Source organism: Bombina bombina, chromosome 7, assembly GCF_027579735.1.
Source record: "Bombina bombina isolate aBomBom1 chromosome 7, aBomBom1.pri, whole genome shotgun sequence".
Classification (NCBI taxonomy): Eukaryota; Metazoa; Chordata; class Amphibia; order Anura; family Bombinatoridae; genus Bombina; species Bombina bombina.
In genome coordinates this window covers 169,326,492-169,470,670 of record NC_069505.1, presented here as the reverse complement: position 1 = coordinate 169,470,670, position 144,179 = coordinate 169,326,492, and the positions used below count along the sequence as shown (strand labels likewise).

The 144,179-nt window shown below is 39.5% G+C and overlaps 1 protein-coding gene across 2 annotated transcripts; it reads right to left on the bottom strand.

Moving 5' to 3' along the window:
• Window positions 1–37,578: 37,578 nt before the first annotated feature.
• RCN1 (reticulocalbin 1) lies at window positions 37,579–120,810 on the bottom strand. 2 transcript variants are annotated; one of them, XM_053720402.1, is made up of 7 exons: window positions 120,656–120,810; window positions 117,122–117,371; window positions 102,069–102,262; window positions 86,709–86,887; window positions 66,888–66,948; window positions 57,896–58,095; window positions 37,579–38,187 (listed from the first exon to the last, which is right to left on the bottom strand). In XM_053720402.1, exons 2-7 carry the CDS (start codon window positions 117,343–117,345, stop codon window positions 38,080–38,082), a joined length of 966 nt encoding a protein of 321 aa, XP_053576377.1. In that variant the 5' UTR covers window positions 117,346–117,371; window positions 120,656–120,810; the 3' UTR covers window positions 37,579–38,079. The 2 variants fall into 2 exon arrangements, with proteins under 2 accessions (XP_053576377.1, XP_053576376.1); XM_053720401.1 differs by having other exon boundaries at window positions 120,625–120,806.
• Window positions 120,811–144,179: the final 23,369 nt, after the last annotated feature.

Below are 144,179 nucleotides of genomic sequence, written 5' to 3'. Positions count from 1 at the left end.
TAAATCAACCAAAACTGTGGAAGAGCACCAAAATGACTCATAAGAAGAAAGACCTCACGAAAATAACAACATAAATAACTCTCACTTTTGAAAAAAACTTTAAGAATTGGTTCATCAGGAAATCTAAGCAAGAGATTTTGACCATCCGGTGAAAATACGTCATCTGAAACTGAAAAAAGACAAATACAAACAAAAAAAATTTCTTTTACTAAAGAAATTATAACTAAAGAAATTATACTCAAGTACAATTTCGAAAAATATCCCACAAAAGCCTGGAGAAAATGAAATAACAGACAAATATAAAGCCGCACCGATATGAAATCTCTCCTTTGACTCGTTTCTGACTCATCTTAAACGAAAGCCCAGTCAGTTATTTGGTCCCAAATTGTAAAGACTAGTGCAATACAAAAGCTATCTAGTCCATTTTTCAAGCTGAATACTAAAAAGTAGTACAAATTATAGTCTAAATTCATTTACAGCTAACAGCTAAAAAAATTCTGTCCAATAGAAGCATCTATATAAACACCAATGATCGATTATAAATTCTGATCAATTTTTCACTCACTCAGAACAAACAACCAACAGTAACCCAACAACATAACTGAACACATATCCTCCAAATAAATTATTTATAGAGGAGCACCACCTTTAGAATAGTATACACAAGCTTAAAATGTTCCAGACTGGACCTTAGAAGGACCTTAGATACAATTAAGGAATGACAAAACACAAAGGTCATAAGGGTAGAATGTAATAATCTTTCCAATTTACTCATATCCATGTTTTAAAGACATACCTAATTCCTATAGGGCATAAAGGTAGGAGGAAATAGCCCTTCCATCTCTAACTTCATCCATATTCATAAAGGTAAATTTAATCCCCTTAAACCTAAAAACATATTGAAAAAACAAAAAGCGAACAGAAATACAAAACATTGAAGCTATAAGACCTATTAGTAAAAAGCAGCTTCATGGAGTATTAAGAAAACCTAGAGGTTGGATAATCAGAGAGAGGTTTTGAGATCTAAAAAACTGGCACAATTATAATGAAAGCACAATTCTCATTCCTCTAATTGAAGAAAACCGTAACCCTCAAAAATAAAAAAACTGAATAAAAAACCTGTGAATGAACAGATTTTTTAAAAAACCATGTTAGCAAAGAGAAAGATATATATATCTGCATGACGTTTCACAATGTTAACATATAGCGCCAACTCCAAGCTCCAACTATCTACAAAAGTAGGTAAGTGACACTCTGGTAGGATTATTTGGTCTAAAACCATCTGCACTATTATTATTTTTGTTTTTGGCAGAAAAGAATAGAGAACTGCTGAGAATTACACTGACCGTTTGGGTCACCACCTAGAAGATAGATTGCACTTCACACTGGCGAGAGGAACATTGGGAGACAAGTTTCTACACTCTAATTGGGAGGAATAACAAGTACACTTTCATCCTATTTTTACAGTCTTTTTGGTTGTGTGATTGTTCACAATTTTTCAGGACTATTTTTTATACTTTTCTACACACATTTTTTCATTTTTTCTTTTTTTCACATTTGGAGCTTTTGCTCTCTATCACTATTGTCGGTGATCACCATTGAAAATCAAGTTTGTTCACACAGCGTTAAAAATCGTTTGTTTACTTTGTTCTCTAATAACATTTGTTTTTCAAAATTGTTTGTTTTCCAAATTGTTTGTTTTTCAACATCGTTATTTTCAACATCGTTATTTTAAACACCGAACTGTTTATTCTCTGAATATCATTTGTTGTTCAACATTTTAAGGGAACACCATCAAACACTGTTTCTTAGACACAATTATATTATTATTTTTTAACACTATCAAACACCCCTTACTCACATCAAGTTAATTGGGAGTCTATTGGGAGACCAAAATAATATTGCACAACCAGTAATATTATACATCATAATTACCACATGATGCAAGACATTTAGCTAGCTTTAGATAGACAAAGAAGTGTCTCTCTAGAAGAACCACCTACACTGATCCACTCACAAATCCGGAAAATATTGTATAAGTAAACAATTGTTTTTATTTCTGATTTTAACTCATTGTAAAATCTTGGATCCTTGATTATTTTTTTATATTTTTTGATTTTATGATTAACGTAATGTTAACTTTTATGTATGTGTACTAATAAACTGACTTAATTTTATATACCCCAGACCCGGCCATTTGGTTTTTGGCGCTTTAATTACCTCGTATCTGATTATCCATATCTATTTGACCGCTAGGGGTCAATTTATTAAAGCAAAGGGTCCTTAGCATTTGGCACTCAGTGTAACTTACCAATAGTAAGCAGGAGTGCCATGGGGACAGAGTCTAATAGTTCAGTAATTGGTGTGTCTTTTCTCCTGTTCTCGTATCCCCCCATTAGTTCTATGTTGGGAAAAATTGGGGTAAGCGGGGACACAAGTGTGGACAGGGCCGGTGTAGTTTTAATTAAGTGATCCCATGTATTAAATATGTGTCGGTAAAGTGCGGATGATTGGCAAGCAGGGGTGCGCCTGGCTTTAGGGAGCCAGCATAGGGGACCTGGGTTGGGGGATTTAAGTAGCTGGGAGTCAATCGCAACCCATGCTTTGGAGTCTCTCCTACAGTGCCAATCCAGGATTCTCTGCAATACTGATGCGTGATAATATAGGTTTAACTCTGGTAGGCCCAGTCCCCCATTTTGGAGGGATCTATACATTGTTCCTCGAGCTATCCTTGGGCGTGACCTCCCCCACACAAAAGTATTTATGGCTTTTTGAAGTTGTTGTATGAATGTCTTAGGGAGTGTAATTGGCATCGCTTGCAATATATATAAGATTTTGGGGAGTATTGTCATTTTGATTGATTGTATCCTGCCCCACCACGACAGGGGCTTTTCCTTCCAGGAGGATAGAGAGTGTTGTATAGAGTTTAGGAGGGGTCGGTAGTTTAGGGCAAACCATTTCGAGGAATTAGAGGATAGCATTATGCCTAAGTATTTTAGATGTGAGTATTGGATTTTAAACGGACATGATGGCGTGAAAGCTGCAAAGGTATTGGCGGTCATTGAGATATTTAGGAGTTCAGATTTTGAATAATTGATATGGAAATGCGAGAATTTACTGAAATTATCAAATTCCAGGGTCAGGTTGGGCAGTGAGATGTCGGGAAGAGTCAGTGTGATCAACACGTCATCTGCAAACATAGCTAACTTGTGGGAGTCTGGACCGATTGGGATGCTGTGTATTTCTGGGTTTTTCCTGATATGACAAGCTAAAATCTCCATTGTAAGGACAAAGAGAATGGGTGATAGTGGACAACCCTGCCTAGTCCCGTTATTTATGTTAAAACTGTGTGATAGGACCCCATTTGCGCGGACCTTTGCAGAGGGGCCATTATATAGATGGAAAATTTGTTTAATCATTAGTTCCCCAAACCCAAAGTGTCTTAGTGTACTATGCAGAAAAGGCCAATTCAGCCTATCAAAAGCCTTCTCTGCATCAGTGGAGGCCAGGACGGCAGGGATCTGTTTTGTTTTAACGTATTCCATTAAATGGAGAACCCGAATCGTATTGTCTCTGGCCTCCCTGAGTGGCACAAAGCCGGCCTGGTCTACATGTACTAAAGTTGGAAGTATTTTGCTGATCCAGTTTGCTAGTATCTTGGCATATATTTTTATATCCCCATTTAATAGGGATATTGGGCGATAGTTACTTGGTTCTGTGGGAGGTTTACCTGGTTTGGGTATAACAGATATATGGGCTTCCAGGAGGTTAGGGGAGAGCAGTCCATCTATATCAAGAGAGTTGAAAAGATTAGTAAGGTGAGGGGCCAAAATGGATTGGAACTGTTTATAGTATGAGGCCGATAGGCCGTCTGGGCCGGGGCTTTTACGTAGTGGTGTATTCTTTATGGCTGCAATGACCTCTTGGAGGGATATGGGGTCCTCCATTTGTTTCGAGATGTGCTCGGGTAGAGTTGGAATGTTGGCTTTCTGTATGTAAGAATCTATTGCTCCATAGTTTGAGGAGTATGGGGTCGCAGGGATATTTTAAAGGTTTTCGTAGTAATCTCTAAAGACCTTTGCGATTGCCTTACTGTCATGTGAATAAATTGAGTGTTTGTGCGGGTTTTAAGGGTTCTAGCCAATAGTGGACCTGCCTTGTTGCCTTCTATGAGATATAGTTTGTTTAGATATATTGCCTTTCTTTGCGCTTCTCTGTTGAGTAGTTCATTTAATTCGCGTCTAGTCTTCGCTAGTTGAGTTATGTATCGTTCATTAGTAGGGGTTTGCATATGTAACCTCTCTATATCTCGGAGTTGATGAATCAGCATGTTGTATTGTTTGTTATAGTTTTTCTTCATTATAGATTTCTGTTTCAGAAATTCCCCTCTAATTACTGCTTTGTGAGCTTCCCATACTAGGGCAGGAGATGTATCTGGGATTGCATTATGCAGGAAGTAGTCTTTAAGTGAACGTATAATTTTATCTTTAATTAGTGGTTGCAATAGCAGTGTCTCATCTAGCCGCCAATGTGGGTCAGTAAGGGGCTTGTCTGGTAGGGCTAAAGATAGCGTTACCATCGAATGGTCAGACCATGGGGTCGGTAAAATTTCTGTGTGTTTCATTAGGGGTAAGCTGCTCTGGTCTATGAATATGTGGTCTACTCTGGAATATGATTTTTGGGGGTTTGAATAGAAAGTATATGTCTTTTGTGTGGGGTGTTGTATTCTCCAGGTATCTAAGAGTGTTGCACTGCGTAGGACCCTTGATATGACACTTAAAGAACTCCTGGGCATTGAGCTTTTTTTATTAGAACAGTCTAATGGTGGTTCCATTGCCACATTGCTATCTCCTGTCAGAATCAGTGTTCCCTGTGTCACCTCTAGTAATGTTCTGATTAGCTTTTTGAAGAAACGAGCCTGGCCCGTGTTTGGTGCATAATATGTTGCAAAAGTGATTTGGCGGTTGTAGAGTGTGCCCACTAGGATCAAGAATCGTCCCTCATTGTATGTTGCTGGGTGAGGTGAAAAGGGACACTATGTCTAAATAGTATACCCACTCCGTTTCATTTAGCAGGGGCTGAATTAAAGTATCCTACTGGGAATTGTTTAGAGGAGCATTTCGGTGTTATATGTTTGCAAAAATGGGTTTCTTGTAGGAAAATCACCTCCCCTTTATGTTTGTGAAACCAATTGAGGGCAATGGATTTTTTGGTGGGTGAATTTAGGCCTTTAACATTTTGGGAGATTAACAAAAGATCAGGGACCGCCATATGCTCTATGTATAGTGATGTTTGCGTAATGTAGCTTGTATATCCTGTAGAATGCTATGTTTAATGTGGAGAGGGTTACTACTGATTCTGTGTAAGCGTTTACGTGTTGCATGTTACAGTACCTGAGTTTGGGTGCCTGTTGTTGGTACCTTTCAGTTTCGTCTCTGTCGGAGAAAGGGTAGGAGGGAAAAGAGAAGTTGTATAGGGAGTAGCAATCCCCTTTAGTACGAGGATCCGCTAGAAGAAATAAAGAATGTAAGTAAAACAAATAAAACATCAACAGTAATACATCATAACTAACAATACCACAAAAATACTTAAAACAGTATTTCAAATAGGATGGGGGGATCATAGTAAATAAAGGAAGTTACTATGACGGAGCATTTCCATTTGGGGCTTAAACGCATTATAGGGGGAAGGCCTAGCTAGGGGGTGGATAGGGCTTGGTCAGTTAGCATCAATCTAGTTTGATGTAATAATACAAATATCTAAATTTAGGTATAAAACATTTTCTAAATATGTTACCAGGTATGTCTAGGTTTCTGACATATTATCATACTGGGTAATAAACATTTGTAAGGGTAACCAGTCTCTTAGCACTTTTATTTTCAGGTCAGTCCTTCTTCTTGTTGGGCTGCTTTCTGGTTCCCTTGGTTAGTTTTCCTGGAGACTCTTGTCCAAGCAGGTCCCTGTTGCTTCTGTGCCAGTGATGTTGGATTATCTCCTGACAGTGGAGTGAGTGTCGAGCGTGTAGATGGAGGTGGAATTTTTAGGCTGTCACAAAATTGCTCGAGGTCATCTGGGTGGCTATATGTGACAATCTGAGAGTTATGTAGTACTTTAATGCAGAATGGGAAACCCCATCTATAGGGTATTTTTAAGTCTTGCAGGTGTGTAGTGAGGTATTTCGCCTCTCTGCGTTTGGAGAGTGTGATGTTACTCAGATCTGCATATATTTGTACTGTATCTCCTTCGAACAGGATTTGGCGTGCTTTCTGCGAGGCTGTCATTATTTTCTCCTTGTCTTTGAAATTTTGAAATCGCAGGATTATATCTCTAGGCGGTTTATCGTCTGCAGGTTTCGGGCATAGTGCCCGGTGGGCTCTGTCTAGAGGGATGGCTGAAACGTCTTCTTGTAGAATGTGTTGGAACAACTGCTGTAGGTGTTGTTGGATTTGGGAGGTTGTAACTTTCTCTGAGATGCCTCTTATTCTTAGATTCTGCCGTCTCCCTCTGTTATCCAAATCTTCGACTTGGTTTTGAAGCTGCTGTATCATGTCATCATGCACTTGAAGAGTACGGTTCTGGAGTTCTGTAGTATTTGAAAATTGTTCCAAATCTTCATCTGTCTGTAAAACTCTATCCCCCAAGTCTGAGAGATCTTTCCTGACTTCAGATAGTCCTTCTTTAATACGTTTCCCCACTTGGGTGAAAAAGGATGCAAAGTCTGCTTTAGTCGGCAGATTTTGTATGTCTGCTTTAGTGAGGAGAGCAGGAGAGTCCACATCAGATGTGGTTTGTTCAGTGTCTGTTGGATCGGCTGTAGCTGACATGGAGGATTCTAGAACTTTAAAAAAATTGTCCATTTTTGCATTGGAAGTTGCTAGGCTTTTAATATTCTTATCTGGCTTAGGTGTGCGTCTGGACGCCATTTCTAGTTTTGCAATATTAGTGAGTCTGGCGAGTTTCAATCTCCAAGCTATAATTTAGCTTAGTCACTTTGCAGTTTAAAGGTAGCACAGATTATTCCAGCTCAGGAAGAAGATATTAAAGAAATAAACAAATGTCTCGTTTAGATGCGATGTAATATGGTATATTTACCAGTTGTATGATGTCAATCTGTGTCGATCTGTTTAAGCACAACTATTAGTGAAGTGGCTTGTGAACTTTTAAGCTTGTGTACTCCTATAGATCGATGTCGTTTTAAGCTGTTTAGTGTGATTTCTGTAAGGGTCTGCTCACATGTTTAAAGACAGCACTCCATAAACAGCTGTTCGTCTCAGCACTGTGCCTTAAGTGTTGTCTGCTGGGCTGTAATTGCAGGGAATGTGATGTTTCTGCCCCAGTAGTTAATGATAGTCTGTCCGGTAAGGCCTAAATTGATTTTGCTATGGAGTATATTGCATGGCCGTTTCTAGGAGTTCAAATTGCGCTATCGACAGGGCAACAGGTCATTTTACTCAGAGGGGGCACTCGATAGGTTGATGTGCGATCGTTGGGGCACTAAGTATTTCACTCTTACCCCTTGCAGCAATGGCGCGTGTACTGTCTTTTCACTGTGGCGTGGTGCGCACTTAGGCCCGCTGTGCTCTGGGATCTGGTTCCGTCGCCAATCTTCTCAGTTTAGCGATATGGGCATTGCATTTGGTGCTCCGGAACTTTGCTTGAGGTCGAGTTTCCTTTTCCAGCTTTATAGTGGCCCGGGTGTCCCCTTAATGTGCCGTGGAAAGAGCTCCTTTAACCGGAGCTAGGAATCATGCGGCCATCACAGACGTTGGCCGGCTCCGCCCCCCCTTTGGCCTCTCCTTTTACCAGAATAGACAACAAACAAAGAAGATGTTTGTCTGAAATCTTTTGTAGCCTCTAAATAGAATTTTAGAGCACGGACTACGTCCAAATTGTGTAACAAACGTTCCTTCTTTGAAACTGGATTCGGACATAAAGAAGGTACAACTATCTCCTGGTTAATATTCTTGTTAGAAACAACCTTTGGAAGAAAACCAGGCTTAGTACGCAAAACCACCTTATCTGCATGGAACACCAGATAGGGCGGAGAACACTGCAGAGAAGATAACTCTGAAACTCTTCTAGCAGAAGAAATAGCAACCAAAAACAAAACTTTCCAAGATAGTAACTTAATATCTATGGAATGTAAAGGTTCAAACGGAACCCCTTGAAGAACTGAAAGAACTAGATTTAGACTCCAGGGAGGAGTCAAAGGTCTGTAAACAGGCTTGATCCTAACCAGAGCCTGAACAAATGCTTGAACATCTGGCACAGCTGCCAGTCTTTTGTGTAGTAAGACAGATAAAGCAGAGATCTGTCCCTTTAGAGAACTTGCAGATAATCCTTTCTCCAAAACTTCTTGTAGAAAGGAGAGAATCTTAGGAATTTTTATCTTATTCCATGGGAATCCTTTGGATTCACACCAACAGATATATCTTTTCCCTATTTTATGGTAAATCTTTCTAGTTACTGGTTTTCTGGCCTGAACCAGAGTATCTATCACAGAATCTGAAAACCCACGCTTTGATAGAATCAAGCGTTCAATCTCCAAGCCGTCAGCTGGAGGGAGACCAGATTTGGATGTTCGAATGGACCCTGAACAAGAAGGTCCTGTCTCAAAGGTAGCTTCCATGGTGGAACCGATGACATATTCACCAGGTCTGCATACCAAGTCCTGCGTGGCCACGCAGGAGCTATCAAGATCACCGAGGCCCTCTCCTGTTTGATCCTGGCTACCAGCCTGGGAATGAGAGGAAACGGTGGAAATACATAAGCTAGGTTGAAGGTCCAAGGTGCTACTAGTGCATCTACTAGAGTCGCCTTGGGATCCCTGGATCTGGACCCGTAGCAAGGAACCTTGAAGTTCTGACGAGACGCCATCAGATCCATGTCTGGAATGCCCCATAATTGAGTTAGTTGGGCAAAGATCTCCGGGTGGAGTTCCCACTCCCCCGGATGGAATGTCTGACGACTCAGATAATCCGCTTCCCAGTTTTCCACACCTGGGATGTGGATCGCAGATAGGTGGCAGGAGTGATCCTCTGCCCATTGAATTATTTTGGTCACTTCTTTCATCGCCAGGGAACTCCTTGTTCCCCCCTGATGATTGATATACGCAACGGTCGTCATCTTGTCTGATTGGAATCTTATGAATCTGGCCTTTGCTAGCTGAGGCCAAGCCCTGAGAGCATTGAAGATCGCTCTTAGTTCCAGAATGTTTATCGGGAGAAGAGACTCTTCCAGAGACCATAGTCCCTGAGCTTTCAGGGATTCCCAGACCGCGCCCCAGCCCACTAGACTGGCGTCGGTCGTGACAATGACCCCCTCTGGTCTGCGGAAGCTCATTCCCTGGGATAGATGGTCCAGGGTCAGCCACCAACGGAGTGAATCTCTGGTCTTCTGATCTACTTGAATCATTGGAGACAAGTCTGTATAGTCCCCATTCCACTGTTTGAGCATGCACAGTTGTAATGGTCTTAGATGAATTCGTGCAAAAGGAACTATGTCCATTGCTGCACCCATCAACCCTACTACTTCCATGCACTGCGCTATGGAAGGACGTGGAACAGAATGAAGAACTTGACAAGTGCTTAGAAGTTTTGACTTTCTGACCTCTGTCAGAAAAATCCTCATTTCTAAGGAATCTATTATTGTTCCCAAGAAGGGAACTCTTGTTGACAGAGACAGAGAACTTTTTTCTATGTTCACCTTCCATCCGTGTGATCTGAGAAAGGCCAGAACGATGTCTGTATGAGCCTTTGCTTTTGACAGGGACGACGCCTGTATTAGAATGTCGTCCAAGTAGGGTACTACTGCAATGCCCCTCGGTCTTAGAACCGCTAGAAGGGACCCTAGTACCTTTGTGAAAATCCTTGGAGCAGTGGCTAACCCGAATGGGAGGGCCACAAACTGGTAATGTTTGTCCAGAAAGGCAAACCTTAGGAACTGATGATGTTCTTTGTGGATAGGAATATGTAGGTACGCATCCTTTAGATCCACGGTAGTCATAAATTGACCTTCCTGGATAGTGGGTAGAATCGTTCGAATGGTTTCCATCTTGAACGATGGTACCCTGAGAAATTTGTTTAGGATCTTCAAATCCAAAATTGGTCTGAAAGTTCCCTCTTTTTTGGGAACTACGAACAGATTTGAATAAAATCCCATTCCTTGTTCCTTTATTGGAACTGGGTGTATCACTCCCATCTTTAACAGGTCTTCTACACAATGTAAGAACGCCTGTCTCTTTATTTGGTTTAAGGATAAGTGAGACATGTGGAACCTTCCCCTTGGGGGTAGTTCCCTGAATTCCAGAAGATAACCCTGAGAAACTATTTCTAGTGCCCAGGGATCCTGAACATCTATTGCCCAAGCCTGAGCAAAGAGAGAGAGTCTGCCCCCTACTAGATCCGGTCCCGGATCGGGGGCTACTCCTTCATGCTGTTTTGTTAGCAGCAGCAGGCTTCTTGGCCTGCTTACCCTTGTTCCAGCCTTGCATCGGTTTCCAGGCTGGTTTGGGTTGTGAGGCATTACCCTCTTGCTTAGAGGATGCAGAATTAGAGGCCGGTCCGTTCCTGAAATTGCGAAAGGAACGAAAATTAGACTTATTCTTGGCCTTGAAGGGCCTATCTTGTGGAAGGGCGTGGCCCTTTCCCCCAGTGATGTCTGAGATAATCTCTTTCAATTCTGGTCCAAATAGTTTTACCTTTGAAAGGGATGTTAAGCAATTTTGTCTTGGATGACACATCCGCTGACCAAGACTTTAGCCAAAGCGCTCTGCGTGCCACGATTGCAAACCCTGAATTTTTCGCCGCTAATCTAGCTAATTGCAAAGCGGCATCTAAAATAAAAGAGTTAGCCAACTTAAGTGCGTGAACTCTGTCCATAACCTCCTCATATGGAGTCCCTCTACTGAGCGACTTTTCTAGTTCCTCGAACCAGAACCACGCTGCTGTAGTGACAGGAACAATGCACGAAATGGGTTGTAGAAGGTAACCTTGCTGTACAAAAATCTTTTTAAGCAAACCCTCCAATTTTTTATCCATAGGATCTTTGAAAGCACAACTATCCTCGATAGGAATAGTAGTGCGCTTGTTTAGAGTAGAAACTGCCCCCTCGACCTTAGGGACTGTCTGCCATAAGTCCTTTCTGGGGTCGACCATAGGAAATAATTTCTTAAATATAGGGGGGGGAACAAAAGGTATGCCGGGCTTTTCCCACTCCTTATTCACTATGTCCGCCACCCGCTTGGGTATAGGAAAAGCGTCGGGGTGCACCGGAACCTCTAGGAACTTGTCCATCTTGCATAATTTCTCTGGAATGACCAAGTTGTCACAATCATCCAGAGTAGATAACACCTCCTTAAGCAGTGCGCGGAGATGTTCTAATTTAAATTTAAATGTCACAACATCAGGTTCAGCTTGTTGAGAAATTTTTCCTGAATCTGAAATTTCCCCATCTGACAAAACCTCCCTCATGACCACTTCAGATTGGTGTGAGGGTATGACAGAACAATTATCATCAGCGCCCTCCTGCTCTTCAGTGTTTAAAACAGAGCAATCGCGCTTTCTCTGATATGTAGGCATTTTGGATAAAATATTTGCTATGGAGTTATCTATTACAGCCGTCTATTGTTGCATGGTAATAAGCATTGGCGCGCTAGATGTACTAGGGGCCTCCTGCGTGGGCAAAACTGGTGTAGACACAGTAGGAGATGATGTAGTATCATGTTTACTCCCCTCATCTGAGGAATCATCTTGGGCAATTTCATTATCTGTGGCAGTACTGTCCTTACTTTGTTTGGACGCTATGGCACAATTATCACACAAATTTAAATGGGGAGACACATTGGCTTTCATACATATAGAACATAGCTTATCCGAAGGCACAGACATGTTAAACAGGCTTAAACTTGTCAATAAAGCACAAAAAACGTTTTAAAACAAAACCGTTACTGTCTCTTTAAATTTTAAACAGAACACACTTTATTACTGTATATGTGAAAAAGTATGAAGGAATTGTTCAAAACTTACCAAAATTTCACCACAGTGTCTTAAAGCATTAAGAGTATTGCACACCAATTTTCAGAGCTTTAACCCTTAAAATAACGGAACCGGAGCCGTTTACAAATTTAACCCCTATACAGTCCCAGCTATAGCCTTTGCTGTGACCTAACCAAGCCCAGAGGGGAATACGATACCAAGTGACGCCTTCCAGAAACTTTTCCAGCTACTTTCAGATCCTCACACATGCATCTGCATGTCTTGCTCTCAAAAAACAACTGCGCAGTAATGGCGCGAAAATGAGGCTCAGCCTACAACTGGGAAGGCCCTCCCTGACTGGAAAAGGTGTCTAACATAGTGCCTGCCGTTAAAAAACGTTCCCCAAGTTTATAAATGTGAATTATCAGCATAAACATGTATAAAATGCCCAAATAAAGCAATCGATTTAGCCCATAAAAGTGTCTACCAGTTTTATAGCCCATATTAAGCCCTTTATTCTGTTTGCTTGACTAAGAAAATGGCTTACCGGTCCCCATGAGGGGACAGCCTTCCAGCATTACACAGTCTTGTTAGAAATATGGCTAGTCATACCTTAAGCAGAAAAGTCTGCTAACTGTTTCCCCCAACTGAAGTTACTTCATCTCAACAGTCCTATGTGGAAACAGCAATCGATTTTAGTTACTGTCTGCTAAAATCATCTTCCTCTCACAAACAGAAATCTTCATCCTTTTCTGTTTCAGAGTAAATAGTACATACCAGCACTATTTTAAAATAACAAACACTTGATAGAAGAATAAAAAACTACATTTAAACACCAAAAAACTCTTAACCATCTCCGTGGAGATGTTGCCTGTGCAACGGCAAAGAGAATGACTGGGGTGGGCGGAGCCTAGGAGGGACTATATGGCCAGCTTTGCTGGGACTCTTTGCCATTTCCTGTTGGGGAAGAGATATTCCCACAAGTAAGGATGACGCCGTGGACCGGACACACCAATGTTGGAGAAAGTTGAGTTATTTAACCCTCTATAGCGCAGACATTACAAGTTTTAAAACAGCCGTCTTGTGCGTGTGATATGGTTGCGTTGAGCTCCATAACGCACACAATCCAAGCGCTGTTTTGACGTGCTCATGCATGCTTTCCCCATAAACATCAATGGGGAGAGCGGGTAAGAAAAAAAACCTAACACCTGCGATCGCGGAATGAAAAGCTCCGGAACGCAGCCCCATTTAACACCCTAACATAAACCTCACGTCCCCGACATCGCCGCCACCTACTACATAATGTTATTAACCCCCTAATCTGCCGTTCCCAAAATCGCTGCAACCTAAATAAAGCTATTAACCCGTAATCTGCCGCTCCCGATATAGCTGCCACTATACTAAAGTTATTAACCCCTATTCCCCTGCACCCCAACATCGCCCATACTATAATAAATCTAATAACCCCTATTCCGCCGCTCCCCAAACAAAACTACCTATAGCTCTTAAAAGGGCCTTTTGTATGGCCGCCACTAAATAAAGTTATTAACCCCTAAACCTCTAGCCTCCCACATCACTACCACTAAATAAACCTATTAACCCCTAAACCGCCAGCCCCCCACATTGCAACAACCTAAATTAAACTATATTAACCCCTAAACCAAACCCCTACGTAACCTAAACCTTACCCCCCTAACTTTAACATAATTAAAATAGAGCTAAATTAAAGTTACAATTATTAACTAAATAATACCATTAAAACTAAATACATACTTACCTGTGAAATAAAACCAAAGCTAGCAACATTAAAACTAATAGTTACATAGTTTTATTTTTATTTCACAGGTAAGTTTGTATTTATTTTAACTAGGTAGACTAGCTAGTAAATAGTAATTAACTATTTAATAACTTCCTAGTTAAAATAAATACAAACTTACCTGTGAAATAAAATCTAAGCTTTACAAAAACCTAACATTACAAAAAATAAAAAAACCTACCATAACAAAAAATAACAAACGAAATGATCAAAAAAAATAAAAATTATTCCTATTCTAATATCCTTTAAAAAAAAAAAAAAAAACACCTCAAAATAAAAAAGCCTAATCTATAATAAACTACCAAGGGCCCTTAAAAGGGCCTTTTGTAGGGCATTGCCCTAAAGTTAACAGCTCTTTTGCTACAAAACAAAACAAACACCCCCTAACAGTATACAAACCCCCATCCCCCAAACCAATAAAATAAAAATAAAGTAAAGTTAAACAGCTCTTTTACATGAAAAAAATAAATAAATACAAAGACCCACTAACATTACAAACCCCCACCCCCCAAACCCATCCGGCACGGAGCATCCTCTTCATACTGTTGCCGCTGTATACTGAATCTTCAATGCAAGGAACGCAATTCAAAATGGCGTCCCTTGCATTCTAATTGGCTGATTTGATTTTGAGCTACTGAAATCCTATTGGCTGTTCAAATCAGCCAATAGAATTTCAGTTTAGGGTTTAGGGGTTAATAACTTTAATATAGTGGTGATGATGTTGGGGGGGCAGGCGGAATAGGGGTTAACAAATGTTATTAATGGCAGCGATGTCGGGAGTGGCAGATTAGGGGTTAATAATTTTAATATAGTGTTTTGGATGCGGGAGGGCCTCGGTTTCGGGGTTAATTGGTAGTTTATGAGTGTTTAGTGTACTTTGTAACAGTTTAGTTATTAGTTATGAGATTTATGTAACAGTTTTGTTGCGTAAAACTCATAACTACTGCTCTCAGATGGCGAAACTGATTTTTCAGGTAAAGGCTGCAATGCAAGCTTTTTAGCCTCACCGCAAAACTTGTAATGGCTGCGCTATGGAAGTCCCATGAAAAAACGTCATAAAAGGCTTGCGGTATAGCTATACCGACAAGACATAATGGCTGCGGTGCTGTTTTAACACTGAAATAACCATTTTTTCAGCGTTAAAACACGAACGCACAACTTGTAATCTAGGTGTAATTAAATTACTAAACCCCTTAATCTAAAACCACCTAAAATAACCCCAATTACATAAAATTAAAAAATACTAAATTTCAATTAAAATAAAAAACCTAACATTACTTTAAAATTAAAAAACTAATTTTAAATTAATCTAAAATTACAAAAAATAAAAAAGTCTAACATTACAGAAAACAATAAACCAAATTATCAAAAATAAAAAATTAAACCTAATCCCTATGAAAATAAAAAAGCCCCCCCAAAATAAAAACATTTAACACTTAATTTAATTAAGTGTTAAATGTTTAATACATTTAATACATTTAAAAAAACTAAGTTCCCCCAACAGTAAAAATGCCCCAAACCCCCAAAAATAAAAAAAACCTAACACTAAAAAATCCTAAACTTTCCATTGCCTCAAAAGGGGCATTTGTATGGGAATTGCCCTTAAAAGGGCATTCAGCTCTTTTACAAGTACCCAATAAAATCTAAAAAATAAAAAAATCTAAGTCTAACCCCCAGATAGGTACTCACGGTTCCTGAAGTCCGGCAGCGAAGTCTTCTTCCAAGCGGCGACATCTTCTTCGGTCGTGGCGACCTCTATCTTCATCCAGGACCACGGAACTGAAGACCGGCGACCGCGAAACTGAAGACCGGCGACCACGGAGCGTGGAGGATCCTCTTTGTACGATCACTGCCGTACACTGAATATTGAATGCCAGTTACGCGTTTAAATATGGCGTACCTTGCATTCCTGCATTCTGCAAATTTAAATTAGCGAATAGGATGAGAGCTACTGAAATCCTATTGGCTGTTCAAATCAGCCAATAGGAATTCAGTAGCTCTCATCCTATTGGCTGATTTGAATTAGAAGATTCAAATTAGCCAAGAGGAATGCAAGGTACGCCATATTTAAAAGCGTAACTGGCATTCAATATTCAGTGTACAGCGGTGATCGTAAGAAGAGGATTCTCCACGCTCCATTGCTCCGCGGTTGCCAGTCTTCAGTTCAGTCAGGTTAGACTTAGGCTTTTTTTAATTTTATTTATTTTTTTAATTAGGGATTTTATTGGGCAGTAAAAGAGCTGAATGAATTTTTAAGTACTATTAGGATTTTTTATTTTAATTGTAATTTAGTATTTTATGTAATTTGGGGTTAATTTAGGGGGTGTTAGGTTAGGGGGCTTAGTAATTAAATTAGTTATTTGCATTGTGGGGGGTTTGGCGGTTAAGGAGTTAATAGATAAATTAGGTTTATTGCAATATGGGTGGGGTTTGGCGGATTAGGGGTTAATACATTTATTAGGTAGATTGCGATGTGGGTGAATGGCAGATTATGGGTTATTAGTTTAGTTAGATTGCGTTGTGGGGGGGTTGTCGGTTTAGGGGTTAATACTTTTATTTTTAGTTGCGATGTAGGGGGATTGTGGATAACATAAATTATGCTTACCTGATTATTTCCTTTTTCTGATGGAAAGAGTCCACAGCTGCATTCATTACTTTTGGGAAATAAGAACCTGGCCACCAGGAGGAGGCAAAGACAACCCAGCCAAAGGCTTAAATACTCCTCCCACTCCCTTCATCCCCCAGTCATTCTGCTGAGAATTGAGAAACAAGGAACAGTAGAAGAAATTTCAGGGTGAAAGGTGCCAGAAGAATATAAGGACACCTCACATAAAATTACGGGTGGGGAGCTGTGGACTCTTTCCATCGGAAGAAAAGGAAATTATCAGGCAAGCATAATTTATGTTTTTCTTCTTAAATGGAAAGAGTCCACAGCTGCATTCATTACTTTTGGGAAAACAATAGCCAAGCTATAGAGGACACAATGTCAAGACGGGAGGGTACAATAGGCGGCCCATATTGAGGGCACCAGGCCTGAACCTCTACCCAATAAAAAAAACCTGCTTCGTCCGAACCCGAGAACATTTTAAGAGGAAAAGCCCCAATGACACTGACTCACAGTTAGTCCAGAAGCCAAACCAGAGACGGCAAACGGACTTGACTGAGCCAACCTCCAGGAGACACCGTTGCCCAACAAACGGTCCCCCACCGCTCATCTCCACAAATGAAGGAGACATCTGCCGAAACCCCCAAGGGAACAAGGCAAAGAAGAACCAAGGAAACTGAAAGTCCCCTAATACAAAAAAGAACACCTCCACGAGTGAGCCCAGCTCACAGAGACCCAAAGGGGCCCAAACAGGGAAAGGAGGCCATACCGATACCAAGCGAAACCTGGGATAAGACTGGGCACAGAGACAGAACAGACGTCTCTTCAACATCCTGCAAGCACGGAATGCAACTGAAGAGGCAAAATCCTCCCAGTGTCTGACCATAGAATACCAAAGTATTCGACCATGAAAAGTGCGTAATGCACCCAGGTGAAAAACCCCAAGTTTGAGAACACAGAGACCATAACAGGACTACACACAGGGTACTTGCGAGGAAGAAAAAGCAGTCAAGCAAGAAACAGACAGCAAAAGCAACCCCTCCAGACAAAGGGCACGCTCACAGGTCCCTAAAAAGGGGAACACAAAACCTCAATCGAGGCCCCCCGAGGAGAGTATACCCTTAGAACCCGAAGGAAGAGTAAATCCTCTTCTAATCAATGGAGCAAGTTGAAAGGAAAATCTATACCCTAGCAGACTAAGCTAACAGGATAGACTCCACAAAGCTCACACATCCAGAGGAGACTGCGACCCGAACGCAGTGCCTTAGACGCTTGGCCATCCTGACCTGCAGACCCACACCCAGCTGGACCAACCCAGCCTCAGGGATCCAAGGGGGAACAAAAGAATCCTGAAACAGGTACAGGAACGAGCATAAGGATAGCACAGCCATCCCCACAGAGTACAAGTACTACCCGGCTCTGAAACCAGACAACAAGGCCATAGACCTAAGGATCTATCAAATAACAGTCTGCTTGGAGCCAGCAAGACCCCAGGGGGATCAATCCCACCTTTCTGCCTCCCATAAAGGAGAAGCCCCAAGCAAGGACTCTATCTCCATAGGGAGGAGAATATCCCCTAATGAAAAGGGATGATGCCGTAAGGGCAACAAGTGTCCTCAAGGGCTGAAGTCGCCGGCTAATGGGAAGAGAAATTCCAAACACAGATGTCCTAGAAAAGGAACCCCCTACAAGTAGCTTGCCAAGCAGAGGCACAGCCAACCCATTCGCCTGCAGAGCAGGGAATCCACGGGAACACTGGCAAGCTGACCAGGGGAATGCAACCCTAAGGCACACCAGAAATTGGACATCCAATGCCAGCAGCTGGGTATAAACCAACCACTCTTGAAGCTCAAGCCATACGGCTAGCCACTAGACGACATGGGATACTTTGTGGCAAAGAGTAAAAAAAATACTCCGAAAACCTGGCCACCATGACCAGGTTAGGTAGATGGAGCAAGGACATAGCCCAAGTTCCCACTACCGTGGAACACCCTGACCAGCCCTGAGATCCAAGATTCCAAAACTACACAAGACTGGGTCAGGAAAAAGGCCAAGCAAAGCTTCAGCAACCGGAAGCCTCAGGGAGAAAAACAGGTCCGAGCACCTAATAGTTCAGGCAAACCTTACCCTAGAACTAACCACCGCCAGACACAAAGGTATGGATGCATATCCAGAGAATCCGGATAGCGAGAAGAATGCGAAAACCCCGACCAAAGGAAGGAACCACCCCTATCTAAAGTCCAACGCTCCAAGGAGCAAGGCTAGAAGTCGTATGAAGATACTTCTCAGAGCTTAAGGACAACCAAAGGATACCTCGAGGTCAGAAAATCCTACTAGCAGGACTAGTCTCCCTAACACCTCCGCACAAGCAGAGGACACAAGGAAGAGAAGGCACTAAGCCTACCCAGCTCCGGAAAACCCTGAGCTAAACAAAAGTCCCCGCAGAGAACAACCATCACCCAGAAACACAGATCCCTAAAAGGAGATCCACTCACCCGGAGGCAATGGAAGAAGACCCAAAGGCCTCTTATAACTCAGTCAAGCATAAGAGCTGCATCTAGTATACTAGAAACAGCTTACGCGTACACCTGCAAGGTGTCAAGAGCTGCAACAGGTTTCAAACTGCAAACCTTCCGCATGCTAGACAGATATCATTTACAAGCTGTTGGATCAAGCCCAAAAGGACAAATCCAGAGACTTAAAAAATGAAGGCCAAACCACTCAATAGCGGTAAGGGGTATTAAGCTCTCCCACCCTCCACCACATGGGGGAGGAAACTAAGTTCTGATGAAATCAGATGTCAGAGTGACGCAGCGGAAAAACCCTGTGCCCGGTCATCTATGACTGAAGGCTATAAGGACTGAAACAATCCTCACCTCACGGACCCACAGGTCCTCTCGAATGCTTAGTTTAACATGAAAAAACAATGATAACCTGAGCACTCGGCGCTTCTACCGAACCAGCTGAGTAGAACAGCGCAACGTGTCTGAACAGCCGCAAAACCAAACGAACCAGACAGGACCGGCCTGCACCTAGGGTCCCAACTGGCAAGCTGCGTAAATTCTCCCTTGTAGGGGAAAAAAAACATAAAACAGACTAACATGTCCAATAACTTCCGAAGAAGTAATAAAAGACTATCAATCCCAGAAAATTCCTGAGGGAAACAAAAGCAAATAAAAGACATCCCATCGGATATAAATAAAATATAAGGCAACCCGGATGTTAATGCCCAAAAAGACACAGGCCTACTCGCAGGACCAGCCAAACGGAGCCCTATCACACAAAAATAACAAGCAGGAGATTACGTCATCCCCACATGTCTAATTATTATTATCAGGTATTTGTAGAGCGCCAACAGATTCTGCAGCGCTGTGAACATAGTCGGTATACAGGATAGCTTTTGCAGGGATCAAGTGGGTAGAGGGCCCTGCCGAGAGTTTGACTGTTGTAGTCGGCTCTTATGAAGGCGATCTGCAAACAGCTGGGCTCATAGGCTTCATTCTAAGGGGTTCAAGGGGAAAGCAATGGAGTTAGGAAATGTTAGTGTTGGTTTTAAGCATCCTTGAATAGTAGAGTTTTTAGGGAGCGCTTGAAGCTGTTAAAACTAGGGGAGAGTCTTGTGGAGCGAGGCGGGGAGTTCCACAAGATGGGGGCCAGTCTGGAGAAGTCCTGTAAACGGGAATGTGAGGAAGTAACGAGAGGAGGAGATCCTGAGCTGATCGAAGGGGACGGGAGGGAGAGTATCTGGAGACAAGTTCTGAAATGTAGGGGGGAGCAGTGCAGTTGAGAACTTTGTATGTCAGAGTGAGGATTTTGTGTTTAATCCTAGAGGCAAGAGGAAGCCAATATATTGTAAAGGAGCTATGCGGCAGCTAGGTAGACCAGAGAGGATGGAGTTGCAGTAGTCGAGGCGGGAAAGGATGAGAGAGTGGATTAAAATCTTAGTTGTATCTTGTGTACGGAAATGTCTAATTTTAGAGATGTTTTTAAGGTGAAAGCGGCAGGCTTTAGCCAAGGACTGAATGTGAGGAGTGAAGGAAAGATCTGTGTCAAGTGTGACCCCAAGACATCGGGCATGCAGGGTAGGAGTAATGATGGAATTATCAACAGTTATAGAAAATTTGGGGGTGGAGACATTGGAAGAAGGGGGAAAAATAAGGAGTTCAGTTTTGGAGAGATTTAGCTTAAGGAAGTGAGAGGACATCTAAGATGAGATATGAGAAAGACAGTTAGTGACATGGGTTAGTAAGGAAGGAGGTAGGTCTAGTGCAGAGAGGTAGATTTGGGTGTCATCAGCATACAAATGATATTGAGCTGAGAGGTTGTATTAGGAGGTGAGGGTGGGCAGAGGAGAGTATTGAACGTGCAGAACAGACGTTTTGGGTTAGATGAAAGAGTAGAGATGAGATTAGAGAAGCATTGTTGCTTATAGAGATTAAGGGCAGAGTAGTAGGAGTTCAGGATGAACTTGTAGTGAAGAAAGTCAGCTGAACTCCGAGATTTCCTCCAGTGTCGCTCAGCAGTACGGGAACATCTGCATAGGTACCGTGTCAGAGGAGCATGCCAGGGCTGAGGATGAGAGTGTGGTTTCAGAGCTATGGTTGGCGGGGCCAGATTGTCAATGACCGATGTAAGGGTGGAGTTATAGTGGCAGATAGATTGGTCAGGGCAGGAAAAGGGGGTGATGGATGAGAGGAGAGGTTTGAGAGAGCTAGCGAGCTGTTGCAGATCTAATGACTTAGTGCTTCTGTGAAGTTTGGTGTGAGGGGTAGATGGAGGGGGAGTTGTAGGTAGGGAAGTGATGTTGCATGTTAGGAGATGGTGGTCAGAGAGAGGAAAAGGGGAGTTTGTTAAATTTGAGATAGTGCATCGATAGGTAAAAATCAGGTCATGGGAATGACCATCTTTGTGAGTGGGAGAGTCAGTCCATTGTGACAGGCCGGAAGAGGAAGTGAGTTGAAGAAGTTGTTTTGCAGAGGAGGCAGTGGGATTGTCAAGAGGGATGTTAAAGTCGCCAAGAATGAGGGCAGGGGTGTCTGAGGAAAGGAAATAAGGAAGACAGGCAGCAAAGTGATTTAAAGATTGAGTTGGGGAGCCAGGGGGCGGTATATGACTGCAACACGTATAGAGAGGGGAGAGAATAACCGAATCATGTGTGCTTCAAATGAAGAAAATATGAGTGAAGAGAAGGGCTGTATTTGTTGAAAGGTGCAACGAGAGGAAAGTAAAATACCAACACCACCTCCTTGTCTATTGCCAGACCTAGGAGTGTGGCTGAAATGGAGACCCCCATGTGACAGTGCAGCAGTGGATGCTGTGTCTGAAGCAGAGAGTCAGGTTTCTATAAGAGCCAGAAGGTTAAGAGAGTGGGAGATAAAGAGATCATGGATAGAAGTGAGCTTGTTGCAAACAGAGCGAAAGTTCCAGAGTGCACAAGTGAAGGGGGAGGTGGTTTTAGATGTAAGAGGAATGTGGTTAAGGTTACCATAGTTTTGTTTATGAAGTCTATTGAAAGGCACACAGGGATGTGAAAGGCTAAGAGGTTGTGAGGGACCAGGATTAGGGGAGATGTCGCCAGCAGCTAGTATGAGCAAGAGGGAGAGGGAAATGAGATGAGAAGCAGATTTGCAGTAGTGAGACTGTTCTTGGGCTGAAGTGCAGGGGGGAGAGAGAGTGTTTAGGAATAGGTAAAGTTCATGAGTACAAAAGTAAGGTGAGTATAAGAGAGATGGGATAATGAACAGTGCAGGTGGAGAGGCAGAAGGAGTAATTGAATAATGTAGTTTGTTATAAAGACAAGAGGTAGCAAAAAGGAGTATGAAGATATTGAGCATTTTTATGAAAGTGGGAACCAAGTAAACACATAAGACACAGTGTTACAGCAGCACTTGCAAAAGGATACGAGATACATAAAACACAGTATTACAAGAGTACTTGCCTTGTGTCTTGCCCCTTGCCCAATCCTTGTTCAGTTCTTGTATAATTCTAAAATTAGTGCCTCACTTATAAAATGTTCACTTTAGAAATGTGAACATATGCTATTGTTAAAATGTACACTGCCCAGGCAATGCACCTCCCAAACTAGTGTGGAATATATACAGGCAGGGCAGTCAGCTGAGTCCACTAAATTTAGTTGATTGCTAATCAAAGACAATTGGAAAGGCCAATTGGAATGTTAGATTTGGTTTGGTCAGGGTGAGATGAGATAAGTAAACAGACAATAAAATTTGGAGGAGGTTAAAACTATAGCATAAGACAGCTATAAATTTTAGAATAATAGCAAGTATTGATAAGGATTGAACATCACATGACAATTAGCTAAACATTAGAAGTAAACATTGGGAACAACATTACAATGAATGCAGGACTTAATTTTAACAACCTAAATTCATGTGCTCAATATACATATACACATACCAGAAAGAGAGTCTTGGAGTACAAATGACACAAAAGCAGGGGAATTAGCAGGATTTGATGCAGGGGCTCAATTCACATACCTGAGAGCAGAAGAGAGAGTAGGTTAACTCAGCATTCCAAAGCAGATGTCAATATGAGGTTTGTTAGATAGTAAACAGCAGTGTGGTGAGTATTGAGTGTAATTCTTGTATAATTCTAAAATTAGTTCCTCACTTATAAAATGTTAACTTTAGAAATGTGAACATATGCTATTGTTAAAATGTACACTGCCCAGGCAATGTACTCCCCCTCCCCCCGTGCAATGAGGTGCACCATTCGAATTATCAGACTGAAAGTCTCTGTATCTGGTAACGATAGGGTCATTCAATAACTGAAAAACATGTCTGAGCAACACTCGAAGGCGCGCAATCCTGTAACGGGAGGCACAACACTCAGGGACAGATACCCCCACGGGAAACTGTAGAGGCCCTTCCCAAGGCGGAAGGCCCGGGAGGACAATAGGGCACAAGCACATTCTCAAAGAAACGCCTGGACTCTGCAGACGAACGATCGCCAACATTTTGTGGAAGCGAAAACGTGCTGCAACCTCCGGGGGAAACACGCCACCCCGCATGGAGGAGCCACAAACTGGGTTACCCGCATGTGCAGAAGTATGATTTGGTAGGGAGCTCGCCTCTCGGAGGACATGACCCCCAGAGGTGGATGGCTCAGCAGTCTCTTGATTCCCAGAGCCAGAGGAACCATGCGCTCTGAAATGGCATGCGGAACAAAACTGGTCGACAGGCATCAACAAGGCCACTCCGGATTCCTCACCAGACACAGAATCTGAAATCAAAATAGTCTCCGTATCAGAATCCTCTGTAACTGAATCAGAAAATAATACAGTCTCAGCATCAGAATCCTCCATAACTGGATAGAGTATATTTAAATATGGACTAAATTAGTGAAAACTAAAACGGCACCTGACAACCCCAATGGCTGGGGCACTCACCACCTCCTATGACCAGACCCCTGTGGACTAGAAAATATCCTTTGCCACGTTGTCGGGAATGCGGAAATGGAACAACGGAACGTAGCCATGCCCGAACACAAGGTGAACCATACAGTCCAAACAAGCGCGCCCAGCCAAAAGGCTGCGTCACTTTCAAAGGCCTCAATGTTCCAACCACCAGCCCAGTAAACATCGCACATAAGCAGGTTGAATCACATAAACATAATTATAACCCCCCCCTATTCAATAACCCCCCTCAGGAGATATTAACTCTTGATTCCAAGATACTAAAAGAGACTCACTGAGACCCTTATGTATACTTAGACCCGCAAGGTGGTAGCCTCTCGGGAAACATTCACATTACAGTAGATTGCAAATAAAGTTAAATGAAAACATAATTTATGTAAGAATTTACCTGATAAATTCATTTCTTTCATATTGGCAAGAGTCCATGAGCTAGTGACATATGGGATATACAATCCTACCAGGAGGGGCAAAGTTTCCCAAACCTCAAAATGCCTATAAATACACCCCTCACCACACCCACAATTCAGTTTAACGAATAGCCAAGCAGTGGGGTGATAAAGAAAGGAGTAGAAAGCATCAACAAAGGAAATTTGGAAATAATTGTGCTTTATACAAAAAATCATAACCACCATAAGAAGGGTGGACCTCATGGACTCTTGCCAATATGAAAGAAATGAATTTACCAGGTAAATTCTTACATAAATTATGTTTTCTTTCATGTAATTGGCAAGAGTCCATGAGCTAGTGACATATGGGATATCAATACCCAAGATGTGGAGTCTTCCACTCAAGAGTCACTAGAGAGGGAGGGAATAAAACAAAAACAGCAATATTCCGCTGAGAAAATAATCCACAACCCAAAAATAAGTTTATTTTCACTTTTGAAAGAAAAAAACTTAAATCAAAAAGCAGAAGAATCAAACTGAAACAGCTGCCTGAAGAACTTTTCTACCAAAAACTGCATCCGAAGAAGCAAATACATCAAAATGGTAGAATTTAGTAAATGTATGCAAAGAGGACCAAGTGGCCGCTTTGCAAATCTGATCAACTGAAGCCTCATTCTTAAAAGCCCATGAAGTGGAGACTGATCTAGTAGAATGAGCTGTAATTCTCTGAGGTGGGGTTTGACCCGACTCCAAATAAGCTTGATGAATCAAAAGTTTCAACCAAGAAGCCAAGGAAATAGCAGAAGCTTTCTGACCTTTCCTAGGACCAGAAAATAAAACAAATAGACTAGAAGTCTTCCTGAAATTTTTAGTAGCTTCCACATAATATTTCAAAGCTCTTACCACATCCAAAGAATGTAAGGATCTCTCCAAAGAATTCTTAGGATTAGGACATAAATAAGGGACAACAATTTCTCTACTAATGTTGTTAGAATTCACAACCTTAGGTAAAAATTGAAAAGAAGTCCGCAAAACTGCCTTATCCTGATGAAAAATCAGAAAAGGAGACTCACAAGAAAGAGCAGATAGCTCAGAAACTCTTCTAGCAGAAGAGATAGCCAAAAGGAACAACACTTTCCAAGAAAACAGAATTTATGCTTACCTGATAAATTACTTTCTCCAACGGTGTGTCCGGTCCACGGCGTCATCCTTACTTGTGGGATATTCTCTTCCCCAACAGGAAATGGCAAAGAGTCCCAGCAAAGCTGGTCACATGATCCCTCCTAGGCTCCACCCACCCCAGTCATTCGACCGACGGACAGGAGGAAATATATATATGAGAAACCATATGATACCGTGGTGACTGTAGTTAGAGAAAATAATTCATCAGACCTGATTAAAAAACCAGGGCGGGCCGTGGGCCGGACACACCGTTGGAGAAAGTAATTTATCAGGTAAGCATAAATTCTGTTTTCTCCAACATTGGTGTGTCCGGTCCACGGCGTCATCCTTACTTGTGGGAACCAATACCAAAGCTTTAGGACACGGATGAAGGGAGGGAGCAAATCAGGTCACCTAAACGGAAGGAACCACAGCTTGCAAAACCTTTCTCCCAAAAATAGCCTCCGAAGAAGCAAAAGTATCAAATTTGTAAAATTTGGCAAAAGTGTGCAGTGAAGACCAAGTCGCTGCCTTACATATCTGGTCAACAGAAGCCTCGTTCTTGAAGGCCCATGTGGAAGCCACAGCCCTAGTGGAGTGAGCTGTGATTCTTTCAGGAGGCTGCCGTCCGGCAGTCTCATAAGCCAATCGGATGATGCTTTTAAGCCAAAAGGAAAGAGAGGTAGAAGTTGCCTTTTGACCTCTCCTTTTACCAGAATAAACAACAAACAAGGAAGATGTTTGTCTGAAATCTTTAGCAGCCTCTAAATAGAACTTTAGAGCACGGACAACGTCCAAATTGTGTAACAAACGTTCCTTCTTTGAAACTGGATTCGGACACAAAGAAGGTACAACTATCTCCTGGTTAATATTTTTGTTAGAAACAACTTTAGGAAGAAAACCAGGCTTAGTACGCAAAACTACCTTATCTGCATGGAACACCAGATAAGGAGGAGAACACTGCAGAGCAGATAATTCTGAAACTCTTCTAGCAGAAGAAATTGCAACCAAAAACAAAACTTTCCAAGATAGTAACTTAATATCTATGGAATGTAAGGGTTCAAACGGAACCCCTTGAAGAACTGAAAGAACTAAATTTAGACTCCAGGGAGGAGTCAAAGGTCTGTAAACAGGCTTGATCCTAACCAGAGCCTGAACAAATGCTTGAACATCTGGCACAGCTGCCAGTCTTTTGTGTAGTAAGACAGACAAAGCAGAGATCTGTCCCTTTAGAGAACTTGCAGATAATCCTTTCTCCAAACCTTCTTGAAGAAAGGAGAGAATCTTAGGAATTTTTATCTTATTCCATGGGAATCCTTTGGATTCACACCAACAGATATATTTTTTCCATATTTTATGGTAAATTTTTCTAGTTACAGGTTTTCTGGCCTGAACCAGAGTATCTATCACCGAATCTGAAAACCCACGCTTTGATAGAATCAAGCGTTCAATCTCCAAGCCGTCAGTTGGAGGGAGACCAGATTTGGGTGTTCGAATGGACCTTGAACAAGAAGGTCCTGTCTCAAAGGTAGCTTCCATGGTGGAGCCGATGACATATTCACCAGGTCTGCATACCAAGTCCTGCGTGGCCACGCAGGAGCTATCAAGATCACCGAGGCCCTCTCCTGATTGATCCTGGCTACCAGCCTGGGAATGAGAGGAAACGGTGGGAATACGTAAGCTAGGTTGAAAGTCCAAGGAGCTACTAGTGCATCTACTAGAGTCGCCTTGGGATCCCTGGATCTGGACCCGTAGCAAGGAACCTTGAAGTTCTGACGAGACGCCATCAGATCCATGTCTGGAATGCCCCATAATTGAGTTATTTGGGCAAAGATTTCCGGATGGAGTTCCCACTCCCCCGGATGAAATGTCTGACGACTCAGAAAATCCGCTTCCCAATTTTCCACTCCTGGGATGTGGATCGCAGACAAGTGGCAGGAGTGATCCTCCGCCCATTGAATTATTTTGGACACTTCTTTCATCGCCAGGGAACTCTTTGTTCCTCTTGATGGTTGATATACGCAACAGTCGTCATGTTGTCTGATTGGAACCTTATGAATTTGGCCTTTGCTAGTTGAGGCCAAGCTCTGAGAGCATTGAATATCGCTCTCAGTTCCAGAATGTTTATCGGGAGAAGAGACTCTTCCCGAGACCATAGACCCTGAGCTTTCAGGGATTCCCAGACCGCACCCCAGCCCACTAGACTGGCGTCGGTCGTGACAATGACCCACTCTGGCCTGCGGAAGCTCATTCCCTGGGACAGATGGTCCAGGGTCAGCCACCAACGGAGTGAATCTCTGGTCTTTTGATCTACTTGAATCATTGGAGACAAGTCTGTATAATCCCCATTCCACTGTTTGAGCATGCACAGTTGTAATGGTCTTAGATGAATTCGTGCAAAAGGAACTATGTCCATTGTTGCAACCATCAATCCTATTACTTCCATGCACTGCGCTATGGAAGGACGAGGAACAGAATGAAGCACTTGACAAGTGCTTAGAAGTTTTGATTTTCTGACCTCTGTCAGAAAAATCCTCATTTCTAAGGAATCTATTATTGTTCCCAAGAAGGGAACTCTTGTTGACGGGGACAGAGAACTCTTTTCTTTGTTCACCTTCCATCCGTGAGATGTAAGAAAGGCTAGAACGATGTCCGTATGAGCCTTTGCCTTTGACAGGGACGACGCTTGTATTAGAATGTCGTCCAAGTAAGGTACTACTGCAATGCCCCTTGGTCTTAGAACCGCTAGAAGGGACCCTAGCACCTTTGTGAAAATCCTTGGAGCAGTGGCTAATCCGAATGGAAGAGCCACAAACTGGTAATGTTTGTCCAGAAAAGCGAACCTTAGGAACTGATGATGTTCCTTGTGGATAGGGATATGTAGGTACGCATCCTTTAGATCCACGGTAGTCATAAATTGACTTTCCTGGATGGTGGGTAGAATCGTTTGAATAGTTTCCATTTTGAACGATGGTACCCTGAGAAATTTGTTTAGGATCTTCAAATCCAAAATTGGTCTGAAAGTTCCCTCTTTCTTGGGAACTACGAACAGATTGGAATAAAATCCCATTCCTTGTTCCTTTATTGGAACTGGGTGTATCACTCCCATCTTTAACAGGTCTTCTACACAATGTAAGAATGCCTGTCTCTTTATTTGGCTTGAGGATAAGTGAGACTTGTGGAACCTTCCCCTTGGGGGTAGTTCCTTGAATTCCAGGAGATAACCTTGAGAAACTATTTCTAGCGCCCAAGGATCCTGAACATCTCTTGCCCAAGCCTGAGCAAAGAGAGAGAGTCTGCCCCCCACCAGATCCGGTCCCGGATCGGGGGCTACTCCTTCATGCTGTCTTGTTAGCAGTGGCAGGCTTCTTGGCCTGCTTACCCTTGTTCCAGCCATGCATTGGTTTCCAGGCTGGTTTGGGTTGTGAGGCATTACCCTCTTGCTTAGAGGATGCAGAATTAGAGGCTGGTCCATTTCTGCGAAAGGGACGAAAATTAGGCTTATTTTTAGCCTTAAAAGACCTATCCTGTGGAAGGGCGTGGCCCTTTCCCCCAGTGATGTCTGAAATAATCTCTTTCAAATCAGGTCCAAATAAAGTTTTACCTTTGAAAGGAATGTTAAGTAATTTTGTCTTGGATGACACATCCGCTGACCAAGACTTTAGCCAAAGTGCTCTGCGCGCCACAATAGCAAACCCTGAATTTTTCGCCGCTAATTTTGCTAATTGCAAAGCGGCATCTAAAATAAAAGAGTTAGCCAATTTAAGTGCGTGAACTCTGTCCATAACCTCCTCATATGGAGTTTCTCTACTGAGCGACTTTTCTAGTTCCTCGAACCAGAACCACGCTGCCGTAGTGACAGGAACAATGCATGAAATTGGTTGTAGAAGGTAGCCTTGCTGTACAAAAATCTTTTTAAGCAAACCTTCCAATTTTTTATCCATAGGATCTTTGAAAGCACAACTATCTTCGATAGGAATAGTAGTGCGTTTGTTTAGAGTAGAAACTGCCCCCTCGACCTTGGGGACTGTCTGCCATAAGTCCTTTCTGGGGTTGACCATAGGAAATAATTTCTTAAATATAGGGGGAGGAACAAAAGGTATGCCGGGCTTTTCCCACTCTTTATTTACTATGTCCGCCACCCGCTTGGGTATAGGAAAAGCGTCGGGGGGCACCGGAACCTCTAGGAACCTGTCCATCTTGCATAATTTCTCTGGAATGACCAAATTTTCACAATCATCCAGAGTAGATAACACCTCCTTAAGCAGTGCGCGGAGATGTTCTAATTTAAATTTAAATGTCACAACATCAGGTTCAGCTTGATGAGAAATTTTTCCTGAATCTGAAATTTCTCCCTCAGACAAAACCTCCCTCATGGCCCCTTCAGATTGGTGTGAGGGTATGACAGAACAATTATCATCAGCGTCCTCTTGCTCTTCAGTGTTTAAAACAGAGCAATCGCGCTTTCTCTGATAAGTAGGCATTTTGGATAAAAGATTTGCTATGGAGTTATCCATAACAGCCGTTAATTGTTGCATGGTAATAAGTATTGGCGCACTAGATGTACTAGGGGCCTCCTGCATGGGCAAAACTGGTGTAGACACAGTAGGAGATGATGTAGTATCATGTTTACTCCCCTCATTTGAGGAATCATCTTGGGCAATATCATTATTTGTGGCAGTACTGTCCTTACTTTATTTAGAAGCTATGGCACAATTATCACATAAATTTAAATGGGGAGACACATTTGCTTTCATACATATAGAACATAGCTTATCTGAAGGTACAGACATGTTAAACAGGCTTAAACTTGTCAACAATGCACAAAAAACGTTTTAAAATAAAACCGTTACTGTCACTTTAAAGTTCAAACAGAAAACACTTTATTACTGACTATGTGAAAAAGTATGAAGGAATTGTTCAAAAATCACCAAATTTTCACCACAGTGTCTTAAAGCCTTAAAAGTATTGCACACCAAATTTCAGAGCTTTAACCCTTAAAATAACGGAACCGGAGCCGTTTTTCAATTCAGTCCCAGATACAGTCTTTGCTAAGACCCAACCCAACCAAGCCCTGAGGGGAATACAATACCAAATGACGCCTTCTAAAAGCTTTTTCAGAGATTCTTAGATCCTCACACATGCATCTGCATGCCCTGCTCTCAAAAAACAACTGCGCATAAATGGCGCGAAAATGAGGCTCAGTCTATGACTAGAAAGGCCCCCTGACTGAAAAAGGTGTCCAATACAGTGCCTGCCGTTTTATAAACGTTCCCCAAGATTATAAATGTCAATTGTTAGCCTAAATTTGAATAATATGCACAAATAAAGCAATCGATTTAGCCCATAAAAATGTCTACCAGTTTTTTAGCCCATAATAAGCCCTTTATTCTGTTTGTTTTTGACTAAGAAAATGGCTTACCGGTCCCCATGAGGGGAAATGACAGCCTTCCAGCATTACACAGTCTTGTTAGAAATATGGCTAGTTATACCTTAAGCAGAAAAGTCTGCTAACTGTTTCCCCCAACTGAAGTTACTTCATCTCAACAGTCCTATGTGGAAACAGCAATCGATTTTAGTTACTGTCTGCTAAAATCATCTTCCTCTTACAAACAGAAATCTTCATCCTTTTCTGTTTCAGAGTAAATAGTACATACCAGCACTATTTTAAAATAACAAACACTTGATAGAAGAATAAAAACTACATTTAAACACCAAAAAACTCTTAACCATCTCTGTGGAGATGTTGCCTGTGCAACGGCAAAGAGAATGACTGGGGTGGGCGGAGCCTAGGAGGGATCATGTGACCAGCTTTGCTGGGACTCTTTGCCATTTCCTGTTGGGGAAGAGAATATCCCACAAGTAAGGATGACGCCGTGGACCGGACACACCAATGTTGGAGAAAGTAGTTTAATGTCCAAAGAATGCATAGGTTCAAATGGAGAAGCCTGTAAAGCCCTCAGAACCAAATTAAGACTCCAAGGAGGAGAAATTGACTTAATGACAGGCTTAATACGAACTAAAGCCTGTACAAAACAGTGTATATCAGGAAGTATAGCAATTTTTCTGTGAAATAAAACAGAAAGAGCGGAGATTTGTCCTTTCAAGGAACTTGCAGACAAACCCTTATCAAAACCATCCTGAAGAAACTGCAAAATTCTAGGAATTCTAAAAGAATGCCAGGAGAATTTATGAGAACACCATGAAATGTAAGTCTTCCAAACTCTATAATAAATCTTTCTAGAGACAGATTTACGAGCTTGTAACATAGTATTAATCACTGAATCAGAGAAACCTCTATGACTTAGAACTAAGCGTTCAATTTCCATACCTTCAAATGTAATGATTTGAGATCCTGATGGAAAAACGGACCTTGAGATAGTAGGTCCGGCCGTAACGGAAGTGACCAAGGCGGGCAACTGGACATCCGAACCAGATCTGCATACCAAAACCTGTGTGGCCATGCTGGAGCCACCAGCAACACAAAAGACTGTTCCATGATGATTTTGGAAATCACTCTTGGAAGGAGAACTAGAGGCAGGAAGATGTAAGCAGGTTGATAACACCAAGGAAGTGTCAGTGCATTCACTGCTTCCGTCTGAACATCCCTGGACCTGGACAGGTATCTGGGAAGTTTCTTGTTTAGATGAGAGGCCATGAGATCTATCTCTGGAAGCCCCCACATCTGAACAATCTGAGAAAACACATCTGGATGGAGAGACCACTCCCCTGGATGTAAAGTCTGGCGGCTGAGATAATCCGCCTCCCAATTGTCTACACCTGGGATATGCACCGCAGAGATTAGACAGGAGCTGGATTCCGCCCAAGCAAGTATCCGAGATACTTCTTTCATAGCTTGGGGACTGTGAGTCCAAAACCTGATGATTGACATAAGCCACAGTTGTGATATTGTCTGTCTGAAAACAAATGAATGGTTCTCTCTTTAGTAGAGGCCAGAACTGAAGAGCCCTGAGAATTGGACGGAGTTCTAAAATATTTATTGGTAATCTCGCCTCTTGAGATTTCCAAACCCCTTGTGCTGTCAGAGACCCCCAAACAGCTCCCCAACCTGAAAGACTCGCATCTGTTGTGATCACAGTCCAGGTTGGGCGAACAAAAGAAGCCCCTTGAACCAAACAATGGTGATCTATCCACCATGTCAGAGAGTGTCGTACATTGGGATTCAAGGATATTAATTGTGATATCTTTGTATAATCCCTGCACCATTGATTCAGCATACAAAGCTGTAGAGGTCTCATGTGAAAATGAGCAAAGGGGATTGCGTCCGATGCTGCAGTCATGAGACCTAAAACTTCCATGCACATAGCCACTGAAGGGAATGACTGAGACTGAAGGAGCCGACATGCTGCGACCAATTTTAAACGTCTCTTGTCTGTTAGAGACAGAGTCATGGACACTGAATCTATCTGGAAGCCTAAAAAGGTGACCCTTGTCTGAGGAATCAAGAAACTTTTTGGTAAATTGATCCTCCAACCATGTTTCCGAAGAAACAACACTAGTTGATTCGTGTGAGATTCTGCAGTATGTAAAGACTGAGCTAGTACCAAGATATCGTCCAAATAAGGAAACACTGCAATACCCTGTTCTCTTATTACAGATAGTAGGGCACCCAGAACCTTTGAAAAGATTCTTGGAGATGTTGCTAGGCCAAATGGAAGAGCAACAAATTGGTAATGCTTGTCTAGAAAAGAGAATCTCAGAAACTGATAGTGTTCTGGATGAATCGGAATATGAAGGTATGCATCCTGCAAGTCTATTGTGGACATATAATGTCCTTGCTGAACAAAAGGCAGAATAGTCCTTATAGTCACCATCTTGAAAGTTGGTACTCTTACATAAAGATTCAAACTTTTCAGATCCAGAACTGGTCTGAACAAATTTTCTTTCTTTGGTACAATGAATAGGTTTGAATAAAACCCCAAACCTTGTTCCTGAGGAGGAACTGGCATGATTACCCCTGAAGACTCCAGGTCTGAAACACACTTCAGAAAAGCCTGAGCTTTTACTGGATTTACAGGGATGCGTGAGAGAAAAAATCTTCTCACAGGAGGTCTTACTTTGAATCCTATTCGATACCCTTGAGAGACAATGCTCTGAATCCAATGATTTTGGACAGATTTTATCCAATCCTTGAAAAACCTTAATCTGCCCCCTACCAGCTGAGCTGGAATGAGGGCCGCACCTTCATGCGGACTTAGGGGCAGACTTTGGTTTCCTAAATGGCTTGGATTTATTCCAATTTGAGGAAGGCTTCCAACTGGAAGCAGATTCCTTGGGAGGAGGATTGAGTTTTTGTTCCTTATTCTGACGAAAAGAACGAAAACGGTTAGAAGCCTTAGATTTACCCTTAGGTTTTTTATCCTGAGGCAAAAAAACTCCTTTTCCTCCAGTGATAGTTGAAATAATAGAATCCAACTGAGAACCAAATAAATTATTACCTTGGAAAGAAAGAGATAGTAATCTAGATTTAGATGTCATATCAGCATTCCAAGATTTAAGCCACAAAGCTCTTCTAGCTAATACAGCTAAAGACATGGATCTAACATCAATTTTGATAATATCAAAAATTGCATCACAAATAAAATGATTAGCATGTTGCAGTAAGCGAACAATGCTAGATATGTCAGAATCCAATTCATGTTGCGCTAAATTTTCCAACCAAAAAGTTGATGCAGCCGCAACATCACCCAAAGAAATAGCAGGTCTGAGAAGATGACCTGAATATAAATAGGCCTTCCTTAGATAAGATTCAAGCTTCCTATCTAAAGGATCCTTAAAGGAAGTGCTATCTTCCATAGGAATAGTGGTACGTTTAGCAAGAGTAGAAATAGCCCCATCAACTTTGGGGATCTTTTCCCAAAACTCTATAGATTTTGCTGGTAAAGGATACAATCTCTTAAACCTTGAAGAAGGAATAAAGGAAGTACCTGGCTTATTCCATTCCCTAGAAATCATATCAGAAATAGCTTCAGGAATGGGAAAAACACCTGGGGAAACCACAGGAGGTTTAAAAACAGAATTTAAACATTTATTAGACTGAACGTCAATAGGACTGGTTACCTCAATATCCAAAGTAATTAACACTTCTTTTAATAAAGAACGCATATACTCTATTTTAAATAAATAAGTAGATTTGTCAGTGTCAATATCTGAGGAAGGATCTTCTGTTTCAGATAGATCCTCATCAGAAGAGGATGAATTATTATGTTGTTGGTCATTTGAAATTTCATCAGCTTAATGAGAAGTTTTAATAGACCTTTTACGTTTATTAGAAGGTGGAAATGCAGACAAAGCCTTCATAATAGATTCAGAAACAAATTCTTTAAAATTTACAGGTATATCATGCACATTAGAAGTTGAAGGAACTGCAACTGGCAATGTACTATTACTGATAGAAACACTATCTGCATGTAAAAGTTTATCATGACAACTATTACAAATGACATTCGGTGGAATAATTTCTACAATTTTACAACAAATGCACTTAGCTTTTGTAGAACCCATGTCAGGCAGCAATGTTCCAGCAGAAACTTCAGAGGCAGGATCAGATTGGGACATCTTGCTCAATGTAAGAGAAAAAAACAACATATAAAGCAAAATTATCTATTTCCTTAAATGACAGTTTCAGGAATGGGATAAAATGCAAAAGCATAGGCCTCTTGATAGAAAAGAAAGCAGGAGGCAAACAACAATGGGGTATTGAAATAATGAAGAAAAAATTGGCGCCAAGTATGACGCACAACGTAACGTAAACTTTTTTGGCGCCAAAAATGACCGGAAATGACACACTTGCGTCACTAATGATGCTGCCGTGTGAAATCTCTCAACGTCACGTATGACGCCGGAAATGACGAAGTTGCGTCAAAAACGTAATTTCCCGTGCCAAAAACGTTTGCGCCAAAAATGACGTAAAAGTCTAACATTTGACGCACCCGCGGGCCTAATAACCGCAAATGCAAAAAGTAGTCAAATTGAAAAAGACTAAACCCCAGGTAAGAAATACATTTCTTAAAGTGTTTATATTCCCAAATATGAAACTGACAGTCTGCAGAAGGAAATACATTAACCTGACTCATGGCAAATATAAGTACAATACATATATTTAGAACTTTATATAATTTGCATAAAGTGCCAAACCATAGCTGAGAGTGTCTTAAGTAAATGAAAACATACTTACCAAAAGACACCCATCCACATATAGCAGATAGCCAAACCAGTACTAAAATAGTTCTTAGTAGAGGTAATGGTAAATTTGAGAGTATATCGTCGATCTGAAAAGGGAGGTAGGAGATGAATCTCTACGACCGATAACAGAGAACCCATGAAAAAGACCCCCGTTAGAGAAATCATCGTATTCAATAGGTGATACTCCCTTCACGTCCCTCTGACATTCGCTGTACTCTGAGAGGAATCGGGCTTCAACAATGCTGAGAAGCGCATATCAACGTAGAAATCTTAGCACAAACTTACTTCACCACCTCCATAGGAGGCAAAGTTTGTAAAACTGAATTGTGGGTGTGGTGAGGGGTGTATTTATAGGCATTTTGAGGTTTGGGAAACTTTGCCCCTCCTGGTAGGATTGTATATCCCATATGTCACTAGCTCATGGACTCTTGCCAATTACATGAAAGAAACGATCTTACCGGAATCTACACCGTGGAACAGGAACACAGCCTTTCAAGTGTGACGGATAGTAGCATCACCTCCGCCATGGACTTGAGAGAAGAAAGCAGGCAGCGAAGCGAAATTCGACAACGCTGATTGCTTGACGTGCTGTTAATATGAGTCGGGATGGTTTCGCAGAAAGAAACTCCCTGCATCTCTGACACTTCTCTGCCATCTTCCTGGGATGAAAGGCAAAGAATGATTGGGGGATGAGGGGAGTGGGAAGAGTATTTAAGCCTTTGGCTGGGTTGTCTTTGCCTCCTCCTGGTGGCCAGGTTCTTATTTCCCAAAAATAATGGAATGCAGCTGTGGACTCTTTCCATTTAAGAAAAAAATAGGGTTTTTTACGTGTCGGGTTTATTTTTGGGAGGTGGGTTAGACTTTTACGGGAGATTTAAAAAAAAATTCTTATGCTCCGGCAGTTTCTAAAGTGCCGTAAATCACTGGCGACTCCAGGAAATGTTTATTTACGCACATTTCTGGACATTCCTAGTTTATCCGACTTACTGCACTTTATGAACTGCCGGCGGGGTTTATGTGATTCCCCGATGTGCAAGGTGAAATTATTCTTTCCTGCTTTTTAAATAAAGATAGAAAGAGAATGAAGAAAAATTAATAGAAGTAAATTAGAAAAATTGCTTAAAATTAAATGCTCTATCTAAATCATTAAAGAAATTTGGGTTTAGTATCCCTTCAAGGCCCTACAATCAACCCCCTGGGTGATCCTGTCGGATGTATCGCACCACCACATGGGTGTTGCACTTACTTGCAGTTAAAGGGACAGTCTACTCCAGAATGAAAATTGTTTAAAAAGATAGATAATCCCTTTATTAGTCGTTCCTTACCACTGTGATTACCTTGTATCTAAGCCTTTGCAGACTGCCCCCTTATTTCAGTTATTTTTTGACAGACTTGCATTTTAGCCAATCAGCTCCCTCTCATAAGTAACTCCACGGGCGTGATCACAATGTTGTTATCTATATGGCACATATGAACCAACACCCTCTAAGCTGTGAAAAACTGTCAAATGCATTCAGATAAGAGAGTCGGCCTTCAAGGGCTTTGAAATTAGCATATGAACCTAACTAGGTTTAGCTTTCCACTAAGAATACCAATTGAACAAAGCAAATTTGATAATAGAAGTAAATTGGAAAGTTGTTTAAAATTGCATGCCCTGTCTGAATCATGAAAGTTTAATTTTGACTAGACTATGCACATTTTGATAATGGAATTAAATTGGAAAGTTTTTTTTTTTAAACTTGTATGCTATGTCTGAATCATGAAGTTTAATTTTGTCCCTTTAAATGTTAATGTTTTATCTTTTGTATAAGTGTGAGTAAAATGTGTCTGGCTCTATACATAAAAAGTCTGCACACCCCAGGCTAGTTGAAAGAAGAGCCAAAAATACTTTCGATGATAACGTATAGTTTTACTACATTTCCATGCAAAGCAAATATATCAATTTGAATGTCTTGTTTTCAGTCTAATTCTTTGATAAAATACGGAAACAAAAATGTATTTAAAATGTTTTGTTTATTAGGAATACTGATAATGTTAAATCTTTACATCTTGTCATTTTAGTACAGGTACGAGCTGTACTGTATAAAACTTTCAAACACAATATACAATTAAATTAATTGTTATTCTCAAACGGTAAACAAAATGACAATCTTTTATAAAGATTTATATGTACAAGGCAAAAGTTTCATCTTCTTAATTATTAAAAAATAACATACAGCAATTAGCTAACACAAATGACTGCACTTTTGCATTTAAAGTTCCTATATTTAACTGTTCTAATAATAATAAAAATAATATATAAAAACAAATCTACAAAAACAGACCTTGCAATCATGATCACATTAAAGCCAGTTTGTAATCCTTTCTCAAACACTAAAAACTAGTGTAAAAAACACAGTTTGAGGTAATGGGGAAAAAAAAGTTTAGTTTTTGTTGGTGCAAATATGAAGTTTAGTAAAAGTCAAGTGAATAAAAATTAAGATCACAGTTAAGATTCACAGCTCATCGTGGTTCCTCGTAAGATCTTCACCATAATTAGTAGCTTGGCTTCCTACAAACATATTCCAGTTTTGTAAGACTTCGTCCTTGGTAAGCAATTTGTCCTGGAAAAGGCAACAAGAGAAAATAAATAAGGACCATTAAATATAGTAGTATTAATTAACGTGTGAATAAAAAAAAGACAATGAAATAGCAATTTGAATTTTAAATGAGCAGTAGATTTTTTTTTTGACAAATTTTAAAAATTGACACCAATATGTCGCCCCCTGTATCATGTGACAGCCATCAGCCAATCACAGACTCTTATACATATACACAGTGAACTTTTGCACATGTTCAGCAGTAGCAGGTGCCTCAGAAAGTGTGCATATAAAAATGACTGTACATAATTTGCTCTAACCTTGCACGTGCATGTGAAATGGATCTTTATTCATTATTCTTGAGCAAAATCACCCTTTTTTAATTAAGGCCCCTCTAGTGCAGAATATACTTGCACACAACATTTGTTTTACACTTCCTTTAACTTGAGTCAATAACTTTCACAAATGATTGAGAAGAGAATAGAAAAGCACAGTCTATTCATGTACTGACAGATCCCAATCTATCTTTTGGGCATACCTGTTCTAGACTATAACATGCGGGTCTGCAAAGCTAAATATCCACAAAAAAGTGAAATACCAGGGGTACAGGGATATAGGAGGTGGCGCTCCTGTCCTGCAACCTCATCCTACCTTTATTTTATTTTTTTATTAAAGGGACCGTCTATTGCAGAATTGTTATTGTTTAAAAAGATAGATAATCCCTTTATTACCCTTTCCCCAGTTTTGCAAAACCAAGACTGTTATACGAATATACTTTTTACCGCTGTGATTACCTTGTATTTAAGATTCTGCAGACTGCCCCCTTATTTAAGTTCGTTTGACAGACTTGCATTTTAGCCAATCAGTGCTGACTCATAAGTAACTCCACGGGAGTGAGCACAATATTATTTATATGGCACACATGACTAGCACAGTCTTGGTGTGAAAAACTGTCAAAATACGAGATAAGAGCTGGCCTTCAAGGCCTCCGAAATTAGCATATGTGCCTACCTAGGTTTAGCTTCCAACAAAGAATAACAAGCGAACAAAATAAAGTTGATGATAAAAGTAAATTGGAAAGTTGTTTAAAATTGAATGCCCTATCAGAATCATGAAAGTTTAATTTTGACTAGACTGTCCCTTTAAGTCTCCCTTTGTTATCCATCTGTTTGCTCAGCGAAGTGCACTAGACATGCAAAAAAGTCACCTTTCAAATTAAGGGCAACAGGCACCTTTGAGGTTTGGCAGTGCTACAGTAATGAACGTTAACTGGTGAACACAACAGCAATCACTGTGCAGCATGCAAGGACTCAGATCTGAAGAATGAGTTTATTTATATAAATAGGGGCATATATATAGTTATTTAAATGGGAATCTAATTCTACCACAATACAGGGAGTGCAGAATTATTAGGCAAAAGAGTATTTTGACCACATCATCCTCTTTATGCATGTTGTCTTACTCCAAGCTGTATAGGCTCGAAAGCCTACTACCAATTAAGCATATTAGGTGATGTGCATCTCTGTAATGAGAAGGGGTGTGGTCTAATGACATCAACACCCTATATCAGGTGTGCATAATTAATAGGCAACTTCCTTTCCTTTGGCAAAATGGGTCAAAAGAAGGACTTGACAGGCTCAGAAAAGTAAAAAATAGTGAGATATCTTGCAGAGGGATGCAGCACTCTTAAAATTGCAAAGCTTCTGAAGCGTGATCATCGAACAATCAAGCGTTTCATTCAAAATAGTCAACAGGGTCGCAAGAAGCGTGTGGAAAAACCAAGGCGCAAAATAACTGCCCATGAACTGAGAAAAGTCAAGCGTGCAGCTGCCAAGATGCCACTTGCCACCAGTTTGGCCATATTTCAGAGCTGCAACATCACTGGAGTGCCCAAAAGCACAAGGTGTGCAATACTCAGAGACATGGCCAAGGTAAGAAAGGCTGAAAGACGACCACCACTGAACAAGACACACAAGCTGAAACGTCAAGACTGGGCCAAGAAATATCTCAAGACTGATTTTTCTAAGGTTTTATGGACTGATGAAATGAGAGTGAGTCTTGATGGGCCAGATGGATGGGCCCGTGGCTGGATTGGTAAAGGGCAGAGAGCTCCAGTCCGACTCAGACACCAGCAAGGTGGAGGTGGAGTACTGGTTTGGGCTGGTATCATCAAAGATGAGCTTGTGGGGCCTTTTCGGGTTGAGGACGGAGTCAAGCTCAACTCCCAGTCCTACTGCCAGTTTCTGGAAGACACCTTCTTCAAGCAGTGGTACAGGAAGAAGTCTGCATCCTTCAAGAAAAACATGATTTTCATGCAGGACAATGCTCCATCACACGCGTCCAAGTACTCCACAGCGTGGCTGGCAAGAAAGGGTATAAAAGAAGAAAATCTAATGACATGGCCGCCTTGTTCACCTGATCTGAACCCCATTGAGAACCTGTGGTCCATCATCAAATGTGAGATTTACAAGGAGGGAAAACAGTACACCTCTCTGAACAGTTGCTGGGAGGCTGTGGTTGCTGCACGCAATGTTGATGGTGAACAGATCAAAACACTGACAGAATCCATGGATGGCAGGCTTTTGAGTGTCCTTGCAAAGAAAGGTGGCTATATTGGTCACTGATTTGTTTTTGTTTTGTTTTTGAATGTCAGAAATGTATATTTGTGAATGTTGAGATGTTATATTGGTTTCACTGGTAAAAATAAATAATTGAAATGGGTATATATTTGTTTTTTGTTAAGTTGCCTAATAATTATGCACAGTAATAGTCACCTGCACACACAGATATCCCCCTAAAATAGCTATAACTAAAAACAAACTAAAAACTACTTCCAAAACTATTCAGCTTTGATATTAATGATATTTTTGGGTTTATTGAGAACATGGTTGTTGTTCAATAATAAAATTAATCCTCAAAAATACAACTTGCCTAATAATTCTGCACTCCCTGTATGTACCTCAGTAACGTTTTCTAATGTATGAAAATTGTAATAAATTGCAAAATTTTATTTGTTACGCTACATTTTTGAGATGTAACCGATGACAAAGTAACACACACAGTCACTGGCATCCCCAAGAGCCACAGTTTAGGCATGTGAAGAGTGTGATCCTATGGGTAGGCAGTAAAAGACACCTTAATTTACCCTCAGTAAAACTTAGAGAAATCAGTTGCCATATATACAGGTATAGATATACAGATATATATATATAGGAATATCTATTTAGAAATACATAAACCATTCTGGTATGTGCAGAACATTGGAATGGGGAATATTTACAGTAAATACACAGTGTAACACTTTATCAAATATGAATATTGCATAAATATGCTTTTACATGTTTTCATCTACTTAACTGCAAATGGCTCAAATTCACTTATTTATATACATATGTATGTATGTATGTATGTATGTATGTATGTATGTATGTATGTATGTATGTATGTATGTGTTAATATGTGTACATATGTATTTATGTGTTAAAGGGACATTCTAGTCAAAAACAAAATTTATGCTTACCTGATAAATTTCTCTCTCTTGTGGTGTATCCAGTCCACGGGTCCATCCATTACTTGTGGGATATTCTCCTTCCCAACAGGAAGTTGCAAGAGGACACCCACAGCAGAGCTATATAGCTCCTCCCCTAACCCCCACCTCCAGTCATTCGAAAAAGGAGAAACTATAGGGTGCAGTGGTGACTGTAGTTTTAAAAATAAAAACACCTGCCTTAAAGTGACAGGGCGGGCCGTGGACTGGATACACCACAAGAGAAAGAAATTTATCAGGTAAGCATAAATTTAGTTTTCTCTTGTAAGGTGTATCCAGTCCACGGGTTCATCCATTACTTGTGGGATACCAATACCAAAGCTTTAGGACACGGATGAAGGGAGGGACAAGGCAGGAACTTAAACGGAAGGCACCACTGCCTGTAAGACCTTTCTCCCAAAAATAGCCTCCGAAGAAGCACAAGTATCAAATTTGTAAAATTTAGCAAAAGTATGAAGCGAAGACCAAGTCGCCGCCTTACAAATCTGTTCAACAGAGGCCTCATTTTTAAAAGCCCATGTGGAAGCTACCGCTCTAGTAGAATGAGCTGTAATTCTTTCAGGAGGCTGTTGGCCAGCAGTCTCATAAAGTAACCGGATTATGCTTCTCAGCCAAAAAGAAAGAGAAGTTGTCGAAGCCTTTTGGCCTCTCCTCCTTCCAGAGTAGACAACAAACAATGCCGATGTTTGACGAAAATCCTTAGTAGCTTGTAAATAAAACTTTAAAGCACTAACCACGTCAAGATTGTGTAACAGACGTTCCTTCTTTGAAGAAGGATTAGGACACAGTGACGGAACAACAATTTCCTGATTGATATTCTTATTAGATACTACCTTAGGAAGAAACCCAGGTTTGGTACGCAAAACTACCTTATCTGCATGGAAGATCAGATAAGGGGAATCACACTGTAAGGCAGATAACTCTGAAACTCTTCAAGCCGAAGAGATAGCCACTAAGAACAGAACTTTCCAAGATAAAAGCTTAATATCTATGGAATGCAAAGGTTCAAACGGAACCCCTTGAAGAACTTTAAGAACTAAATTTAAACTCCATGGCGGAGCAACAGGTTTAAACACAGGCTTGATTCTAACTAAAGCCTGACAAAACGCCTGAACGTCTGGAACATCTGCCAGACGCTTGTGCAGAAGGACAGAGCAGAAATCTGTCTCTTTAAGGAACTAGCTGATAATCCCTTTTCCAATCCTTCTTGGAGAAAAGATAATATCCTAGGAATCCTGACCTTACTCCATGAGTAACCCTTGGATTCACACCAATGAAGATATTTACACCATATTTTATGATAGATTTTCCTGGTGACAGGCTTTCGAGCCTGAATCAAGGTATCAATGACCAACTCGGAGAAACCACGTTTTGATAAAATCAAGCGTTCAATCTCCACGATTTGGATGCTTGAATGGACCTTGGAGTAGAAGGTCCTGCCTCAGCGGCAGAGTCCATGGTGGAAAGGATGACATGTCCACCAGATCTGCATACCAAGTCCTGCGTGGCCACGCAGGTGAAATCAAAATCACTGAAGCTCTTGGCAATCAGACGAGGGAGGAGAGGAAATGGTGGAAACACATAAGCCAGGCTGAAGGATAAGGGCAGTGCTAGAGCATCTATCAGCGCTGCCTGGGGATCCCTTGACCTGGACCCGTAACAAGGAAGCTTGGCATTCTGACGAGACGCCATCAGATCCAGTTCTGGTTTGCCCCATAGTTGAATCAGCTGGGCAAATACCTCCGGATGGAGCTCCCACTCCCCCGGATGAAAGGTCTGCCGACTTAGAAAATCCGCCTCCCAGTTCTCTACTCCTGGGATATGGATAGCTGAGAGATGGCAAGAGTTAACCTCTGCCCATAGAATTATCTTTGAAACCTCCATCATTGCCAGGGGACTCCTTGTCCCCCCCTGATGGTTGATATAGGCTACAGTCGTTGTCCGACTGAAATCTGATGAACCTGGCCGCAGCTAGTTGAGGCCAAGCTTGAAGAGCATTGAATATCGCTCTTAGTTCCAGAATGTTTATCGGAAGGAGGGCTTCCTCCTGAGTCCACGAACCCTGAGCCTTCAGGGGATTCCAGACTGCGCCCCAGCCCAGAAGGCAGGCATCTGTCGTCACTATAGTCCACTCTGGTCTGCGGAAACTCATTCCCCTGGACAGATGGACCCGAGATAACCATCAGAGAAGAGAATCCCTGGTCTCTTGATCCAGATTTAACAGAGGAGACAAATCTGTGTAGTTCCCATTCCACTGATTGAGCATGCAAAGTTGCAGTGGTCTGAGATGCAGGCGGGCAAACGGAACTATGTCCATTGCCGCTACCATTAGGCCGATCATTTCCACACACTGAGCCACTGATGGCCGAGAAGTGGAATGAAGAGTACGGCAAGAAGTTAGAAGCTTTAATATCCTGACCTCTGTCAGAAAGATTTTCATTTCTACTGAATCTATCAGAGTTCCTAGGAAGGAAACTCTTGTGAGAGGAGAGAGAGAACTCTTTTCTCTGTTCACTTTCCACCCGTGAGACCTCAGAAAGGCCAGAACAATGTCCGTATGGGACTTGGCGATTTGAGAGGTCGACGCCTGGATTAGAATGTCGTCTAGGTAAGGAGCCACCGCTATGCCCGTGGCCTTAGAACCGCCAGAAGAGCCCCTAGAACCTTCGTAAAGATTCTTGGTGCCGTGGCTAACCCGAAGGGAAGAGCCACAAACTGGTAATGCCTGTCTAGGAATGCAAACCTTAGGAACTGATGATGATCTCTGTGAATCGGAATGTGGAGATAAGCATCCTTTAAGTCCACGGTAGTCATATATTGACCCTCCTGGATCATAGGGAGGATGGTTCGGATTGTCTCCATCTTGAAGGATGGGACCCTGAGAAATTTGTTTAGGATCTTGAGATCCAAGATTGGTCTGAAAGTTCCCTCTTTTTTGGGAACTATAAATAGGTTTGAATAGAAACCCTGACCCTGTTCCTCCCTTGGAACTGGGTGGATCACTCCCATAACCAGTAGGTCTTGAACACAACGTAAGAATGCCTCTCTCTTTATCTGGTTTGCAGATAGTTGTGAGAGATGAAATCTCCCCTTTGGAGATGAACCTTTGAATTCCAGAAGATATCCCTGGGAAACAATCTCTAGTGCCCAGGGATCCTGGACGTCTCTTGCCCAAGCATGGGCGAAGAGGGAAAGTCTGCCCCTGACTAGATCCGGTCCCGGATCGGGGGCTACTCCTTCATGCTGTCTTAGGGGCAGCAGCAGCTTTTTTGGCCTGCTTCCCCTTGTTCCAAGCCTGGTTAGGTCTCCAGACTGGTTTGGACTGGGCGAAATTTCCCTCTTGTACTAGAGGAAGCTGAAGCTGCGCCACTCTTGAAGTTTCGAAAGGAACGAAAATTATTCTGTTTGGTCCTTAACTTATTGGACCTATCCTGAGGAAGGGCGTGACCTTTTCCTCCGGTAATGTCAGAGATGATCTCCTTCAGGCCAGGCCCGAATAGGGTCTGTGCCTTGAAGGGAATGTTAAGAAGCTTAGACTTTGAAGTAACCTCTGCTGACCAGGACTTAAGCCATAGCGCCATACGCGCCAGAATGGCAAAACCTGAATTCTTAGCCGTTAGCTTGGTTAAATGAAAAACGGCGTCAGAAATAAAGGAATTAGCTAACTTAAGAGCTTTAATCCTGTCTAAAATATCATCTAACGGGGTCTCCACCTGTAGAGCCTCCTCAAGAGACTCGAACCAAAAAGCCGCTGCAGCAGTAACTGGGGCAATGCATGCAAGAGGCTGGAGAATAAAACCTTGATGTATAAAAATTTTCTTAAGGAGACCCTTCAATTTTTTATCCATAGGATCTAGGAAAGCACAACTGTCCTCGACGGGGATAGTTGTACGCTTAGCTAGGGTAGAGACTGCTCCCTCCACCTTAGGGACCGTCTGCCACGAGTCCCGTATGGCGGCATCTATGGGAAACATCTTTTTAAAAGCAGGAGGGGGAGAGAACGGCACACCTGGTCTATCCCATTCCTTAATAATAATTTCCGAAAACCTCTTAGGGACTGGAAAAACATCAGTGTAAACAGGCACTGCAAAGTATTTGCCCATCTTACATAATTTCTCTGGAACTGCAATGGGTTCACAGTCGTCCAGAGTCGCTAAAACCTCCCTAAGCAATAAGCGGAGGTGTTCAAACTTAAATTTAAACGCTGTCATTTCAGAATCAGACTGAAGCAACGCCTTCCCTGAATCTGAAATGTCACCCACAGATAGAAGCTCACCTGCCTCGGCTTCTGAGTATTGTGAGGGTATATCGGACACAGGTATTAAACCGTCAGAAAGCTCTGTATTAGTTCTAGCCCCAGAGCTGTCTCGCTTTCCTTGTAACCCTGTCAGTTTGGACAATACCTCTGAGAGGGTAGCATTCATAACTGCCGCCATGTCCTGTAAGGTAAAAGAATTAGACGCGCTAGATGTACTTGGCGTCACTTGAGCGGGAGTTATAGGTTCTGACACATGGGGAGAGCTAGATGGCATAATCTCCCTCTTTTCAGTCAGAGATTCCTCTGGAGATAAATCTTTAAGCGCCATAATATGGTCTTTATAGTTTATAGAAATTTCAGTACATTTGGTACACATTCTAAGAGGGGGTTCCACAATGGCTTCCAAACATATTGAACAAGGAGTTTCCTCTATGTCATATTGACCCTCCTTGCAAATGGATGATTAACCCCTTAGGCCCCAAACTGGATTTAAAAAAACGTTAAAAGACAGTTGAGCACCTTGCCACAGCTCTGCTGAGGTTCCTACCTGCCCTCAAATACGATTTTGTGCAGAAATAAACCCCTTGTAATGGTCCTCAGATGCCAGAGGACTCCTCTAGGGAAGCTGGATGTCTCAGTCTGAAGGAAAACTGCGCATCTAGAGCGTGAAAATAGGCCCCTCCCACCATGTACTGGATGTCAGAGGGGCCTTAAAAAAATACTCCTAGGAGTATCTGACTAGCCATGTGGAAAACTAGGCCCCAAATAAAGACTTATCTCCCTCAGAGAAAAAAACGTCCTATTTATGAAACATGTAAAACGTTTTGTCACTAAGTAATGTGAGAATTAACATGAGTATTACCCTGTTTGGTAAGCATGATCCCAGTCATTGTTAAATCACTGCATCTAGCTTACCTCAAATACACAAGGCTCTGTCAGCATTTTCTAGAACTTATTCATCTCTCTAGAAATAAAAATACTGAACATACCTCAAAGCAGGTAATCTGCAGACCGTTCCCCAAACTGAAGTTTTCCCATACTCTTCAGTTATGTGTGAGAACAGCAATGGACCTTAGTTACAAACCGCTAAGATCATCAAACCTCCAGGCAGAATTCTTCTTCTAATTTCTGCCTGAGAGTAAAACAGTACAACGCCGGTACCGTTTAAAAATAAACTCTTGATTGAAGGTAAAACTACACTAAGTCACCACATATCTCTTGATGCTTCCTATCTTGTCAAGAGTTGCAAGAGAATGACTGGGGGTTAGGGGAGGCGCTATATAGACAGCTCTGCTGTAGGTGTCCTCTTGCAACTTCCTGTTGGGAAGGAGAATATCCCACAAGTAATGGATGAACCCGTGGACTGGATACACCTTACAAGAGAAATTAAACTTTCATGATTCAGATAGGGCATGTAATTTTAAACAACTTTCCAATTTACTTCTATTATCTAATTTGCTCAATTCTTTAGATATCCTCTGTTGAAGAAATAGCAATGCACATGTGCAGCAACCAATCAGCAGCTACTGAGCATATCTAGATATGCTTTTCAGCAAGTGATATCAAGAGAATGAAGCAAATTAGAAAGTTGTTTAAAATGACATGCTCTTTCTAAATAACAAAATAAAAAATGTGGGTTTCATGTCCCTTTAATATGTGTACGTATGTATTTAGGTGTTAATATGTGTACATGTGTTAATATGTGTTTATATGTGTGAATATATATATATATATATATATATATATATATATATATATATATATATATATATATATATATATATATATATATATGTGTGTGTGTGTGTGTAAATACACATATAAATATAAATACAAGTAAATATCTACTTTTTTTATGCATTTTTTTTTTTATATAATTTTTATTAGATGGCCATCCAAGGTAATCTAGAAAACCTGGACCGTTGTGGAGGCCGAAGGACAGGTTTGAAAACCAGTGCTCCAGCCCAATATGTGCACATGTATTATCACCATGTCTGCATCGTTCCAGCAGATTAATATAGTAAATGTGTTTCAGTTTTGATGAATGTAAAATGTTCTTATGTGATTCGACTTGGCAAATGTGCTTGTATGCACTTCTCCTAAATGCAAAATGTGCCCTGCTGGCTACTAATTTCACCTTAATAAAATCCTGTGAGCTGTCAGAAGGCCTGTATTCTATTGGGTTGTACTTCCGCAGAAGTGGAAAACTACAAACTTTGAGCATTCCTCACGTGAGGATTTCTGTGGCTGTTTAGATTATTACATTCAGCTAATAATTCAAATATGTTTTATGTAATAAAGAGCCGATTCCAGAGGGCAAGTAGGACTTACTAATGCTAACAATATAAAGACTCTATCTTCCTAATTCTACTCCCACTGGTACAAGAAACAAAAGATCCTTGATATTGTATTACAAAACAAAAACAATATCAATGGGATACATCAAAGGTATGTTTGTTTGTAATTTATCTTACAGTTAAAATGCTGTGACCATCATCTCAGAATTGTGATCTCTCACTCCAAAACAGATTCTGTTTTGGCAAAATTTAAAATATGCTTTAAGCTTTATCAAAATATAACACTATTTATTTTTATACATTTATTCCCCCAATTAGATTTTTAACATATATAGATAATAAAAAGAGAAATAAACTAAAAAAAAAAAAAAAGTCTGAATATGCATAAGACAGCATAAAGGTCAGCAACATATGGCATTGAGTGTGACACAGCATTTGAAGTGGTGCAATGAGGACTAACACAGCCTTTGGTTCCAACCTTATCACGTTTTTGCCACGTAGGGGGGCAGCTACGTCCAGTTTTACTCTCCTCTTTTCTCCCCCCACTGGCACTGTGCAAAGTACAAGAGAAATAACACACTACATGCTAGGGAAGCCAAAGCAGCAGATTGCAACTGGGGAGGCCTTGGGGAAATTAAGATTAGGGGCTGACAGAGGAATTTAGGGACCAGGTGACTGATATGGCTATAGGGTGACAGAAGCTGGCACACATGGTCACATTTTAGTATTACTTTGGCACAGGATTCATAAAAGGTTGCCAACCCTTGACATAGCATATGGCAATAGCATGATTACAAGCAATACTGCATTACAGAATATAGAACTGCACTACAAATACCATTTGAAAATAAATTTAATAAGAAAGGGACAGTAAAGTCAAAATTAAACTCATTATTCAGATAGAGCATGCTATTTTAAACAACTTTCCAATTTACTTCTATTATCAAAATTGCTTTGTTGAAGACTATACCTAAGTAGGCTGATAGGATCTTAGGAGTGTGCACGTGTCTAAAGCAGTCTATGGAAGTAGTGTTTGTAACTATGTATAACATTGCTATAAACATTATTGCAAACGCTGCTGCCAGATGGCTTAAGATATGTGCATGCTCCTGAGCTTTCCTAGGATTACTCTTTAACAAAGGATACCAAGAGAACTAAGCAATATTGATAATAGAAGTAAATTGGAAAGTTGTTTAAAATAGCATGTTCTATGTGAATAATAAGTTTAATTTTGACTTTACTGTCCCTTTAAGAGTAATAACAACAGAAATATTTATACTTAAAACAAGCCGAGTTACTTCAGGATGAGATGAAGGTTTGAACTCAAGGACTAGTCACCTTAAATTAGTTATAAAGTGTTAAAAGACGGACATACTAAGTTGGTACTTGCTGTATAAAGTTCACATTACAAACTTCTTGTGTGACACATCCCCCCCCCCCCGATAGTTAAAGGGACATTCCAGCAAAAAATGGAATCAGCATGGATGTATTTCAGTTTTGTTCTTTTTAATATACATGAATTAGCAAAAATGCTTCTAATAAAAGCTAAAGCTGTTTTAAATGTGTATTTAAGTAAGCACCGTGCACCAGCATTTTAAACACAGCACTTGCTCAGAGAGGCTAAGGCATATGTACCTTCTTGTAATGACTCAATTTGTTAATTGCGGACATGATACAAGCTCCACTGATGCTCTGAGCAGCTGCAGTATTTAAAATACGGGTGCACTTTGAATATCTAGCAATGATGAAACAGTGATAACTTTTATTAGAAGCATTTTTGCCAACACATATATCTTGAAAATATGGTTCTATTTAACCCCTTAATGACAACTGACGTACCAGGTACGTCCTGCAAAAACTGCCAGTTAGTGACAATGGATGTACCTGGCACATCATTTTTTCTAATTGAGTACTGGAAGCGATTGCGATCACTTCCAGCAGCTCTCAGGGTATTGCAGCGATGCCTCGATATTGAGGCATCCTGCAATACCCTTTTACAAGCATCCAATGCAAAGAGAGCCACTCTGTGGCCCTCTCTGCACCGGTAGCAATGGTGCCGTTTGTTGGTGGGTGGGAGCTTAGCAGGGAGGCGGGTGGGCGGCCCATCGCTACCCGGCATCCGGTTCCTGTAAGTGTAATGTGCACAATGGATTCCGGGAGGGTGCTTGCGGGGGCGCACGCGCGCGCAGCAACCACTACCACCAATGATCCATGAAGTGAAAGGGAGGGGGGGGGGGAACCCAATATAAATATTGATTCTAAAAGGATCTGGGAGGGGGTGGGGGTATTGAGGGGGGCAGCTACACTACAGAAAAAGTTATTGTAGAAAAAAAACAAAAACACTTTGTTTTTGGGGGAAAACTGGGTACTGGCAGACAGCTGCCAGTACCCAAGATGGCGGCACATAGGTAGCAGGGGGAGGGTTAGAGAGCTGTTTGGGGGATCAGGGAGGTTGGGGGCTAAGGCAGGGGTCCATCACAGCTGAATAAATAAATATATATATATATATATATATATATATATATTTTTTTTTTTTTTAAAAATAAATAAAATAAACACCTTTTATTTAAGTACTGGCAGACTTTCTGCCAGTACTTAAGATGGCGGGGACAATTGTGGGGTGGGGAAGGGAAGAGAGCTGTTTGGGAGGGATCAGGGGGTGGGATATGTCAGGTGGGAGGCTGATCGCTACACTAAAGCTAAAATTAACCCTGCAAGCTCTCTACAAGCTACCTAATTAACCCCTTCACTGCTGGGCATATTACAAGAGTGGTGCGCAGTGGCATTTAGCGGCCTTCTAATTGCCCAAAAGCGACGCCAAAGCCATATATGTCTGCTATTTCTTAAAAAAGGGGATCCCAGAGAAGCATTTACAACCATTTGTGCCATAATTACACACGCTGTTTGTAAATAATTTCAATGAGAAACCTAAAGTTTGTGACAAAATTTGTGAAAAAACAGAATTTATGCTTACCTGATACATTTCTCTCTTACGGTGTATTCAGTCCACGGATTCATCCTTACTTGTGGGATATTCTCAATCCCTACAGGAAGTGGCAAAGAGAGCACACAGCAAAGCTGTCCATATAGCTCCCCTCAGGCTCCGCCCCTCCAGTCATTCGACCGACGGTTAGGAGAAAAAGGAGAACCATAGGGTGCAGTGGTGACTGTAGTTATTTTAAATTAAATTTGAACCTGACTTAAATGCCAAGGCGGGCCGTGGACTGAATACACCGTAAGAGAAAGAAATTTATCAGGTATCAAGCATAAATTCTGTTTTCTCTTACTTGGTGTATTCAGTCCACGGATTCATCCTTACTTCTGGGATACCAATACCAAAGCAATAGGACACGGATGAAGGGAGGGAACAAGTCAGGTAACCTTAACGGCAGGCACCACTGCTTGCAAAACCTTTCTCCCAAAAATAGTCTCCGAAGAAGCAAAAGTATCGAATTTGTAAAATTTGGCGAATGTATGCAGTGAAGACCAAGTTGCTGCCTTACAAATCTGTTCAACAGAAGCCTCATTCTTAAAAGCCCATGTGGAAGCCACAGCTCTGGTGGAATGAGCTGTAATTCGTTCTGGAGGCTGCTGTCCAGCAGTCTCATAAGACAATCTGATGATGCTTTTTAGCCAAAAGGAAAGAGAGGTAGCATTCGCTTTCTGACCTCTCCTCTTACCAGAGTAGACGACAAACAAGGATGATGTTTGTCTGAAATCTTTTGTCGCTTTTAAATAGAACTTTAAAGCACGAACCACGTCAAGATTGTGTAAAAGTCGTTCCTTCCTAGAAACTGGATTAGGACACAGAGAAGGAACAATAATTTCCTGGTTAATATTCTTATTAGAAACCACTTTTGGAAGAAAACCAGGTTTGGTACGCAAAACAACCTTATCTGCATGGAACACCAGATAGGGTGAATCACACTGCAAAGCAGACAATTCAGAAACTCTTCGAGCAGAAGAGATGGCTACTAAAAACAAAACTTTCCAAGATAATAACTTAATATCTATGGAATGTAAAGGTTTAAACGGAACCCCTTGAAGAACTGAAAGAACTAAATTTAGACTCCAAGGAGGAGCCACAGGCTTGTAAACAGGCTTGATTCTAACTAGGGCCTGTGTAAACACCTGAACGTCTGGTATAGCTGCCAGGCGCTTATGTAACAGAATAGACAGAGCAGATATCTGTCCTTTTAAGGAACTAGCTGACAGACCTTTCTCCAATCCTTCTTGGAGAAAAGCCAGTATCCTTGGAATCCTAACCTTACTCCACGAGTAAACCTTGGATTCACACCAACCAAGATATTTCCGCCATATCTTATGGTAAATTTTCCTAGTGACAGGCTTTCTGGCCTGTATCAGAGTGTCTATAACTGATTCAGAAAAACCACGCTTAGCTAGGATTAAGCGTTCAATCTCCAAGCAGTCAGTTGCAGAGAAACTAGATTTGGATGCTTGAAAGGACCTTGAATTAGAAGATCCTGTCCACTAGGTCTGCATACCAAGTCCTGCGTGGCCACGCAGGCGCTATCAGAATTACTGAAGCCTTCTCCTATTTGATTCTGGCTATTAGCCGAGGGAGAAGAGGAAACGGTGGAAAGATAAGCTAGACTGAAAGACCAAGGCGCTATTAAAGCATCTATCAATGTAGCCTTGGGATCCCTGGATCTGGATCCGTAAAGGGGAAGTTTGGTGTTCTGACAGGACGCCATCAGATCCAATTCTGGAATGCCCTATAGCTGGGTTAGCTGCGCAAAGACCTCCGGGTGGAGTTCCCACTCCCCCGGATGGAAAGTCTGACGACTCAGGTAATCCGCCTCCCAGTTGTCTACTCCTGGGATATGAATTGCAGATAGATGGCAGGAGTGATCCTCCGCCCATATGATGATCTTGGTTACTTCCTTCATCGCCAGGGAACTCCTTGTTCCTCCCTGATGATTGATGTACGCTACAGTCGTGATGTTGTCCGACTGAAATCTGATGAATTTGGCCTCCGCTAGTTGAGGCCATGCCTGGAGCGTGTTGAATATCGCTCTCAGCTCCAAAATGTTTATCGGGAGAAGAGATTCTTCCCGAGACCATAGACCCTGAGCCTTCAGGGAGTTCCAGACCGCACCCCAGCCTAACAGACTGGCATCGGTCGTGACAATGATCCACTCCGGTCTGTGGAAACTCATCCCCTGAGACAGGTGATCTTGAGACAACCACCAGAGAAGAGAGTCTCTGGTTTTCTGGTCCATTTGAATTTGAGGAGATAAATCTGCGTAATCCCCATTCCACTGCTTGAGCATGCACAGTTGCAGTGGTCTGAGATGAATTTGGGCAAAAGGGACTACGTCCATTGCCGCCACCATTAAACCAATTACCTCCATGCACTGAGCCACAGAAGGCCGAGGAATGGAATGAAGAGCTCGGCAGGTGTTCAACAGTTTGGACTTCCTGACCTCTGTCAGAAAGATTTTCATTTCTACCGAGTCTATTAGTGTTCCCAGGAAAGGAACCCTTGTAAGCGGGGACAGATAACTTTTTTCTACGTTCACCTTCCACCCGTGAGACCTTAAAAAGGCCAGAACAATGTCCGTATGAGCCTCGGCTCTGTGGAAAGACGACGCCTGTATTAATATGTCATCTAGGTAAGGTGCTACTGCAATGCCCCGCGGTCTTAGCACCGCCAGAAGGGACCCTAGCACCTTTGTGAAAATTCTGGGAGCAGTGGCCATCCCAAAAGGAAGGGCCACGAACTGGTAATGCTTGTCCAGAAAGGCGAACCTTAGGAACTGATGGTGATCTTTGTGGATAGGAATATGTAGGTACGCATCCTTTAGATCCAAGGTATGCATATATTGACCTTCCTGGATCATCGGCAAGATTGTCCGAATGGTTTCCATCTTGAAAGACGGAACTCTGAGGAATTTGTTTAGAATCTTTAGATCCAGGATTGGCCTGAAAGTTCCCTCCTTTTTGGGAACTACAAACAGGTTTGAGTAAAAGACCAGTCCTTGTTCTGCAATTGGAACTGGGTGTATTACTCCCATCTTTAGGAGATCTTCTACACAGCGTAAGAACGCCTGTTTCTTTGTTTGGTCTCAAGACAAACGAGAACTGTGGAACCTTCCCCTTGGGGGAGAATCCTTAAATTCTAGAAGGTACCCCTGAGCAACTATTTCTAATGCCCAGGGATCCGGAACGTCTCTTGCCCAAGCCTGAGCAAAGAGACAAAGTCTGCCCCCTACTAGATCCGGTCCCGGATCGGGGGCTACCCCTTCATGCTGTCTTGGTAGCAGGAGCAGGCTTCTTGGCCTGTTTACCCTTATTCCAGCCCTGCAAGGGTTATCTTGCTTTGCAACAGCAGAGGTAGCAGCAGGTCCGCTCCTGAAGTTGCGAAAGGAGCGAAAATTAGCCTTGTTTTTGGCCTTAAACGGCCTATCTTGTGGAAGGGCATAACCCTTGCCCCCAGTGATATCTGAAATAATTTCTTTCAGCTCTGGGCCGAAAAGGGTCTTCCCCTTGAAGGGAATATTTAGCAGTTTTGTTTTGGACGACACATCCGCTGACCATGATTTGAGCCAAAGCGCTCTTCGCGCCATGATGGCAAAACCTGAGTTTTTCGCCGCTAGTTTAGCTAACTGGAAAGCGGCATCAGTGATAAAAGAATTAGCCAGCTTTAAAGCATGAATTCTATCCATGACCTCATCGTATGAAGTCTCCCTCTGGAGCGACTCCTCCAGGGCCTCGAACCAAAAAGCCGCTGCAGTAGTTACAGGAATTATGCAGGCAATTGGTTGAAGTAGAAAACCTTGCTGAACAAAAATTTTCTTCAGCAATCCTTCCAATTTTTTATCCATAGGATCTTTGAAAGCACAACTGTCCTCTATTGGTATAGTTGTACGCTTAGCAAGTGTTGAAACAGCCCCCTCAACCTTATGGACCGTCTGCCACTCGTCCCACCTGGGGTCGTTTATGGGGAACATTTTCTTAAAGATAGGGGGGGGAACAAAGGGTACACCTGGTCTCTCCCATTCCCTAGTCACAATATCCGCCACCCTCTTTGGGATAGGAAATGCCTCAGTGTAAACAGGGACCTCTAAAAACCTGTCCATCTTACACAATTTTTCTGGGACCACCATGGGGTCACAATCATCTAGCGTAGCTAAAACCTCCTTAAGCAGTACGCGGAGGTGTTCCAGCTTAAATTTAAACGCTAAGGAATCTGAATCTGCCCGCTGAGAAACTTTTCCTGTATCTGAAATTTCTCCCTCAGACAGACCTTCCCTCACTGCTATTTCTGAGTTTTGTGAGGGTACTACAGATAAATTATCCACAGCGTCTGATTGCTCATCCTCTGTATTTAAAACTGAGCTATCACGCTTTCTTGGCAAAAATGGCAGTTTAGATAAAAATGCTGCAAGAGAATTATCCATTACTGCTGCTAATTGTTGTAAAAGTAATAGGGGCCAATGCGCTAGAGGTACTAGGCATCGCTTGCGCGGGCGTAACTGGTGTCGACACATGGGGAGAGGAAGAAGGACTATCCTCATTACCCTCTGCTAAAGAATCATCTTGGGCTACATTTTTAATTGTCACTGGATGGTCTTTAAAATGCTTAGATGTTTTAGCACACTTAACACATAAATGCAATGGGGGTACCGCCATGGCTTTTAAACATAAAGAACAAGGTCTATCTGAAGTCTCAGACATGTTTGACAGAGTTATACAGCACTACAATACAGAAAAAATCACTTTTTGAAAAAACGTTACTGTGTCTTTAAATAATAAAAAGCACACACTTTTTTCCAAATCACCAAAAAACATCCGATCTTTATGAAATTTTCACCACATGATTCTAATGCTTTGAAATGATTGCACACAAATTTTCAAATCAATTAACCCCTTATTGACCAAACCGGAGCAAATTGCAGTAAACAACCGGTTTAACACACTACAGCACGGTGCCACAGTCTTTGCTGCGGCCCTACCTTCCCTTAGGGTTATTTGTAGCAGAAATATAAGCCTCCTTGATGTCCTCCTGCACTCTCAGGACTCTACACATGAAGCTGCATGAGCTGTCTTGAAAATCAACTGCGCAACTGAGGCGCGAAAATGAGGCCCCCTCCCTCTTCAGTCCAGAGTTATGGGGCCTTCCTGAGTCAGACTAGGCGTCTGATAATATGCCAGGCGAAATAAAAACCCCAAAAAGTGTTTACAACGTTTCAAACACTTAAATAAATCTAATATTCCATCAATAAAATAATCGATTTAGCCCATCACAGTGTCTACCAGTATTTAAGCCCTTAACTGAAGCCATCCTTCTATACTACGTTTCAGAAAATGGCTTACCTTCCCTCATGGGGATTTCTGTCAGTCTTCTAGCATTACCAGGTCTTGTTAGAAATAAATGACTGAGCATACCTTAAGCAGTTAAGCCTGCAAACTGTTCCCCCCAACTGAAGTTCTCCGGTACTCAACAGTCCTGTGTGGGAACAGCAATGGATTTTAGTTACAACATGCTAAAATCTTTTTCCTCTCAGCAGAAATCTTCATCACTTTCTGCCTCAGAGTAAATAGTACAAACCGGCACTATTTTAAAATAACAAACTCTTGATTGAAGAAATAAAAACTACAAATCTAACACCACAAACTCTTTACCCTCCCGTGGAGATGCTACTTGTTAGAGCGGCAAAGAGAATGACTGGGGGGCGGAGCCTGAGGGGAGCTATATGGACAGCTTTGCTGTGTGCTCTCTTTGCCACTTCCTGTAGGGATTGAGAATATCCCACAAGTAAGGATGAATCCGTGGACTGAATACACCAAGTAAGAGAAAGTGAACATTTTTTTTTTATTTGATCGAATTTGGCAGTGAAATGGTGGCATGAAATATACCAGAATGGGTCTAGATCAATACTTTGGGTTGTCTTCTAAAAAAAAATATATATACATGTCAAGGGATATTCAAGGATTCCTGACAGATATCAGTGTTCCAATGTAACTAGCGCCAATTTAAAAAAAAAAAAAGTGGTTTGGAAATAGCAAAGTGCTACTCGTATTTATTGCCCTATAACTTGTAAAAAAGCAAAGAACATGTAAATGTTGGGTATTTCTAAACTCAGGACAAAATTTAGAAACTATTTAGCATGGGTGTTTTTTGGTGGTCGTAGATGTGTAACAGATTTTGTGTGTCATAGTTAGAAAAAGTGTGTTTTTTCCCCATTTTTTCCTCATATTTTATATATTTTCTTTTACAGTAAATTATAAGATATGATCAAAATAATGGTATCTTTAGAAAGTCCATTTAATGGCGAGAAAAACGGTATGTAATATGTGTGAGTACAGTAAATGAGCAAGAGGAAAATTACAGCTAAACACAAACACTGCAGAAATGTAAAAATAGCCCTTGTTTTTAAGGGTAAGAAAATTGAAAAATGGTCTGGTCATTAAGGGGTTAAAGATGTAATTAATTTATGTATATTTATATTTTGACTGGAATGTCCCTTTAAAACTGGAATAAAGATCTAATAACCATATCCTAAAGTTTTATTTGTAATGTGCATACATATTACACAAATTATATAAGTCATATCCAAAAGAATACATTTATTTAGTGTGTATGTAAATATGATATATTTTTACCTTATTTCTGTCTGATTCATAGATCAGATGTCTGGCTTCAGCCTGCGCATGGTCATAATCCTCAGGAAGAATCCAGTGTCTAATTTCATCTTTATCCATCTTTCCATCTTTGTTCAGGTCACGAAAATCTGCAAATTGCTCGCGTTCAGTAGCTACCCAATCAGGTTCAGGGGCTCCATCTTCATGAGAAAACATGTCGGCTAAAGAAACAAAAAATATATATTTCTGTGATGCATGTCTAGAGTGTGATCCAATGGGTAGGCAGTAAAAGACACCTTAACTTAACTTAGAGAAAGCAGATGCCCCTTGGTTTAATGTAGTCAGTGTAATAATGGTAGTTTTCTAATCTTTTGAACAGTTTAAAGCAATACATGTGGGAAGGCTCTGAAACTAAGCCTATGGGGCCGATTTACCAACCCCCGTATCCGGAAACAGGAGTTAAGAAGTAGCGGTCTAAAGACCGCTGCTCCTTAACTCGTCCGCTGCCTCTGAGGGTGCAGACATCAATCCGCTCGATCGTATACGATTGGGTTGATTGACACCCCTGCTAGCGGCCAATTAGCCGTGAATCTGCATTGAGCAGCATTGCACAAGCAGTTCACCAACGGATCATGTCTGACAGACAAAGATTAATCGGCCCCTCTATCTCAACCACAAATAAATTAATACACCCATTAGATTCCTCTTTTAAATTAAAGGGGTCAGTTGTCTCTCTAGATAGCACATGATCAAGATTAAAATAATAAATAAATTGAAAATCTCAACCTAATATACATTAGATATAAAAGATGAAAAAAAGGAAAACAAAAACAGTAAATTAGCAGCGTTGGTAAGGGTCTTGGTAAGGGTTGGTAGATTAGCAGCGTTGGTAAGGGTCTTTGTAGGTCAGCAGTAATTCTGCTGTGAATGGTAGTGGATTACTTTCTTAGTGGTGTAAGCGGTCAGAAACAGACAAAATTTTGAGAGATCGCATAGGTGGTTGCGGCAGGATGCAGAGAGCAATAAGATGTGGGGGATGAAGAAAACAGATTGGAGTCAAGAGTAACTCTAAGAATGCGGATTTGGGGTGATGTAGGGATAGTGGTGCCGCTAACAGCGATAGAAATTGGAGTAGAGCTAGAGGGTGGGGATAATTATAACTCTATAATATAGTGTTTGTGTTTCTATAAAGATATGTACATTATATTTTTTTGATATGGACCATGACCATAATGAAACTTGAGCTCAAAGTTAACAGATTTCTTGTAGGTTTTTATTTAAATTCTTTACTGCATTCAAATATTGAGGGAAATAAGAACTTCCCACTGAGAATTCAGAATGAGACTATTTGTTTTTTCATTTTCAAAAAGCTATATATGTATCTGGAAACATACAGTGCCAATGAGATGTATTTTACAATATCAGCAGTGAGAATCATTGTATGACTGCAAAATACTAATAATAAATGAGATGGAGATGAAAATGGCGCGTATTATTTTGATGTCCACAATAAATGAGCTAAACCTTATGTATGTTAGAGAAAAGCATTTAAGCTGTGGAGAAATCTTTAAACAATGTCATCTTGGAGGTTAGATTATGTATCACTTATTGCTCATTTTGGAATTTATGGGAAACGACTAACATTTGTGCAACTAGGTCAGGTAAAGAAAAAGCAGACTATTATTTAACATGGCTACATAATAATAGGAACATTCAACTCCTAACGAAACAATTCAGCCCTCTAGCTTGTGTTGTAATCCAGTTCACAGTATGAATTCATGTATTATAGATATTAGAGGGGTGAGCTCAGGTTCACTATAGGAATTCTAGTGTTAGCATATTTTGTTGGTTATGCATTGTAGCCAATGCATTTATGGCACCATAGGAAGAATTTAGAGTGGTTCTTGAATTAGTCATAACTTTGCTTCTCGGCATGAGAGACATAGATAGGAAAGATTTCAGATCTAAGGGGCTGCCTCTAAAATTAGAGCAAGCAGCTGCAATTTCTGTCTGAGCTTAGCCAGTTTAGGGTCTACAAAAACATTTACTGGATATTTTTCCATACAAAAGGCAATCATGTAAAAACAAAAAAAACCCCTAAGCAAACAAACTAATAAACGAATCATATATAGACATTCTATAGGAATAACTTGGTATTTAAAGGGACATAATAAGCCAATTTTTCTCTGTACCATTAAAAATATAGCCCTAGATTACAAGTGGAGCACCAACAGCGCCCAAGTTAAATTAATAGAGCTCTTATGCTTATATTGTTGAAAGTAAAAAGTTATCGCTTGAATGAAAGCCTCAGGCTCGGGTTGGATAGCACAGCTGTGCTAAATCGTTCACCTCATAGACTTCTAAGGGGCATGATAAAAAAAACCTCTTCTGGCTTTCGCTCCAGCTATAACCTTAAGGTGCGCTAAGCTAGAGTGTGTGAAAGCAATAGTTTAAAAATATATATATATAAATATATTTAAAAATAGCCACTCGGCTATTTTCTTTGCTGAATTAAATCTTGTCCAACAGCAACACGCTAAAATCTGGATTTACACAGATTGTAGTGTGTTGCTGTAACACACGAATGCATTTGGCAACAAAAATAACCGAGCGGCACGAAGCACCACCTTCTTCCGCATTCAGAGGTTCATGAAACCTCTGAATGCACATCTCTAATTTTTTTTATATATATATATATATATATATATAGACATTTGAGTCCTCCCCAGTCAAACACGTTGTGTTTAAACTTTAAAATACTTTACACATTTGTTTCAATAATAAACATAAAACAATTTATACATGTATTTAAATAATGAACATACATTTCTTTCGTATGATAAGAGTCCAAAGGAATTCCATAACATGTAGAATATACTTCCCGCCACTAAGAGAAGGCTGAGAGCCCACACAAGAGCTTTAATCCCTTCCCGCCTCCCCTCTCTCTTCGGTTTGTTCTTGACCTCCCATGAGGTTAGGCTAAAGATAGAGGTGCTCCAGCTATTTGCTTAAAAAAAAAAAAAAATTTTTTTATGGAACTCAGACCAATGTGAAACCCTTAAAGGGACACTGTACCCAAAAAATGTATTTTGTAATTCAGAAAGAGCATGCAATTTTAAGCAACTTTCTAATTTACTCCTATTATCAATTTTTCTTCGTTCTCTTGCTATCATTATTTGAAAAAGAAGGCATCTAAGCTTTTTTTTTGGTTTCAGTACTCTGGACAGCACTTTTTTTATTGGTGGATGAATTTATCCACCAATCAGCAAGGACAACCCAGGTTGTTCACCAAAAATGGGCCGGCATCTAAACTTACATTCTTGCATTTCAAATAAAGATACCAAGAGAAAGAAGAAAATTTGATAATAGGAGTAAATTAGAAAGTTGCTTATAATTTCATGCTCAATCTGAATCATGAAAGAAAATTTTTGGATACAGTGTCCCTTTAACCCCTGATGCCGATTCATTAAGTAAGAAGAAAATCAGAAAAAAGATTTAATCACACTGAATGTGACATGTACAAGCACTGGATGGGCTCTCTACTGGATACATCATGCTGGTAAGACATTGGAGGGGTGCTTCGGTCAGGTAAGTGGCTATGGCACTGTGTAATACTATATTTTAATATGTTTTGCATGTATTTTGTTATATTTTTATTTTAGCTCTGTGATTTTCAAACCTGTCCTCAGAACTCCCTAAAAGGCCAGATTTTCAGGATATCATTTGCCAATGATATTTTATTTTCACTCTCTGATCCTGTATCATCTATTCCTGCTCTAATGACAGAACTTGATATGTTTAACAAACTATTCAATTTTTGTATCAACTATTCAAAGTCTGAAATTTTGAATATTTCTCTACCTAAACTGTTAGAGGATAAGGTCAGAATTCTTTGCCAGGGTGAACTGGAGCAAAGGTGACATAATAAGCTGATTAGTAACCTATGTCCAACACAGAGGCGCATGCTGCAGTCCTTTCCGATAGCTTAGACAGCCGAGACTGCAGCTGGGAGGCAGAAGGCATTTCCCTTCTATTGTAAGGGAGCATTGATTATGTTCCCTTTACCATATGAAGCCAGATCGGCGATACAGACAGTGTCATTGTCTGTATCTGCTGTGGTAGTGCCGTTAAGGAGGGAGGCAAATGAGTGCCCCATTACCGGTGGTGGCAGGAGTGAAGGGTTCCCTATGCTACAGAAAGAGATTGTCAGGGTAGAGATGGATCTAAAATTGGGATAAATGGAGCTAATAAGAGAGGGGGGAGAGCAGCCCTACACATGATCACTTGGAGGGGGGAGGGGCCACTACACAAAATGTGTTTTATTTATGAATATAAATAATAAATTAATGTAAACTGAGTACTGGCAGACAGTACCTAAGATGGAGGACACTATTGGAAAGGGGGAGGGTAAGAGAGCTGTTTGGGAGGGATCAGTGAAGTGGGAGGGCAAGGGGGGATCCTATACTGCAAAAAAAAAAAAAAAGCCCAAAAAACTTCATATTGGCAGACAACTAAATTAACCCCTTCACAGCCAGGAATTTCACAAGTGTGATGCACAGCTGCATTTAGTGGCCTTCTAATTATCGAAAACAATGGCAAAGCCATTTATTCCTGCTATTTCTGAACAAAGGGGATCCCAGAGAAGCTTTTACAACCGATTGTGTTATGACTGGACAAGCGGTATGTAAATATTTTCAGTGAGAAACACAAAATTTGCAAAAAAATTATTTTTTTTATATGATTGCATTTGGTGGCAAAATGGTGGCATGAAATATACCAAAATCAGCCTAGATCAATACCTTGGCTTGTCTACTAAAAAAAATAAAATATATATATATATATATATATATATATATATATATATATATATATATATATATATATATATATATATATAGTTTGGATAGGTAAATACAAAAAAAACAAAAAACAAAACTATTTCTGTTTAAATGGAGTGATAGCAAAAATGCTAAAAATTTGCCGGTACTTGTGGGCAAGTTTTTTTTAAATTTCCGGTCCTCAAGGAGTTAAACATCTCAAAGACATCCTTGTAGGTTTAATTCTGGACTTATTTGCATCTTTAAAGAAGAGAATTCATTTATTTTTTTATCCAAAGACACATTTTTAATCTGAATAAAACTAGATTTGTCCTTTCAATTTAACACTGATATAGTTGTCAGTGTAATAGTCAACAATGGCACGTTGTATTGTTCTCAGACAGAATTTACACACTAATAAATACTGACAACGGTTTTGTAATTGTACAATAGGTAGTGTCACCGGCTGAACTTTAATTATCGAGAAAACAGTAATTTTCTATTATTACCATATATAAAAACTAATCAAAGACTAAGTATAGTTTAAAAATGTAAAAAAAAAAAGGAAAAAAAATAAAAAACACAGTTCATTAAATGGGCACAATGACGTTAGATTTGTGAGATTGCAAAACAGATTATCAGACAAGAAAGAAAGGTTTCATTATGTCAAACCTGAACTGACATATTTTTTTTTTCTTCAAAACTGCAAATAACTGAATGTCAGTTTTTTCCCCTCACATTGCCTACTGCTGAGAAAACCACATTCTTCATCAACACCTAAATTAAATTATGTTACCTCTCTCTATTACTGAAACCACTTGGGGAACACGAATCCTGTCATTACAGAGTAGGGGAGTTGACTCCTGTAGCAACGTGACATTGTGTACTAACAATGCATACAATCTCTACCACTTTACTCTTGTGGAGCGAACAGCAGGGCAATAGATCAGCACCGACTGGGAGTGAAGTTTGACCAAAGAAACATTTTAATTGCCAAAAGCCAATTAAACATCTTGGGAGACCGCTTTGCTTCCTCTTATATTCCCACTTTATTTCTGCTTCATTTCATCATATACAAAAGGGCTCAATTATGTCTCTATTTTCGGCGCACCTGCATTATTTCAAATCAGATGTATATATAAAAAACAAGGTCTGACTTTGACAGTGTGTTAGTAGCAGTTGTTCTCGAACTTTATTTTTTCTTTGTAATAATGTTCTCTAGCTGCAGGAAATAAAGTTTTGGAGCAAGAGCGCCAACAAGTCTTGATTGCTCTTAATTGGTTTAATGGGAAAATATCACCACACTACCTGCATTTCATACATGCCAAACTGCACACTAACAATTAGGTCGATTTTTGATTTTTTCCAGAAATTGATTTTGAGATTTTAAATCCTTTTTTTTTTTTTTTTTTGCACTGCACATTCTTTTATTCAAACTTCAGAAGACGTGAACACTCCTCAAATGCATGCTGTACGCAAAAACGGTAAATTCTTATGGTGTAATAGTTTATTTTGCATAGAGATTATAGTTTAAATGCAAGGAAATTGCTGCAGTTTCTCAATGAAATATGCTTTTTATAATTTGATACTTTATAAGGGAATCAAAATAGTTTTAATTAGTTTTGCTGAAATCACTGTTTAAGTGTAGTAAAAAGATAAACATAACATATTAAAGACATTGAGAAAGCGCATTTCCTGTCTGATGTGCACTGTCTTATAATATTTTAAAGAATATTATTTTAATGAAAAAGGTGACTTTGTTTGATGCATATTAAGATTATAGAAGGGGAATAAGCGATTGTTGATCCCCGCCCGATTACACTCATTTGCAAATATTAGCCCCTTCATATATTTGACTACAGCTTGTTTCTCTGTATGGTCTCATCTTTGTATGCATCTCTACTGCTCTCTTTAAGTCTATTACCCCTTGGCCTCTCTGTTTTGTCTGTCCCCTTTTTCAGCTACTTATCTACATAAGTTTCTCTGTGCCTCATAATCTAGATTATTGGTGGCCAAACTCATTACATGTAAGGGCCTCAGATCAATATTTTAAGGCTCCGTATAAAATGTATCGCTAGGAAACAAAAATAATAAGAAATTTCCTAAACATGTCCCGCAGCAAAGGGTCAGATTAAGGTAAGGTTACAATGCAAACTATCTACTATTCACCCCTCCAGAGGACACTTTTGAGTTGTGGTCACCTTGTTCATCCATTTAGCACACACCCACATTTTTTTTTTTTTTCCTGGTGAACAAAGATTATGGCACACATTCTTAGGTCTCCTTTTTCTTCAGGGCTGCAAATACTGATACAGAGGGCCATATGTAGCCCATGGTCCATCAGTTGGCCATCCTTGATCTAGAGTTTTGTGGCTAGAGGTGGACTGCGAGTCCAATAGGGATTGTTAGCTAGTGGTAATGAGTTGGTATCTTCTGTTAAATCAGGGAAAGAAGGCACTAACCAATAAGGAAAATGGTCAGTAGACTGATAGTGGTCATCACATTCTATGGGCAGTATACAGTTGACAGGCACTATAGGAAGGTCATGTCCACCTGGCTCAATAGGCAGGCATGTGCAGCAGATAAAAGAAAAAAGGCATGACCAACAGATGTAACATGCTTGCAGGAACAGCAGACCCGTGTAAGTGTTGCCTTTTCAGAATGCTGTGACCGAGTGCTACATTGGTGCAAACTTGATTAAACATTCATTAAAAAGTTTGGAAGAATAAAAGAGCCTTTAGTTTGTTCATCAATTACAGATAGACCATCAAGGGCTAGATTACAAGTGGCGTGCAAAAATATTTGTGCGCTGACATTGCTTGAACGCAAGCATTAGAATTCATATTACAAATTATAAGTAATATTTTAGTGCTCAAACAAAAGTCTAGGGCATGCGAACATCTGCATGTTGGTTAGTGGAAGTGTGCTAAATTCCTCACATTTATCATTGCACAAGCATTTCTAGTGAAATGCTTGTGCAATGCCGCCCCCTTCACATTCGCGGCCAATCAGCTGCTAGCAGGAGGTGTCAATCAACCCGATCGTATCCGAGCAGGCTGATTGCTGTCCGCTGCCTCAGAGGTGGCGGATGAGTTAAGGAGCAGCGGTCTTACTACCGCTGCTTCGTAACTTCGACTTCAGGCACACCTGAAGCGGAGTAGGTTGGAAGCATCATCCGCTGCTTGATAAATCGAGCCCCTAGGATCATATACCATATCCCTATAAAATCAATTATTTTACATTTAATGTTAAATAGAAGTGAAATACTTTATTTTAATATACTTTTCATGTGCTTTGTTACCCAGATTTTAAAGCATTAAGACTTTATATCAGGTCTCCAGCATGATCTTGTATTGCCACTTGTTATGAGCTCTAATATTCTTTGCACAAGGTCACAAAGAATAACACATCCTGCTCTATTAAATGCGCTCCACTTGTAATCTAGCCCCAAGTATTTATTCAAAATTGAATTAAACTTTTATAATTCAGATAGGGCATGCACATTTAAACAACTGTCCTGAGCTCCTTTGAGTCTACCTAGGGTTACTCTTCAACAAAGGATACAAGGGAATTAAACACATTTTATTATGGAAATAAATTGGAAATTTCTTTTGAATTTGCATACTCTGAATTAATTTTGACTTTACTATCCCTTTAAAGTTAATGTACATTTTGATGCTAAAGTGCCCGGTTTTTAAAAATTCGATTAAAAACAGGGGCACTTTAATTCATCAAAATTTACATTTCACTCCTGTTGTGAAAAAAAAAACAACTTACCTTAATTAAACTTCACAGCAGCTCCAGCTTCCTCCGGTCGTTGCAAGCCATTTCTGATGTCAGAAATAATGAATAGGTCATCCTCCAATCACAGGGTCTGATTCAACGCTGTGATTGGAGGAAGCCGGATTCCTCATTTAGACCCAGGAAGAGGCTTTGCGACCGGTGGAGGAAGCTGGAGCTGCTGTCAAGATTAAAAGGTAAGTTTTTTTTCACAACACGAGTGAAATGTAAATTTTGATGAATTAAAGTGCCCCTGTTTTTAATCAAATTTTTAAAAAACGGGCATTTTAGCATCAAAATTTACATTCACTTTAAGTTCAACATAAGCAGAAGTGATGGTTTTCTTTTTATCCATTTACAAACAAACAATCCCTACAAAGCAGAGAAAAAAAAAAAAAAAGAAAGAAATATCTTACCAATATACTCATCTTGATCAACAAACCCATCTCCATTTTTATCTATGTCTTCCAAGGTTTCCTGCAAAAGTAAATATAGGCTATTATAACAATGTAAAAAGATAATAGCTGGGAAAACATTAAACACCTGAAAAATTAACAATATTGGAAGCTATATATTTTTATTATACGACCTACAAAAGAAAACAGAATTTATGTTTACCTGATACATTTCTTTCTCCTACGGTGTGTCCGGTCCACGGCTTCATCCTTACTTGTGGGATATTCTCTTCCCCTACAGGAAATGGCAAAGAGAGCACACAGCAAAGCTGTCTATATAGCCCCCCCCTCTGGCTCCGCCCCCCCAGTCATTCGACCGACGGTTAGGAGAAAAAGGAGAAACTATAGGGTGCCGTGGTGACTGTAGTGTACAGAAATAAAAATTTTAAACCTGACTAAAAGCCAGGGCGGGCCGTGGACCGGACACACCGTAGGAGAAAGAAATTTATCAGGTAAACATAAATTCTGTTTTCTCCTACATTGGTGTGTCCGGTCCACGGCTTCATCCTTACTTGTGGGAACCAATAGCAAAGCTTTACGACACGGATGAAGGGAGGGAACAAGTCAGGTAACCTTAACGGAAGGCACCACAGCTTGCAAAACCTTTCTCCCAAAAACAGCCTCCGAAGAAGCATAAGTATCGAATTTGTAAAATTTGGCAAAAGTATGCAGAGAAGACCAAGTCGCTGCCTTACAGATTTGATCAGGCCCATGTGAAAGCCACAGCTCTAGTAGAGTGAGCTGTAATTCGTTCAGGAGGCTGCCTTCCGGCAGTCTCATAAGCCAATCGGATGATGCTTTTCAGCCAAAAGGAAAGAGAGGTAGCAGTAGCTTTCTGCCCTCTCCTCTTACCAGAATAAACGACAAACAAGGATGATGTCTGTCTGAAATCCTTTGTTGCTTCTAAATCGAATTTTAAAGCACGGACCACATCTAGGTTGTGTAACAAACGTTGCTTCTTCGAAACTGGATTCGGACACAGAGAAGGAACAACTATTTCCTGGTTAATATTCCTGTTGGAAACCACTTTTGGAAGAAAACCAGGCTTGGTACGTAAAACTACCTTATCAGAATGGAATACCAAATAGGGTGAAGTACACTGCAAAGCAGACAATTCAGAAACTCTTCTGGCAGAAGAAATAGCAACCAAAAACAGAACTTTCCAAGATAGTAACTTGATATCTATGGAATGTAAGGGTTCAAACGGAACCCCTTGAAGAACTGAAAGAACTAAGTTTAAACTCCATGGAGGAGTCATAGGTCTGTAGACAGGCTTGATTCTGACTAACGCCTGTACAAACGCCTGCACATCTGGCACGGCTGCCAGACGTTTGTGTAACAAAACAGACAGAGCAGATATCTGTCCCTTTAGAGAACTAGCTGACAAACCTTTATCCAAACCCTCTTGGAGAAAGGAAAGTATCCTAGGAATTTTAATTTTACTCCAGGAGAATCCCTTGGATTCGCACCAACAGATATATTTTTGCCATATCTTATGGTAAATTTTCCTAGTCACAGGTTTTCTGGCTTGAACCAGAGTATCTATAACTGAATCTGAAAACCCACGCTTAGATAGAATCAAGCGTTCAATTTCCAAGCAGTCAGTTGCAGAGAGACTAGATTTGGATGTTCGAATGGACCTTGTACTAGAAGATCCTGTCTCAAAGGTAGCTTCCATGGTGGAGCCGATGACATATTCACCAGGTCTGCATACCAAGTCCTGCGTGGCCATGCAGGAACTATTAGAATCACCGAGGCCTTCTCCGGTTTGATCCTGGCTACAAGCCTGGGAAGGAGAGGGAACGGTGGAAACATATAAGCTAGATTGAACGACCAAGGCGCCACCAATGCGTCCACTAGCGTCGCCTTGGGATCCCTTGATCTGGACCCGTAGCAAGGAACCTTGGAGTTCTGACGAGACGCCATCAGATCCATCTCTGGAATGCCCCATAGTTGAGTTAACTGGGCAAAGACCTCCGGGTGGAGTTCCCACTCCCCCGGACGGAAAGTCTGACGACTCAAATAATCCGCCTCCCAGTTGTCTACTCCTGGGATGTGTATTGCAGATAGATGGCAGGAGTGATCCTCCGCCCATTTGATAATCTTGGATACCTCTCTCATCGCCAAGGAACTCTTTGTTCCCCCCTGATGATTGATGTACGCTACAGTCGTCATGTTGTCCGACTGAAATCTTATGAATCTGGCCTTCGCTAGTTGAGGCCAAGCCAGGAGCGCATTGAATATCGCTCTCAGTTCCAAAATGTTTATCGGGATTAGAGACTCTTCCCGAGACCATAGACCCTGAGCTTTCAGGGAGTCCCAGACCGCGCCCCAGCCTAAGAGACTGGCGTCGGTCGTGACAATGACCCACTCTGGTCTGCGGAAACTCATTCCCTGAGACAGGTGATCCTGAGTCAACCACCAGCGGAGTGAATCTCTGGTTACCTGGTCTACTTGAATCTGGGGAGACAAGTCTGCATAATCCCCATTCCACTGTTTGAGCATGCACAGATGTAATGGTCTTAGATGAATTCGAGCAAAAGGAACCACGTCCATTGCTGCAACCATTAATCCTATTACCTCCATGCACTGAGCTATGGAAGGCTGAGGAATAGATTGAAGAACTTGACAAGTGTTTAGAAGCTTTAACTTTCTGACCTCTGTCAGAAAAATCTTCATTTCTACAGAATCTATTATTGTTCCCAGAAAAGGAACCCTTGTGGACGGGGACAGGGAACTCTTTTCTACGTTCACCTTCCACCCGTGAGACCTGAGAAAGGCTAAAACAATGTCTGTATGAGCCCTTGCTTTGGAAAGGGACGACGCTTGGATTAGAATGTCGTCTAGGTAAGGTGCTACAGAAATGCCCCTCGGCCTTAGAACCGCTAGAAGGGACCCTAGCACCTTTGTGAAAATTCTGGGGGCAGTGGCTAAACCGAAAGGAAGGGCCACGAACTGGTAATGTTTGTCCAGAAAGGCGAACCTCAGGAACTGATGATGATCTTTGTGGACAGGAATATGCAGGTACGCATCCTTTAAGTCCACGGTAGTCATATATTGACCCTCCTGGATTGTTGGTAAAATCGTCCGAATGGTTTCCATTTTGAATGATGGAACTCTGAGGAATTTGTTTAGAATTTTTAAATCCAGAATTGGCCTGAAAGTTCCCTCTTTTTTGGGAACTACAAACAGGTTTGAGTAAAAACCCAGAACTTGTTCTGCTGTTGGAACTGGGTGTATCACTCCCATCTTTAATAGGTCTCCTATGCAATGTAAGAATGCCTGTCTCTTTATCTGGTCTGAAGATAAGCGAGACATGTGGAACCTTCCCCTTGGAGGAAGTTCCTTGAACTCTAGAAGATACCCCTGAGAGACTATTTCTAGTGCCCAGGGATCAGGAACATCTCTTGCCCAAGCCTGAGCAAAGAGAGAAAGTCTGCCCCCTACTAGATCCGGTCCCGGATCGGGGGCTACCCCTTCATGCTGTCTTGGTAGCAGCAGCAGGCTTCTTGGCCTGTTTACCCTTGTTCCAGCCTTGCAATGGTTTCCATGCTGGTTTAGGCTGGGAAGCGTTACCCTCTTATCTAGAGGCTGCAGAGTTAGGAGTCGGTCCGTTCCTGAAATTGCGAAAGGAACGAAAATTAGACTTGTTCTTAGCCTTGAAAGGCCTATCCTGTGGGAGGGCATGGCCCTTTCCCCCAGTGATGTCAGAAATAATCTCCTTCAATTCCGGCCCGAAAAGGGTCTTACCTTTGAAAGGAATATTAAGCAATTTTGTTTTGGACGACACATCCGCCGACCAAGATTTTAGCCAAAGCGCTCTGCGCGCCACTATTGCAAAACCTGAATTTTTCGCCGCTAATTTAGCCAATTGAAAAGCGGCATCCAAAATAAAGGAATTAGCCAACTTTAGTGCGTGAATTCTGTCCATGACTTCATCATATGGAGTCTCCTTTTGGAGCGAATTTTCTAGTTCCTCGAACCAAAAAGACGCCGCCGTGGTGACAGGAATAATGCACGAAATTGGTTGAAGAAGGAAACCTTGCTGAACAAATATCTTTTTAAGCAATCCTTCCAATTTTTTATCCATAGGATATTTGAAAGTGCAACTGTCCTCGATAGGAATAGTTGTGCGCTTGGCTAACGTTGAAACTGCCCCCTCAACCTTAGGGACCGTTTGCCATGCGTCCCTTCTGGGGTCGACAATGGGGAACATTTTCTTAAATATAGGAGGTGGAACAAAAGGTATACCTGGCTTCTCCCACTCCTTAGTCACTATGTCCACCACCCTCTTGGGTATCGGAAAGGCATCAGCGTGCACAGGGATCTCTAAGAGTTTGTCCATTTTGCACAACTTCTCTGGAATCACCAAAGAGTCACAATCATCAAGAGTAGTTAGCACCTCCTTAAGTAGGGCGCGGAGATGTTCTAACTTAAATTTAAATGCCACGATATCAGGTTCTGCCTGCTGAGAAACTTTTCCTGAATCAGAAATTTCTCCCTCAGACAGACCCTCCCTCACTGCCAATTCAGACTGATGTGAGGGTATAACAGATAAATTATCGTCAGCGCCAACTTGCTCATCCTCTGTATTTAAAACTGAGCAATCACGCTTTCTGGAAAATGCTGGCAGTTTGGATAAAAGATTTGCTATAGAATTATCCATTACTGCAGTTAATTGCTGCATAGTAACAAGCATTGGCGCACTAGATGTACTAGGTGTCGCCTGCGCGGGCAAAACTGGTGTTGACACAGAAGGAGAGGATGATGAGCTATCCCCACTACCTTTCATTTGAAGAATCATCTTGGGCAACCTTATTAAATGTGACAGTACTGTCCTTACTTTGTTTGGACGCCATGGCACAATTTTCACATACATTTAAAGGGGGAACCACCTTGGCCTCCATACACACAGAACATATGCTATGTGATGGTACAGACATGTTAGACAGATTTAGGCAGGCTATTAATGCAATAAAAACGTTTTTAAACAAAACCGTTACTGTCTCTTTAAATAATAAAAAGAGCACACTTTATTTCTGAATGTTTGAAAAACTATGAAGGAAATATCCGATCTTAACAAAATTTACACCCCAGTGTCTTAATGCTTTGAAAGTATTGCACACCAAATTTCAAGTCTCTAAACCCTTAAATTAGCAAACCAATTGTTCAATTTACCAGTTTAAACACACTACAGTCCCTGCCACAGACTTTGCTGCGGCTTTTACCTTGCTTAGGGGTTATTCACCACAGAAATAAGCCTTCCTGAGTCTGTTTTTCAGCCACAGGACCCTCTCACATGAAGCTGCATGCACTGCCTCTAGAAGTAACTGCGCAACTGAGGCGCGAAAATGAGGCCTCCTCCCTCTGCATACCAGAGTGAAGGGGCCTTCCTGACTAGATTAGGCGTCTAAACAACTGCCAGGCGTAATAAAAACGTTCCCAAAGTGTTTCCAAACTCACAAAACACTCCAAATGTCATATAAATACTATATAAACCAATCGATTTAGCCCACAAAAGTGTCAACCAGCATAGAGCTCATTTTATAAGCCTTAATTCTGTTGCTGAGTCTAAGAAAATGGCTTACCGATCCCATAAGGGAAAACTGACAGTCTTCTAGCATTACTATGTCTTGTTAGAAAAGAGACTGGTCATACCTGGAGCAGAAAAGTCTGCAAACTGTTCCCCCCAACTGAAGTTCTCTGGTTTCAACAGTCCTGTGTGGGAACAGCAATGGATTTTAGTTACTGGTGTTAAAATCATACTCCTCTTTTAACAGAACTCTTCATCACTTTCTGTTGTAGAGTAAATAGTACAAACCGGCACTATTTTAAAATAACAAACTCTTGATAGAAGAAATAAAACTACAACTAACACCACATACTCTTTACCATCCCCGTGGAGATGCTACTTGTTCAGAGCGGCAAAGAGAATGACTGGGGGGCGGAGCCAGAGGGGGGGCTATATGGACAGCTTTGCTGTGTGCTCTCTTTGCCATTTCCTGTAGGGGAAGAGAATATCCCACAAGTAAGGATGAAGCCGTGGACCGGACACACCAATGTAGGAGAAAGTAATATTAAAAGGATATGAAACCCAACCATTTCCTTTGTGATTCAGACAGATAGATTTAAAAAAAAGAATTTGCTTCATTAGCATGGCATTCTTTGTTGAAGAGATACCTAGGTAGGTGTTTAGAGCAGGGGTCAGCAACCTTGGCAACCCAGATGTTTTGGAACTACATTTCCCATGATGCTTAGATACACTTTAGAGCACTACATGGCAGGAATCAGTGCTGCCATCTAGTGCTCTTGTAAATGAATAACATTCTTGCAGAGCTGCTGCCATATAGTACTCCAGACACGTGCACGTTCCTGAGCTTACATCCCTGCTTTTCAACAGCAGATACCAAGAGAACAAAAAGATGTGACAACGAAAGCAAATAAGAAAGTTGCTTAAAATTGCATGCTCTATTTGAGTCATGAAAGGAAAATGTTGGGTTTCATGTCCCTTTAAAAACACGTCCCCCTTTTACTTCACTTGTTAGCATTGCTTATATATTGTAACTAATTTTACAATTCAGCATTGTAAAGCGAGACTGTAAGTAAAAAATAAATCTGTCATCTATAGGTAAGAGGAACATTTAAACATATTAAACATTTAAAAACAAGGTGAAGACAAAAGGTGATTAAAATGTAAAAATAATCTAGTACACTATTATCAACTGCATTATAATTTATCGTAGCTATCAACCAATCAGATCATTAGCAGGAAGTGGTTATTGGCTAATAAGACTTAGCAGGAAGTACACAACTGATAGTTATATTAGTTTCTATTTATCCAACTTTTAATTCACATTTTTTCAGGAAAAAACAACAACAATTACACACTTAAATGCTACTTTTAATATAGAGATGACAAAAATGTTTTTGAGAACACTGTCCTTTAAAAAAAACAATCTCTGCATGAAACCCAAATGTTCTTTTTCATATTGAGGCAGAGCATGCCATTTTAAACAACTTTCCAATTTTACTTTTGACATCAGATTTGCTTCATTCTCTTGATATCCTTTGTTGAAAAGCATACCTAGGAAGGTCCAGGAGCAACAATGCACACTTTTTAGAGCCAGCTGCTGCTGGTTGCTTGATGATAATTGCCTCTTGTCATTGGCTCACCAGATGTGTTCAGCTAGCTACGAGTAGTGCATTGCTGGTCCATTAACAAAGGATACAAAGAAAATGAAGCAAAATTTGATAATAGAAGTAAATTGGAAATTTGGTTAAAATTGTATGTTCTATCCAAATCATGAAATTATTATTCCGAACACGCAAGACCTACACCATTGACCTTGATTTCTATTCTCTCTACTTTAAACAACAAATAATCCCTTTTAAGAGGATGTCAGATTCATTTAAAATTTAGAAGACACAGTATTATTTTATATGTAGAATATTCCAAAGTTTTATGAGCCAGACCTAGAATTTAAGGAACAATGGCTTCCTGGTTCCCTGCCCCTTTGACAGTATTGTTTATTTTGGCTATTGATCCAGTTAATGTGACATTTTGCAAACACATAAGATTAAGGAAATATGTATACGCTGAGCAGGCTACTATCCCATACATTTTTTAAAACAAGGGCTTTGGGGCAACAGCTTATAGTTTTATTAAACCCTAATAAATGACCAATGAAGAAATGATTCTACTATGGAACCACTGAGCAAACTGAAGCTTTGCTCTTAAGGGCTTAAGAGGAACCTTTCAGTTACTCTCACACCTAAAATAACCTGCAATTTGCAATGGAGTATACAAACTTTCTGAATAATTCAATGGAATACTTTACAGTATTTTCCCCTTAATCAGTGACTTGTTATAGCAGCTGCATGGTATTAAATGGACTGGGAAATGCTCCCTAAGTTTTATTTTTGCAATTTAAATAATTGGTTTTACTCATTGGACCACTACCTATGATAAAAATGTCATTACCTATTTATTACCCATCGTATATATAGAGAAAATGAGTTAAGATAAGCAGGTCCGCACTTTCGCTAATGCAATTTTTGCGAACAATGGGTGGTTGGAATGGGCAAACAGAGTTATTTAAAATACAAAAATAAACAGAAAGGAGCATTGTCCTATACATTTAATACACTGCGGGTGGTAGAACAAGTCACTGGGAACACACTATGGCAGGGCTCGACAAACCCAGGAGACAGGGTGCCACTGGTGCCTTAAAATTAGGCCCTGGTTTAGAGTCCCCAAGACACGTATGGGTGTCCCACACTATCTATGTACACATAGTGCAAAATATTTAGTCAGGTGTGAAAAAATGCTATAAAGTAAGAATGCTTTAACAAAAAATAATAGAAATGCTATTTGTTTATTTTTGTTTTTATTAAAGTGAATATACAGAAGAAAGATCTAAATCAAATCAATATTTGGTGTGACCACTCTGCCTTCAAAACAGCATTAATTCTTCTAGGTACACTTGCATACAGTTTAAGGGACTCGGCAGGTAGGTTGTTCCAAACATCTTGAAGAACCAGAGTTCTTCTGTGGATTTAGGCAGCCTTAGCTACTTCTGTCTCTTCATGTAATCCTAGACAGGCTTGATGATGTTGAGATCAGGGCTCTGTGGGGGGCATCTTATCACTGCCAGGATTCCTTCTTTTTGCTGAAAATAGTTCTTAATGACTTTGGGCTGTATATTTGCGGTTGTTGTCATGCTGCAGAATACATTTGGGGCCAATCAGATGCATCTCTGATGGTATTGCATGATGCATAAAGTATCTGCCTGTACTTCTCAGCATTGAGGAGACCAAATCCCCAAATCCATTTGCAGAAATGTGCAAATAACTTCCACCACGCTTCACTGTTGCCTGAAGACACTCATTCTTGTACAGCTCTCCAGCACTTTGGTGAACAAACTGCCTTCTGCTACAACCAAATATTTCAGATTTTGACCCATCAGTCCAGAGCACCTGCTGACATTAATTCTGTACCCCAGTTCCTGTGCTTCTGTGCATATCTGAGTCACTTGGCCTTGTTTCCACATGAGAGGTTTGGCTTTTTGGTCACAAGTCTTCCATGAAGACCACTTGTGACCAGACTTCTACGTACAGTAGATGGGTGTATCTGAGTCCCACTGGTTTCTGCTAATTCTTAGCTAATGGCACTGATGGACATCTTCAGATTGCGAAGGGAAGTAAGCATGATGTGTCATCTTCTGCAATTAGTTTCCCATTTCTCTGTCCTTATTAAGAGGAGCTTGGACAGCACATCTAGAAACCTCTGCCTGCCTTAAAATTTCTGCGAGGGAGAGACCTTACTGATGCAGTATTAATATTAATTTGATTTAGTTTGTAGAGACACTGCCGAATCATTGTCTGAAAAGAGTGGCCAGAAGAGGCTGTGTTTTGACCAGCGACAGGAACTGCACCTGTATCTGTGGTGAAGTCCATACAGATTGAAGAAAAAAAAGCTTACAATAAAACTTGAATTTTAGTCCACAAATTAAAATGAGCTACGGCGGCTCTCACAAGGGTGCAGAGGTGTGAATCAGATATGATTTACGCGTTTTCGGCCGTGTGGTCGTAGTCATCCGTAGAAAGCAGGGCAAAGTGTTTGCGAACAATCCTACAGATCTCATGGTATTGTGCACTGTAAGAAGTTTCTGTTAAGATCCTGAGCTTTCTGTTTATCCTGTAAGAGGGTATTCCTGTCCATTTGATCTACCTAACATTTAGCTCTTCTAATTACTTCATTCGGGTAACACCTTTCTTTGAGACGTGTTGTTAACTTTTCTGCCTCTGTTATATAATCACTACGTAAAGAACAACTACGTTTAAGTCTCACAAACTGTTCCTTAGCCACCGCATAAGGGACATGTCTCGGATGACTGCTTCAAACATGGAGCAAAGAAATGCCCGCTATAGGTTTTCGATAGACCGGAGTATAGACCTTATTGGTGTTCGTCCCTTTCAATGTTACATCAAGGTAATTCATTTGTTCTTTCTGATACTCAAAAGTAAATTTTAGACCAAGATTATTAACATTGGGATAGTCGACAAAAGATGCCGCTTGTTCATATGACCCTTCCCATATAAAAATCAAGTAATTGATGAAGCGATAATAGAGAGAGTTCTTTTCTCTGAAGGGATTTTTATCTCTAAGGATGCAGAACAGCTACCACCAACCTAAAAAAAGATTGGCGAACGAGGGGGAAACTTAGCCCCCATAGCTGTTCCGCACCTCTGGAGATACAATATCCCCTCAAACTCAAAAAAGTTGTGATTAAGTAGAAATTTTGTCACTCTTTAAATTTAATATAATATTATATATATAAAATATTTTTCCCGTATAATCAGTATGATATTTAAAAAAAAATACTCTATTGCCCGCAGGCCTTCATGTGGCATGGAGTATAGAGAAACCACATCAATAGTTAGCCAACTGGAGACAGTCTCAAAACCAGAGGTTGAAGGATTGAATCTAACCATAGTGAGAGGGGCTCTTAAAAAGTCAATCCCATTCACTATTGGTTGACCTTTGACCTCCACCAAAGACTTGTGGACTTTGGGAAAATGGTGAAAAATGGGGACACGTGGATTATCCAAATACTGTTTAGACATTGATTGAGTTCGCAGATAAATAGATGCATTAATACACTGGAAAAAGAGTACGACATCTATATCGTTGACGTGTATACAAGTAATTGTTCTCTTTTTAATATGCATCTGAATTTGTTTTCATGGTGCAGTAATATTTACCGGCATTTGGTAGAGAAATGGTTAAGTCGTATAAAGAGGTGTGGTTGCATCAAGCAACAACCAATCACAAGTTTTATTGTAAGCTGGGTAAGCTTTTTTTCTTCAATACGTATACACTTATCAGTTAACCCAGCAGATACTGGTCACGTGCTACCAGAAAACCAATCACCTTCCATGGATGACGTCACCCAGGATTGGGAAATTAGACCAAAGACAGGGACGGCATTGATACGGCTCTACCGCAAAACAAATCTCTCAATCTCTATCTATATATCTACGTTGATTGGAGTAGCCGTGTTAGTCCAGAGATTTAGATATCAAAATAACAAGAGTATTGCATTGAGCAATGATACTTTTTTTTATTGGACTACAAGTATTGCTTTAGACTTGATAAAGGAAGGAACTCTTCCGAAAGCTTGTCAACTTATAAATGTATAGTTAGTCCAATAAAAAAGTATCATTGCTCAATGCAATACTCTTGTTATATACACACACACACACACATATATACACATACACACATACATACATACTCCTTTGTTATACAGCAGAGATTGGCTGCATGTGAAGTTTCCCTTGCAGTATATAATTCGACTTCACTGTGTCTAATGAGGTACGTCTATAAACTCGGATACAATCATTGCTATTGGCATATGAATACTGTTTGACAGTTGAAGTTTTGTGTGAATGGACTCTCCTATAAAGACTATTGTATTAAAGGGACAGTAAAGTAAAAAAAAAACCCTTTCATGATTTAAATAGGGCATGCAATTTTTAACAACTTTCCAATTTACTTTTATTATTACCAATTTTGCTTTTTTCTCCTGGTATTCTTAGTTGAAAGCTAAATCTAGGATGTTCATGTGCTAATTTCTTAGACCTTGAAGACTACCTCTAATTTGAAACCATTTTGACAGTGTTTCACCACTAGATGGCGTTAGTTCATGTGTTTCATATAGATAACATTGAGCTCAGGCACAGGAAGCTCCTAGGAGCCAGCACTGATTGGTTAAAAATGCAAGTCTGTCAAAAGAACTGAAATAAGGGGGCAGTTTGCAGAGGCATAGATACAAGGTAATCACAGAGGTAAAAAGTATATTATTATAACTGTGTTGGTTATGCAAAATTGGGGAATGGGTAATAAAGGGATTATCTACCTTTTTAAACAACAAAAATTCTGGTGTTTACTGTCCCTTTAAGATACATGTAAAGATTGAGGAACTCTCAATATTCCTTTTAAAGTCCATACAAAGACTTATTTGTGCCAGATTTTGCAACAACTCCACCAGACATGGCTCATATCAACCCTCTCCCTAAAACCTCTCCATCACCCCAGAAGCCCAAGGGAAGAGATACTCTGAGGGTTCAAGTATCAACTGGGTAGTACTTTGATATTAGTTTCCATGGCAGAAATAGCGTGGGCTGATTTGGCAGGATGTCCAAAAATCCAACCTCCAGTGTTTTGAGGTAATTTATTCCCAGGGCTCTATATTACACTTTAACATAATAATGGGGTTTGGGGACATAGAAAGCAGAATTTTAGAATGCAATGCAGAAATGAGGCCCTGTGCAACAAAGCTTATTGAAGCTATTGAGAGAGCATATAAAAAAATCACTCACTGTGTGAGTCATAAGAAAGTGACCTGGTGATATCTGAGCTATGGTTTAAAATATCTCTTGCCTAAATTTTCAACATCCTTTTTAGGTTTGAGTTTGTCCACCTCTATAAGGATTCAAAAAGGTGCGTAATCCATCATCTATCCACCGTTCCTGTTATTTTTAAAATTAGAAACGGCAGGTAACCAGATGGCCCTGCCTAGCTGGGGGTGACCTGATATTTGATGCTCAATCTGCATCCATCTTTTGGCATTAGTAGTATCATAATGACACCAATCAAATTTTCTTTGCTAGTAAGCTGCTCGTTATAAGCCCCCAGATTATGTGATAAATACAGGGTTCCCTTATATATTCTTCAGGGCCTTTGAAACCATATGTAATCATTGATGTATTTTGCATTTTATGTACAGTATCTCACTAAAGTGAGTACAAACTTTTTTGTTAATATTTTATTATATATTTTCATGTGACAACACTGAAGAAATGACACTTTGCTACAATGTAAAGTAGTGAGTGTACAGCCTGTATAACAGTGTCAATTTGCTGTTCCCTCAAAATAACTCACACAGCCATTAATGTCTAAACCGTTGGCAACAAAAGCGAGTACATCCCTAAGTGGAAATGTCCAAATTAGGCACAAAATGGCAATATTTTGTGTGGCCACCATTATTTTCCAGCACTGCCTTAACCTTCTTGGGCATGGAGTTTACCAGAGCTTCACAGGTTGCCACTGGAGTAATCTTCCACTCCTCCATGACGACATCACAGAGCTGGTGGATGTTAGAGACCTTGCGCTCCCCCACCTTCCATTTGAGGATGCCCCACAGATGCTCAATAGGGTTTAGGTCTGGAGACATACTTGGCCAGTCCATCACCTTTACCCTCAGCTTCTTTAACAAGGCAGTGGTCGTCTTTGAGGTGTGTTTTGGGTCGTTATGTTGGAATACTGCCCTGCGGCTTAGTCTCTGAAGGGAGGGGATCATGCTCTGCTTCAGTATGTCACAGCACATGTTGGCATTCATGGTTCCCTCAATGAACTGTAGCTCCCCGGTGTCGGCAGCACTCATGCAAGCCCAGAACATGACACTCCCATCACCATGCTTGACTGTAGGCAAGAAACACTTGTCTTTGTACTCCTCACATGGTTGCCGCCACACACGCTTGACACCATCTGAACAAAATAAGTTTACCTTAGTCTCATTGGACCACAGGACATGGGTCCAGTAATCCATGTCCTTAGTCTGCTTGTCGTCAGCAAACTGTTTGAGGGTTTTCTTGTGCATCAACTTTAGAAGAGGCTTCCTTCTGGGACGACAGCCATGCAGACCAATTTGATGCAGTGTGCAGTGATGGTCTGAGCACTAACAGACTGACCCCCCACCCCTTCAACCTCTGCAGCAATGCTGACAGCACTCTTACGTCTATTTCCCACAGACAACCTATGGATATGATGCTAAGCACGAGCACTCAACTTCTTTGGTCGACCATGGCGAGGCCTGTTCTGAGTGGAACCTGTCCTGTGAAACCGCTGTATGGTTTTGCTCCCCGTGCTTCAGCTCAGTTTCAGGGTCTTGGCAATCTTCTTATAGCCTAGGCCATCTTTATGTAGAGCAACAATTCTTTTTTCAGATTCTCAGAGAGTTATTTGCCATGAGGTGCCATGTTGAACTTCCAGTGAGCAGTATGAGAGTGTGAGAGCGATAACACCAAATTTAACACAAAAATGTGAGGGTGTACTAACTTTTGTGAGATACTGTATATATGAAATTGTGCTCATTATTAAGAGGGTTTGAAGAACATACAGAAGACTCATCTGCACCGCATTTATCTGTCCCAGCTGTGTGATATTCTTAGGGAGCCATCATTAAGTTCTAGTAATTTTGCTGTAACTGGTGCTACATGAACTCCCAGATAACTTTAAAAGCATGTGGTTGAATCTTTCAGGAGCTGTTTTGTAACAAGTACAGCTCTTCTGGTAACAGCAGTTCTGATTTATTTCAATTGACAAGAAAGTTTGAAACCCCCACCGTGTGCGATTAGTTCCTCCTGTGCCATAGAGAGCTAAGATGGGACATCGGAGTAGGTTATCGAAAATTGTTAATTTGTAGGTATGTTGAATAATTCAAATTCCCCCAACAGCCGATGGATGACAAAATTCCAGAGATAGTATAAATAAAAAAAAAAGAGGTGAAAGGGGGCAACCCTGTTGCATTCCATTACATATTTTGAATTTTCCAATAGTACACCATTAACCATGATTTTTACAGTAGGACCAAAGTATAGAACATGTTGATTGCATGGCTCACAGAACCCGTAATGTGATAATGTTGCATTGAGGAATGTCTTGTCCTGTCTGTCAAATGCATTTTCAGTGTGCTGATAAATAGATTGACAGGGATTTGGTCCGTTTGATGTAGTCTAGTAAACCAACCTTAATGTTATCCATGGCCTCTGCGGTACAAAGTTCACCTGACTTGCATTGAGAATTGGAGGATTTTGTTCGACCTACTGGCTAATACTTTAGCATATACTTTTAAATCTGTATTTAGCAAGAAGACTGGTCTAAAGTTGGCTGGACAATTGGGTTACTTGCTTGGTTTAAGCAATACTGTTATGTGGGCTTGTAGAATAATTTCTTGCAAACAAACACCTGTATCAGTTTTGATTAAAGATGGAGGAAAGGTAAGGTAAAAGTGGTTATTCGAAACCTTGCCTGCCTTTAAACACTACCATCAATTGGAAAGAGAAAACCCCATGGAAATCTGCCTCTGCAGGGTACTCAAGGATAGACTGACAAAGAATTGTAAGGTAACTGTCATATCTGACTGGTTGTTTGCATTTAGCCTCTCTCATGAGTTCCTTTGCTTGAAAGATTGTGATTTTTATAATCACTTCCCTGGAATGAGCCCCCTTTGCCAATTTGGGTCCAAGAGTCGTCTATCTGGACCTTGCTTTCTTATGAATTCTCCCTCAAGGACACGAACAGAGCCTGCAAGTAAGGTTTGAGATGATCACTTGTGACTGTTTCAGAAGTTCCTTATATCCTTATATGGTCTTGCCTATTTATAATTTGAATGCCTTCCAAATTTGACCTATAATTGTTTCATGGTCTCGTCTTGCTGCACAGGTCAGCCAATTGAGCCTCTGCCCCCTTCTCCACTCTTTGTCCTACATCTGTGAGAATATATATATCTTGAGGTCTGAGACCTCCTTTATAATTAATTGGCACCCCTGTGTGATAAATGCTGAAAGGTCTTGTTTTGAAGGTAGGGAGATGACTAATCTGATAAGAGCTTGGTATCAGAGTTTGAAGAAGAGGAAAGTCTCTTTTAAGAAGTTGAGTTTGATAGGGTTGAAATGCCTGTTATAGGGGACAATTTGAAAAACAGGTTTACTGAAGGAGTTGAAGAACTACCTAGGTTTGGTGGCATTTATTTTGCTTGGAAATCTTTTTTTTGGCTACATTCCTGGAGGCTATTGCCATCTAGTAGCTCCTGCATTAACTGGTTTAGAAATCTCAGACATGTTAAAATGATAAAAGGAGCTTTAAAAGTTTTGCAAGTCCAAGAGACAATTTTCTGTATATATTTTAGTAAAGAAAATGCTGCAACTACTGTCTCTCAAAACAGATATTAGTGAACATTTCTGCAGGTATCTCTTGCATCTAGACATGAGCTCCCTTGTATGGAAAGTGATCTCCCAGTGTACATAAGTCATTAAGCATATGGTAAATAAAATGGGTAAACGCAGAGGATCTAATAAGTAGATACAGAATTTACAGTATGGTTATATAACAGTTGCAAATGTAGGACATATGATCATATTATGCAGCAGCCTTCCTGACAGTTATTATGGAATAATAAACACTTCTCTTTAAAATTAAGAAAGTCGCCATGAAAGCCACATCATCTTTTATTCTATTTCCTCACAGTATAAAGAGATAATGAGCCCAGCTGTATAGAATCTGATATAGAAAGAGTTGAGTAAGCAAGTTCAGACCTGACTGCCGTTTCCTTATACTTGTATCTGTAGATGGATAGTATAATGCCCTGTACTATCTACTTTAGATTGTTGCATATGTGACCAGAGAAGGACCTTCTATATCCCTTGGGTTGGGTCCCCTCACAAAAGTTAGTAAAAGACCCACAGTCTAATCTGGATGCAAGTTATTTATGTTTACATGTCACCTTAGTCAGGTTTAGTTAGGGAGCTGGCAGGGTTGTGATAGGCAATGTGAGTGGGCATACAGTATTGCTATAATTAAGGGATGAAAGCAGTCTGGATGTGCCGAGACCCGGTCTTCATAACTTGGGTGGAGTCAAGATCCGCGTACAGCATTCTTCCTTATGGACTCCCAATATCAGCAGAACTGAGCCTATTCATCCCCATCTGGTCCGGTACAGTTTGTGTGGTCGTCAATGCATCTCTGGATCCTGATGTAAAGCTTTTTGTGGGCAGGGTGTCAGAGCTCACATACAGAGCATCCATATTTCCCTATGGTTGGCTCCACCACTGCCAAATCTATTTATATGAACAAGGAACTTTCACATGAATGTGGACAAAACACATAAATACTATAATTACCAAAACACCTTAACAGTAATGTGTCTGTTTTATATTTAAGATAGGTTTGTCAGTGTTTCTCACTTTCACATAGGCAGGGTACAGAAATGTAAACAAGAGGAAACTCTAGACTTATTTTATGTCCCCCCCCCCCCCCCCCCGCTAAAAGCTTCACTCTAAAGTGAGAACATAAAAATATGGTTGACAGGGTCATATGTAATTTACTAGTACGCTGAAATCACTACAGGCTTTATGTACCACAGAGACCCTCATTATGCTGTAGAGCAGCATGGTACAGAACCTCTGGTGTCACAGAAAGATAAAATAAACTGCTTACCTCATACAGTAATGGACAAGTCAGCACTGATTGTATTACATTTGCTGAATGAGAGGAAGCAGTATGAAAGCTGATATAGCTCAGTGGTCTAAATAGCGCCATGTGAGAGAATTCTTGAAACGTATCAATTACTGAACAATTTTAAACTCTTTTTAAAAGACCAATACATAAAGAATTGATGAGAGAGCAACTACACTGTAGGACCTACTATACCTCTGCTGGAAATTCTCCAAATGCTATTTTAAAAACTTCAGAGTTTGGTCGGGAATGGATTTAAATGGGACACTAAACACTTTGAGATGGTAATATAAAATGATAAATTGTATATATATATACACTTATTTTCCACACGGCCATTGGCTGCACACTCCTATATATAACTGTCCCTAACTGGCTACAGCAGAGAAGATAACCTAAGTTACAACATGGCAGCTCCAAAAAAATTTCACTTAAAGGGACATTCAATACCAGAATTGTTGTTTTAAAAGATAGATAATCTCTTAATTACCCATTCCCCAGTTTTGCATAACCAACACACTTATAATAAACGTTTTACCTCTGTAATTACCTTGTATCTAAGCCTCTGCAGACTGCCCCCTTATTTCAGTTCTTTTGACAGACTTGCCTTTTAGCCAATCAGTGCTTACTCCTTAGTAAATTCATGTGCATTAGCTCAATGTTATCTATATGAAACACATGAACTAACGCCCTCTAGTGGTAAAAAAACTGTCAAAATGCATTTAGATTAGAGACGGCCTTCAAGGTCTAAGAAATTAGCATATGAACCGCCTAGGTTTAGCTTTCAACTAAGAACACCAAGAGAACAAAGCAAAAGTGGTGATAAAAGTAAATTGGGAAGTTTAGAATTACATGCCCTATTTGAATCATGAAAGTTTTTTGGACCTGACTGTCCCTTTAATATTTAAACAGCTAATAAAACTTTAAAAAAAATACATCTACATGTAGACTAATCTTTTCTTTAAATGCATCATTCTATCTAGCATTTATTAAGTATTTAATGTCCCTTTAAGTTAGAGACATCAGTTAAAGACAATTTAAGCTCAGTATTAATGTATACATTTCCTGTCTTTTTTTTTTTCTTTTAATTTATTTAACAATGTATTATAAAAAGCCCCAATGTATGCAACACAAGGCAGAGTTGCAACCAAGAAGTTGAGAATATTTAATTTATAAACCGTCTCGATACAGCATAGATAAAACAACATTTTCTAAGTTTAATATATTTTAATATGTTTGTACATACTACAAAAGTGACTACCAAGTGACTGGATAGTGCAGAAGACAAAATGGCCTGCTGAACATCACCGGTTCTATATTAATGGAAGCCAGTTAGTATTTAGACTATTTATTTTACCAGTCTTGGGTTAAAGCATAGAAGGAAGCGTCTTGAATTTTACAGAGTTAAAACTAATTTTTGCCTATAGTTTAATAACAAATATGCAGTGATGATAGTTTACTAGAAATTTGCATACAAATACTGTTAATCACCTTCGTTGATGGGCCAGTGTAAGTCAATGTGAAATGTAAAATTCCTGAAGTATATATCAAGTAACTAAATGGCGCAGGATGTGCCTTGTTGCTGTATTAAAATACATGTAGAAATGTCACTCAGGGCAGTTTATTTGTACTTTTATAAGCGCTTACCCCAGAAATGACCAAATTAGATTTGTAGCTTATGTAGCAAAGGTTTTAAGACTATACAGTTCATTTTTTCCAAGATATGACAGGAATATAACATACAAGGCAAACAAAAAATAGCATTATTTGTCATAAAATGTATTTTAATCAAAATCAGTGGCCTTACATTAAAGCGATTGTCAATCCTAGCATTTGTGAAACGCTAGGATTGACCATAGGAACAAATAAAGGGGACTTTCAGTCATGAAATATAACATACTTCATGCTGAAAGTTCCTTTATTTGTTTCAAGCATTGGCACCACTGAGATGCTCAGGCAGCCCACGGCAGATCGCTGTTTTGCTAAGTGGTGACATTTCCACCTCTTAGCAAATAGCTGTGCGTTCCAGCAGGCGCCAAGCCAGATTTCCTGCACAGCTATTTGATAAGGAGGTGAAAATGTCACCTCTCAGCAAAACAGCGTTCTGCCATGGGCTGCCTGAGCAGCTCAGTGCGGTGATCGCTTAAAACAAATAAAGGAGCTCTCAGCATGAAGTATTTAATACTTCATGACAAAGGCCCCTTTATTTGTTAGAATGGTCAATCCTAGCGTTTTCCTGGCTTTTGAAATGTTGCCATTGTATCCTAATTTAGTCTACAACACCTTTGTCTGACCCCTAAAATAATTTAGATGTCTTCTATGTATTACCTCCAAATAAAGAGAAGTTAGCCAATCCTATACTAAAGAAAATATGAAATCAATAATCTATATTAAAAGAAATATCAAAAAATAGTTTTGAGCCCACAGTGAGAACGCAGAATGAGATTTTAACTGGCAAGATGTGCCTATATATATTAACTCACCAATATTACAATGTGCTTCATGTGCTCAAATTCTTCAGGATGAAGAAAAGATGTGAACTCTTCTCGGTCCGCTTGCAGATCTCCATTTAGATCAGCATTTTGAAACCTCCTTTCATCCCGAGGCATCATTTTCTTAAAAGTAAATTGCTCTGATGCATCTTGAAATTCTTCAGGATTTGCTAACAAAACAAATATTAGGTTTATTAAAAAGATGCAATTTTGAATGTACAGTGATTTAATAGATCTTTAAATTTTACTTGAGTGAATCCTTTTTTTTGTTAAAAGGGGCAGTATACTTTAAAATTGTTTTTCCCTTAATGTGTTTCCAATTACTTTTTTTTACCAGCTGCAGAATATAAAATGTATGAGATTTGCTTTCTATAATGCTTATTTGTGTATATGAATTAGCTGGTTTTGTGTTTTGAAGCCACAACCTAATAAAATGGGTTGAGCTTGTAGGTATAAATCAGATATTATTACTTTATAACATTGTGTACATACACATGCCTTTTTATCTTATATCTGTCCATAAACCAATCACCAATACTTGGAGAGAACAATGGAAAATTAACATTTTATTACCTTATCTCTTCTATAACCCACTGGGAGTGTAATTTCTTCTACTGGCTGTGTTAACACAGCTTGGCCTCGAGGCCAAACACTTTCAGGATGGGTGGTGATACCACAGGCTAAATAAACTATTTAAAATGCCAATATAAGGGTAATAGAAATACTTGTAAACAATTTAATACACTCCAGCAGGTAAAGTGGATAATTGGGAACAAATTAAAAGGAGACATTTTTTGAGTAAACTGTCCCTTTAATATTAATGTAATTTGTTATTTTAAAACCTGCAAAAGAAAGACAACTACAGCACTGCAAAGTAGTCACATGAACTCTAGAGTGCAGAGAAATTCTAGTTAACAGGAGGAGTTTTGAATAAGAAGTTTTTTTACTATATTTTTAATATGGAGTGTAATCAATATCACTTTCCTAAAAAGGAATATAAAAAAACATAAATTTATGCTTACCTGATAAATTTATTTCTCTTGTGGTGTATCCAGTCCACGGATCATCCATTACTTGTAGGATATTCTCCTTCCCAACAGGAAGTTGCAAGAGGATCACCCACAGCAGAGCTGCTATATAGCTCCTCCCCTAACTGCCATATCCAGTCATTCGACCGAAACTAGCCGAGAAAGGAGAAACCATAGGGTGCAGTGGTGACTGTAGTTTAAAATTTAGACCTGCCTTAAAAAGGACAGGGCGGGCCGTGGACTGGATACACCACATGAGAAATAAATTTATCAGGTAAGCATAAATTATGTTTTCTCTTGTTAGGTGTATCCAGTCCACGGATCATCCATTACTTGTGGGATACCAATACCAAAGCTAAAGTACACGGATGAAGTGAGGGACAAGGCAGGTACTTAAACAGACCACTGCCTGTAGAACCTGTCTCCCAAAAATAGCCTCCGAAGAAGCAAAAGTATCAAATTAGTAAAATTTTGAAAAGGTATGAAGCGAAGACCAAGTCGCCGCTTTGCAAATCTGTTCAACAGAAGCCTCATTTTTAAAGGCCCAGGTGGAAGCCACAGCTCTAGTAGAATGAGCTGTAATCCTTTCAGGGGGCTGCTGTCCAGCAGTCTAATAGGCTAAGCGTATTACGCTCCGAAGCCAAAAAGAAAGAGAGGTTGCCGAAGCCTTTTGACCTCTCCTCTGTCCAGAGTAAACAACAAACAGGGAAGATGTTTGACGAAAATCTTTAGTCGCTTGTAAGTAAAACTTTAAAGCACGGACTACGTCCAAATTATGTAAAATACGTTCCTTCTTTGAAGAAGGATTAGGACACAATGATGGAACAACAATCTCTTGATTGATATTCTTGTTGGAAACTACCTTAGGTAAAAACCCAGGTTTTGTACGCAGAACTACTTTATCTGTATGGAAAATCAGATAAGGAGAATCACATTGTAAAGCTGATAACTCAGAGACTCTACGAGCCGAGGAAATAGCCATCAAAAACAGAACTTTCCAAGATAAAAGTTTGATATCAATGGAATGAAGGGGTTCAAACGGAACTCCTTGAAGAACCTTAAGAACCAAGTTTAAGCTCCATGGAGGAGCAACAGGTTTAAACACAGGCTTAATTCTAACCAAAGCCTGACAAAATGCCTGGACGTCTGGAACCTCTGCCAGACGCTTGTGCAAAAGGATAGACAGAGCAGAAATCTGTCCCTTTAAAGAACTAGCTGATAATCCTTTATCCAAACCCTCTTGGAGAAAGGACAATATCCTAGGAATCCTAACCTTACTCCATGAGTAATTCTTGGATTCACACCAATGAAGATATTTGCGCCATATCTTATGGTAGATTTTCCTGGTTACAGGCTTTCGTGTCTGTATTAAGGTATCAATGACTGACTTGGAGAAGCCACGCCTTGATAAAATCAAGCGTTCAATCTCCAGGCAGTCAGTCTCAGAGGAATTAGATTTGGATGATTGAAAGGACCTTTTAGTAGAAGGTCTTGTCTCAGAGGCAGAGGCCAAGGTGGAAAGGATGACATGTCCACCAGGTCTGCATACCAGGTCCTGCGTGGCCACGCAGGCGCGATCAAGATCACCGATGCTCTCTCCTGTTTGATTTTGGCAATCAGTCGAGGGAGCAGAGGAAACGGTGGAAACACATAAGCCAGGTTGAAGAACCACGGTGCTGCTAGAGCATCTATCAGCGTCGCTTCTGGGTCCCTGGACCTGGATCCGTAACAAGGAAGCTTCGCGTTCTGGCGAGACGCCATGAGATCCAATTCTGGTGTGCCCCAACGATGAACCAATTGAGCAAACACCTCCGGATGGAGTTCCCACTCCCCCGGATGAAAAGTCTGACGACTTAGAAAATCCGCCTCCCAGTACTCTACACCTGGGCTATGGATCGCTGATAGATGGCAAGAGTGAGTCTCTGCCCAGTGAATTATCTTGGAGACTTCTAACATCGCTAGGGAGCTCCTGGTCCCCCCTTGATGGTTGATGTAAGCCACAGTCGTGATGTTGTCCGACTGAAATCTGATGAACCTCAGGGTTGCTAACTGAGGCCAAGCTAGAAGAACATTGAATATTGCTCTTAACTCCAGAATATTTATTGGGAGGAGTTTCTCCTCCTGAGTCCACGATCCCTGAGCCTTCAGGGAATTCCAGACTGCACCCCAACCTAGAAGGCTGGCATCTGTTGTTACAATTGTCCAATCTGGCTTGCGAAAGATCATACCTTTGGACAGATGGACCCGAGATAGCAACCAGAGAAGAGAATCTCTGGTCTCTTGATCCAGATTTAGCAGAGGGGACAAATCTGTGTAATCCCCATTCCACTGACTGAGCAAGCATAATTGCAGCGGTCTGAGATGTAGGCGCGCAAATGGCACTATGTCCATCGCCGCTACCATTAAGCCGATCACTTCCATGCACTGAGCCACCGAAGGGCGCGGAATGTAGTGAAGAACACGGCAGGAATTTAGAAGCTTTGATAACCTGGACTTCGTCAGGTAAATTTTCATTTCTACAGAATCTATCAGAGTTCCTAGGAAGGAAACCCTTGTGAGGGGTGATAGAGAACTCTTTCCCTCGTTCACTTTCCACCTATGCGACCTCAGAAATGCCAACACTATGTACGTATGAGATTTGGCAATTTGGAAGTTTGACGCCTGTATCAGGATGTCGTCTAGATAAGGGGCCACTGCTATGCCCCGTGGTCTTAGGACCGCCAGAAGAGACCCCAGAACCTTTGTAAAAATTCTTGGGGCTGTAGCTAGCCTGAAGGGAAGAGCCACAAACTGGTAATGCCTGTCTAGAAAGGCAAACCTTAGGAACCGATGATCTTTGTGAATCGGTATGTGAAGGTAAGCATCCTTCAAATCCACTGTGGTCATGTACTGACCCTCCTGGATCATAGGTAGGATTGTCCGAATAGTTTCCATTTTGAACGATGGAACTCTGAGGAATTTGTTTAAGATCTTTAGATCCAAAATTGGTCTGAAGGTTCCCTCTTTTTTGGGAACCACAAACAGATTTGAATAAAATCCCTGTCCTTGTTCCATCTGTGGAACTGGATGGATCACTCCCATTATTAGGAGGTCTTGCACACAGCGTAAGAATGCCTCTTTCTTTATCTGGTTTACAGATAATCTCGAAAGGTGAAATCCCCCTTGTGGGGGGGAAGCTTTTAAGTCCAGAAGATATCCCTGAGATATGATCTCCAACGCCCAGGGATCCTGAACATCTCTTGCCCACACCTGGGCGAAGAAAGAAAGTCTGCCCCCTACTAGATCCGTTGCCGGATAGGGGGCCGTTCCTTCATGCGGTCTTAGAGGCAGCAGCAGGCTGCCTCTCCAGGCCTGGTTAGATTTCCAGGCCGGCTTGGATTGTGCAAAAGTTCCCTCTTGTTTTGTAGCAGAGGAAGTTGATGCTGCACCTGCCTTGAAGTTTCGAAAGGCACGAAAATTAGACTGTTTGGCCCTTGATTTGGCCCTGTCCTGAGGAAGGGTATGACCCTTACCTCCAGTAATGTCAGCAATAATTTCCTTCAAACCAGGCCCGAATAGGGTCTGCCCCTTGAAGGGAATGTTAAGTAATTTAGACTTTGAAGTCACATCAGCTGACCAAGATTTAAGCCATAGCGCCCTACGCGCCTGGATGGCGAATCCAGAATTCCTAGCCGTTAGTTTAGTCAAATGAACAATGGCATCAGAAACAAAAGAATTATCTAGCTTAAGTGTTCTAAGTGTTGTCAAGTATTTCAGTCAATGGAGTAGCTGTCTGAAAGGCCTCTTCCAGAGACTCAAACCAGAACGCCGCAGCAGCAGTTACAGGAGCAATGCATGCAAGGGGCTGCAGGATAAAACCTTGTTGAATAAACATTTTCTTATGGTAACCTTCTAATTTTTTATCCATTGGATCTGAAAAAGCACAACTGTCCTCGACAGGGATAGTGGTATGCTTTGCTAAAGTAGAAACTGCTCCCTCCACCTTAGGGACCGTCTGCCATAAATCCCGTGTGGTGACGTCTATTGGAAACATTTTTCTAAAAATAGGAGGGGGGGAAAACGGCACACCGGGTCTGTCCCACTCCTTAGTAATAATTTCTGTAAACCTTTTAGGTATTGGAAAAACGTCAGTACACACCGGCACCGCATAGTATTTATCCAGTCTACACAATTTCTCTGGCACTGCAATTGTGTCACAGTCATTCAGAGCAGCTAAAACCTCCAGCTATGTTGAGAGCTTGCAAGAGAATGACTGGATATGGCAGTTAGGGGAGGAGCTATATAGCAGCTCTGCTGTGGGTGATCCTCTTGCAACTTCCTGTTGGGAAGGAGAATATCCCACAAGTAATGGATGATCCGTGGACTGGATACACCTAACAAGAGAAAAGTAAAACTCCTATGCATTTATACTAGATTGAAATAGACTTGTCTTATGAAACCTAACAATGCTAAATCAGGGCTTGACAAATTCCAGTGAGACATGGCTCCTACTATTTTACTCCTGGTTCACAACTGTTTTGTATAATTACACATATAGAACAAAGTTGTATATATTCCTTCACTGACTAATCCATATTCTGGCTGGCTCTAAAGTTTAATATAAATTTGCCAATCCCTGATGCAAAATCATAGTTTATTGTACTTGGAAATGTGTAACAGACTACATTTTTTTATATGCATTTTGGAATATGGACCATCATTGTATGCATCAGAACAATTAGATCGCTAGCATACGCAAGTAATTTGGATCTGCACCATTGTATCTTGGAGTATGGAGACTAGGCCGCTGCAGAACATGACGCTGGGAGGAGAGTCGCAAGCTGCCCAGCTGATAGGGTGAATGTCAACACAGCCCGTGAGGTGCAAATCCAGCGCGGCTGAGCACAAGCCGCTAAATCGAGTGATATCCAAAGAATGCAGTACTCGTGGGACACTGTAAGTTAAAAAACTCCAAATTTTATTTCATATAGTAAAAAGGTGAGGTATAGATCAGGGAATTAACCCCTTACGCGTTTCGTGCCGCAACTGGGCACTTAGTCATAGGGATAAATGTTAAGACCGGACATGGCCTATTTAAAAGGCACAGTGTCCAATCACACACTCTGACAGAAAAAGTTAAAATACAATAAAATATAAAAACATGTTATCATTGAACATTTAGGTCTAACAATATGTGTACAAGAGGGTGCAATATGTAAGAAAAAACATGCAATATATTTGTGTGCAAATCTCTACTATAATGTGTTACCAAATTCTAAAAATAAAAATCGGAACTTAGAAAAGGCATGACTGACAGATATTAGAAAATGAGCATAAACATAAATCGCTTGCAAAAATATCTGGACTTTAAATAAAAATCTAAATAGAACCTAATAGGTTTATAGATATTGTGCCATACATGTAATCTGACCTAGTACGTTTGCATAATATAATTCTATTGATATATAAACATATTGTTTAATAAACAATAAAATCATACAGTGTGTAACAATATGCTGAACGTAGTCAGTTCTAATGTATGTGTATATCAACTATTAATGCACAATTTTGGCAAGGTATTTATTAATATGTCTGAATGTTAAGGGCAAATGTCACTACACTATCCTATGAATAAACTCATGTCCCATTCCTTGTTGAGGTCATCAGGGGTGAGAGTCTTTAGTTTGTATATCCAAAACATCTCCTGCTTGAGTAATACTTTATTTCTGTCCCCCCCTCTAATGGGTAAATTGATTTTGTCAATTACTTTTACAGTCAAATTAAATTTGTTGGTCATGTGAATAGTAAAGTGATGGCGTGCAACAGCTGAATTTTTATTAAAAGTTATAGGCCTAGATTTAGAGTTGGGCGGTAGCCGTCAAAACCAGCGTTAGAGGCTCCTAACGCTGGTTTTTACCGCCCTCTGGTATTTGGAGCCAGTCATTAAAGGGTCTAACGCTCACTTTCCAGCCGCGACTTTTCCATACCGCAGATCCCCCTACGCCATTTGCGTATCCTATCTTTTCAATGGGATCTTTCTAACACCAGTATTTAGAGTCTTGGCTGAAGTGAGCGTTAGAAATCTAACGACAAAACTCCAGCCGCAGAAAAAAGTCAGTAGTTAAGAGCTTTCTGGGCTAACGCCAGTTCATAAAGCTCTTAACTACTGTGCTCTAAAGTACACTAACACCCATAAGCTACCTATGTACCCCTAAACCAAGGCCCCCCCACATCGCCGCCACTCTATTAAAAAATTTTAACCCCTAATCTGCTGACCGCACACCGCTGCCACCTACATTATCCCTATCAACCCCTAATCTGCTGCCCTTAACACCGCCGACCCCTACATAATATTTATAAACCCCTAATCTGCCCCCCCCCCGCTATCGCTGACCCCTGCATATTATTATTAACCCCTAATCTTCCGCTCCGTACACCGCTGCCACCTACATTATAGCTATGTAACCCTAATCTGCTGCGCCTAACACCGCTGACCCCTATATTATATTTATTAACCCCTAATCTGCCCCCCTCAACGTCGCCTCCACCTGCCTACACTTATTAACCCCTAATCTGCCGAGCGGACCGCACCGCTACTATAATAAAGTTATTAACCCCTAATCCGCCTCACTCCCGCCTCAATAACCCTATAATAAATAGTATTAACCCCTAATCTGCCCTCCCTAACATCACCGACACCTAACTTCAATTATTAACCCCTAATCTGCCGACCGAATCTCGCCGCTACTGTAATAAATGGATTAACCCCTAAAGCTAAGTCTAACCCTAACACCCCCGTAAATTAAATATAATTTAAATCTAACTAAATAAATTAACTCCTATTAAATAAATGATTCCTATTTAAAGCTAAATACTTACCTGTAAAATAAACCCTAATATAGCTACAATATAAATTATAATTATATTATAGCTATTTTAGGATTTATATTTATTTTACAGGTAACTTTGTATTTATTTTAACCAGGTACAATAGCTATTAAATAGTTAAGAACTATTTAATAGCTACCTAGTTAAAATAATTACAAAATTACCTGTAAAATAAATCCTAACCTAAGTTACAATTAAACCTAACACTACACTATCAATAAATAAATTAAATAAAATTCCTACAAATAAATACAATTAAATAAACTAACTAAAGTACAAAAAATAAAAAAGAACTAAGTTACAAAAAATAAAAAAATATTTACAAACATAAGAAAAATATTACAACAATTTTAAACTAATTACACCTACTCTAAGCCCCCTAATAAAATAACAAACACCCCCAAAATAAAAAAATGCCCTACCCTATTCTAAATTACAAAAGTTCAAAGCTCTTTTACCTTACCAGCCCTTAAAAGGGCCCTTTGCGGGGCATGCCCCAAAGAATTCAGCTCTTTTGCCTGTAAAAAAAACAAACATACAATACCCCCCCAACATTACAACCCACCACCCACATACCCCTAATCTAACCCAAACCCCCTTAAATAAACCTAACACTAAGCCCCTGAAGATCTTCCTACCTTGTCTTCACCATGCCAGGTATCAGCGATCGTTCCAGGCTCCAAAATCTTCATCCAAGCCCAAGCGGGGGCTGGCGATCCATAATCCGGCGGCTGAAGAGGTCCAGAAGAGGCTCCGAAGTCTTCATCCTATCCGGGAAGAAGAGGCGATCCGGACCGGCAACCATCTTGATCCAAGCGGCATCTTCTATCTTCATCCGATGACGACCGGCTCCATCTTGAAGACCTCCACCGCGGACCCATCTTCTTCTGACAACTTCCCGACGAATGACGGTTCCTTTAAGGGACGTCATCCAAGATGGCGTCCCTCGAATTCCGATTGGCTGATAGGATTCTATCAGCCAATCGGAATTAAGTTAGGAAAATTCTGATTGGCTGATTAGAATCAAGTTCAATCCGATTGAGCTTGCAATCAGATTGAGCTTTCATTCTATTGGCTGTTCCGATCAGCCAATAGAATGCTAGCTCAATCTGATTGGCTGATCGGATCAGCCAATCGGATTGAACTTGATTCTGATTGTCTATGAATAAGGCCAGGGGGGCCGAAACGCGTAAGACAGCTTAAGGGATGAGCTGTGATTGAAACCTTTCGATTTTAAGCATGTTTTACATTTTGAAATAAAGCTTTGACTTTTTAAATTAAGCGCTTAGTTTGACTCGCTGGTGTTTCCAAGTATTCCGTTTTTGAAGCTGGCCGCGTCCGTAAGCACCGCTGGTATCTAGAGTTGCAGTGGCGTTAAATTATGCTCTACGCTCCCTTTTTGGAGCCTAACGCACTGAAAACCCAGCCCTTCTGTGAACTCTAAATACCAGCGGTATTTAAAATGTGCGGGAGAAAAAAAGCAAGCGTAGCTAACGCACCCCTTTGGCCGCCAAACTCTAAATCTAGCCGTTAGTGTCATATATGTGTTAGTTCTCTACTCGTCTGACCTGTGTATTACATGTGACACAGGTTGCACTCTAAGAGATACACAACATAATGGCTCCTACAATTGGCATAGAAGCCAACATTGAAACTCTCTTGGGTAACTGAACTTGAAAAAGTGGCCCCTCTGCCTATGATGTCACAAGTTGAGCCTGGACCAGTACCACATCTAAAAGTACCTTTCTTGTGTAACCATGTGTCTGTTCCTTTTTTCTTGGTACATACTAAACTGGGTGATAGCTTGCTGGCTAGGGTTGGCGCCTTTCTGGGAACAAACTTGCATTTGTCTGTTATTTCACATAAAACTTCATCCTGTTCTAGGATATGTAAGTTTCTCTTTAAAATGCCACAAACCTGATTAAATTGGTCAGAAAATTCCGTTGAGAATACCACAGTAGAATCAGCGAAATCCCTCTTACTTCTCTTAGATTTCAATAATAAACTTTGCTGTGTATTATTTCTAACCTGTTGGATACTGTTGTCAAGAAGTTTCTCATTGTAACCCCTTTCAGTTAACCTGTCTTTCAATGCTACCGCCTATTTTATGAAAAGGTCATCTGAATTCGTGTTTCTCCTAAGTCTCAAAAATTGAGCCTTAGGTATGGACCTAAGTAGGTGTGGTGGATGACAAGACCTCGCATGCAAGATGGAATTACCTGCAGTTGGTTTTCGAAATGTGTCAGTGACTACGCTGCCTGTGTCTTTTATGCCTGTTAATGTGAGATCAAGAAAATTAATTGTATCACATTTGCTTTCACCAATGAACCTTAAGTTTAAACTGTTGTTATTTAAAAATTCAATGAATTCTTTGTCATTAACCAATTCATCCACTATGAACAGCAAATCATCTATATATCGCATGTATATGACAGTGGATTCCATATACGGATTTTCATCGCTAAAGATAACATTATTCTCCCACCAACCTACTTATAGGTTGGCAAAGGATGGTGCAAATTTTGCACCCATTGCGGTGCCGCAAACTTGAAGATAGAATTCACTGTCAAACATACAAAAATTATGCTGCAAAAGAAATTCAATGATCTCACTAAATAATATCTTAGTTTCTTCTGAAAAACTAGTATCAAAGTCTAGAAAATACCTTATGGCCCTGATACCCAAAGAGTGTGGTATACAGGAATACAAAGATGCCACATCAGCCACTATCCAACGATAACCATTCCTCCACCTCACATTCTTTAAATTTTTAATCAAATGTGAGGAATCTCTCAAATAACTATTGAGTGTAATCACTATGGGTTGCAAGACTGAGTCTATCCACTCGGACAAAGGCTCGAATAATGAGCCAATGCCGGAGAGGATAGGACGTCCTGGAGGAGAGCTAAGGCTCTTGTGGGTCTTTGGCAGATAATGAAAAATGGGTATCGATGGATGGTTTGGGACTAATATATTGATTTCTTTTCTAGTCAGTATGCCCAATGAAACAACTTGCTCTAACATTTTCGGTAGTTTATTTTTAAACTTACATGCTGGATTTCTTGTTAATTTTCTATAAGTACTGGTGTCATTCAACTGTCTTTTTGCCTCAAATATATAATCTTTCTTATTCAATATTACTACATTGCCTCCTTTGTCACTCACTCTTATAGTGATGTCACCATTGGCTTGTAGACTTTTAAGAGCTTCATACTCTTCCTTAGTTAGGTTAGGTTTAGTACGTGCCGTTTTGCAGCTACGTTCTAACTCTAAGATCTCCCTTTCTACCTGTTTTTGAAACATGTTGAGGGCTCTACTCCTAAAATGAACAGGGTAAAAATCAGATGTTTTTCGTTTCGGTGTGACAATGCTATGTTCATCGGGGCCTACACTGGAATGTTCTAAATCCCTAAGTATATTAAGACTTGTTAAATCCTGGAAATCTAAATGAGTAACTTGTGTATCTGGCTGCTGTGAAGTTTCATTACTTTGTGACTCATCTGAAGAAGAATTGTCATGATTATCATCATGCTCTGTACATCTATCATTTTTTAAAAACCTTTTTAACGTAAGTTTTCGCACAAACCTATTTACATCAATGATAGTTTTAAATGCAGAGAATTTGTGGGATGGGGCGAACCCCAATCCCTTGCTTAATACACTTTTTTGTCCTTCAGTTAAAGGATAATCAGAAAGGTTTATTACAGTCAGTGTTTCTTGTGACTGACAAAAAACATCTGATTTTTACCCTGTTCATTTTAGGGGTAGAGCCCTCAACATGTTTCAAAAACAGGTAGAAAGGGAGATCTTAGAGTTAGAACGTAGCTGCAAAACGGCACGTACTAAACCTAACCTAACTAAGGAAGAGTATGAAGCTCTTAAAAGTCTACAAGCCAATGATGACATCACTATAAGAGCGAGTGACAAAGGAGGCAATGTAGTAATATTGAATAAGAAAGATTATATATTTGAGGCAAAAAGACAGTTGAATGACACCAGAACTTATAGAAAATTAACAAGAAATCCAACATGTGAGTTTAAAAATAAACTACCGAAACTGTTAGAGCAAGTTGTTTCATTGGGCATACTGACTAGAAAAGAAATCAATATACTAGTCCCAAACCATCCATCGATACCCATTTTTCATTATCTGCCAAAGACCCACAAGAGCCTTACCTCTCCTCCAGGACGTCCTATCATCTCCGGCATTGGCTCATTATTCGAGCCTTTGTCCGAGTTGATAGACTCAGTCTTGCAACCCATAGTGATTACACTCAATAGTTATTTGAGAGATTCCTCACATTTGATTAAAAATTTAAAGAATGTGAGGTGGAGGAATGGTTATCGCTGGATAGTGGCTGATGTGGCATCTTTGTATTCCTGTATACCACACTCTTTGGGTATCAGGGCCATAAGGTATTTTCTAGACTTGGATACTAGTTTTTCAGAAGAAACTAAGATATTATTTTGTGAGATCATTGAATTTCTTTTGCAGCATAATTTTTGTATGTTTGACAGTGAATTCTATCTTCAAGTTTGCGGCACCGCAATGGGTGCAAAGTTTGCACCATCCTTTGCCAACCTATAAGTAGGTTGGTGGGAGAATAATGTTATCTTTAGCAATGAAAATCCGTATATGGAATCCACTGTCATATACATGCGATATATAGATGATTTGCTGTTCATAGTGGATGAATTGGTTAATGACAAAGAATTCATTGAATTTTTGAATAACAACAGTTTAAACTTAAGGTTCATTGGTGAAAGCAAATGTGATACAATTAATTTTCTTGATCTCACATTAACAGGCATGAATGACACAGGCAGCATAGTCACTGACACATTTCGAAAACCAACTGCAGGTAATTCCATCTTGCATGTGAGGTCTTGTCATCCACCACACCTACTTAGGTCCATACCTAAGGCTCAATTTTTGAGACTTAGGAGAAACACGAATTCAGATTACCTTTTCATAAAAAAGGCGGTAGCATTGAAAGACAGGTTAAGTGAAAGGGGTTACAATGAGAAACTTCTTGACAACCGTATCCAAAAGGTTAAAAATAATACACAGCAAAGTTTAATATTGAAATCTAAGAGAAGAGGGATTTCGCTGATTCTACTGTGGTATTCTCAACGGAATTTTCTGACCAATTTAATCAGGTTTGTGGCATTTTAAAGAGAAACTTACATATCCTAGAACAGGATGAAGTTTTATGTGAAATAACAGACAAACGCAAGTTTGTTCCCAGAAACACGCCAACCCTAGCAAGCAAGCAAGCTATCACCCAGTTTAGTATGAACCAAGAAAAAAGGAACAGACCCATGGTTACACAAGAAAGGTACTTTTAGATGTGGTACTGGTCCATGCTCAACTTGTGACATCATAGGCAGAGGGGCCACTTTCTCAAGTTCAGTTACCCAAGAGAGTTTCAATGTTGGCTTCTATGCCAATTGTAGGAGTCATTATGTTGTGTATCTCTTAGAGTGCAACCTGTGTCACATGCAATACACAGGTCAGACGAGTAGAGAACTAAGATCTCGCATTAGGGAATACATTTATGACACTAAAACTTTTAATAAAAACTCAGCTCTTGCACGCCATCACTTTACTATACACATGACCAACAAATTTAATATGACTGTAAAAGTCAGACAAAATCAATTTACCCTTTAGAGGGGAGGACAGAAATAAATTATTACTCAAGCAGGAGATGTTTTGGATATACAAATTAAAGACTCTCACCCCTGATGGCCTCAACAAGGAATGGGACATGAGTTTATTCATAGGATAGTGTAGTGACATTTGCCCTTAACATTCAGACATATTAATAAATACCTTGCCAAAATTGTGCATTAATAGTTGATATACACATACATTAGAACTGACTATGTTCGGCATATTGTTACACACTGTATGATCTCCTTGTTTATTAAACAATATGTTTATATATCAATAGAATTATATTATGCAAACGTACTAGGTCAGATTACATGTATGGCACAATATCTATAAACCTATTAGGTTCTATTTAGATTTTTATTTAAAGTCCAGATATTTTTGCAAGCGATTTATTTTTATGCTCATTTTCTAATATCTGTCAGTCATGCCTTTTCTAAGTTCCGATTTCTATTTTTAGAATTTGGTAACACATTATAGTAGAGATTTGCACACAAATATATTGCATGTTTTTTTCTTACATATTGCACCCTCTTGTACACATATTGTTAGACCTAAATGTTCAATGATAACATGTTTTTATATTTTATTGTATTTTAACTTTTTCTGTCACAGTGTGTGATTGGACACTGTGCCTTTAAATAAGCCATGTCCGGTCTTAACATTTATCCCTATGACTAAGTGCCCATTGGCGGCACGAAACGCGTAAGGGGTCAATTCCCTGATCTATACCTCACCTTTTTACTATATGAAATAAAATTTGGAGTTTTTTAACACAGTTTCCCACGAGTGCTGCATTCTTTGGATATCACACCATTGTATCTTGGACATCTATACTTAATATTATTCTATATTAATTATTATATTATTCAGGTAATATGTTAACTGAATAATAACAAAAATTGTGTTTTCCTTTGAGTTTGAATCAATGTTTGTCCTATTTAAATTTATTATATATATTTATATACACACATATACATACATACACACAAAATTGCAATATATCATGGGAAGGAAAATCAGCAAATATTTGATAATCATTTTTTGTTGTTTATTTTGATTAACGTCATATACACTACTTACCATGTACAATCTTTTTAAAAGGTTTAAGATTTTGATATAGTTGCCTAGTAATTGTGAGCCTTTTAAAAACATATCAATAAAATGAGGGATATTATGGGTTTGATTTAACAAAAAGGCAAACACCCATATTGGTTGCACCCTTTTTGCCACCTCACACACACTCACTAAAATAAATCTTGCAATTAGCTAGATTCAGTAGTATAGACAATTGACACACCTGTATACCACAGGAATTCAAAGTTTTGATTTAAAATTATTAAAAATAAAATAAAAAAAAATGTACAAATGTTTTTGTATAGTTAATAGAAATGAAAATGCAATACACTTTCAAAGCAATCCCCCACCACCAATTTTTCCCTAGAAGTTTACTTTTACAAAGTTAATAGAAAAAACACAATTAATTTACAACTTAAAAAGGGACTATTGCACAATTAAATACTCCATAAAATGGTTAACTAGATATAGGATAAAATATGCCATAATAAAGTCACCAATTATTTTGCCTTCTTTTGAGGTTATTTACCTTCACGTCCAGAAAAAACTAAAAATCTCTACAAAATGTTGCCAATATCAAGTGCTTATTATTACATTGATTTTTATGCATAGAGTTTGCAATGCAGTACTTAACTGTTGATACACTATACATATATACAAAAGCGGTTGTTACAGGGACTATTGCATGAATAGAAATCGTACCCAAGTAGTATCCATATGTGGCTTGTTTGTATTCCTCCCAGGAAATATGGTTGTCTTTATTGACATCATAATCTTTCCACACTCTCGCCACATTTTCATAGATGTATCTTTTCTGAGCTCGTTTTATCCAGGTTTTCAGCTCCTCAGTGTCAATAAATCCATCATTATTGCTGTCTATTCTGTCAACTATTTTCCTGTAAAATTGGTTAATGATAAATTATTGTATTTAATTGTATATATCCATACAAATTATAAAACTGGACTGTTATGTATTTTATTTAAAATAAACAGCTCTGCTAAAAACAAGTATAAGTCTCCCACCTAGATTCCCAACCGATCCATCTTTCTATATCTCTGGGAAGTTTCTGCCTGGCTGTTTTATATTATACTTTTTGACAACAGTTAACTATATCTCAATTTAGGGATACAATTTGTATAAAACTTGTAAAATGTTAATATATTGCATGCTGACCATGAGGCCCTCATACTGTCCTTTGAGTTGGACTCATTATTTACACCCCCCCCCCGGTCCTTGCCGGATGGAAAAGGACCATGAATTTCCATTGGACACTCCAGATATGGGAACCCAAATGACTTTCTACACCTATTGAGTACCCTCCTCTGATGCCACTCATGTAATTCTTGTCTAAGTGCCTCAGATGCTCTTGTATCTATTACTTTGTAATGTAAATTCAAATACAAATTCAAATACTTTAATAAAGCTTGCAATTTAAAAAAATAAAATAAAACCATAACAAATCTGTACTATATTTTAGCAACAATGAGATATTGTAAATCAGTAGATGAAATCTGTATTCAGAGGGCATTTTTCCTGGAGTCCGTTCAGGGCCGGATTTACATCTCAGGTGCCTGTAAGCACAAAAATCTAAAGCGCCCCCAATCAGCAGCTAGAACCTAGGTTCTTTGATGCTCCTGAGCTTTCCTAGATAAAATTTTCAGCAAAGGAAAACCCAAGAGAAGGAAACAAATTAAATAATGATAGTAAATTGGAAAGTCGTTAAAAATGGTATGCTCTGTCTAAATCATGAATGTCTAATTATGACTTTACTGTCCCTTTAAGTTTCCACTACTTCACAATGCCCTCCAATTGGAATGGACCCACCATCCCACCTGACTGGATTCGTCACTAGGATCAATGCCTGAAGAGAGGCGTGAATTATTACTGTAAGCAAAGTTTGACGTGGCGATGAGTGAGAGCAAGTGGTCACCGTGAATAAGGATGATAGTAATAGACAGAGCGGGTGAATTATAAGCTTTTCTGTTGCTGCCTGTATACGTTATTGGTTCATTGTTTGGATATTTAATTGGTGATGCTTGCGATCCCTTGTATACTATTGTAAGAGGAGGTGACGTATCTTTCATATGACATATACAAGGTGGAGAAATACAATAGTAGAGTGAGAAAAAAAGCAAATTAGATAAAAAGGAGTAAATTGGAAAGTTGTATTCAAAGTAGAAAAACAAATTAATGATCAATATATTCATCTAAAGTATGAACACCAGCACAGTTACAAAAATAATAAAAATGTTTTTATTAAAGATCATAAATACATTATTAAATAAATGGACTACCCAGAAAAAGTGGTGTTCTATATCATATATATTGCAGTATTACCTATGGTAAATCATGGCACTGTTTTATATGGCTCAGACCTCATGGAACATTTTGATAAGCTTTTTGACTAAATACTAATTATGTTGATGATAAACAAAACAATATAGGATAAAGCAGAGTGACCATACTGTTATAATAGTATTTATGACGCAATATCATTTTAACCTCTTAAGGACATATGACGGATTTTTTCCGTCATAAAACCATTGAGCAAACTGAAAGCTGTGTCCTTAAAGGGTTAAACTGTTATTATCGAATTAAGTCAGGAGCCCATAAAGGGATCAAGACTGGAAAAAGTGCACTTAGGCAGCACTCCCGTCCCTGATTGAAATAATTGCTAATGAACTCACATTTGGGACCAAAAAGTTTCTATTCAAAAAGATTAACTTAAAACATAACTTTTATTAAACAATAATTATAAAATTAAAAAATGGTACGTGTGTGTGTGTGCTTTAAAAACACATAGGAACTAGGTTGTAAAGGTTGGCTAATGTTCAGTTGGACAATCTAGTTATACAGACATATAGGGCACCTCAGAAGGGTCCCACTTTTGTTATCAATGGTCGTTTGTGTTTGTATCTTATGCTTGGGGTGAATTGGGATGTTTCCCAGTGGGTTCTTGTTCTAGGTGCTATGTATGGCACTTTCTGAGTTAACAATATTACTGGTCAAATATCTAATTCAGATTTTATAAATATAACGTCTAATACAATCTATACTCAGGTCTGGTTAGGTATACTAAACTTCAAGCTGTCTAGAGGTATGATAAGTTTTATTTCTTCTATCAATACCCTGATATCTCACATGATATCTTTACTCTTTATATTAACAAAGTAAGGATATGAATATCATGAATTGTTCATGTTGGTACCACTATATTTAGTAACAGATTTTGTTATAGTGAGTATATTCCTTGCTTCAAAATGGTAGTACATAGAGTTTAGATCACACCTTGTTTCATTTACAAGACTTGTCAGTCTAAAGATAGAGAATTTTCTTAACTAAACTGGAATTTGCTTTGTGCAATATATTATCCTCTTTCTTTTTGTATATTGTGCATAAATTACCAGTTTAGATAGCTAATGACATACGAAGTCTGTAAGGATCTACTATTTAGTCCTCACCTAAAGGTGCTTGGTGTAAGCTTTCAGATTTAAAGTCTTGTATTGGGCTTATTATAAGAGTAAGAAATAATTTTGTTTTATTACCTTATACCAGTAATTTAAAAACTGTGTCTTATTTTAGCCCTTTGTCGACTTAACCAAATATGTATTAGACGCACATTACTGTTAAAGTTAAGTAGTGGAATAACTTATTTATTTTTATTGTAACCAGTATATCCTTTGTACCTATTACACCTCTAGCATGTGGTACAAATATCTAAGTGCCTTAGATCGCCGGGGTCTGTGTGTTATTACTCAAATGCGGTGCACTTTGTAAAATTTGCAGTCACCATTAACTCGATACTCTGTGGCATCTGCACTGCTTGAAATGCTAGTATTTTAATAGCGTAGTATGCGTCGTATAGCAATTCACAAACTGTGTCTATTAGATTTGGAGATGCCTTATTCTGGCATCTATTACTTGTAAATTGGAATTCTACAATTTGGAGAACCGCTATTAGCAGTTAACTAACCCCAGGCTTCTACCCCAAAGCGTATCACCAACTACTAGTATATTTCTAACCGTCCAGGTCAATCAGCTATTGGGTGTTAGTTTCTCTAAAAAAGTCTAGAGAGATGCCTTATTTAGGTATTTATTACTTATCAACTAGGCTTCTACAGTTTGGAGACCGCTGTGTAGGAGTTGCTTAACTGCAGACTATTTACCCCAGAGCGTGTCACCGGTTATTAATGTACTTCTGACCGTCACGGTCAATAAGCTATAGGTCCTATATCGACCACTACAAGTATATATGTTGCATATAAGTTTTTTAGATTGCCAACACTTTATATTAAGTAATATTAAGCTAGTTCTTATGCCATTTAAAAACGGGTGATTGGGGTGTGTATTGGACTATACCCCCCCTGACATGTTTCGCCGATGCTGTTTCGGCTTTCTCAAAGGTGACGCGCGCCGGCGTCTGGGGCTTTTTAAATGTCTTGAAAGAAGATGATTGGTCCATATCAGCCAATCAATTTACTCTGAACTGGAGGTGTGTGTGTGTCAAACATTGTCGTCACACCTCACCTATGTTGTGCTACACGATCATCCTGGGATTTGTAAGCAGTAAAAAGCCTTGGATGATGCTGAAGCAGCAGCTTGTTTCCAATCGTTATACTTAGATGATCAATTTATGATCAGCCTAATTGCTTTTTTTGAAAGTACGGAAGTGGAGATAAATAATACATTACAGAAACATAAAAATATATATGTATATATATATGTATATATATATATATATATATATATATATATATATATATATATATATATATATATATATATATATATATATATATATATATATATATCTTTTTTACGTATTTCACCTAACCAACAGTTTTGATTCCTAGGGTATTTTATTGTAACTCACGATTTTTTGAGTATTATTGTGCCTATAGGTTTAATGTTTTTGGCCTATAGGTGTTATGGATAAGATACAATTTGACTAATATTTTATCAAAGAATTACCAAAAATCAAAGTTATATGTCAGATTATTAACATCCTATAATAAAATATATTAATGTTTTTAGGAAAATACAATAAGATAATTAATACATTAATAAGAAATATTCAAATATTCTATAAACTTTACTGCAGAATAAAATGAACCAGATTAAGGTGCCCTGGGTTGTTGGTATTTGGGCATGGGTGTACTATAACAGCCCAAGTTGAATCTTATTAACTTAGTGAGTGTCGTATATTTGAGTGTTTACAAAAATAAATATAAAGGAAAGAAGGGCTATATATGAATGCCTAGATTATTACCTTTTTAATGTTTTAACATTGTGGAATGGGGAGGGAATTGGGAATTAGTGCAGGTGGGAATTCCTAAGGTTAAGGAGAAACTGTTCGCAAGATAAATCTTTCAAAACAAGAGCACAACATAGGTGAGGTGTGACGACAATGTTTGACACACACACACCTCCAGTTTAGAGTAAATTGATTTGCTGATATGGACCAATCATCTTCTTTCAAGACATTTAAAAAGCCCCAGACGCCGGCGCGCGTCACCTTTGAGAAAGCCGAAACAGCATCGGCGAAACATGTCAGGGGGGGTATAGTCCAATACACACCCCAATCACCCGTTTTTAAATGGCATAAGAACTAGCTTAATATTACTTAATATAAAGTGTTGGCAATCTAAAAAACTTATATGCAACATATATACTTGTAGTGGTCGATATAGGACCTATAGCTTATTGACCGTGACGGTCAGAAGTACATTAATAACCGGTGACACGCTCTGGGGTAAATAGTCTGCAGTTAAGCAACTCCTACACAGCGGTCTCCAAACTGTAGAAGCCTAGTTGATAAGTAATAAATACCTAAATAAGGCATCTCTCTAGACTTTTTTAGAGAAACTAACACCCAATAGCTGATTGACCTGGACGGTTAGAAATATACTAGTAGTTGGTGATACGCTTTGGGGTAGAAGCCTGGGGTTAGTTAACTGCTAATAGCGGTTCTCCAAATTGTAGAATTCCAATTTACAAGTAATAGATGCCAGAATAAGGCATCTCCAAATCTAATAGACACAGTTTGTGAATTGCTATACGACGCATACTACGCTATTAAAATACTAGCATTTCAAGCAGTGCAGATGCCACAGAGTATCGAGTTAATGGTGACTGCAAATTTTACAAAGTGCACCGCATTTGAGTAATAACACACAGACCCCGGCGATCTAAGGCACTTAGATATTTGTACCACATGCTAGAGGTGTAATAGGTACAAAGGATATACTGGTTACAATAAAAATAAATAAGTTATTCCACTACTTAACTTTAACAGTAATGTGCGTCTAATACATATTTGGTTAAGCCGACAAAGGGCTAAAATAAGACACAGTTTTTAAATTACTGGTATAAGGTAATAAAACAAAATTATTTCTTACTCTTATAATAAGCCCAATACAAGACTTTAAATCTGAAAGCTTACACCAAGCACCTTTAGGTGAGGACTAAATAGTAGATCCTTACAGACTTCGTATGTCATTAGCTATCTAAACTGGTAATTTATGCACAATATACAAAAAGAAAGAGGATAATATATTGCACAAAGCAAATTCCAGTTTAGTTAAGAAAATTCTCTATCTTTAGACTGACAAGTCTTGTAAATGAAACAAGGTGTGATCTAAACTCTATGTACTACCATTTTGAAGCAAGGAATATACTCACTATAACAAAATCTGTTACTAAATATAGTGGTACCAACATGAACAATTCATGATATTCATATCCTTACTTTGTTAATATAAAGAGTAAAGATATCATGTGAGATATCAGGGTATTGATAGAAGAAATAAAACTTATCATACCTCTAGACAGCTTGAAGTTTAGTATACCTAACCAGACCTGAGTATAGATTGTATTAGACGTTATATTTATAAAATCTGAATTAGATATTTGACCAGTAATATTGTTAACTCAGAAAGTGCCATACATAGCACCTAGAACAAGAACCCACTGGGAAACATCCCAATTCACCCCAAGCATAAGATACAAACACAAACGACCATTGATAACAAAAGTGGGACCCTTCTGAGGTGCCCTATATGTCTGTATAACTAGATTGTCCAACTGAACATTAGCCAACCTTTACAACCTAGTTCCTATGTGTTTTTAAAGCACACACACACACACGTACCATTTTTTAATTTTATAATTATTGTTTAATAAAAGTTATGTTTTAAGTTAATCTTTTTGAATAGAAACTTTTTGGTCCCAAATGTGAGTTCATTAGCAATTATTTCAATCAGGGACGGGAGTGCTGCCTAAGTGCACTTTTTCCAGTCTTGATCCCTTTATGGGCTCCTGACTTAATTCGAACGTTGTTTCTGTGCACAAGCACCCCAGCTCATTCAAAGCTACACGCACAGACTGATATACATACAGATATGAATGTGTGTGTAGATATATATATATATACGTATAAACAAAAATATATACGTATACAATACAGATATTAATCCAACTTAATTGAGCAACCCTGCATTTACAGTAGTGTAGTGCTAGTGCCATTTCTTTTCCTCTCAGTATTGCTACTTATTCCTACATTCAAGTGTAGGATTCAGGCACAGTCTAAGCACACATATTCAATTTCAGACATGACAAGTAAATTCGAAAACGACAGGCAGACCAGGGAGCAAAAAAGATTGGCAGATATGAATGAAGTGTTCAATAATCCTGGATCCACAAAAATTGATTCTACAACTAATAATCTGGATACTCTGTTAAGAGAATTGCACAAAAATCTATACAAGCAAGATAAACTCTGGTGGGACAAGCAATTCTGTGAACAGTATATTGAGAAGAATTTAATACCCAGAGGCCTTAGAATACAACTTTTCCCAGCCTTTGAATTTAAAGAGAAGAACTTAAGTATTGAATGGGAAGAGGCATTAAGTGAATGCTCTAAGAAACTCATGAAAATACTTATAAAACATGATTCCTCTGAATATGATAGATTAGAAGAACAGATTAAAATCCAAAATGAACAACTAAAGCAGTGCGAAAATATGCAAGAATTCGAGAATATGTATAAGAAATATCAGAAAGAATTGGACAAGTATGAAAGCGAAATCAAGATGACCAAGAAGGGCAAATTACAAAGAGACATACAGGATTTTCAAGACAATAAAGTATACAAATGGAGAAATAGATTTAACAACTCTAACACCAGGTCACAGAGAAGAATTCATCTAGTAGAGACAGATGTCTCAGACACTGATGTGGATGACACAGATGATTTGGAAACACCAAGCGTACCCTCAACCTCAACTAACCAGGTTTCCATTGAAAACAGAAAGAGGAAGTCTTTTTTAGAGGAAGAAAACAGCACAGATTCAGAACCACCAGGAGAGGTGGGTGGAAAAAACAAAAGGGTAACCAGAAACAAAAAGAACTCAAAGGACAAATCCCAGACGGCGAAACAATACAAACGCAATCCAAGCCCATTCTCAATAATGAGGATGAAAAATTGAGAATGATCAACTTATCAAATCAAACTTTGAATGAACATCATATCAAGGTTCTCTCTAAAGGTTTATCCTTTTGCCCTACCACCCCCCTGGATAAATTCGAAGCAATTAAAGATGTGCAATTATTTCTGAGGAAACTACTTCTGAAAAAGCATTTTGACAATAAGGATATCAATGGCGCACCAACTACCTGGTCTGAAGATGAATTGCAATCACTTCAGAATTTAGAAGATCTATTAGGAGAACAAGAACCGAATGAACAATCGAATTGGAGGAAAACACTGAAAGTTAAATCTAAGTTCGTCCCCTCGACTAACACTAGCTCCAATATTGATGTCTTTAATCAAATTGTATGTCAAAGCATTAATAATCTGAAAACTAATTTCAAACCATCGAACCTATCAAAACAGGAAAAGAAAGCCCTAACTGAATTGGAATCATGGAACGATGTGATCATCCGCAATGCGGATAAGGGCGGCAATATTGTACTATGGCCAAAAGACATGTATTTGAAAGAAGCAAATACACAATTAAAAAACAAGACATGCTATAGAGAATTATGGGGAAATCCATCTACAGAATTTCACAGCCAATATAACAAATTGATAGATACAGCCAGTAAGAAAGGATTACTAAGCAACAAAGAAAAGAAGTTTCTACAGGTCACCCACCCAAAAACGGCAACGTTCTACCTAATTCCTAAGGTTCACAAAAACAGCAAAGAACCACCGGGCAGACCGATTGTGTCTGGGAATGAAAATCTGACTGAAAAAGCTAGTCAGTATGTAGACTTACGCTTAAGACCCTTTCTAACTCAATTACCATCTTATGTGAAAGATACAATGGAGGTTCTACAAATAATTAAAGATATCAACATCACCAAGAACACGTGGTTGGTCACCAGTGACGTGGAATCCCTGTATACCAGCATTGAACATAATCTAGGACTAAAGGCTGTGAAACATTTTCTGCAAATGTCTTCAGAAGAAAGCCCTGATCACAACCTTTTCATACTTGACCTACTAAAATTTGTATTAACAAAAAATTATTTTCTCTTCAACAACAAATTTTACCTGCAAACGCAGGGAACGGCGATGGGCACTGCGTGTGCCCCCACCTACGCTAATTTGTTCTTAGGGTGGTGGGAGCAGACTGAGGTATTTACGGACACAAATTATGAATATTGCATGAAGATCCCACTATGGATCAGGTACATAGACGACATTTTGTTTCTATGGGAAGGAACTGAACAAGACCTTGAAACCTTTCTTGCAAAATTAAATCAAAATAATTTAAACATCAGGCTGACACATCACAAGAGTTTAACTGACATCTCATTCCTGGATTTGCTAATCCAAAAGGAAGCAGATGGTTCATTAAGTACGGACCTATTTAGAAAAGAGACAGCCACTAATAATGTCCTTTTTGCCACCAGTGCCCACGCTCCTAACACTGCCAAATCCTTACCAATAGGGGAATTCCTAAGGTTAAGGAGAAACTGTTCGCAAGATAAAACTTTCAAAACAAGAGCTACAGAATTGGAGAAGCGTCTCATACAGCGAGGATACAGCAAAAGATCCATCCGAAAAGCGAAAACAAGAGCACTTAAAACTCCAAGATCAGATCTTTTGAAGACTAAAGCCAAGAAAAGTGATACAAAAACCAGATTAGTGCTAACACACAATCAAGACACTCATTTAATCACGAATATAATCCAGAAAAATTGGCATATTCTTCAAGCTGACCCTGTACTTAAAGATCTAATAGGAGACCGAGTCCAATTAAGCTATCGAAGAAATAAAAACTTGAAAGAAATACTTAGTCCCAGCCACTACGTATATAAGTCCAGAAATACACGACCAGTGGAACAAGGATCCTTTGCTTGTGGAAACTGCTCATCTTGCAGTAATATGGTAAAAAAGAAAACCATAACAGACAGATTCGGACATCATCACAAAATCAAGACATACATAAACTGTAACACCTCGGGCGTAATTTATGCCCTTCAGTGCAAATGCCCCCGAATCTACATAGGGATGACAACAAGAACGTTACACACAAGACTGATGGAACACCTGAGAAACATCAGAAATGCCCCATCTGACTTGTCTAAAGATAGAAAGATCACGTCTGTCGCATCTCACTTTTTCAGATATCACCAATCCAAAACCTCTGAACTTAAGTGCCATGGAATCCAAAAAATATCATTGGGTCTAAGAGGGGGTGACCTGGAAAATGCCCTCCTAAAGGCTGAAACCAGGTGGATCTACTTAATGGACTCAGTATACCCTAAAGGTATGAACGAACAAAACAACTACTCCATGTTCCTCTAGGGACATATAGACCCGAAATATAGATACAACAGAAACAGCCAAAGTAGCCTAGGAGAGATCAAGGTCACCACAGTGAACAAAGACAACAGGATTGGTTACCTGTCCAGTTTAAACAAAACAATTAAATGTATTGAATTTAATACACATCCAGTATCTTATTATCATTAGCAATCTAATGATAATTTTTTCACCTCACTTTATGTTGAGACACAGTTTTTGGCATTGGGCCAACATCAACCCATTTGCCAACAAACATATCCCTTTAAAGTAATATGCTCAAGAAATTTGGAACTATATAATAATCACCAATCAATTGATTCACTTGTTTTCACTTACACACTTTTTCACAAATCATTTTTATAAAACTATTTCCTATGTTTCGCTCACATGTCTCACTATGCATGTTTCTCACCGATTACTTCACACTTTATTATTATTATTTTTTATATTAGGGATTATTTTGTTAGCCCTGTACACTTCACACCCTCACAGTGATTCTCTTTTTCTAAACAATTATTTATTTAGGAATTATTATTCACAGGACAATAATCACTGTTGAAGTATTAGATATAAGAATAAATTAGATGTAGTGTATCCAACCATGTGTCACGTCCTCCCCACCTGCACTAATTCCCAATTCCCTCCCCATTCCACAATGTTAAAACATTAAAAAGGTAATAATCTAGGCATTCATATATAGCCCTTCTTTCCTTTATATTTATTTTTGTAAACACTCAAATATACGACACTCACTAAGTTAATAAGATTCAACTTGGGCTGTTATAGTACACCCATGCCCAAATACCAACAACCCAGGGCACCTTAATCTGGTTCATTTTATTCTGCAGTAAAGTTTATAGAATATTTGAATATTTCTTATTAATGTATTAATTATCTTATTGTATTTTCCTAAAAACATTAATATATTTTATTATAGGATGTTAATAATCTGACATATAACTTTGATTTTTGGTAATTCTTTGATAAAATATTAGTCAAATTGTATCTTATCCATAACACCTATAGGCCAAAAACATTAAACCTATAGGCACAATAATACTCAAAAAATCGTGAGTTACAATAAAATACCCTAGGAATCAAAACTGTTGGTTAGGTGAAATACGTAAAAAAGATATATATATATATACATATATATTTTTATGTTTCTGTAATGTATTATTTATCTCCACTTCCGTACTTTCAAAAAAAGCAATTAGGCTGATCATAAATTGATCATCTAAGTATAACGATTGGAAACAAGCTGCTGCTTCAGCATCATCCAAGGCTTTTTACTGCTTACAAATCCCAGGATGATCGTGTAGCACAACATAGGTGAGGTGTGACGACAATGTTTGACACACACACACCTCCAGTTCAGAGTAAATTGATTGGCTGATATGGACCAATCATCTTCTTTCAAGACATTTAAAAAGCCCCAGACGCCGGCGCGCGTCACCTTTGAGAAAGCCGAAACAGCATCGGCGAAACATGTCAGGGGGGGTATAGTCCAATACACACCCCAATCACCCGTTTTTAAATGGCATAAGAACTAGCTTAATATTACTTAATATAAAGTGTTGGCAATCTAAAAAACTTATATGCAACATATATACTTGTAGTGGTCGATATAGGACCTATAGCTTATTGACCGTGACGGTCAGAAGTACATTAATAACCGGTGACACGCTCTGGGGTAAATAGTCTGCAGTTAAGCAACTCCTACACAGCGGTCTCCAAACTGTAGAAGCCTAGTTGATAAGTAATAAATACCTAAATAAGGCATCTCTCTAGACTTTTTTAGAGAAACTAACACCCAATAGCTGATTGACCTGGACGGTTAGAAATATACTAGTAGTTGGTGATACGCTTTGGGGTAGAAGCCTGGGGTTAGTTAACTGCTAATAGCGGTTCTCCAAATTGTAGAATTCCAATTTACAAGTAATAGATGCCAGAATAAGGCATCTCCAAATCTAATAGACACAGTTTGTGAATTGCTATACGACGCATACTACGCTATTAAAATACTAGCATTTCAAGCAGTGCAGATGCCACAGAGTATCGAGTTAATGGTGACTGCAAATTTTACAAAGTGCACCGCATTTGAGTAATAACACACAGACCCCGGCGATCTAAGGCACTTAGATATTTGTACCACATGCTAGAGGTGTAATAGGTACAAAGGATATACTGGTTACAATAAAAATAAATAAGTTATTCCACTACTTAACTTTAACAGTAATGTGCGTCTAATACATATTTGGTTAAGCCGACAAAGGGCTAAAATAAGACACAGTTTTTAAATTACTGGTATAAGGTAATAAAACAAAATTATTTCTTACTCTTATAATAAGCCCAATACAAGACTTTAAATCTGAAAGCTTACACCAAGCACCTTTAGGTGAGGACTAAATAGTAGATCCTTACAGACTTCGTATGTCATTAGCTATCTAAACTGGTAATTTATGCACAATATACAAAAAGAAAGAGGATAATATATTGCACAAAGCAAATTCCAGTTTAGTTAAGAAAATTCTCTATCTTTAGACTGACAAGTCTTGTAAATGAAACAAGGTGTGATCTAAACTCTATGTACTACCATTTTGAAGCAAGGAATATACTCACTATAACAAAATCTGTTACTAAATATAGTGGTACCAACATGAACAATTCATGATATTCATATCCTTACTTTGTTAATATAAAGAGTAAAGATATCATGTGAGATATCAGGGTATTGATAGAAGAAATAAAACTTATCATACCTCTAGACAGCTTGAAGTTTAGTATACCTAACCAGACCTGAGTATAGATTGTATTAGACGTTATATTTATAAAATCTGAATTAGATATTTGACCAGTAATATTGTTAACTCAGAAAGTGCCATACATAGCACCTAGAACAAGAACCCACTGGGAAACATCCCAATTCACCCCAAGCATAAGATACAAACACAAACGACCATTGATAACAAAAGTGGGACCCTTCTGAGGTGCCCTATATGTCTGTATAACTAGATTGTCCAACTGAACATTAGCCAACCTTTACAACCTAGTTCCTATGTGTTTTTAAAGCACACACACACACGTACCATTTTTTAATTTTATAATTATTGTTTAATAAAAGTTATGTTTTAAGTTAATCTTTTTGAATAGAAACTTTTTGGTCCCAAATGTGAGTTCATTAGCAATTATTTCAATCAGGGACGGGAGTGCTGCCTAAGTGCACTTTTTCCAGTCTTGATCCCTTTATGGGCTCCTGACTTAATTCGAAAGTTGTTTCTGTGCACAAGCACCCCAGCTCATTCAAAGCTACACGCACAGACTGATATACATACAGATATGAATGTGTGTGTAGATATATATATATACGTATAAACAAAAATATATACGTATACAATACAGATATTAATCCAACTTAATTGAGCAACCCTGCATTTACAGTAGTGTAGTGCTAGTGCCATTTCTTTTCCTCTCAGTAAACTGTTATTATGTTTGCCAATCTTAGAGCGACAAGATTAATTTACTTAAGGCATTGTTAGCAAATACAAAATTTGTCAACCTGTTATGAGTAAGTAAACAAATATAAGCTAGATAAGATTACACAGCATAGCGGCTATATTCTTAGAGTAAAATTGAAAGGAACAAGTGTGGAGTACTTGGTCTGATTAAGGACGCGTCTCCACCAAAAACATAGTTTTAAAAGAAGAAAATGCAAAATATTTATACAGGTAAGCAAATCAGATTAAACCTAGGAGTTCCCCATGACAATTGTATGTACTTTAAAAGGAAAATGAAAGCCAAAATTAAACTTAAAGGGACATGAAATCCAAAAAAAAATATTTCCTGAATTAGAATATTTATGTTATCAAATGTACTTTGTTCTTTTGGTATCTTTTGTTAAAAAGCTTATCTAGGTAGAATTAGCAATACACTGCTAAGGAGCTAGCTGGAGATTAGTGGCTACACACATATGCCTCTTGTCATTGGTTCACCAGATATGTTCAGCTAGTTCCCAGCAGTGCATCTGCTGCTTGAGAGTAAATTTTAACTTTGTGTTTAACCCCTTTGCAGTCATGTGTAAATAGTCCATTAAAAAATGCTCTAAGCATTAGAAAATGTTACTTTTCTGCTTTATCTTTTACCTTAAAAACATTAACAGTGTGAGAAAAACGTGCCACGTTATCAGACACTTTTGTCATCATCATTAAAACTAGTATCTGGAATAAAATAAAAACAGAGCAGGTCCAACTCATGTTCATTTATTGCAACATACGGTAAGCACATACAATCAATGCACTTACTAAATAAGACATATTTAGGGCACATCACGGTTATATAGTTCTAGAATGCAATGTCCTCCATACACTCACTCCATCTCCAGCCAGCTAGCGTCTGGTCTATGTTATTATTATCGGTTATTTGTAGAGCGCCAACAGATACCGCAGCGCTAATGTAAAAACCAAGCTGCTAAGCTTCGGTGGTATACCTTCCAATGAAACCTCTGTTGCCAGTTGACGTTGCTTGTGGATGTATAGTGGCTCAGGCAGGACCAAAATCTCCCAAAATTAATGTGAGTCAGAGCTGCGCTGTTTTTATTTTATACCAGATTACTTTTAATCTTACTCCAGTTGGTATATTTTTTTTCTGTGAAAATTGTGTGGCTCTGATATCTTTTTTTTCTGTTTTTATCATCATTAAAATCAAAAGGAGGAAGAATCATTTGAAGTGTGTGCAAGATACGGATAGATGTACACACACACCTGCAGTTATTACTAAAAAAAATAAAAAAATAATAAGACTTCATATTTTCATATTCTCTCTCTCTCTCTCATGTTTTAACACTCTGTTGTCTAGGGTAGTTTCTCACCATGAGTTGTATATGCTTGAAGGATTGTGCCAAATCATACCTCGCACCCTGGCATATATGGATAATCTTACCCCAGTCTTTCTTTGCTCTCCTCTTGGGTCAGTTGGTCAAAAGATTTCGCTTCATCCTTTCCCAAAAATGCCTCATGGTCTTGCTGGAAGCTTTGGTTTTCTTCATGGATTTGACTGTTTAGCTCAGGGTCAAGACGGATTCTCTCCTTGCGAAAGGTAGGTTTGCCGAGTACTCCCCAAGCACATAACAGCATTAAGTACAGTACACAGTGAGGAGCCATCATCTTTCCTCATGGGCAGGCCACAGGACCTATAAAAAAATAAACTGAGTATATATAAGACAAATATGCATAGTCAAAAAGTACATAAACACACAGTAGAGCCATCAGGAAGCACTTAGAAACAAATTCAGAAAGCGCACACATATTTATATACTGCCTGCCTTAGATACAGTGTGCAAGACACTCACAGTGTCTCAAACACATACATGCAAAGATTTATGGTACATTCAGTCTCTTAAACACATGTACACACTATCACACCCTTGCATGTAGTCAGCAACCTACTCAATATAATTTCATACAATACAGTCAACACATGCAGCAGTAAGCAGGATGCACTTGCATACAAACTCTCTTAATGTAATATGCAGTCAGCACACCACAGGGTGCTCTCAATCTGCCACAAATACTTAAATGCAGTCTGCAGAATACAATCACATACACTTGTACATGCAGTCAGCAAAATACACACGCACTCATACACTAACATGAAGTCAGTAAGACACACTTGCACGTACATGGCAGCCAGCAAAATACACACGCACTCATATACACTAACAGGCAGTCAGTAAGACACTCACTTGTACATGCAGTTTAAAGCATGCACTCAGACACTCTCTCATATGCACTTGCATGCAATCAGCTGAACACACACTTCATCACAAACATGCGCATGCAGTCAAGATACACTCATACACAGATTAACATGCAGGCAACAGGATCCACATATACATTTTCATATACACTTAAATGCAGTCAGCAACATTCTCACATGCGCCTACATGCAGTTAGCAGAATACACACACATTTTCTCTCGCATACATTCTGTGAGCAAGATACACCTCACGCACACTTTCTCTCACATACACTTACATGCAATCAAAATATTCCCCATTTTGTTATGCAGGGCCCACTTACACACACACACTCTCAGATAATTGTGTACATGCTATCAGTAGGATAGACTCACATGCTGTCAGGATACTCTCATACACACTAGCATGCAGTCCCAAGCTGACATAAAGATATATTCACACAGACTCTTTCATAGAATTTACATGCTATTAATAGAAAACACTCACACACATACATAGTGCTATCATTAGTATACACTCTCTTTCACACACCTACATGCCGCAAGTAGGAAAACACATACATGTACATGCTGCCAGCAAGATACTCACACACATTCACATTACATGCTATCATCAGAAAACATTCACACACATGCTGCAAGTAGGATAACACTCACATAAATGTACATACTGTCCGTAAAATACTCAAAAATACTCTATCATATACATGCTATCATCAGGATACACTCTCACACACACCTACATGGTGTCAGCAAGATACTCGCACAAGCGCTCTCTCATACATGTTGTGATCAGAATACACACACTCTCACATAAACTGATGTGCTGTTAGTAGGATGCACACACATACATGCTTCATTAGGATTACACTCACAGCCCATGCTGTCATCAGGATACTCTTACACACTCTTGCATACACTTACATTCTGTAAGTAGAATAAGATAACTATCAATGTACATGCTGTCAGAAAGATGCACTCAAACATATACATATTCTCTTACATACAAGCTGATACCCTTACACACTGTTATATACATACCCTTACACACACACACACTGACACTGTTACATACATACCCTTACACACACACTGTTACATACCTTTAAACACACTGTTACATACATACCCTTACACACACACTGTTACATACATACCCTTACACACAGTTACATACATACCCTTACACACACACTGTTACATACATACCCTTACACACACACTGTTACATACCTTTAAACACACTGTTACATACATATTGTTACATACATACCCTTACACACACTGTTACATACATACACTGTTCCATACATACATACCCTTACACACACACTGTTACATACATACCCTTACACACAGTTACATACATACCCTTACACACACACTGTTACATACATACCCTTACACACACACTGTTACATACATACCCTTACACACACACTGTTACATACCTTTAAACACACTGTTACATACATATTGTTACATACATACCCTTACACACACTGTTACATACATACACTGTTCCATACATACATACCCTTACACACACACTGTTACATACATACCCTTACACACACTGTTACATACATACCCTTACACACACAGTTACATACATAACCTTACACACACCGTTACATACATACCCTTACACACTGTTACATACATACCCTTACACACACTGTTACATACATACACTGTTCCATACATACATACCCTTACACACACACTGTTACATACATACCCTTACACACACAGTTACATACATACCCTTACACACACAGTTACATACATAACCTTACACACACAGTTACATACATACCCTTACACACACAGTTACATACATAACCTTACACACACAGTTACATACATACCCTTACACACACAGTTACATACATACCCTTACACACAGTTACATACATACCCTTACACACACAGTTACATACATACCCTTACACACACAGTTACATACATACCCTTACACACACAGTTACATACATACCCTTACACACACTGTTACATACATACCCTTACACACACTGTTACATACATACCCTTACACACACACTGTTACATACATACCCTTACACACACACTGTTACATACATACCCTTACACACACACTGTTACATACATACTGTTACATACATACCCTTACACACACTGTTACATACATACATACCCTTACACACACACTGTTACATACATACCCTTACACACACTGTTACATACATACCCTTACACACACTGTTACATACATACCCTTACACACACACTGTTACATACCTTTAAACACACTGTTACATACATACTGTTACATACATACCCTTACACACACACTGTTACATACATACCCTTACACACACACTGTTACATACATACCCTTACACACACACTGTTACATACCTTTAAACACACTGTTACATACATATTGTTACATACATACCCTTACACACACTGTTACATACATACACTGTTCCATACATACATACCCTTACACACACACTGTTACATACATACCCTTACACACACTGTTACATACATACCCTTACACACACAGTTACATACATAACCTTACACACAGTTACATACATACCCTTACACACAGTTACATACATACCCTTACACACAGTTACATACATACCCTTACACACAGTTACATACATACCCTTACACACAGTGTTACATACATGAAATCGGCACCCCGCAGAATTCACTCACTCATGCATTGACTAGTATTTAAAGCTGAGCACTAAGTTGATCCAATGAACAAGGGGAAGCCAGACTGTGCCAATATCTGGTACGGTTACAACATTCATCCTCGGCTGAAACGGCGTCTGTTATTGGCCAGGCTGAGTTCGGGACTGGGAGGGACCACCTCGCCACGTAGCAGGGCTGTCCCGGTGTTGTATCAGAAATGGTGCACTTGTAGAAATCCGTCTTCGGCTCCTCGGCAAGAATCGGAACTCCGACCCCCATCACCCAGATACTCCCATTCTCCTCCCTCCTCACATTTTCTACAAGCGCATGACCATTTCTGATACAACACCGGCAGCTAGCAAAGCGGGGGTTAATATAATCACCTTACTGACAGGGGCTCTATTGATTAAAAAAAAAAAAAAACCTGCAGGTGGTGTTATAGGCCCAGGGTGCCCAGCGATGCTTTTAACAACCCCTGGCCTATACTATGTATTGTATTACTTGATGTGCTTATATTGCTATTAGTTTAGGATACTGTCATGCTTTAGGCTGTCACCACACTGGTATTTTTTTTATTATACTTGCATACCTGTTTATATTAAATACATTTCTGATTAAAAGCTTAAAAAAATACCCTAATTATATTTTTAATACGCTTAATGTGATTTCCCTGACAAAATTATAGTTTGTGGTGGGTTAAGTTGTTAGCAAGGGTCACTGGGTGCCTTTATCAACTCTTCCTCAGAATAATTACTGAAATAACTCGATTGTAACTTAATATACATTTGAGGAATTACATAGAATTTTTGAAAATCGTCGTTTATGATGTCATAAAAAAATCTCTATTTTTTTAAACCGAACCAGATTACTGTATCACTGATCAGTTTGTTGTTAGTAGTTACACTGGACTGTGTCTCACTCTCTATCTCTAACTTTGGAGGGAACGACTGTGCTGTGGCACTGGCAGACAGAGTCCCAGAGTAGTGAACTTGTGAAGTGATTCACTTTTCACTTAAAAAAAACAATGACACGTTGCTGTGCCAGATCTCAGTCCAATCCTGTCGCATTAATAATCTCCCAATCCAATTTGTTTTTACAAATAGAGCCTGTAGTATGCGTGATTGATGTTTCAGGTAGCCTCTTAAAATGTTTATTATCTGTGAGCTTTCAGTAGCTATGGCCAATCAAGGTTTAGAGGGGGTGGGTCAATTAAGCGTTTATTATCTGCACGTAGGTTCAGGTTGCAAATGCAAATGCATTTTGCACTAAGCACTTAGTTAATGCACTTGTTCGCAATTTTGGGGTTTTGATTTTAGTTTTGGAGGGAGATATATGATGTGAAAATCCGTGTTAACCAGCTTGACTTGTTAAACCGAGCAAAAAATAAATACAAATTAAATGTATGTGCGTGTGTTAAGGAAAGCAAGATGAACATTTTTTTTTTATTTATTTTTTTTAAATCTCCAGTTATTGTCCTTTCTTCATCCCAACATTTAATATATGATATATATTTTTCTTATTTTAATCTTAGTTTAAAACCCCGTGAGGCTGGTAATATTTGTATTTATTTTTTTGCTTTTGTTGCCTACCAGCTGCTAAAATATGAAAAACAAAAAGTTGCCTGTCAGATGCGGGAAGTTAATATTAAAAAGTATAACGATTTTAAGGTTTGTTCTGTTAATGGCAAAAATCCTGTCAAGAATCTGCAGAGGCAAAGTGAATATTTAGCTAGTTATCAGTTAGCAACAAACTTAAAGGGCCATAATAACCAAATGTTTAAACACTTGAAAGTGCTGCAGCATAGCTGACTAGAAAATATCTCCTGAACAACTCTATGTAAAAAAGAAAGATATTTTACCTCAAAATTCCTCAGTAGCCATATCCCATTGTAAAGGACTTTTAACCCCTTAATGACCACAGCACTTTTCCAAGGCTATTTTTGCAGTGTTTGTGTTTAGCTGTAATTTTCCTCTTGCTTATTTACAGTACCCACACATATATACCGTTTTTCTTTCCATTAAATGGACTTTCTAAAGATACTATTATTTTCATCATATCTTTTAAGTTACTATATAAAATATGAGTAAAAAATGGAAAAAAACACACTTTTTCTAACTTTGACCCCCAAAATCTGTTACACATCTACAACCACCAAAAAACACCCATACTAAATAGTTTCTAAATTTTGTCCTGAGTTTAGAAATACCCAATGTTTACATGTTCTTTGCTCTTTTGCAAGTTATAGGGCAATAAATACAAGTAGCACTTTGCTATTTCCAAACCACTTTTTTTTCAAAATTAGTTCTAGTTACATTGGGACACTGATATCTTTCAGGAATCCCTGAATATCCCTTGACATGTATATATATTTTTTAGAAGACATCCCAAAGTATTGATCTAGGCCCATTATGGTATATTTCATGGCACCATTTCATCGCCAAATGAGATCAAATAAAAAAAATCGTTCACTTTTTCACAATTTTTTTCACAAACTTTAGGTTTCTCACTGAAATTATTTACAAACAACTTGTGCAATTATGGCATAAATGGTTGTAAATGCTTCTCTGGGATCCCTTTTGTTCAGAAATAGACATATATGGCTTTGGCGTTGCTTTTTGGTAATTAGAAGGCTGCTAAATGCCACTGCGCATCACACGCGTATTATGCCCAGCAGTGAAGGGGTTAATTAGGGAGCATGTAGGGAGCGTCTAGGGTTAATTTTAGTGTAGTGTAGTGTAGTAGACAACCCCAAGTATTGATCTAGGCCTATCTTGGTATATTTCATGCCACCATTTGACCGCCAAATGCGATCAAATAAAAATGTTTCATTTTTCAAAATTTTAGGTTTCTCACTGAAATTATTTGCAAACAGCTTGTGCAATTATGGCATAAATGGTTGTAAATGCTTCTCTGGGATCCCCTTTGTTCAGAAATAGCAGACATATATGACTTTGACGTTGCTTTTTGGTAATTAGAAGGCCGCTAAATGCTGCTGCGCATCACACATGTATTATGCCCAGCAGTGGTGGGGTTAATTAGGTAGCTTGTAGGGAGCTTGCAGGGTTAATTTTAGCTTTAGTGTAGAGATCAGCCTTCCACCTGACTCATCACACCCCCTGATCCCTCCCAAACAGCTCTCTTCCCTCCCCCACCCCACAATTGTCCCCGCCATCTTAAGTACTGGCAGAAAGTCTGCCAGTACTAATTTTTTTTTTTAATAGCATATTTACATATGCTACTGTGTAGGGTCCCCCCTTAGCCCCCTGCTCCCTGCTCCCCCCCCCCCCCCCAAACAGCTCTCTAACCCTCCCCCTCTACCTTATTTGGAGCCATATTGGGTACTGGCAGCAGTCTGCCAGTACCCAGTTTATACAAAAATATATATATATTTTTATATATATATATATATATATATATATATATTATTTTTTCTGTAGTGTAGTTCCCCCCCCAAAGACCATCCCCCCCACCCCCTCCCAGATTCCTTAGCTATTTATTAACCCATTCCCTCCCCCTTTCTGCCACTTAAAAGTATTATTTTTTTTCTGTAGTGCAGCGGTTCCCACTCGCTCCCTCCCCGTGCACGCCCCTGATCCCGCCCCACTCTTAATCCAAAAAGCCATTGATGGCCGCCCACCCGCCTCCCACTTCGGCTCCCACCCACCAACGATTTTTGGCCATCTGTGTCTGGTGCAGAGAGGGCCACAGAGGAAGGAAGAACTGATGTGAAGATGGTATTTCTAAATAAGATGCTTTGAGTTGACATAGAGACATGTATTAATAAATAACCATAATACTCATGTATATCTATGATATAAGATGCGACTAGGAAATTAAATATGCCAGTATATCAAATGAGCTGATATAAAGAATAAGTCAGATAGACATATATATTTCATTAATTGATACTACTAGTCCCTGAGGAAAAATGCAACTTTTAAAACATCTTCTAAAGTATGATGCTAGAAATATACTGATGTTTCATATTAAAATAATCGGAAAAAATGGCACAACATGTTCCCATGTATATTTAGCATGTGATTTATTAATATTGGAGATTAAAGTATTTGATAAACATTTTCTTTTTAGATAGTTAAACTGCAGCAATATTTGATGGTAAAACTGCATTTCTGGCTGTCTGCTGCCACCTATAGATGAGAAATGGTATTACAGCCAAAAGGCATTTGGCTGCTGAGTGAGGGGTTTCCTAAAATAACCTATGAGATGTTCAGATTCAAGGTCGAATCAGAGACAAGCCCTGTTAGGGACAATCCAAAGACAAGCTCCGAGGGCCTATCATACTGTTTCACCAATGATTAGAATAAAAAAGGGTGAGGATTATCACGTGATATAACCTCATGCAAGAGGATAGAAGAGGGCTGGCTGGCTGTTTGCTGAATTTTTGACTAATAACTTGCTGCGTTGGAACAAGTCACTATAAGCAAAATTGGGCAACCTTTTATTATCCATACGGCAATACCTTTATTCATATGAGGTGAAACAAGAAATTCTGGAAACTGAAATATCGATTTGGTTATTTTTGGTTTAAGTATACGCGATTGATAAATATATATATATAATATTTAAATCAAAGGTATTTGGTAACTATAACTAGATTGCAGTTAGTAATTTTAAAAGCGCACAATTTGTATTTTAAAGGGACAGTCTAGGCCAAAAAAACTTTCATGATTCAGATAGAGCATGTAATTTTAAACAATTTTCCAATTTACTTTTATCACCAATTTTGCTTTGTTCTCTTGGTATTCTTAGTTGAAAGCTTAACCTAGGAGGTTCATATGCTAATTTCTTAGACCTTGAAGGCCACCTCTTTTCAGAATGCATTGTAACAGTTTTTCACCACTAGAGGGTGTTAGTTCATGTATTTCATATAGATAACACTGTGCTTGTGAAGTTATCTGGGAGTAGGCACTGATTGGCTAAACTGCAAGTCTGTCAAAATAACTGAAATAAGGGGGCAGTTTGCAGAGGCTTAGATACAAGGTAATCACAGAGGTAAAAAGTGTATTAATATAACTGTGTTGGTTATGCAAAACAGGGGAATTGGTAATAAAGGGATTATCTATCTTTTAAAACAATAAAAATTCTGGTGTAGACTGTCCCTTTAAGTTATATCCATAGTCCTGTGCAGTCTTAACTAGTCGTTATTGCTAAATAATTTATTTACTAGACAGGATTTTATACTCCAAATTTATAAGTCAGTTATTATAGTGAACTCTTTCAGAACTGTACATAAACTGGTTATTGTGATTATATCCCTGGTAGTTATTAATTAAGCATAGTAACTTGGTAATACATATTGAGCATTGAACTAGAGTTATTGGTTAATAACAGAAGATTCTTGTATTTTATTGTGGTATTTTAATTTGCTCATTGTGAATAAGTTAATTTGTAAAGGTATATTTTTATGATCTTTGTATAGAATATTAGAACAGCATAAGTGTGGATCATTTGATTCATAATCTGGTTTTCTATAAATATAATTCAATGTGTTTATAACTTTAACTAATATAAAGAATTTAGGAATAAAATATTGATATATTTAATTGTTTTGTATATGCATTTTATTGGGGGTTTGTTTTAAAGAATAATTATTAAATAAATTGTATTATAACCCGGCCATATACCGACACTACAATGGGAAACACAATAAATTGTGACACTCACTTTATTTCTTTTTTAAAAAAACATTTATTTATAATCAGCACAGCATACATTAGAAATTACATTTACTAAACATCATCATCCAAAGAACAAAAAGAGAAAAATAATATATAACGTATCACATATTGGATATAAATCAAAGATTAGGGTTGGAGCTAAACAAAGAATGATCTCGCTTAAAATTATATATTGTTCAACAATACAAATTATAGTAAGAAGACAGAGCAATCTATCTAAGTAGTCATATCATGCTGTTATTTTCCATTTTATCCTAAAACTAAAAAATAGAAAGCAGAAACAAAAACAGGAACAAGGGGGAAATTCTTCCCCCACTCCCTTACTCAGTATCCAATACCATCAGTACCAGGCTGGGGAAAAATATTACTCAGGACCAAAGTCTCAAAGATATTTGTCTTATGAAAGTGTTTTGTTAATACATATTGTATACTAATTGGACAAAGTAAAATAATATTGAGCCATTTATTGAAAAAAAATTAGAACCTGTTTAGAGGATATACTACATTAGTATTAAGCTGTTCAAACATGATTTGTGAATAAATTGCTTGTTTGAATACCGCAATTGATAGTACTGCTTTTTTTTTTTCAGTTCCTGAGAATTAGGTTTCGGCCTATCATGATAATTGTGTTAATTGTTTTAGAAAATTTAGTGGTGCGGCCAGAAACTAAGAAAAAAATCTGATATATGTCTAAAGTAATTCTCTCCTCTAAGGCCTTGCTAAGCCAGTAAGCCACCTTTAACCAGAACTGTTTAATTTCTGGGCACATCCAAAAACAATGAAGTATATCAGCATTGACTCTATTGCATTTAAAACAATTCCTTGTTTTGTCTCTCGTCCATTTAGCTAATTTTATAGGGGTAATATAAGAATTATTAATTAGTTTGATATGTGATTCTTTCCAAGTACATGGAAGAGGTGCCTCTTTCACCCACTTGATACTAGCTTTAATATTTTCTAGTGTAATTTCTTGAAAGTGAGTCCTCCACCTGGAACATTACAATTCTAAACCCAATTGTCCCTACTTAGCTAATAGTATTTTATATATCAGTGAGATAGTATGTATGCCAACTTAAATGTAGCCTATATCTGGAAAAGGAGCTAAAGAGTCCAAATATGTTTAAGACAATAGGAATATTTCTATTGGTATTTTTGAGAAAAAGGAGCAAATCATCCACATAATGCAAGAGCACTATACGTTGGCCCCCAAGATTTATTCCTTGTATAATTTCCCTGCGTAATATTGCCAAAGGTTCTATAGCTATATTGATTAAAAGAGGAGATGGGGGGGCGGAGCCTGCAGCCGAAGCTAATAGACGCATATCCTTTGAGCTCCTGGAGCATGGCCCAATAAAATATTCTTTTTTTGCCAATAAGTCGATTAAATCTGCTTATGTAATGCTAACAACTGATCCATAACTACCGTTGGCTTTGAATATAGCTAATAACATAAAGGTTGACAATTCTAACTGGAGAGAGCCTCCGTATTACGAATAGAAACTCATTCCTGTAGGGAACCTGAAGCTGGAAGAATAATTAGCTATCTGTGACTGCCTTAATCGATCATGGAAGTAATGCGAGCACTTCTCTACAAGTTTGACCAACAGATGTGCAATCACTTTGCTGAACTCACTTCTCTTATCAGAAATGTACGCGCCGAGGAGGACTACGCAGTGCCCAAGATGGCGGAGAACTGTGATGTTCTAGGGCAAGACAGGAAACTTATCCCTGTGGAAATCGACTGCTGCAAGATTTCTAGCGCTACCTGACTCAGCCTAGGATACTTGAGGCTGATTTTAAGGTGTCACTGCCTATTAGGGAAAAGAGTGCTATCCATAACTTGATCGGCGACGAGTCTCCAGCAAAATTGCTCTACCCTTATATAACCTTACCCCCTACTGAAAATCTGGATGGTGTGAGTACCGGACTAACGCAGAAAGCCTCTAACACTTATACAGGGAAGACAGGCGGACGGCTATCGGTATTGTATGGAGAGCGAGATTACCGGCTAGGTAATATATTCTTTGGGCCACAACAGGCTAAAGTACACAATACTCTGAGCGGTCTGGATCTCTTAGAAGGCAGCCGTGCCAGCAGTAGGTTCGAGCAGCGATCAAGCCAGACTTTACACCTGTATCCCCACCTACCTGCTAGGGTTGATCCTGTGATGCTCCTGTGTTTTGCCTCACCGCCTTCGGCACCCGCTCCGGACAAGAGCCATCCTGTACTACAATGTGACCTTCAGGTCCCTTTGTGTCGGACTCGGCAGCAGCATTTATCGCTCCACACTGGCTTGCTGAGATTCAAGCCATCTCTATCTACAGAAACCCACTTACCTGACAGATCTCAACCCCAGCGCCCTCAAGGATACAGACTTGTCACGCTAGTTTATAACATGCTGGAGCAATCTTGTTTACGGGAAGGAGTAGGCTGACCTAAACTGACTCCCCAGTTACAGCAAGTTAGACTATGCAGTAACCAAGTTTAAGGCGATGCGTATTATGTCTTTATATGTTAGCTTGAATTGACATATGCAAACAGCTTATAACATTAGTTTTAATTTTTCACCAGACACATGCTTAATTCTGGGTAAGATTTCCTTCCGGTATTGCTAAAATCAGTTACCAGCAGCTGTCTACACGGCTGCAGATATCAATTGTTATGTGAGCCTGACTATTATGACTTATGTTAGGTAATATTTTATTATTTGCTATCGTTTTTCTCTTCATCTCCTATGCCTCCATATCTATATGTAAAGTCACTCTACACTACTCTCATATTCTATGACGTATATACTCTGGCTTTTGTGACTAGGGGTAGATTTGGGGCATATTATGTATTCCTGTATTATGTGTTAAAATGCTCCATCTGCATAACTGCATAATTTTTGCATAACTACTACTACTTTAGGTGATATACACTCCTTATTCTATTTGATAACTTTTAGAGTGTTGCAACTTTCATAGAATGTTCACTACTATATACACACAACATTCTAAATATGTCACACTTTTTGCAGTTTTAGATGCAGTGACCCTCTTCTAGCCATATGCCTTGCTAACACCCTTTCTATGTTATGACCCTGCTACTAGTGATACCCTATCCCAGTACAGGAGACAAGAGAACTCCTACAGTTTCTTTCTATATATTGTCTCGCCACTCTTGAGCTCACTGATAAATGTTGTTCATTAACTACTATATATACCGAGCTATACATGAGATTATGTTAACAGTCACACTAAACCTATCTACACTATGGAATGCTGTATACACCTGATATGCCATGAAGTGAAACCCTTCTGACACTACATAACACCCTAAGCTGGATTTTGTGTATATTCTCTTTATTCCTAAGAGGAGTCCCATTCTACATATTTATACTACACTCCTATGTATGTCTGTGTTTGCTTTTGGCAAAGACATGTAATTTTACTAAAATAAGAATACTACATAGAGCTTAAATCTACTTAATTTAGAATAGAACAGGTCCAGTATTGGTTCATAATAGTCTATTTGAATTACTTACACTTTGCGGTTAAGAGCTCATGCCATCTCTGTCATGGACCCTTATGTACTTACTATGGATGTATTTCACCTCTCAGAGCCTGCTGAAATTCTAATGCTAAATAGAGGAGGTAGCTACATCTTTCTAATTAGCTTATTTATGTTCTTTTCTAAAACCTTCCCAGCTTATATGGTGGTTAGAGTTTAATAGATTTAGATGTTTATAGGAAGTTTTGAATGTTTATATCTTGACATCAGCACTGTTCTTTATGCAAGTTGCACTTTCATTGAAGGGATATGTGAACCCCTATTATTTTCTAGGCGCTAACCGCAGAACAAGTGTACTTACCTCACACCCCTCCTTAAGCCACTCCTGATTGCTTAACTCCTAAAGAATGCATGTATGAGCTAACCTGTTTACAATTAATATTTGTGTTCCTTCAATTTTCTTTCTCTTTTTTAAGGATAATTGTATTGTGTACACAAATATGTCAGTGGCCACTACCCTTAAATTCTCCACCTACTGCTATTATATCTAAGCCTTTTTATGGGTACCGTATCTATTTTAGTATCAGATTTCATAATGCCCAAGCCTCTAAATACCCCTTATATGAGCTAAGGCTATAATTGCACTATCACATGGGTTTAGACCAGGTCTAGGTTTTATCAAATAAGCTTGATATCTATGTTTGGCATATAATCACACTCAACTGCTCACATTTGAAGATCAGGTTATATTCTTACCTTTACAGTCCTATAAGAGGACTATACAAACCCTCCTTGAACATACTTGAAGGATTTTGTGACAGGTTTTCTCTAGCAGGTCAGTATTAGTCTAGGAGTTACTCTGCTGTAAATGTTAATATATAGAAATTTAGGAAAAGTGATGCAACTGATATAGTTTTACTTATTGTTTATGTGTTTTGTTCTTGCTTACAACAGAGCTTTATAATGCATCTACTGTTCAGTGAGAGTACAGACAATGTCTAGTGCTTCTTAACTAAGTTATGCTTATTTTTTATCTTTCATATGAGTCAGATATCCTATCAATGCATAGCTTGCACACCCTCTTCCATGGTCACCTGTTTGTCAAGCTGCCAAACACCATAGGGTTTGTGTCATTGCTACTTACTGACCTGGAGGAAATTTACAGTTTACCTTTAGTTGTTTGTGCTTTCTATTAGATCCTAAGATGTTTTCTTTGTTTTGTTTTTGTATGGTTTTGTCTATAAATGCAAACCTTGTGTCCCTCAATCTAAGCCCCTATCACACACCCTAAACTACTCATACCTATATAAGGCTCCGCCCCCCCCCGCCTCTCCGCCTCTCCACCAACCCCCCTATACATATAGCGGTGCTTACCCGCTGAATATCCCCCCCCCCTATATATCTCAGCCCAAGAGTGGCTGACGCATAAGCTAAATCTCCACAGCCTGATACCCCTGACTCTGATATTCTATTGATTGTTTTTCATAGTACTGCGGAGATTATTTGTTAATAATGTAACATAAAATGAAGTTACATTTCACCTCGCCTAAACTTTTGTCTATCCTCATGTTAAGATTTGATATGTAATTATATTGTTGCATGTGTATTTTTCTAAGAAAGTCAGTTTATAGATAATGTATTATTTACTCTGATGTAACTTTGGCCTCAGGGCGAATAGTGTTTGTTACTCTATGCTTTAACTTCAATAAAAAAATTATTTTCAAAAAAAAAAAAAAAAAAAAAGGAGGAGGAGATAGGGGACATCCATGCCTTGTTCCTTTGTGTATGGGGAACCATGAAGTTAAACTACCATTAACTAAAACAGATGTTATTGGGCAATTGTAAATAGATTTAACCAGAGTAATGAAATTACCATTTAAGCCAAATTTATCAAGGGAAGTGTATAAATGATCCCAGGTTACTGAATCAAAGGCTTTTCTCAGCATAGGCTGTCAAAAGGGCGAAGTCTTGTTTTATATGAAATTTATTTTTATGAAGTCTATTCCACAGACGTTCTAACATTGTAATAACTCTACGTATGTTTTTAATTGAAGATCTCCCGGTCATAAAGCTTGTTTGACCTTCATGTATGATTTGTTCTATACCGGATTTCAATCTTTTCGCCATAATTGCAGTGAGTAATTTGTAATCTACATTTAGTAACAAGATAGGTCTGTATGATGCTGGTTCTAGGGGGTCCTTTTCTTTTTTAAGTATTAGTGTGACAACCGATGCTGAGAAATACCTAGATATTTCTTTTTCCCCTGTAAAATATTCATTAAACAGTTTAACAAGTGTACTAGTAATATCGTTTTTCAATATCTTATAAAATTCTGAGGGAAGTTGGTCAGGACCTGGGGCTTTATTGGCTTTAGCACAGTCTATTGCTTTGAATACTTCCTCATTGTACGTTTACAGTATCTAGAAAGACCTTGGATATTCTAGGGGGATTAATTTTATTCCAAAATTTGTTTTTAGTCCCTGTATTAATCTCCTTGGAAGCATAAGTGTTTTGAAAATAATTAAAAAAAACTTCCTTTGGGGGGCGTGTCCAGGCAGCGGCTCTGTGCAGTCGCACTCTTCTGTAGCTCCGGGAGAGCAATTCAATAATCCGCCGGTTATTGTATTAATTCCACAGCATCTGACACTAGATCGAGTTGCAGCAAGTTCATATACCAGACCCTACCGTTAGTTGCTGTATTAATGATCCCGGAGGCAGAATTGGACGATAGAGTCCTGTAGCGGCGGCGATCTTACAGGCAGCGCTCCCCCCCCTGGATCTCAGGGGTGTCTAGCCAGAACTAATTAATTCAAGTACCTGTATTAAATTTGCCGCACCCAGCAGCCTTACTAACTAAGAATCGGCATACAGCTTTGGGCATTGCAGCCGCACGGTGGGAGCGGACACAGACATCAGCCATCCACAATGGGAGTTAATGACCTTTTTCACCGCTCTGGACCTCCGCTGGGCTAAGCTAGAAGCCCGGATGCAAGCTTTAATAGATAAAGCTCCTTCGGAGCAAGACATACTTCATCTAATGGAACGATTGGAATCTACTGGGACCGCTGATCCGGCACTACAACAACTTGTGAGGAGCGAGCCAGCCGCATGTATAAAGCCCGGGGAAGATAAGCAATATAACGGGTTGGGGACGGGAGCAACCACACAGTCAGGCGACAGCCCTATTATAACTCCCTTATCATCACATGGAGGCAATACAAGCAGAGCAGCGGAGACACCACATAAATACAATACGCAAACTATCGACTTTTTGCAAAAATTGGGTTTGTTAAGCTGGAGATATAATAACACTTCACCCAAGATGGCGTCTGGAGCCACAACGACCCATTACCAAATGGAGAAACTGGACCCGACACATATGACCGTCAACGTAGGCAGGCAGCGGAAACATCTCATTACTTTAGGGATTGAAGATCCCATGGACTCAGCAAGATTGCAGCTATATTTAACACAGGCCCTGGGGCTCTCGTGGGGACCACGTGGTCTTCGGGGGAGCCCGGAGAAGGCCGCGGATCTGGAAGCTCTGGGCTCACTTACCTCTATCACGGCACCAGATTGTAGCTTGGGGCGTCCATGGCCTGCGGAAGATCTTGACCCCCGGTATGGCCCTCCCGAGACTAAGAACTACCCCACATCATCCCCTGGCACTATTTCTACCAGACATTCTAAAATACTGAGGGGGGATACTCAATCCGGCCAATTTACCGGCTTCAAAGGTGTTAATGCTCCATATGGCAAGCAGCAATATTCAGGGGGCTGACAACTCTCTTTGATAATAAGACTATACTCGGGACTATCTTAAGGACTCAAACATAAGGTTTGCTGTTTGTCTTTGCTACCACTGTTTGCCTTGTTGTATTAAGATTTTGCATATAAGTTCAAGATATGTGTGTTTTATTAGTTTATTATGTTATTTCTACACCATTAATCTCCTTATTAATTTTCAGAGGCCCAGAACATAGGAGGTTGATTCGAGGCAGAGGGAGACAAACGTTTCCCTAGTTTATAGCTCTTAGGTTACATACAGCATTTTCATTCATGTCAAAGGCATGCATATTAAACATATTGTATGTTACCTCACTCGCGGCTGATGGCTGCGGTAGCGGGTGGGGGACATATACATATTTTATAGCTGGGATACCGCCATTTGCCTGCCAATACGCACTCTTAACAGCTTCTACATCAATCTTTTCCCCCTTGCGCCTGCGGTACCATATTTATTTTGATGAGCTCTTGGGCGATACCTCTTATTCAGTATTATTATTAAATCACTTAAGTATGGCGAAGCTCTGATATTTCAGGATATAACTACCTTGCCTTTTTATTCCCATTAAGATAGCCTGGATAATCTCGTGGTGGGGCTTGTTCAACTGTCTCTTAAAGTTATATATATTGCCTAATTAACTAAGCCCTATCTTTTACAAGTGAATATAATAGCTGTAGGTACATCTAAATATAGAAATGACAACTTTTATGGCTAGTTGTGTCTTTTGACACAAGTTCTTATGTGTTGTTTTGTCTTTTTGCTCAATTTTACTCTCGCACATCACCCAAACTGTTTATAAGTGACTTTGTATCAGACCCATGAGTGGTCTACAGTGCTGAGATTGGGGATCAGAAGGAAGTACACTGAATTAGATAATGTGTTCTTAAACATTAGTCCCCATCTTTGAGTATAAAAGGTAGATTATCATCATTACACAGTAACTGTTCCATGTTCTCTAGCAATCAACAGTCGGGATGAACTTGATAATGTATTGACTCAATAACATACTGTATTATAATATTCCTGATGTATGCAATGATGCATACAGTTTATGACGTGTACTTCTGCTTGATATGAATAAAGCTTTTTTGAAAATAAAAAAAAACAAAAAACAAACAAAAAAAAAACTTCCTTAATATTTGTAGGATCAGTTTATCTCTCCTGACCATCCTTCAAGGGACATTAAACCCCCAAAAATTCTCTCATTATTCAGATAGAGAATACAATTTTTAAAAAGTTTCCAATTTTACTTCTATTATCAATTTTATTTCATTCTCATGTTATTCTTTGTTGAAGAGATACCTAAGTAGGTAGCGCGCACATACCTGAAGCACTACATGACAGGAAATAGTGCTGCCGTCTAGTGCTACTGCTAATATATAACATTGTTGCAAAACTGCTGCTATATAGTGCTGCAGACACGTGCACACTCTTGAGCTTGCATTTCTGCTTTTCAAATAAGGATAACAAGAGAACAACGAAAATCTGATAATAGAAGTAAATTAGAAAGTTGTTTAAAATTGTATGTTCTATCTAAATCATGAAAGAAAAAAAATGGGCTTATGTCCCTTTAATAGCTTTGATTATATTATTCTTTTTCCTAGCTTTATCTAATCTGGCCAGGAATTTGGCGGATTTACCATATTGTCCTTTGAATATTGCATTTATTCTCACTTCTTCTTGCAACATTTTTTCTTTAAAAAAAAGATCTCGTTCCTGTTTAGTCCTCTGATATTTATTCCAAAGTGTTCTGGTAGTGTTGTTAATGTATTTCTTGTATGCGTTACTAACTTGGTTTGTCAACTGTATTTCCCGGGCTAAATTTTTTTTGTTTGACCATGTATGCTTGAATTTCTCCTTTAAGATATGCTTTGGCAGCTTCCCAGTATATTTCTGTTTTATCTTGATACTCCCAATTAAAAAAATTGATAATCTCTCCATTTTTACCCAAGCCAGTTAGTGAACTTCTTATCTTGAATTAAAAACTTAGGAAAGAAAAAATTATTAGATATATTCGGATTACATGTCTTGCATGTTATGTTTAAATAAATAATAGCATGGTCAGATACAGCTATGTCAAAAATTTGAGTTTCAAGATCCCTTGATAACATGGAACTAGCAGTCAAAATAATCAATTCTAGATAATGATCTGTAAGATTTAGATTCACATGTAAAAACTTTATGATCTGGGTGTTTATTACGAAAAATATCATGGACTTTTAGATTCTTACAGATCTGAGAGAATAATTTAGCCTTAGGATTTGAGAAATAGGTCTTATTGGAGGTACATTTATCTAGGGAAGGTGATGGGATTAAGTTGAAATCTCCCTCTAAAATGAAATGTTACCCTATATATTGGGAGAAATAAGAGATACGTTTGTTCCAAAAATTTGGGTCCGCTATATTCGGGCCATAAATATTGCAGAATAAATATTTAACACCTTCTATTTCAACTTCAGCTAGTATCAATCTGTCTTCAGTATCTATATCTTAACAGTTTATATGAAAGATTTATGTTAAATATGATAGCCACCCCTCTTTTCCTTTTAGTGCAGGAAGCGATTACTTGGCCCACCCATTTGGTTTTAAGTTTATTTACCTCGTCAATTTTAAGATGGGTTTCTTGTATAAGAGCTATGTCAGGATTATGATTGCCTAACTGTCTAAGAATCAGCTTCCTCTTAATCGGGATGTTATACCCCCTATGTTCCATGAGAGACATTTAATATCTGCTTTCATTTATCCCAAATTATTTATATCTAAAGCAGGGCGGGGGAGGGAGGGAGGAAAAAAAAAAAAGTGGGAAAAGCAAATAATTAAAAACAAAATCTTGTGTACCAATCAGCAACACCATCAGGTGCCCATTTACCATGCTGGCATGACGGTGTTAACAGTCTTACTAGAGTACAATATCTAATTTACTACAATATTCTCTAGCTTCTTTTTCGTTTGTCATAGTATATATGATATCCTTATCTTCTATTATTATTCTGGCAGGGTATAGGAATCTAGCCTTATAACCAGCATTAATTAGCTTAGTGCAGAAAGGGGCCATCTCTTTCCTCCGTTGAGAGGTATTGCTGGAGTAATCCTGAAATATCAGAATTTTAGCTTCCCCAATCAGCACTGTGCTAAGTTTCCTATATAGAGGCCTATTTATCAAAGCGTCAACTGAAAATACGCTGGAATTCCGCGTCGTAATTGTTGCAAGATTGATCCGCCGTAATTATCAAAGCGTCAAGATCGTCAAATGTTGAAATTTGTGACGTAACATACGATCCCGCAATCTCAATCCCATGCAGATCGATGCGAGTTGAAAACCCTTGGAATTCGAGCGGAATTGTGTTCATTCGTCTTCCTATTCAACACTATTTGAAGCTCTTATGAAGTTATCAAAAATTAAACAGTTACGTTTGCGTCTTTTCCGACGCAGCGTACCTAGTTTTCAATCCGCCACCCTTGAGGTTGCGGATGCCATAGAACTCAATGGGAGTCGGAAAACACTGAAATCATATGTTCGATGCTGCAAGACAATGAAGCATATCACCTAATAAAAGTCAATTACAAACTATTAAATATGTATACCCTTCAAAAATCAAACAATATTATTGCTCCACATTTATAGGGATATAGGGATAAAAATATAGGGATAAAAATGAAAAATACATTACTACTGATGGATTATGATACAACTTTTTCTCTCATTACAAACCAAGGGGACAATATTATTTCTACATATTTGGTGCAAAGTTTTGCCCCAAACTTGTCGCACTAATAGATATAGAGATAAAAATGAAATAAATACACAACATAATATAGCTAACTTCCTTTTTATTTGTTTGAAAAATGTATGTGCACCATGTTTAAGCCATTTAATACAAGTCCCACTCTCCACTTTGCGCAATATTTGATGCAACACGTTTCACACCAATTATGACGCAAACTCCTAAATAACCCACACACTAGTGAATTTTTCCACCACTTTTGATTGGAATATGCATAATCACATGAATAAAATCTTAAACTGATAGCTCAAAGGGATAGCCCACCTAACTTGAAACTGTCATGATTCAGAAACAGCAGAAATTAAATTTACCTCTTTACTGTCATGATATGTTCAGTGTATTTCTTCCTTCTCTTGAATTTATTTTTCAGTAAGAAATGTCATCTTAAATGCCAGGCCACTTTATAACACCTGTGATGGGGTGTTTTTTTAAAATAGATTGCAATCAGGAGGGGTAAAACAGGTGCAGAGAGAAACCTGGCCCAGCTCTTAAAGGGACAGGAAACCCCAAAATATTATTTCAAGATTTGGATAGAACATACAATTTTAAACAACTTTCCAATTTACTTCTATTCTCAAATTTGCTTCATTCTCTTGTTATCCTTTGCTGAAGGAACACCATTGCACTACTGGCAGCTAGCTGAACACATCTATTTAGCCAATCACAAGAGACAAATGTGTGCAGGCACCAATTAGCAGCTAGCTCCCACTAGTGCAACTTAAAATTTCACTTTCCTATCCCTTTAAAATAGCCATAGATTTAAAATAAATACATATGATACTCTGATTACATGTTATATTCAAAATTATTCCTGCTCAGAATAATAATACATTGACAATATATACATATAGTGGTATAAATAAACACAGAGATATGACAGACAACATTGTTTAGAACAGAAAAAGGAACTTCGGGACATGTAAATATGTTTGCAAAAGATTTCTGAAATAACACAGACACACACACACATATATATATATATATATATATATATATATATATATATATATGTGTGTGTGTGTGTATACATACTAAAATATGTATGTCCATTCTTAAAAATAATTCTAATAATTCACTCTCCACTTTGCATCAAATATGTTGCTACTTGCTATATTCGCAATTAGTCCTGCTCAGAAAAAGAGTACATTTACACTATATACAATAATGTGCTAAAGAGAAATGTGCTTGTTCGTGGACAGTATTGAAATGGTATAAATAAAGTTGGGAAAAGCCTGAATAGCCACGACATCGATGACTGTTAGTTAACACCAGTCCGATGCTCTTTGCACCGTACTTGACGCGCGTGTTTTTGACGGCTTTCTTGATAAATAAGGAGATCGTATTCAGATCTGCGGCCACAATGTTTGGCGAGCGTATTGACGTCCGCGAATGCAACATAGTTGACGCTTTGATAAATAGACCTCCTAGTCTCAAAATAGTCATTTTATCTTGATAGTTTTGAAATTTAATCATTATTGGTCTATGTAAGTTTTTCCCTGCTATCGTTTTTCCTCTGGGAGCCTATTCCATGGGCTCTCTCGATACAAAGAGGAATATTTTGCTGTTGGAACCCTAATATTTGAGGGAGTAGTGTAGAAGAAAAGTGCAAAAGATCCGCAAAATCATTAGTTTCTGGGAGGCCAATAACTTTCACGTTATTCCGCCGAGAGCGGTCCTCCAGATCTGCGAGGCGTGTTTGTAATATTTTAATATTATTGGCTTGTTCAGTAACTAACTGTGTTTGATTATTTAGAGCATCCTCTGTCTCAGAAACTCTATTTTCAGCTTTGTTAAGTCTAGTGGAAAATTGCCTTATCTCTGCTGTTAAGTTGGCCATTTGAGACTGTAGTAACTCAAATTGGGGTAAAACGATCTCTGATAAGTAACTAACTAATGGATAGATGTCTGCCCTTGCTGTTATTGGTTCTTTTGGGGTTTCAGGAAGGATATCTGAAATGCGATTCTTCCTATCCTTCTGTTTAACAGGCATGGTTGGTGAGTTACATTTAGAGGAGGTAATATATCTGTCCATATGCAATAGATAAATATTTTCCCACAACACAACCTTATTGTATAAATGTGAAAAAGTGAGAAGACAAAACATATGTTCTGTAGAATGACTGTGTATGTGTCTTAAACATAGCAAAATTGATGCAGCTAAATATGCTACATCTGGGTGCGACTTTTCTTTCTTTCCTTTCTTTTTCCTTTTTTTAAAAAAAAAACTAAAAAAATTGTGTAATATAGTGTAAAAGTGTTGGTATGTTGCGTAAGGAAGGAGAACAGCACTATTCAAGACCTTGTACAGAAGAAAAAAAATCACAAAGAGGTGAGCAACCTGTCTGTTATTTTAGCTGTTGTAAAATCACTTTCGGCCTATATGTAAGCCAAAGGTTAGGAAAAGAAAGAAGCAGCCAGATACCCTGTACCTATCACATTTCAAGTATAATTTTAGAAACAAATATAAGCCCATCTAGATGTAAAGACAATGGACATAGTATATTAAGGGCAATCTTAGGCTATTTCTGTGATACAGGCCATCTCTAGCCAAGAAAAAGCTACTATATTAATCCGTCTATATAAGCTAGTAATTTCTTTTGGGATAACAGTATGAGACAATCTTGCAGACTATAATTATTTAAATGTATCGTTGCAATAAAAAACCAAGGAGTAATATTAAACAGTTAACTATGTAAGGTTTGACTTAAAGGACCAGTCAACATTGTAGATTTGCATAATTAACAAATGCACGATAAGAAGACAATGCAATAGCACTTAGTCTGAACTTCAAATGAGTGGTAGATTTTTGTTAAATAAATTGCAAACTTATGTCTATTTCCACTCCCCCTGTACCATGTGACAGCCATCAGCCAATCACAAATGCATATACGTATATGCTGTGAATTCTTGCACATGCTCAGTAGGAGTTGGTGACTTAAAAAGTCTAAATATAAAAAGACTGTGTACATTTTGTTAATGGAAGTAAATTGGAAAGTTGTTTAAAATTGCATGCTCTATCTGAATCATGAAGTTTAATTTTGTACTGAGTGTCCCTTTAAGTTACATACTTTCTTAGGTCAGATCACCTATTTAAACTTATGGATCATGAGGCATAAAATTCCTTACTCCACTCAAAAATTGTGTAAATAGTAATAACAACACTAGTAGGCAGTCCACTGTATAAAGAGAAGCGCCTAACATATATTGATATCGAACAGCATGACAGTCTTTTCTTCCTGACAACATCTGTATGTATGAAAAATGTTACTGTGCCAGCAGGCAATATTCATAGGAAGATAAGCATATATGTAAGACCAGGATACTAGCTAATCGGTCCTATAATACTAGTAGCCAGCCATCTATGTAAGAGATATAGTTCAGTGGATAGTCTCATTCAATAGCAAGATGGTACAGTTTTTACAAGCTGCCGTTATTTAAACATGGCTTCTCAGGATATAATCAAAGTAAGATGCCACTGGATATTATATAGCTCACAGCGTGAGCTTTTTCCAGCCAAATAATGTAGTGTAAAAGCTCCGTGTGGGGCAAAGAGTTCCTTGTTCCAGGCAGCGTGTATAAATAGTAATTAATTGTGGCAAATAAGCCACTATATGGAAAGTTGCAGACTGTATAGCATACATATGCAGCAAATATCACAACCACAGACACTTCCGTATTCCCAGCGGCATTCACAGGTAGGGAACCTATTCAGCAATTGTTCTCTAGTTCCAGGTACATACACATATAAGAGTTAGCATGATAAATCGTAACCTTAGTAGGCCGGTTCAGTAATGTGCAGTATAATCAGGAACTGATGAGTGTGGCAAACCTAGCCACTTCTGGACTATAACGTAAAAAAGGTTGTCTATAGGCTGTATATTGTGCTATGTAGATGTGACAGACCCTTCTGTCAGCACTGAAAGAGTTAACTGTGTTCAGCTTTAGCCTCAGCTATTGTGCACTGTCATTAATGTTATTGATACACAGTCCATTGTTTAATCAACCTCAGAGAGCAGACCCTAGATGATAAGGAAAGCCAAGTGTGTGTCTGTGTTTAAATTGTTATCAGCTTGAGCAAGGTATTCTATTGTATCATGTAAAAGGGCGTGTTCCCTCCATCTAATGTACAACATTCTTTCAACCCCCCTTCTGGGGGGGGTCAGACCTGCATAAATACTGGGCATATGAGCCTTAATAAAATTCATTCTGTTTAAACCTGAAAACTGGCTGGGTTGTGAATTGCTGATTCCCTATGCAGGACATTGTTCCCTGGTGTCTTCCCTTGGTATACTGTTGGTACCGTTACAATTGGTGGCAAGCGACGGAATGAACCTTATCGCCCAGAAGAGCAACTACACAAGCCAGTAACCTCAGGAAGAGGGGGATTACTACAATACTGACTAAGATGGAAGGAGTACCAGGGACCGAAGTGAATGGAGATGGATTATTCTAAACTAAAGAGACAAACGTAAAAGGAACTGCTAGAAGCCAGGGGAAAGATAGGCAGCAGCAAACCCAAGGCTATATTAATTGCTGAGCTGATGGAGGGAGACAGAGCTCGCAGCGCTACGCCTCCAGCAGCCATGGAGGAGACCCTATACCAGAGGGAAATGAGGACCAGGCTGGAATTTTTACCCCAACCTGTACCACGGGATATGCTATCCGTGGTAATGGCAGATGTGCAGGAGTACGTGATGGCACACAGTCCGCGGAATGCATCCTCCCGAGCAGAATCCATTTTGGACGCACTCAGCAACCCAGTAAGACCCAAAATCCCATACCATGCATTTAAAATGTTTTGTGAGGAGAAGGATGAGATTGATGGGTATTTACAGGATTTTGAGAGACTGTGCGAGTTACATGATTTGGAGCAGTCCGTATGGGTGCCGGTGCTAGCAGGCAAGCTAGCCGGTAGGGCAGCGGAAGCGTATCGCGCTGTACCCAGGGAGGACAGCAAGGATTACGCTAAAGTGAAGAGAGCGATCTTGGAAAGATATGCCATTACCTCAGAGGCATACCGGCGCAAGTTTAGAGGCCTGCGCAAGCCAGAAAGAGATTCCCATGCAGAGTGGGCCCACAAGCTGGATCAAGCATCTCAGGGGTGGATACAGGCCAGCCAAGCTACCACCATGGAAGAATTGCGACAACTGATGCTGTTGGAGCAATTCTTTAACGGCTTGTCCCCAGAAGCCCAAGAATGGGTGAGAGATCGAAAACCCCTCACCTTAACCGAAGCAGCCAGATTAGCAGACCAGCATTTTGATGCCAGGAGGCACCATGGACTACAGCCTAACAATGGACGGGCTAATATACAATGCCACACCTGCAAGCAGTGGGGACATATGGCACGTGAGTGCACCCAAAATCGGAGCAGACAAGCTTGGAACCAGGTCAGACAGAACCTGGCCCCAAGGGCGGCTGCTCACCATTACCAAACGGAGCCAGCCGCTCATGAGGTGTTGAGCACCCAAGCTGAGGAACCCCTGGGAATTCTGCATGAGGTGATGTCGGTCCAGGGACTTCGGGATTCGGGAGCTACTTTAACCCTGATAGCTCCCCATTTGGTGCCGGATACAGCACCCACTGGCGGATCCGTGGCAGTACGAGGGGCAGGGGGAGCAGTATACCGATTGCCCACTGCTAGAGTGGAGTACAGACCCCCAGTCACCCCAGCAGCTGCCAGTTACCAACCCCCGGCGCACCGCTATACCACACGGCCTCCGGCCACGAACTACCCTCAGAGAGCCCGGTTCAATTCGCGGGGCTACTCACAACCTATTCGGTGCTTTGGATGTAAGCAACTAGGGCACAAAAGACCAGAGTGTCCCCTAAACGCAGCGAATCAAGCACAGTCCTGGAGAAGACCCGCTGGCGGAATCCCACATAATCCTCAGCCTGTGGCCCGCTACGTAGAGGCGCCAGAATGCTGGGGCAGCCTACATGAAGCAGACCCCGTGCAAGCTGCCCACCGGAATAACCGGCAACGGGTTAAAGTGAATGGGAAGGAGGTCAGTTGTCTACGGGATACTGGTGCTACCATGACCTTGCTTCAAGAGAACTTGGTGCCTGAGAAACAGCACACTGGAGACACTGTGGCTGTGAGGGTAGCAGGGGGCACTGTGTTCCGCCTACCTGTTGCCAGGGTACATTTGGATTGGGGAGTGGGCGCTAGACTTGTGAATGTGGGGGTCAAGAAGGACTTACCTGCTGATGTTCTCCTTGGAAATGACTTGGCCCCCCTTGTTTCTGCCTATGCTCCCATGGATCCCGCTGATGTTAACCCTGTGACTACCCAAGCCCAGTCCCTCCGGGAAGAGACGCTTCCATGTTTGGGGTGGGGGCAGTACTGAGCCAAGTTGGAGCAGATGGCGGAGAACACCCCGTAGCTTACTTGAGCCGAAAGTTGTTGCCCCGGACATCCCCAAGCCGATCCGTTGGGATCAGACTGTGTATGCCGGCTTGGTTCTGGGGGAGCATTGTGGCAAACCTAGCCACTTCTGGACTATAACGTAAGAAAGGTTGTCTATAGGCTGTATATTGTGCTATGTAGATGTGACAGACCCTTCTGTCAGCACTGAAAGAGTTAACTGTGTTCAGCTTTAGCCTCAGCTATTGTGCACTGTCATTAATGTTATTGATACACAGTCCATTGTTTAATCAACCTCAGAGAGCAGACCCTAGATGATAAGGAAAGCCAAGTGTGTGTCTGTGTTTAAATTGTTATCAGCTTGAGCAAGGTATTCTATTGTATCATGTAAAAGGGCGTGTTCCCTCCATCTAA

Excerpts from the sequence above, each read along its gene's own strand:
- RCN1 (XM_053720402.1), bottom strand. The coding sequence starts at position 117,345 with ATGATGGCTCCTCACTGTGTACTGTACTTAATGCTGTTATGTGCTTGG. Across the intron at positions 86,888-102,068 it reads CACATATGGATACTACTTGG|CAAATCCTGAAGAATTTCAA; the intron begins GTACGATTTCTA and ends TTGTTTTGTTAG. Across the intron at positions 38,188-57,895 it reads ATGAATCAGACAGAAATAAG|GACAAATTGCTTACCAAGGA; the intron begins GTAAAAATATAT and ends TGCCTTTTCCAG.